This window comes from Pogona vitticeps, chromosome 1, assembly GCF_051106095.1.
Source record: "Pogona vitticeps strain Pit_001003342236 chromosome 1, PviZW2.1, whole genome shotgun sequence".
Taxonomy (NCBI): domain Eukaryota; kingdom Metazoa; phylum Chordata; class Lepidosauria; order Squamata; family Agamidae; genus Pogona; species Pogona vitticeps.
The window spans coordinates 134,894,338-134,997,455 of NC_135783.1; the positions used below are offsets into that span (position 1 = coordinate 134,894,338).

The 103,118-nt window shown below is 42.1% G+C and overlaps 1 protein-coding gene, 1 long non-coding RNA gene and 1 pseudogene across 2 annotated transcripts; 2 read left to right on the forward strand and 1 right to left on the reverse strand.

Moving 5' to 3' along the window:
• Nucleotides 1-14,216: 14,216 nt before the first annotated feature.
• Nucleotides 14,217-24,756, reverse strand: LOC140708025 (uncharacterized). The gene is made up of 2 exons (XR_012088154.2): nt 16,410-24,756; nt 14,217-15,615 (listed from the first exon to the last, which is right to left on the reverse strand). It is a non-coding gene; the product is annotated as an uncharacterized LOC140708025 (long non-coding RNA).
• Nucleotides 24,757-34,519: 9,763 nt separating this feature from the next.
• TAF1B (TATA-box binding protein associated factor, RNA polymerase I subunit B) lies at nt 34,520-91,093 on the forward strand. The gene is made up of 15 exons (XM_073001482.2): nt 34,520-34,652; nt 38,376-38,474; nt 39,654-39,741; nt 42,041-42,138; nt 42,503-42,601; nt 47,160-47,295; nt 51,417-51,570; nt 56,608-56,707; nt 73,457-73,604; nt 74,981-75,158; nt 76,492-76,535; nt 77,998-78,088; nt 79,522-79,592; nt 80,249-80,474; nt 90,450-91,093. The coding sequence occupies exons 1-15, from the start codon at nt 34,635-34,637 to the stop codon at nt 90,649-90,651; spliced, it is 1,752 nt and encodes a 583-aa protein (XP_072857583.2). The 5' UTR covers nt 34,520-34,634; the 3' UTR covers nt 90,652-91,093.
• LOC140703578 (U1 spliceosomal RNA) lies at nt 55,141-55,270 on the forward strand (annotated as a pseudogene).
• Nucleotides 91,094-103,118: the final 12,025 nt, after the last annotated feature.

A 103,118-nucleotide genomic window follows, 5' to 3' on the forward strand; every position in this document is an offset into this window, starting at 1 on the left:
TTGCATAGCTCCACAGCAACGGTTCATCTGGGAAGCCAGGCACTGCTTGTCTAGGTGGGGTGGGAGTTGGTCAGTTGGTCAGTCAGGCTCTTAGATGATGGTGGCAATAGCTCAGTGGCATGAGCAGCTTCAGGGAAGGGGGGCATTGGACATGTTGCTTTGGCCTGGTGGAAAAATGTGCTCTCCTGACGGGGGTTACCTGGGCTTCTCTTGCTGTTCAGTCTTAGCAGAGTCCAGGGTTTCACCTCCTAGGATGGGGAAGGAGGGAAGCAGCCCCTCTCTTAAACAAACTCCCCCCCCCCTTTTTTTTTGCTTCACTAAAAGGTTTCAAGTGATTATCCCTCTTCACCAGCAGGAGTGTGAAGTTATACTGTACTTCGCACTCCTGCTGTCCCCAGTGGGCTGTCTGCCTCGAACCCACGCCCCTGGTGGACTTCATGCTGCCACTGCTGTGATAGGACAGCCTAAGGGCATGGAGAGAAGGGGTGAGGCCCAAAGGAGGAGGGGAGAGCTGATGAGCTGCACCTAAGGGTGGGGTGAAGGCCAGACCAAGCTGGAAGAACTGGGCTTAACTGGAGGAAGAAGAGGAAGAAAGTGGAGTTCATTGCCCTCCATGGACTCAAAAGAGGAGGAATGGGATGAAGTGGCCAAAGAGCCTGCTCCCATCTTTTGTCCCCTCAGGGAGGACCACCCGCCTGCTGAGAATACAGAATCCTTGGACACGGGGGGTGGATCCAATTCATCCCAGCAAGAGTCAGAAGACATGGAGGTGGCCTGCTGTTCAGCCCACTAGGACTGATCCTGTGAAGTCTGAGACACCTGCCAAGCCTTGGGTCACTGGCCTCACCCTGAGCCAAAAGCAGTGCTGGCAGAGGAAGCAGAAGAAGGAGCATCAATTATGGACTTCTGAAAGCAGAATGAACTTGAGAGACTCAGGAGCCTACACCAATCCAGCGTGACCAGCCCTCCTTAATAGGCATCAACTGGCTGGGGCCAGGATGGGGAACTAGACACCAGCCACAGAATGGAGACCATACCTGGCTTAGAGATGGGAATTTGGGCCTAGCAAGGAACTGGAGGCTGTGAGGGTCTAGGGGGGTTCACGAAGTCCCCCTGTAGACTGTCGGGACAGGGAGTACTAGTGCCCAACCAGCCTTTGTAACCCGTTCCTCTACCCTCATAAAGACCAGTTTGAGCAGCAACAAGAATCTGGAGTTGATGAAGCCTATGGTCAAGAACACCCTCCTAGCCAACTGTGTGTGTGGCAGCGATCACAAGTAGTCACAAGTTCAGTATCAAGCCACTGCAGTCTTGCAACCATAAGTATCATCCCAGCCAATTAGTTGGAGGGTCATTATCCCAACTATTTGTCACTGATAACTGCCTTTAAAATGCTCGGTAACTACCAGGTCCAGAGAAATCACCCAAGGAAGAAGGATTTTCTTATAACTGGAAAGATGGCAGTTCCTTCTTGCTTCATGTCTCATCATTAATGAGCGCCCCTCTGAGCTGCAAGGGCTTATGTAGTAGCGCCCCCCCCCCACTGGACCAACTGTTTATTCCTGACTCATCCTGATTAATTAAAATCTCATGAGACATTTTTAAGCTTTAAGCTGAATTTGAATTTGTGGTCTGGATGATGTTGAGACAATCATCTTCCCGTTTCCAGAGCAAATAGCACCCGTAGAAAAGCAATTGGGGGCATGCTTGCAGTGAAGCTTCCCTCTGTCCTGCATCTAGAGGGAGCTCATGGCATCTGTGCTTAGGGTTGCCAACTTCAAAAGCATCTTTCACCCTAAGCCTTGAATAGCAATGTGATGTCACAGATGGAATCAGGTGGTAGTTGCAAAAGCTTTACTTTCTAATTCTTGTCTATCACGCTGCTATTAAAAGCGCCGGAGCTGGTTCTCCTTCACGCAGAGAAGGTGGGTATCGAACACTCCCATCACGTCTGATGTAGCAGAGAAGGTTGCGATGGGGGAATTGAATGGCTGGCAAGATGGTATCCATGGCAACATGAATGTCTGTGCATTTCCCCCCCCCCCCCCAAAGGCTAGAGATGGGATGAAATTTCACTCAAGGTAATTTGAGGCAAAATGTGGGAGCACGGAGCAAAATTAATGTCTGAATATTAATACATTCCCCCCCCCCGCTCACCCATTTGCACTATTCAGATGGGAGTGTTCTTGCTGACTGAGCCAAAGTGAGGGAGAACTCAAGAGCCTTGGACTTGCAGAAGTGCACACTTTGAAGAGAGGGTTGAAAATACCAGATTTAGCCCTGCTTCCCATCCATGAGCCTAACTGGCTGGTGTTGCAGAAGATGGGAAATGTGTAGGGAAGGGGACTGGAGCTGAAGGTGAGGGTGGGGTTTTTTATTTCACCGCTTGCTGCTTTGCCTCAGGCAGCACAATTTCATGGGCCAATCTTGTAGACAGTTGATAAGTTATACTAGCTGGGAAAAATGCATCTGAGCACTTGCAGTGCGATGCTACAATCCACTCCACATTGCTTGTGTTCAGGGTCAAGATTAATGGAGGAACAGAGAAGTCCACCCAAACCCTTAAGCTACACTGCTTAGACTTTCCTGGTGCAGGTGACTTCCAGGATGGCTGACTTGGGGAGATCTTCCCAACATCTCGATTCATTCTGACTCCATGGTGCCCCAAGAAATTACCAAAACCGCTCCCGGCTGCACACAGGAGCCTGCATACCAACCCTACAAGGTAGGAACACTCAGATTACCCACAAATTACACAGGATCTAGTTGGGGCACCAGGTGAGACCCTATTTTAGCAACAGTTATTCAACCCTCTATTTCCAAAATGACCAAATTGCTGTGAATTTTTATTTTATTTTACTGAAGACATTGCAAAAACTCAACAGGAAATAAAGCCATATGTAGTTTCCAAAAAAGTGGTTCCAAAAAGTTAAAAAGCGGTCAGAAAGCAAATACATGTTCGAAAAGTTTAGAAGCAAGAGCAATTCTAGAAAAGTCCCCAGAGAAAATAAGAAAGTGAACATACCCAACTAGTTACATGAGATCATAGTACCAGAGCATGTGCAGAAAGTAAGTCAAACAACAAGATAGCAGGTGAGCGTAACATTCTCCCCAGAGAAGCTAGACTGGAGCTTATCCCCATACTGTTTTTATACCCATCATCCACCTTCCAGACCTTTTGAGTGCAATCCACCAATCAGATCCGGAGTTGCCACAAACCTTCTAGAAGAGGGCAACTTCTTCCCAAGTAACTTCACTCTTCTCCCCACCTTTGTTTTCCAGCTGAAACCAGTCTCTCTTCATTAACACGGGAGCCACAGAAAGTGTTCTAGGGCCTGAAGATACTTTCCCAGGGTGATAACAGAGCTGGTTTGGCCTCTCAGTTAATTGGCACATTCTCTTCTTCCTTCCAGCCCAGGAACAAGCTAACTGGCCTTGATTTCACAGGCAAATGAAACTCATTTGCCAGTTTCTTGACATTCAGCATTGAAATCATAAGTGAACAGTCATAATGACTCCAGAATTTCTGGGAGACTTCTTGGGGTATAAATGTGTGCACTGAAATCTCACTGTCTCTACCAAGATACAAGAGGTGAAGAAAGCTAACTAGGTTTCCTTTGGACAAACATGTCCTGAAAAAGGAGACTGAGCACAAAACAAAAACCTTCAGTTAAAATATAAAAAAGAAACTAAGGAAGATGCCAACAGTTGAAGGCCTGTAAAGGGCTCTCTCAGCCATCTTCATGAACTGTCAATAGACACTTTATATGCCTAGGACTTGTTGGCCAAAATCTGTGCTTAGCATAGTAAATCATACTAGAGTAGGCTGACTGAATCAATAGGAATTTGGCAAGTTCCATTGATTCAAATGGCCTACTCTAACTGTGCCTTACTCTAGAATAGTAAGTCACAAAGTAGGCTCATTTGAACCAATGGAATCTTGGAGGAATTAACTCACTACTTTATTGATGGGCCTGCTTTAGTGCAATTTACTAACCTAAGCAACAGGACTTTCTCCATTAACTCAACAGTAGTATAAGTCCCATTGATTCAACAGGTCTGCTTCAGATGGAACTAAGAGTTGGAATTAAGTCCATGGTGTTCTCAAAGCATGTTATCAGCTTTCCCCCAGTGTGGCATCATCCTATCTCTGATCATTTCACAGATGGAGATGTTGGGGGTTGTAGTCCAAAATATCAGGAGGGTGCCAGGATGGGAATGGCAGCGCAAAGCTGCAACGCTACCATATTGTAAGAAGGAGAAATGTCTTCTGTCAAGAGATGACCAATTCAGACGGAAACTGTTTGAGACCTTGAAATATATGGTATCTCTCTGATCTTGGGGCAGAAAGGTTTGTGATGCTTTGCATTTTAAGAGTTCTTCTCAACACATACCCCATCAGCCCTGCCAGTTTCACAACAATTGCCCCTCTGTGAAAAATGTTTATTTATTTAATAGAGCAGAGGAGAAAATAAGTTTGCATGCATTATTAGCTTGAAGAATGAAAATTACACTCAGCAATAATGCATGGATTTAAAAATGAAAACGCTCAGAACCTGCTCTAGGAGAGCTTTGATTTAACAAATGCAAAAATCTAACCCTTCGGTACTATGGTTTCAATTAAGGCTGACACTGAAAATAATGCCTTTTATCTAGTACTGCCCAAAAGGTTAATGCAGGTGCATAGTAGATACCATATTTCTTCTGGAGCTAGTCCCCCTGGCATTTTTCTTTTAAGCTCTGAGAAGGATTGTTTTTTGGGGGGATGGAGGCAGGGGAGGGTGGAATTACCACTCTCAAATTCCCTCAGCTGAGGAATCAGGTTTCTGTAGTCCAAAATATCACTTCTTCAGCTCTTCATTCCCAGAGTATTATTCACAGTGGCTGGTGGACCCTATGCCCAAATGTGTTTCTAAAATTCAGTCAAAAACTGCAAAATCCCGTTACAATATCTTGGGATTTCTTGCTTGTTTACTTGTGCTTGGCTGCCAAAATTTGGACTCAGGTCTCCAAAAATCCCTGGTTCTCCTATTCTGCTTGTTTTAACGGTTCTTTCAAGGTTGCCACAGAAATTTAGTCATGTAATTTGGCCCTGGATTTTGGCAGTGCAAGCAGAATCCAAAGTCTGTGACATCGGTGGAAATAAAGATTTGTATTTTGTTATCAATGCTGTCATCTAACTTGCAGCCATACCATGGAGCTCACATTGAATTTGGAGAAGCAGTAGAACAAAGAGTCCCTAGACCAGCTGTGTGTCCTACTTGACAAGGGGCACCCTCTGCTAGAAGGGCTGTCTAATCCAGCTATGGTTTAAAAATGAAGAATGGTTGGAAGGGAGAATAAGGAAGTGCTTGGACATTATTGCCCATTGACACTGAGTAGCAGCAGGACGCAGGTCACCGGTCTGATCTGGTGAAACATACTCTTTTTCTATTTAACATGTAAACCACACTACCAACTTCTACGTTTGCAAATACGTTACTGCTCGCATGTTTCACACGCATCTGTGCCCTTTCATATCCTCATTTTTGGTGACGCATTTCTTGCTTTTTGGAATTGTGTAGGCCACTGGTTGGCCACCTTGAGCAACCTGTCAGAAGCTGCACCATGAGATAAGATACAAGAAAGCAGGAACTGATGATTAAAAGTAACACCAGGCTTTTCTGAAGCGTCAGCTGTCTCATGGAGTATGGTTAGACCACCACTTGTGGAACAAATGGGAGTTAATGGCTACAGTGAGACATTTCCACCACATGGTGAGCATGTTCCTTCTAAACAATCCAGGGAACATACCTACTGAGGAGTGAGTGACTGAAACCTGAGTCTACATTTCCATGGTATTTTCAGACACCTTAAAGAAGTTAAAAAAACTTCTTATAAACTCATATAAAAGTCATGAGCCTGCCTTTTTTGTGTCTGACCATCAACCTTTCTAAATCTGGACCATTCTGGATGTGATGGACTACAATGTCCATCATCCCCAACCAGTGTGGCAGGGTCGGCTGGGGATTATGGTCAGTCACAACGCACCACATCTGAAAGTGGCCGTGTTGCAGAAGGCTAATCAACAGGCCGTAAAGTCCACTCAATCTCATCTCGTTCCCAGCAATCCTTAATTGCAGCGCAATCGGCACAAGTGAATGCAGTAACTTCTTACTTCATCCTCTCCCAGTCTGTATCCATGTGTGGTCTGTACGGCCCACCCTTTGTGCTCGTAGGCATTAGGGCTGGCTAAGCTGGAACAAATCAGACAATCTCCCACATTGTTATAGACAATGACCCCCCCCCCCTCCAGAACTGCACAGTCAATGATTGTTTGATGTTTTTAGGGCAGCAGCTCTAAACATGCTGAGGTGAAAGGCCCATTAAAAGCAGGCAGGCTTCAATGTCTGTGTAAGCATGGGTAGCGCCGATTTGCAAGGCTCCTGCACCTCCTTTCATCCTGCCCAAACTAGGCCTCCCCCCCCCCATTCCATCTGCACACATCAGAAATGTTGTTCCATGGTTGTAAAGATGGGAAGTGAGTGTTTCTCTCCCCTCCCTGAAATTCTGTAGTACAGTACAGTATTCTCCCCCTCTGACACATTCTTGGCTGCAAACCATGCAAACTACACAGGGGACTCTGGAGCAGTTGGATATTTATATTGGGTTTGTGCCAAGATGTAGAGGAGGAAAGTCTGGTGGCTGAGGGATCCCCCTCCTTTGTCTCTCACCTTCCGGGAGATTAAAAAAAAAGAGGTGAGAGAAGTCTTAAAGGAAAAGAGAGAGAGAGAGAGATTGAGAGAGAGCACTGTCCAGAGAGAGCAGCTGAACAAGTTTCTTCAAAGAAACATCTTAAACTACTGGCGAGGAGCATTTGGCTATGTAAATACTCCTTGGACTGCAACTTCCATCAGCGTAGCTAACAGTGAGGAAGGATGATGGGATTTGCATACAGCAACATCTGATGGGCCACATGTTCCCCATCCTTGATTTAAAGAGATGATCAACTGAAGTTAAGGTCAAGCAAAATGTGATTTTAATCTCATTTCGCTGTTGAGTGCTTGAGAGTCACTGTGAAGGAGTGGGTCGAGTGTTGGGAGACCTGGGTTCAAATCTCCACTCAGCCACGGAAGCTCACTGGGGGATGTCAGCAGTAAATCGTTCCTTGAACATCTCACATGCTTGAAAATTCCTATTGGGTTGGCATAAGTTGGAAACCATCGGGCAGCCTCCTCAGTGGCCAGTGTGGACAGATCAAACAATTGTGAATTTTCTCCCACTGCTGTGTTGTCCCCAAAGGGGATCATTGTAAAAAAAGAGCAAGGACTTCTACTCCCTTTTGGGACAATCTTCTGCACTAGATTTCTACTGAGCTTGTACAGGGAGCTGCTGGCAATTTGTGGAAAAACAGTTCTGTAGTTAAAAAAAAACACTATAGAGCTGTGTGGCACAGTGGTTAAACTGCAGTATTGCAATCAAGCCTCTGTTCACAACCTAATTTTGATCTCGACCAGCTCCAGTAGCTATTTCATGGTTGACTCAGTCTTCAATCTTCTGATGTTGGTAAATTGAGTACCTCTTCGAGGAGAAGCAATGTGTAGCTTGCATAATTATGTTGTCAACAGCCGAGAGAGTGCTTTAAGTGTGATGGGGTGGTATATAAGTTGAAACAACAAGCACAACCACATGATTAAAGTCCAGTGTCACTTGGCTTGTAAACCATTTCTTTTAGCCCAGTCGTCATCATCATGCGGAATTAGAATGGACCCTATAGATCATCAAGTCCAGCTCCTGTCATGGATGCACAGGGGGGATTTGAACTCTCAACCTCAGGTTTCACAGTCAGAGACCTAAACCACTGAGCTGTCCTTCCCCAAGTATGTCATGTGAACATCTTGTTTGGGAATGGTGGTAGTTGTAGTCCAGCGATGGCAAACCTATGGCACGTGTGCCACAGCTGGCACACAGAGCCTTTTCTGCCGGCACACGAGCCATAAGTTGCCAGATCGCTACTCTCCCCCACCCCCACCCCCGCTCAGCCAAACCTGAGAAGGCAGCTGCAGCCGCAGTGCTGGTGCTTCAGCAGGCAAATTTGGAGCAGCTGGCGCTATCAGCAGATCTGGAGTGGGGTCTCGAGGAACCTCCGTGCTGGGATTCCCCCTTGCACTGCCACTTCCGGTTCTGCTGCCACTGTGGCACACCGCCCATTGGTCCCCCCCCCCCCCAGTTTGGGCATGCGAGTCCAAAAAGGTTCGCCACCATAGTATGTAGTCCGATACATCTGGGGGAGACCTGTTGTAATACATGTTATTGATCCTAATGAAATATGTCCTGGCGTTAAAGGCTTGTTTCCTCTCAATTCACTTATCTTTTGTGATAAGTGAAACCCTTAACATATGTTTTTTTAAGGTAGTTTATGCTGTAGCCCTATGCATGTCTACTCAGAAGTCAGTCCTGTTGAATTAAATAGGGCTCACTCCTTGGTAAGATGATACAGGATTTCAGCCTTAATCAGAGATACTGTAGATGGTAGAAAAACTTGCTTGAATGCTAGTGTTGTCACCCCCTTGGATCCTGTGCGTGGGCTTCCTATGGGATCTAGCTGGCCACTGCAGTACCCAATGGGTCTGGGGATCACCCAGCATGGGTCATCATGTTACGTTTTTAACATGTACATTTGTAAATAAATGAGAATATTAGCTCTCAAGGGAGACTAATGTCTGAATGGTTGTGCATAGGTCTGCGTGATAGTAAGGCTGCCAGTTCTTGAACTGGGTTCTGATACTTGTGGGCCATCTGAAGGTGAATGCCACAGAAGATGTTTAGAGGAGCTCTGGTGCTCTGTTGCCTCCTGCCACTAGGTGTTATCATACACCTATGTTATCATACAAGTCACCCCACTAAACCACCAGGAATGGCACCATTTTAAAGAGGGAGAAAGAACACACCCACCCCACAGGTAATGCAGGAATCTGAGATGATTCAAGACATTGACTACTGGTCAAATTACATGTACAGACAAAGAATTAAACATGGAGAATAAGAAAGGACTGACCTATTTTACAGATGGGGACCACTGTGGCTGACTCAAGGACAGCCTGTGAATCTGTGGCAGGAAATATACACAGAACAGTTCACACAAGAAATTTAGCCAGGCTGCATAAATCACAAGCATGCCTGAATATGACGGATCATTCGGCAGATGTACACACTGGACAGTTTGCCACGGTAGACTCAAAGTGACCTGTGATTTGCTCATGGGTCAGCATCATGACTTATATCCTTGCAACTGCAAAGCAATTAACAAATTGGCAAGTCTTTGGGTCCGAGTCCTAAGTCCCATCAAACCTTGAGTCTGAGTTCCAAGTCCCTATTAGAACTTTTAATGATTTTTTAAAAAGCTTTAAAGTTTTTTTTAAAAAAATATTTTCTTAGAAAGCTTTTAAGTTCCATCTCCTCTTCCCAACAACGCCCTTTTCTCTCCCCCCCCCTCTTTTCTTCCTAGGGGAGCCCAAAGGACCTACCTTACCCCAAGGGCCCCCCCCCCCCGATGAGGAGTTGGAGGAGGAAGGTGATGTAAGCTGGGCTCGACAGCAAGTTGCAAGTCCCGATTTCTGCTGCAAAACCCATGATACTCTGTTGTCCTTCTTCTGGATTCCTACCTTGGGTCACCCTTTATTTTTTTTCAGCTTGGTACTTTGAGCAGGGCCTGGGCAGCAGACTCTCCAGACACCCCTCCCCTTTTAAATTTGTTCCCAATGCTGATGATAGCGTGTTATGCTTAGGATCCTTTCGTTATTGCATCCTTTCCAGCTTCCTTTTCAGCTAAGACCACCAGAGAGGTCTGGTTGGTGGGCCAGCCCAAGTATTTTGCAGCACATTTCACTTTCAACACAGTCGAGGTGTGTAGTGTCCAAGGCTTCTCAAGTTGTTTGGGCAGCTGAGGCAGAAACTATTTAGGTATTGCCTTATATAGCTCCAGAGTCTTGAGCCATCTTGCTCAACAGTCTTGACTCTGACTGGCAGCGCACCTCCAGGATTTCAAGCAGGAGCTTTTGCCAGCTGTAGCCCTACCTGGAGAGGCACAGCATTGAACCAGGAATCTTCTGTGTGCAATGTATGTGCTCTGCTGCAGATCTTCTCTGTTGAGTCCAGCACTGGCAGGTGAGAAAACTGATCTAAGGTATTATCTTTCGCAGTTCCAAAAGTGTGCAGTGTCCACCTCCCTGCTTCTCCCCCTCCCGCTTCTTCTTTTCCTTTTTTTAAAAAAATATCATTGATAACCCAAAAGTGTGTACAATTTTGTGAAAATTTATTTATACCTTAAAAAGATGTTGGTAATCTGCAGATTTTGTGTCCCGTTTTCTTCTTAAGGACTGGCACAGCTATCTTCGTTTCTAAAACTACTGTCATTGGTCTTTAACAATGTAAAACGCACGCTAATTTTTCCAGGGTAGCCATGTCCATCTATTACAGTAAAACCAACAAAGAGTCTTGTAACACCTTAAATACTATTTGCATAAGCCTGCGTGGTAACCCATTTCTTCAGAGGCATGAAGAGGTGGGCTAGAGTGCCTGAAAGATTATGCCACATGAAACTGTTCAGGTTTTATTTAGTTTTTCCCTACAAAGAATATTAGAACTTTTAAATTGATCCATGACTTCTGGAATCATAAAGAGCAGGCACTGTGCACTGTATTCCTGCACCGTTCTCCTCAAAAGTAAGCCTGGTTGAGGACAAATCAGCACAATTCTTTGTTGTTGTTGTTGTGTGCCATGAAGCTACTTCTGACTATGGCAATCTTCTGAACTGTTGACTTGCAGAAGGCCTTGTCATGAAAAGCCCTGCTCTGGTCTTCTTGACCATAGGCCATGGCTTCCTTTAACAATTCTATAAATCATCATTACCTGACATACATATATTTAATCTCCCTGCACAGTTCTTCAACCTCTGAAGGATAAATAGAACGGAACAATGTTTGACATGATTTGGAATGATTTCAGTTTCCTATTATGGAATTCTAACATGGTGGGATGGATTTATTTTTTTAAAAAAAACACCAACCAACCTCTCAAACACAAATCAAAGTATAATTTAGCACTGTCAGTAGTTCTGTCAACAGTGTGCAATAAAATTGTAATTTGCACTTGTAGTATTTTAGAGCTTCAAAGATCATCTGGGTACTGGACTTAAATAACATTTTAACGCTTCTATAATATCATGTTTAGCTATATTGTATTCTCATTCTGGCGAAGAGGAAGATTAAGGCGGGAAAGCAGTTAGTAACATAAAGTATATGGTGGGATGAAAAACTGTGGCACATGGGTTTGCATTCTTTTTCTCCAAAGAATGAACTGTAAGTACAGAAAATCCGAGCAGACAGGCTCTTCTGTGAGTATTTAGTAGTTGCAGTGGGCACATTCGCCACCCACTGTCATCCTGCCATGAGACCTAACCATTTATTCTACAACCACATCCGTACAGTCATCATCTTTTGTTCTTGGTATAGGCAGAGGCAATTTAATTATTGTGTTTCTGATGTAACTTTCCCAGTTACATTTTGACAGAGATCAGAATATTTATTATTTGGACTACAGTTCCCAGAATTCACCAGGTAGCGGCCAAGCGGAAAGTGAAGCTTAAGGATTCCGACGGAGCTTTTCCCTGCCCTCCCATTAAGGCGACTGAGGCGTCTTCCCAAGGCAGCAGACAGCAACATTTCCAAACTCACCCCGATTGTTGCCCTCACTCGGAAGACAGGGCTGGAGGTGCTTTTTACCTCTGTCAGGGTTCAGTAGAAGGGGCACCAGGACCCAATCCAGAGCAAGACCACAGGAACAAGGTAGAGCCAACCCCACAGCCCAAGCAGAGACCAACCAGCTGGGGTTTTGAGTCCAAACAGCAGCCAAGTAGAAGGATGATGCAAATCGTGGTCAGACAGTCCAGGAGTCGAAGTCAGGAGGAACCGTATCAAGGCAGCAGGGATCCAGGGACCCAAGGAGAGGCAAGGCAGGAACAACTGGGTAAGTGGACATGGCAGGAACCACCAGGCAAGCAAGCAGGGCAGGAATAAAACCACAGTGGGTCTGGAGACTTTTGTTGCTGGGGCAAGTTCTGGGAGGGAGACCCACTCCTTCAACAGGCCTTTCCCTCCAGGTTTCCAGGTGAGCCTCATGAGTGGCCCAGCAGCTGCCACACAGGCCAGGGCCTGCCCCTATCAACACCAGGCCACTCCTGGGTCAGGTTGGCCCTGATCCTGCAGCTCCCAGGGTAGTACAGGCCAGAGCCTGACAACCCCCTCTAAACAGGCCAGCAGACCTCAGGTACAGTAGAGAATGTTGTAATGGTGCTAAAGGGCCACTATGATGACTTACCTGGCAGAATCCTCATCAGAGGAGAGCATGCAGTGGCCCAGGGACACCCGAGGCAGAACCTGACTTGCACTGAGAAGATCCCCTCCCTCCAGACAGTGAGGAAGCTTCAGAAGAAGATTGCCCCCCACCAGCCCTCAGCAGCATAGAAAGATCAGGCCCCCCCCCAAAAAAGGCAAAATCAGTGTCTGCAGGAAAAACATTCCAGATGTTGCAAGCAGCTGATTAACAACAGCTGGTGTAAGGAAGGTATTTACACTGAAGTAAGTAAAAGCAGAATCCAAACACTCATGCATGCAGTGCTGAAAAATCAATGTCTGTTCATCCTTTATTCTCAGCAGTTCTTGTTCCAGCGTGAATGACCTCCAGATAACCTGACTCTAACTGCTTTGTCATTGCTACTCTGCCTGTTTCTGACCCAATAAAGGCTTGATTAGAGATGGGCACAAACCGCTTCGTCCCAGTTCATCCCAGTTCATCAAGCCGGCAACACAGGTGCTGGGACTCCCCTCCCCTTTCCTCCTCTGGCTCAATCAACCCCTCACCGAGGCCCAGCACGGTAGCTTCCATCACCTCCTCAACTGATCTTCCAGTCCTGGCAACAGCGCTGGTTTCCCTGCCCCGCCCTCTAGGCTGATCTCCCACTCCGGCAAAGGGGTTGGGCGGAGAAGTCTGCGCTCTCGCTGGTGACTGGGAGGTGAGCCAAGGAGCTGGCTTGGTTGAGTGGCTAATTGGCTGAGGAGGCGGAGGAGGCCTTTACAACCTGGGATGAACCAGTTCGTGCCCATCTCTAACCTTGATCTCTGGGGGAGACCCTGAGTGACATCCCAGCTCTTCTTCTTCTTCTTGCCCCCCCCCCAGACTTTGGTGAGCACTCCCCTTGTACTCTGGCCAAGACCACCTCCGTACAGGGAGTAACTACTGGTGCGCAGGTACTTGCTGCACAAAAACCAGACACCCGCTTCAGGCAGCAAGCTATTTGGGGTCAGCCTCAGCTAGGGTGTAGGACTCCTGTGCGAAACCTCCCAGAGATGGACCCAGAACCTGCTTCTTGGCAAGATCCCAGTGAACCATCTATTCTCATAAAACATATAAGGAGCCTGTGTGCTGAGTCCTAGGGAGGGAGGAAGAAAGAAAGAAAGAAAGAAACTGATTATTTTTCTATCAAAGAAAGGAGAGCTTTCTTTGACCAGCAGTGGGAAAGCCTATTTCCAGAAGCAGAGCAGGCTGCCAGGGCTTTCTCTGCAGTGACACCTTAACTGTCGAACTGCCTCCCATCCTTGTTGTGATTCCAAGAAGCAATTAAAATGGTATTATTACTTTTGGCCCTTAATATTTTTTTACTGTAATTGGGTATGGCAGCACTGGTGTGCTCTACACACTATCACTTTGGTGACCGCTTATTTCCAACAACTCCTTTTCCTTCATCTATTCTGTGCTTCAAAATCACCCCTGGGTTGCTTATGACATAAAGGTGTATTACCAGAGAACACTGTTTTGTGTGTTTCTCAGGTATTAGTAGTAGCATAGGAGTAGCTTACAGATCCCAAAATAAAATAGACTTTATCAGGAGTTAGTATAACAACAGAACATATTTTTTTCTGGCACATAACACAAATTGTATTCAGTTAGATGTCAAGTATAATCTCAGTGACTTTTACATTTGTTTCTGCTTTAAACTTTTCTGGAACCACTTGCACAGCTCCTTTCACTTTTACACCATGCTCAAACTCCCTGGAACACATCCTTGTCTGACTCCAACAAAATTTAAATTAATCTCTCAAATTTCCTTGCTCTTCAACTTCACCTCCTTCCCAGCATTCCTTAGGCTATAAATGGTGGAGCGAAACAGTCAGAGACAGAGGGACACAATGGCTTTTAGAACAGTTTTAACCAAGTTGCAAAGGAAGTGTTATGATAATGTATTGCTTGTAGGAGTTCTGGTGGCTAGAAAAGTGATAAGGACAATGATTCCAATAAATGATGAACAACTAAACAAATAATGCCAAATGGCTGTGTTTTGGGGCCCACCAGGTGCTGTCTTTTTGCTCCTACCTTTACAATTACTGCAAAGAGCTGAGAGTTGGTCACGTGTGAAAAGTGTTCACAAGGGCACACATTTGAAAGCACAAAATGTGAATTGTGTTCAATCTACTGTAATTGAAATGGTATGCCCACCATCATCTTTTTAAAAAATGAATGCAAGCAAGACAAGTGATACACTCCGCTAACGATCATAGTAATTATTGCAGATTCTTCCAAACAATCCTGTACAAGCAACAATTTTATTTATTTATTTATTTATTTAAGATATTTTTACCCCCACCCTTCTTAAAAAGGACCCAAGGCTGCTTACATAATTAAAAGACAATATTTAAAGTTAAAAACAAGTATAGAAACACCCAAAAGAAACAAATACCATTCTGAGCAATGGTAAACAAAAGCAATACTAAAAACACATTTAAAGCAGTAAGGCATAACAATCCATTTAAAAATCTCACTTGGGCAGCCAGTCACTGAGGGGGAGCTTTTTCCCCTCTATACCCTTGTGGGGAAAAAGAAATCTATTTCCACCTTCACCACCTCCTTCTCCTGGAGAAACCCCGCGTTGTTGCTAGGTTACCAAGATATATTTCATTTACCCCACCTTTGAAGGCTTGGTAGTTGCTTTCTAGATCTGCAAAAGAATGAGGATTTAAAAAGTCCCATCATGCTATATTTAATTTTTTAATGTACTGTTTCTGAATCTTAAGATACATCTGGTTGTAATATTTGTGTTCATATTTCAGTATTTCATTTTGCAACAGTATTCCTTCTCCGGTGTAGTCTTTGGGGCATCTATGGTATACTGTATCTAGCTCTATCACCAGAAAGATGGACAGGCAACACCAAAAAGGAGCACACTCTTCACAAAACAGGAGGACATTTTTGCTTTAGATTTGCATATGTCAATATCATAAGAAGTAGACACTACTACAATAGTTTTAATAGACACATAACTCACCATCATACAGGTAACTACTGTAACTACTTTAAATGCCAGTATTGGGAAAAATACAGAGTATTAATTAAATAAATAAAGTATGGTGCCTCATGGTGTAGTGGTTAAACTACGATACATACTGCAGTCAAGACTCTACTCACAACTTAAGCTCGATCTTGATGGACTGAAGTAGCCAACTGGAGGTTGACTCAGCCTTCCATCCTTCTGATGTCAGTAAATTGAGTATCCACCTTATGGAGCCAGGGGGTAATTGTAGCCTGCAAAATTAAAGTATAAACTGCTCAGAGAGTGCTTTAAGCATTGTGGAGTGGTATATAAGCAGCACATTTTGCTTTTGTTTGCTTGTTTGTTTGTATCTCACCTTTCTCCTTAAAATGACCCAAGGTGGCTTTTGACCAAGAATACTTTGAAACATCCCTACACCTTGTAATTTTCCACAGCAAACTATCCATGAATGTGTGTGGAAAATAAATATATCCATTATGTATATAATATTTTAATTTACTTCTAATGCATTTACTCAATATTAGTTCATAAATTCCCATCAACACCTGTCCAGAATGAATGAGGATGGCAGACTTTGCACAGTGAACAAATAAGAAGCTCTGGAAATTGGTCATAGTTTTCTAAGGTCCTGCTCACACCAGGCAAATTTCCCCCCATTTCCATACACCTGTTGTACTGAATCGAGGACATGTGGTCCTAACATCTGGGGCTAACATCCCAATTTGTTTCAATGCTCCTGATACATTTCTTCTTATTTGCAATGTTGTGGCCAGCTACACCATGGAACCCATTTATTTTCTTTCTTGTTTCCTGGGGCACTGCAGCCTCTTACTTTAATTTAAAAATTACTGATGCGTCGATATGTTGAGAAGGTGTTCCTGATTGGTAACATTTTGTTCTCTAACATGTTGTATGTTGTACAGGTAGCTCTTGAAGGAATGCAAAGCACACCATGGGTCTGCCCCCACCATGGAAGGTTGTGTCACTTGCCAGACAGTGGGTGGAGTGATGTCCCTGTAAAGATGTTGACACATTGTATGCTCACCTGAAAGAAAAAGAGGGAGGCTTCTCATCCCTCAGAAGCCACACTCTTTATCTTCTGAGCACGGGTGCGCTGAGTGTCGAGTGGACTTCCAAAGCAGAAGAGAGAGGAAAGGAGCGAGTCGTCTTCGTCAGAAAGAGGGACTGTGCGCAGCTTCCAGAGGAGGAAGAGGAAGAGGAAGAGGGAAGGACAGATGTAATGGGTCAGTTTACTCCTGCAAGATGCATTAACTTGTCCAAAGCTTTGCCTACAAAGCCCTAAAGATTCTCTGAGAGGAATGGAATCTCTCCAGGACATACCAATACAGATATCATTATATATTTTTAAGACACCCAGGTTCCAGATCTAGTGACTTTAGTTCCTGCATGATCGCTCTGTATACCATTATCCTGCCTACAGCCTGTTTTGTGGTGCTAAAGGGGTAGCCAAAAAAGCTGGGCCAAGACCATTTGCTGTATGAGGCAGAGAAGCCACCCCACCCCTCCACAGTTGTTCACTATCTAAGGCAAGCTGTTTTGTTTTGGGAAGACAGGGTCCCCTACAATCACCCCTCTATGTTTTACTAGTAGCTTCATATAACAACCATTTAATATTTTGTGGCACTCAAAACCAGCTGACCGACTGCTGAGGTAGGTCCCTCACACTGCTTAACATTTGGGTCGGCCCTTGGGGACCTGCCAAATTCACTGAAAAGTGAACAGCTGAATTTCCTTATAATGTTATGTAATAACGAATGTTCTCTTATTTATGGTTCACTACATCAGTACTTAAACAATTTCACAGTGTATAGCTGCCTCCACATTTATGCCAGTTGGATACCACTTTGACTACACTGGCTCCAGCCTACAGAATTACTGTATGGGATTTGAGACAGGGCTTAGATTTTTGCACTAGTGTGCTATAGTTCATGTGAATGAGCCAGAATTTTAAATACCTCACCAAAACTACAAACCCAGGAAATACTATTTCCCAAAATAGTATTTTTGGGATCGTCTACCCAATAATGTGTAAATGCATTAGTATACCTCCTGCAGACTACCTTAAGTTTCTGCTGTCCGGAGAGAACCAATTAATATCACAGTCAGTGACTAAGTTTTTATTCTCAGTTTTAAGAATCCATAAAGTGTTGTGTTAAGACAGATGCATGATCCAAGTTTTATATTCCTGTTATCTTCTAATATCTAATATATTTTGTATATTTTATGTAATGTTTTTATCCTTGTACTTTTGGGTCTATGACCGTACAATAAACTCAAACATTTTTGGGATCATTTCCCAAAACACAGAAAAACATAGCCTGGTTACACTAAAATATAATTTATATAGCAGTTGTTTCAGCACATTCTGGTCATGTCTTGCAAACTAAAAGTTGTGGATCCCTTTAGTGAGTCAACTCATGTCACATCTTCCTCATGTCCTACTGCTCCCTTACAACAGTTTCTCTAGTGGCACTGTATTTTCTGGTCAATTTTGTATTCTCATTTTATGCAGTGACAACATCACACCAGGTATGTCATGAGATTATCCTGTTTGCCATATGATCTGTGATGGGGTAAGATCCTGGGGTTCTTAGCTCAGCAGTGTCCCATTCCCTGACATTTAAAGACTAACACCTGAGATCCTGAAGCAGAACATTGTGATGTCACAGTATCAGAACAGTCAAAGGTTCAGAGATGGAATTTTTGTACTCCTACAGCTGCCAAATTTTGTGGAACAAGAAGTCTCATGAGTCATAACACTCATGCTCCATTTCTTACCTTGCTTCAGATTACACAATAAACCCAACACCAAAAAGTCAGGAGCATGTGAAAAGGATTGGAGAGAGAGCCAGTGAGTGCATTTGGGCTACTCATGACATTTGAAGCAACATACAAGCATTTTTGCAATGAGCCAGTGAGTGTGGGCTCCAGCTAGGAATGGGTGGAAACAGGTGCCCAGGCTGTAAAAGCACACAACACTCACAACTCAAACAATCTTTTTCCTCAGTGCTGCTCACCTGGATGTCCCCCCTCTCCTGGAGACCCAGAGAAGAATAGCAATTCCACAAGACTTCAGTGGCAACTCTAAAGATGACCCATGAATCACTCACGCAACTCATTTGGAAACATGGAAGAAAAAGCAGTCAAAGAAAATAGTGAGACTTAGCTGTATTTTGAAAAAGCATTGATACGTTTTAGTTGTTGTTTTTAGGACACATTCTATCCTGTGACAACTTTCAACCAGAAAACTGAAATTGGTGCATAATTCATAAGAATCTAAGACAAGAAAAGCCACTGAGGATCAGGCCTGTCTGTTCCAGCAATCTTGATTCCTACAGCAATCAAACAGATGAATGGCTAGCCAACAGTAGCAAATTAACATGTAACCTCTGTAACAGGAAGGATTCAGAGGAACGATGGCTTTGAATTCTTCATATTGTATCCTTTATCCATCTCCAGAACCTGCCACCCAAATTGGCTATTGATCTGTCATAGCCAGGAAGATTCTGGGAGCTATATTACAAATATAGAACTTTTCTAAGCTCTAGTATTACACATCCTTGATTATCTGAATTAGGTGACACTATGTTAGCAGATTATCCGGGAATCAATCACCATTCCTCCAAGCACATTATTAAGGACAAGAAGAAACCAGTATCACTTGAGTTCTAAGACAAATTTATGGGAATTGTTATTATCGTTGCAAGCAAATCGGCCTTGGGCAATCCGCAACCATTCCATTCAGTTTCCTGTCTTTCCCACTTCTAAACATGCTGGTGTTTTCACCAGTGATTTATATCTTTCTAAGAGATAATAATAGACTATGTCATCCTTTTAACTGTTTCCAGCCTCTAAACTGTTACTTCTTCCAAGTCTAACAATATTTTATTCTCCTCTATAATTTACTGTACTTTGCATTAAAATTTGCTAAATATTGTGGTAGTCAGGGACTGCAACTTACTTGATGCCTGCAGAACATTGTGTTATTGTTAGTAAGTCCATAAATATATATTGTCAATTCTCATTTTTATCTAACCTCCTTGGTTCTACAGCTTGCCTGAATTAGACCAAAAAAGCAGAAGGCTTTACACATTCTAATAGATCAGTATACATTTGGGAAACCTCTCGCCTAAGTTAGGGAGCAACTACGTACACTGGTCATTCACGACACAATTTGCATCAGATTGGGTAGTGATTAATTGAAATTAAAGCCCGATTACTACATGACATAAAGCTGAATCTGGGCATGCCTGTTGTGGAATCATCTTCTTTTTTTTTAACAGAAAATCAACGAGTTTTTAAATTGTCCAACCACCGGTATGGTTTAAATTAGTTGCCACCCGTTGGACATTGCTTTGATCTGCTTTCTGCCAGTGTGGTTGCCTGACCTGAAGCAAAGGGTAACGTGCAGGGGTGTCACTTCCCTTCAACTGAGTGCCCCTAGTGTTCAAATTGATTGACTCTCCCTGGCCTCCTGCTAGCCTAAAAAATGTCTTGACTCTGGACCACACCAGAATGACGGAACTTTGGTTACTCCTTGGAAAATATAATGACTCATACAGCAAATACACAGGTGGCAACTGCTGCGATCATGCTCAACCTTGTTCAGTTGACTGTGCCCTCGGAACTAAAAACTCTGAGAATACTAAGTTAAGAAATAACAGGAGCCAAGTTAAGCTTTTAAGTGCTTATCTGACTTGCTTTTCTGCGGCTTGTCAGGAGTTTGCTTAGAGTTTATATGATTGCTGTTGTTACTTCTCGTTAATCTTTCTGCTGTCTACCTTCAGGCTATTCCCATAAAAATGCAGGAAAAAGAAAGAAACTGGTCCCTAGCCTCTTTCTCCTCCTCCTCCTCCTCCTCCATCACCACCACCTGGTTTTCTTGGAAATCTGAAAAGCAATTTCCCCTGGGCTTTCTCACTCCTTTCTATTCAGCTGCAGAGGCTGCAGTCTGACTCTTCTCTTCTCTGTTTTTTGTTCTCCCCCCACTCCCGCCTTCTATCAAACTTTGTTCCTCTCTCTCTTTTTTCCTTGCAGGAGAAAAGAGGCCGGTACAACCACTCACCAAGCTTTAGTTTATGTAATTTAGCTCTGGAACTTGCTCTTTTAAGTGGGAGCTCCTGTGCTAAGGCATAGAAAGAACTGATAAATAAAATCTGATCCATGAAAACCCTGTGGTTAATTTGCAGTGATTAATTTCCAGTACTGCAGATAAACCTCTGCTCATGATTGATAGATTCAGGTAGCTGGTTCTAGGTTGACTTAAGCCGTCTGAGATTGGTAAAATGAGTATGCATCTTGCTGAGGGGTAATGAGGCATTTGGATAATTATGTTGGAAACTGCCCAGAAAGGGCTCTAGTACTATGGGGCGGTATATAAGTTAAAACAACAAATAAATAAAACTTGCATGCCTTTGGACATACACAGAGTATCTATGACATAAACAAATATCCACATAGTCAATATTAGAAAAATAGGTTTCCACTCAGAGGGTGCCTTACAAGTAGGATTTGTGAATTTTGATGTTGACAATCTCATGGTGAAATAAATTAGTTCCAGTGCTATAATATTTTCCATTTTAATTTTTTTTTCTTTTGCCAACATGTTGAAACTGACTAACATGGATTCTTCTTTGGAAATTGCTACAGGAGATAGCTTGAACTTCTTTCCATTGGAACCTGCCTTGGAAGCTCAAGAGAAGACATGACTCTCTGGGAGGAAAAACAATAATGCTGGGAAAGGTGGAAGGCAGCAGGAAAAGAGGAAGATCAAATACAAGATGGATTGACTCTCTAAAGGGAGCCACAGACTTGAGTTTGCAAGAGTTGAGCAGGGCTATTGAGAACAGGGCATTTTGGAGATCGCCCGTTCATGGGAGTTGTCATAAATCAAGGGCAACTTGATGGCACATAATAATGAAAACAATTTTCCTGCCAAGATTTCCACCTGTAATCAAAGAAAAACACGTCCTTTTGTTGTGTCTTGTAAAACTCCTTCTGTAGGTATATTGCTGTAGGAAAGCCCAGCACCACAAGGTGGCAACCCATTCCTTGGCTTTAAAAGGATTTCGCGAATTAGGTGCATTGTCATTGTTTAGTACAGCAGCGGGCAAAGTGCAGCCTTCCAGATGTGGTTGGACGGTGATTCCCAGCATCCCTCACCATTGGTTATGGCTGATGGGAGCTGCTGTCCAACATCTGAAGGTGTCCACTTAGCCCACCCCTGGTCTAACGTATAAAAAGGAGTATGCTCTGTGATCAGTCTTAGGGATGATGCTATCACTGGGGATGGAAAAGATGGTTATTTCAGGCAGCAGACATTGGGCAGCAGAGGCCTCTGGAGCCCCTTCTTAGCCCTTCCTCTCTGTGGGTAGCCAGGAACTTCAAAATGAACCTACCGGCTCCAATGCAGTGGAAGGTGCTGCCCATCAGTTGCATGGGTTCAACTGCCGGTCCAGTCAGCTCCTCAACATGAAACAAGGAAAGGTGGCACTTTGCGCTTCTTCTCACACATGGAAATGGCTTTCCTGGTCTACTCTAGCCCCTGTGTCTTTGTTATCCACTCCCTTTGGCATCGGCCTTTTACATGGTTTGTTCTGCATTACTGCTCTGACTGGGTCTTTAGTACTACTTATGTTTACCATCTCTCAGAGAGATACTTGTTTGTTCCTTTCTTAATATTTGCATACTTGTCATTTTAGCTTCAATATGGTCTTTTAATGATGTCAGCTGCCTCTTTACACTCACTGTTGTTAGCTCTAGGTATTATCTTTCAGTGACCTAAACCACTGTTGTCTACTCATTGTTTTCAGCTTTAAATATTGTCTTTCAGTGAGGTAAGCCGCCTCAGGTCCTTTTTAAAGAAAAAGGCGGGGTAAAAATGTGTTAAATAAATAAATAGTAAATAATAGTAACTGCAGGAAGGACAAGGGGTGGGGAAGACAATGGATGGGGAACATAAAGAGCCAGAAGTACTTGAATGTCCAGCCTTTTCTCAACAAGCATCTGATGCCACACTTCCCAGGTTTCACAGATTTCATCAAAACAATATTGATTTGCTTTCTCTTGGGAGAATTATCAGTTGGTCATTTCTGCAGTACATTATTCCATCGTCCTTCCTTGCAAACATTAGGATTGGAGAGCCCTGGCAAATACATTAATTGTGATAAGAAATTAGAGCTACCATTGACAAAAATATAAACACAGGAATTTGTTGGTTTTGTGGGTTTTTCGGGCTCTTTGGCCGTGTTTTGAAGGTTGTTCTTCCTGACGTTTCGCCAGTCTCTGCGGCCGGCATCTTCAGAGGACTGGGGTAGGAACTCTGTCCATGCTCTCTCAGGCCAAAGAACCCGAAAAACCCACAACAACCATCAGATCCTGGCCGTGAAAGCCTTCGAGAATACACAGGAATTTGTATTTGAGGGCTTCTGGTTAGCTCTTTCTTTTTTAAAGAGAGGGAGAAGGTGTTCATTATCAACCTGTCTCTCTGTGTATTATGCCACATACTGGCTCGACAGCTCATCATCAATATTACTAACAGCAACCCTGGCATATCCAACCAATTTCCAGAAGCCACAGCCTTGCAGCAGCTGTGGGACTAGCCACAGTTTCAATATAGCAGCAAGACAGAGAAGCCGAAGAGGCCAAACATGAGAGGTGGAGAACTCTGAAGCATGGCACGCATAAAATGGAATGGAAGGTTGGCTTTTCAAAGTATCTACAGTTTCAGAAAATAGGGTAATAATTCTTTTGACTTCCCTCTCGGCTCCATAAATCAATCCAAGACATGCATCAGTCTAATCAAAATGATTTATCAGCAACTGTTCTTGGTCAGGGGCTGGCAAGAGGTAACTGGGTATGCCCCTTTAGGGAACTCTTAGCAAAAGAGCTCTGTTTTAAAGTTGTGTTTACCAAGGCCGGGGGAGCATGCTGAAAGTCAACGCCTTGATATTTAACAATATATCCCAAGAACATGGCTTCCTTACAGTGGAGAAAATATAATGGTCCCATATTAGTATCAGCTGTGCTTTTTCAGCTGCAGGTTTAGGAAAACAGGAACTATAACTGTAATACCAACACTGTGCAACCTTGTTCATTAGAAACAAAGCCTCATGGAATTCACTGCGCACGGGTTTATCTGAGCCATGCATCAACCTCGGTGCTGCTGCATATAAAAATCTTAATTAGAAATGTGAACTGAAGCAAGAAGACAGGCTGTCTCCTTACTCCAAAATTATCATATTCCTATCAATGTCTCAGTATGCTTGGGTAACTTGTAATTAGGGACAGAGGTTAACACATCATTTTGTATGTTGAACAACCGGTTATGTTCATGGCATTATTATTTTTTTTAAAGGGCTTGCTTTCCCCAGTTGGTGTGTGTATGTGTGTGTGGGGGGGGAAGGAGAGAGAGAGAGGGAGAGAAATTGTTAGTTCAGATGAGTAGACCAAGGCATTCAACAGACAATTACAGCGTGTCCCACATTATTGCTCTAGATTTAAACCAACGACACATGCATATATTTGGAACTCCCAATTTTCATAAAGTGTAACTTTAATTTAAAGGCTGAATTAATAGCAGCTACTTTGGTGTTTCCAAACTAGTTCACCACATCAAAACCTCTGTGAGACAGCAAGAATATTATTTTGTTTTTAATTTGGGGGAACAGATCTGAACGACAAACTAGAAGGGAATTTCTTAATGGCACCACTTCAGAACAGAGCTTTTCCCTTTAATCTCCCCTCTGTGTGTGTGTGTGTGTGTGTGTGTGTGTGTGTGTGTGTGTGTGTGTGTGTGTGTGTGTGTGTGTGTGTGTGTGTGTGTGTGTGTGTGTGTGTGTGTGTGTGTGTGTGTGTGTGTGTGTGTGTGTGTGTGTGTGTGTGTGTGTTTGTGTGCTCCAGGTCTGGGGTTCATAGAACTGATAGCTGGTGAGACTGACTTCCAGTTTCACTTTGCCACCCCTTTGCATTAAATCATAGAACCACCCAGATCTGACAATGGGAAGATCCCGATTCAGGATCTCCTGGTTTCTTTCTCTTTAATTATGAGCAGCCTTGGGGGAAGGCAGCTTGGATCAGGGTTGTGACACAGGCAAGTATTCCCCCCTTCCATTAACTGCCCCCCCATGCCATTTCTCCAACTTAAACATTTATCTGAAGATGCAGTTAGCTACAGAATTAAATTATTTTAAGAATCTGTGTTATTTTTTTAAGGCACAGTGCAAGATACCAAGAAGGAATGAGAAACATTGCTGATCTTCCCAGTGTGAATATTTCCACAAACTCAGCAGATGGCCTGAGGCAAACCTCTCCCCTTATCCCCACAACCACCGGCAGTATAATAATAATCACCTTACATAGCTGTATAAAGATTGAAACAAGATAATGCATGTAAAGGTGTTTTAAACACTTGGAAGCATTATACAGATATTAAATGTTACTGCTAAAATGAGGGTGCAGTCCTCAACATCGTTAGTAGTAGAGCCAGATCCAAACTGAAGGGGGGGGGAATGCCCTCAGGTGGGCCCTTGGCTTGGTTGGGGAATCCTTAGTGGCCCTTTGGGATATGACTCCGGGCAGCAATGGGCAGATAGGCCAAGCCATCCTTTACATTGCCCACAATGCCTGAGGACAATGCTAAGTCAGAGCTACAGTGGGAAATGACAAAGGGACTTGACCCAAGCAGTTTTGAATGCCAGATCAGAAAAAAATAATGCAACCAAGGGAGGAGAAGATAGTAACACAAGGTTGATGAGCTTGTGATGCTAGATACTGTAGCCAGGCCTTCTTACTGGGTGTGAGTCCTTCAATAACCAAACGGGGCCTCTGAGTAAGATGTTCTTAGGATTATACCATGCAAGAATATTTTAGTTCCTTTCAATAAATTATTTTGTATGCATTCATGTAATTACAACCACACCACTGCTTATAGGCCACATTCCTAGCATTCTATGAAAACAGTATGCTGAATTATTAGTAGTATGCTGCAGTACTATATAGACAGTACTGCATAACCATAAAAATCTTAACAGTGCAGTTTGTTAAAACAGAAGAAACCTAGAAAATTAGTGATTGATATGTGACTGTCTATTTTAGTATCGTCACAATGAACAGCTCACACACAAAGCAAAAAACAAGCAGTTTCTAAGTATTTCTTGTACTACTAAAAAAAGAGAGATGGACAAGTTGTAACTCTCTAGACATCTCTAGACTGCTGTTCCTGTCAACCCGAATCAGTATGGTATTCCTGTATGGGGGATTATGGAGGTTGCAGACCAGCAACATGTGTCCAGCAAATGCTGTTACATTATAAAAACTGAGACGAGAGTTTATCACACCAAGTTCATTAGCGAGGATTCAGATCAGCAAGTGGCACTTTGCTGAGTGGTCCACAGCCTCACCAATGCTACACAGTATGCTGGATCTCAATCAGATGTAATTAATTAATTAATTAATTAAATAAATAAATAAATAAATAAATAAATAAATAAATAAATAAATAAAATTTGTGAATTTCATTGTATGGGTATACAGTGTATATACTTACAATGACAATAAATAAATAAATAAAAATAAATAAAAATATTTACAACTGTTCTTCATTTAAGGCTGAGTTTATCTGATATCGGCAGTTGATTTTAGTGGGGTGTTCATTGCCTAGCTTTGTTTGGTGTTATTAGAGAAAGTTTATCCTATAATACCAGATAGTTTTAGACCTAAGAGTCTTACTCTGTGGCCTGCGGACCCCTGGGGGTTGCAATGCCCTCACAGAGGGTCTGTGATAGCTTGAAGAAATGTTATGGTCTTTTGCAGTTAACATAGAAAGAAGTAAGCAAAAGAAAGAATGAAAGCAAGAAAGAAAAGGAAATGTAGAACGAAATCTTGCTTGTTTGTTTAAAACTTGGCTTCTCTAACCTACAGCCTTCATTAAAAATAAACAAAAGTAAAAAATGAAAATAACTGTTTGATAGCAAGTAACTGTTTGATGTTTCTGCACACTGTGAGAACATGCAAATCAATGACACTGAGTGGCTGAGAGACAGCACGTGACATTTCTTGCCGCTGTGCAGAGTCAGAAGCCGCGGGAAGAGAGAGTCAGAGTCAGTCAGTGTCATTGTTCAGACAGACTTCATGATTGTGTTCTTCTTCGATTTCTGCTTATAAAACCATTTGGTTATTGTCGGGTGAAGTGACTTTTTGATATTATTGCAGTGAATTTCGTAACAATGCATTTTGGCAGAGCCTCAGAGTGGATCTCTGGCTGAATTTGAAACAAAAGAACTGATGGTGTTGATGAGGGTGCATTCTGTTCAAAACAAAACAAAGCTTCTTCCAGTCATCTTAAAAAGTATCACTGTTAATTATAATTATATGGATATATTATGTCACCTTTTTCCCACTCAACTTGTTTTTAATGAGGTACAATTTTGTATAAATTATATTCATGTCATTTTCTAGCTTTTTCATGTGATTTTTTAAATAGGTGTGTCTTATTAATGATTTTATGTCAGACCTGGGCAAAGTGCAGCCCGAGGGTCACATATGGCCTGCGAGCCACTCCTGTCAGGCCCACAGTTTTGAACATCAAAACCATTTACAGTGGTGCCTCGCACAACGGGCGCCTCGTAGAGCGATGAATTCGCTCTACGAGGCCGGTTTTGCAACCGCAAATGCGATCGCAAAACGGTGCCCGCATAGGGTGAAAATCGCAGAGCAAAGGTCAGTAAGCGGTTCGCTTACCGACCTTCGCTTTGCGACCCGCTGATCAAGCTGTTCCGCGGCTACAAAATGGCCACCAGAAGCCCCCAAATGGCCGTGCACAGCGTTTTCGCGCCCTCGTAAAGCGAGGGGAGGGCGCGAAAATGGCTGCTGGCCATAGGGAAGCATCGCTGAACGGTGAGTATTCGGCCCAATTGGAACGCATTAAACCATGGCTTTTCCTTCCCCATTCAACGATGCTTTCACACAGCGAGGGTTAATCCGGAACGGATTAACCTCGCTGTGCGAGGCACCACTGTATAGCTTTTTGTCTAAAGTTGATCAGTTGCTTATCTTTAACATACCGCATGAAAACCTCTTTTGTATTTGTGAAGATTAACAAGTTTAAATAAAAACAGTCATAACATCACTGTTTCATTTTATTTTTAAGTAAAGTTGGTTCGGCCCCTGAACACAGTTCAGATTTTTCATGTGGACCCCCTGTAGAAATTAATTGTCCACCCCTGTTTTATGTGCTTACAATTTCAATTTCTCCAGCAAGAATTAAAGATGATGATGATGATGATGATGATTAGTATTATTATTACTGTAGTATTATTAAAAATATCAGACACACTCAATCAAAATTATAAAAACATTGACTATTATTATATAACTGATACAAGTTTTAACCAAAAACCTAAGTATCTGTTAAATATTGGCACAGTATGTATGCTGTTCCTAATATTGACATTTTAGTAGCTCTAATGTGTTATTTCTGAGATCTGCAACTGCTTATAGTACTGTGTGAAATTGTTCCCAAAGCCCTAATGACTGAAGTGTATTTCATTCACAAGTGAGATGATTTGATTGCCAGATCACTGTATTTTGTTAGTTTTTCCAATTCTTTATTTTCAACTCTGGCATCCCCTGGAATTGCAATGTCAATGACCCAGGCATTTCTTCATTCTGTTACTACTATGTCTGGTGTGTTATCTTTAAAATGTCTGTCAGTTTGGATCCAGAAATCCCACAGGATCTTAACTTTGTCCTTTTCTGATACCTTCTCTACCTGATGTTCCCACAGGTTTTTGGAGGTTCGCAAGTTATATTTTTGGCATAATGACCAGTGCACTAATTTTGCCACACTATCATATATTATATGGGAGTGTTTGTTCTTGTGCAGCAAAAATCAAGCCTTTGGTTTCTTTCTTAAGGGTCCCCAGTTTTAACCATGCCCATGTCAAATTGCGATCTGCTTTCCATCAGTATTTCTCAGGTGTTATCCATGTAGTGGTTTATTTCTCCAACTTTTTAATTTATTTTCAAATGGTCGTTTCTTATATTAAGCCTTTGTTTCTGTTGTTTTCAAAGTATTTTCCATTTTCACTGACTTAAGTAATTTTTCTCTACTTGTATTTATACAAGCATTTAGGCTTCTTTTTTTCCTCCTCTACTACCTGCTGTAATTGCAGCAATCCAAGAGCCTCATGGTGCAGTGGTTAAACTGCTGTACTGCAGCCAAAAGGCCGGGACACAGACTTACCTGGTCTCGCATTGAGGCCAAAGCAGCGGCTGGGTCTCTCCTGTGGCGGCCAGGGAACAAGATGGTGGCGGCAGTGGAAGGTGAGTGGACATTCCAGCCCCAGGGGACCACACTCTCATTATGTCCACCTGTGCAGGGCTATACACATGCATATATGAATATGAATACCCACATCTCTAGTTGAGAATGGTTGGGCTAGATTATATACTGATTGTCCAAACAGACCACTCCACAACTGACTGAACCTACGTCACCATGAGGAAGTTAAAAACACAACAGCACTTATATATAAACACAACTTTTTATCTAGCTGCTATTTGAAAGGTGTTCATTCACTCACCCCACACCTATGGCAATGAGATTAGATCTTTGTCATGAGATGCAGCTACTTTTTATCCTTGGTCTATTTTTCCTGCACTGGCAGATCAGGCGCCTGTTCCCATACATTAAAATAACCACAACTGTCACAAGAAGCATTATCAGTCATCAAGCAATAATGTTCCTCGACTTTGAAGCCTTTCACCTTCAAGAGCATAAATTAGTTAAGAACATAAGGAGCAGAGTCAGAAAAACCATCATAGTGACCTGGTTCTGGATTTTAAAAAATATGGATCTCCTGACAAGGAAACGATGCTGATGATCATCTTTGCTATCAGGATCTGGGCAAAGCATCTCAGGTAAGAACATAGGAGGTAGAGCAAAAGACTACCTTGCTAAGTGTCAATCAATAGTAAAATAATGAAGTTATTAACAGTTAATAATTACTAATGGTTAATCATTCAGCTGTCATCTCTATATCCTATTTCACACGATTCTCCACACCCACAACCACGTACGTATACTCTCTCTATACACTTGTGGTTACACTATTGTACTCCACATGTCTGAAGAAGTGGATTTTAATGAAAGCTCAGCCTGTAATAAATTTGTTAATCTTAAAAGTACCATAAGCCTCCCCTCTTTTATTGTTATGGATTCGGCATTAGAGATGGGACTGTCCTTTCTTTTGGACTGCAACCCCCAGAATTCACTAGAAATTCCACCAGTCAGAATCCTGGGAAAGGCAACCCAAAACAGTAGTTTAAAGAGTCGTTCTTTCAGAGGTTCCCTCAGCAGTTCCCAATCTTGGATCCCCAGATGTTCTTGGACTACAACTCCCAGAAATCCTGGCCAGTACAACTGGTTTTAGTCCAAGAACATCTGGGGACTGAGATTGTGAACCACTGCTCTAGAGCCTAGATAGCAGAGATTTCCTGCCCCCGTGATCCCTTGAGACTCCCACGAAGCCTTGCTACTCATGGGCACCACCAAGAGCAATTACAGTACTTTCCTCTTGAAAGGCAATATAATCATGTGGAGGTCCACATGGAAGTCTTTAAGGTACTGGTTTTGGACTGCATCTCTCAGGATTTTGCCTTGGGGAATTCCTGGTGAATTCTGGGAGCTGAAATCCAGAACCTCATGCCCATTCAGCATCCCATTCCTCACAGTGGCTAACTAGATGCCTTTAGCAAACCCTCCGAGTAGGATATAAGGATAATAGCTAAGTGGAGTTTCGTATTTTGGAGCTCAGACCCCAACACTGCCTTGCACTTAAGATCTTGGATAAGTTTAATTTTGTTTAACTTTCTGGGAAATTGATTTTTTTTTTTTGTAACCGGGGATCTCCATCACTGTGATCACTTTGTCAATGACCAAGCCCTCACCTGATAGTGATAGTAGCCATTTTGAGTGTCCCTACAACACCTTCTCTCTTAACATTTCAAATCTACTCATCAGTCCCAAAGGCTCCGAACTCTTGGGTTTAACTAACTTCAGCTCTGGGTTTAGATAAAACCACACACTCGAACTGTGGTTAGTTTAAAGTGGAAACAGATGCTATTAGTCTTTGTGGTGGCACTAAGGTAGGGGAAGCAGATTCATCTAGATAAAACCAAAACTTGGAAAAATAATTTATTTTGGACTACAATCTCCAGAATTTCCCAGTTGGCATCACCATTCTGGGGAATATAATGCAAAAAGTCACTTTTCCAATTTTTGTGCAATACTGTCCTTGAGGTTAGGTTTGTAACCAGACCACTAAATCTTGTTGAGAGATCTAATTAGTACCCTTCTTTAGGAAAGCTATCTTACAATATATATGTACACCTAACAGTTGGTTTTATATGATCAATATATATATTACAGAACAAGGGTTTTTAAACAGTGACATACATACCACTATTAGGTCACATCGGACAAATGTGTCTGAGGAGGGATTTCCAGGACTAGTCCAAGACACTAAGCCTCAGGCGAAGAATGAGGTAATGCCTCCTCCTCTTACACATCGATTGGAAGCTGGACTGGCAGCTGAATCTTACTTCAGCACTGGCAACAAGGCAGCTGCTTCCCCTGCACCCACTTCCCCAGCTCCCTGATTGTCACATGATGTTCTTTCTGCCCCTTGCATGCTGTCTTCTAAACAAGATGCTGTGGTGGAACAGAGTCAGCATGCCTCAAGAGAGCAGAACCATGAATGCTTATGGGTAAGGCTTGCTGAAGGGTGAAGGCTGCATCCCCGTTGGCTTGCTCAGTCATGGGACTTTCTGAGCAGCACAGTCTGTGCCAAGGGGAAGAGGGATCTACACAAGGCAGCTGTCTAGTCCAGCAAGAACCAAGCCCTGTTGCCACTGAATCGTGAGGACAGAGGGGGTGAGGAGCCTCTAATTTATGCCATCATCTTTGACAAACGGTAGGGTTGGGCCTGCTAGAGTACCACAGGCAGGACATTGCCACAGAGAAAATCTTCTAAAGGCAGGAATACCTCTAACAGGGCCTCACATGAGGATCTCAGAATGCAAGTAGATGCATGCATATGAAAGCTGACTGCTAAGTACTTTGAAGGAACAGTTCCTCAACCAAAACATAGTGTTGTCCAAGTTGTCCAATCAAAATCAAATATGCGCATTTCACACAGAACAGTTCTTCCATCTGTGGGTTGCCAGACAGACATATGGGATAGATAAAATAACTCCCAGAAATGCAGTTAGAAATGGTGACAGCATAATGTTCATTTGTTTTGCGGAATTAAGCAACATATTGGCTACTTTGTTGTGCTGTGGCACTGCTGACTCTGTAGCATCATCCACTTTAAAGAAATGTGAAAGAACAACAAGTAAAAAATGAAAGGTATGGATACCTTCCAGGAAAATTTAAAACCCAGCAGATGCTAAAAGTCAGGTCCATATGAATTCTATTTTAGCATCCTGTGTTTTGAGGATTAAGGCATCAGTGGCAAGAGTAGGGAGGTGTGACTCTCCAGATGTTGGACTTCAACTCTTATAAGTCCTTAGCCAGTCTAGTCAATGGTAAGAGATGATGGGAGCTGCAGCCCAAGAACTCCTGCCGGGTCACTCCCACTCTTACACATGATCTTTCAGGGCCCCAGAAGTGACCAGCTTCTTTTTTCAAAAACAGACGTGTACAACCTGGGTAGCTTAGTCATAGACTGACAGGAACAATTCATTGTTCATGTCCTCGTCAACATATTGTTTTTATTTCTAACCTTTTTATTATCTCCCATTTATACCTTTTAGAAAGCCAACTTTGTTTCTCACACTCTTCTGATTTGTTACTGTGATTCAGTCTCAATTCCAGGCAATGTTAAGAGTTCACCTATTTAAATAAATTAATATACTGTACCTAGATGAGTAGCAGTTATTTTGATGATGTCATGTACAAGCCTACATGTCTGGCAAAATAATAGAGTACATTTCCTTCCTTGAAAAATATTTCAGTGTACTTGGAAGTGCATTTATTTATTAATTTATATTTATTTATTTATTAAGTTTATACCCCGCCCATCTAGACCGAAATCTACTCTGGGCGGCTAACAATAACATTTGTCTCAACACACAAATATTTCTCAAGTAATAGTCTCACTATCTGCTGGAACTGTAGTGTAGCAATATTCTTATTGCCCAGAATCCTATTGGGAATTTAAACAAGCATAAATTGGGGTATAACTGCATAAACTATGTTGGCAAATGCTGCTTATTCAAGAGATGCTGCTCATATTCCTTGTTGTGCACCAAGCTGCATGACTGGCATGTGATGCTGAATGTGAGCAGCAACTCATGAATGAGCAGTAATTTTCCACCATGATTTACAAAATGGCACTCATGCCTATATAAATCCCTAGTTGGATTCTGGCTATTATGTTACTGCAACAATTGAGCAACATGCAGTCCAGCTTTTAGAAAAGTGCTCTATTGATTTATTCTACATTGTTAATGAAAAAATGCTTTGCAAATTAAAACAGACAAGTTGAAAAACCTCCAAGTTCCTCAATGAATTAGGAATGTAGAACAGTAGCAAACAAACCCCACAAACCTCTGTGGTCTTTTAAAGATATTGTGATCAGAGGGGCATTTAGCCTACTGTTTGGCCCACTGCAAAGACAGGTTTGCATCAGTCCTTTTTTAATTTTTTTTGACAAATCATCCCCAGATAATTTCTACCTGCACCTTCCTGAGCCCATATCAGGGGCTTCTACTTTTTTGGTAGGGGTAAGACTGCTCTGGTTTGAACTGTTTGCAGTGGACTTCTGCCTGTCCAGTCTCATTGTGAAGTAGCATAATTTAATAAGCAAACCAAAATAGTGGCAAATTGATCACTTCCTCTGCATCTCAGCAGAGGGGAAAGGGAATGGTTTTTTTAAAGCCTGCAGTAGATTATAGCTGATGCACTGTAGCATTTATTTAAAAAATCTTCTTTGTCTTGTCTTAACGGTTTGTTAAGAAATTGCCCACAGCTAATTCTGTTGATTCCGCTGCCAGCAGTTTCTCGACTGTTCACAAATAAAACTGTTCCCTGAATATCGTGTGTCTCTTGAAGATCCAGTTCTGGTCATAAGTTAGAAGTAAGATGACAGCACATAACAGACTCAGAATTTGAAACCGATTTAATGTTGGGAAAACTGTCGTGTAATTGCGCTTTCCTGATGTTAGCGTCACCCAGTGAATGATCTTGGTGACTTGATCCGAGGTTTATTTTTCCCATCTAATGTATTCCTCCATCTGAAAACAGGAGGTGAAGTTCTGGTGGCCCTTGGAGACTTTTCCAGCACTGGGTTCCTCACTTTTCCATGACTAGGAAGCCCCCAGGTGAACCAAATGCTCTTGCCTGCTGCTTGAAATTCCCCACCCCTTCCTTTGAGCAAACTCCTTCTAGCACTAGATTTCTGTAAGTCCCTCCAGTAAAGCAGAACACGTGCCCAGGTTGAAGCTTTCCTAGAAAGAATCTGCCCTGAAAATTGTGGTCTTCAATGCATACGTACATTATTGTATACTTATTGCTTTTAGATTCAACGTGTTCTTTGGTTTATGTAAACTGCCTCTTGATACCTATTGTTCTTAGCTTAAAATATTGCCTTTCATGAAGCACACCACCGTTGTATACTCATTTGTCTTCAGCTTCAAATGCTGTCTTTTAAGCCGCCTTGAGTCCTTTTTAACGGAAAGGCGGGGTAACAAATATTTTAAATAAAAAAATATTGTGAAGCTCTTCGGAAGTGTAGGGGAATTTGCTTTTGGGTCGGTCGTAGTTATATTGCTGCAGGTTTCCTATACTGTACACGATACTGACCTCGGCAAGTTTATTGCAAAGGAAACAAGATGGTTAGCGTTTGTGGAAGGAAGGTACCACTCCGCCCGCCTGTTAAGCATACGTGTGAACCCGTACCTCTCCCCCCCCCCCACATGCCAATAAGATAAACCCAAAGCAAAGCCGATTGCTTTTAATTAAAGTATTCCCTCTTCGCAGAAAATAATTCCTGCCCTGGGCTTCCTCTGTCTCCCGCCCCTTTCCCCCCCCCCGCGCCATGGGAATCGAAAGGAGACTTCGGAACCAAAGGGCGACACCTCTTGTTTCCCAGCCGGCGGATCTTCTCGAGAGCTCTCCGGCGCGGCGGAGTCGTTGCTAGGGCACTAGCCGGCGGGCTGGGAGCGCCGGGGAGGGGGGCACGTGATGGAGCAAGAGGAGACGGTGAGCTTCTTGCGGGGGTGGGGGGAGGGGGGCGTCGACGACCCCTGAATGGTTGTGGGTGGGGGGGCGCTTTGAGTCGGGGTGTGAGGAAAGGCCCCGGCAGATATTGGAGCTATGAAGCTGGGACACGAGGGAGCCCACTTTTAGGGAATGGTGGTGGAAGCGGGAACGAGAGGTTCTCTTGCCTTACCGCTCCCCCCTGGAACGGCCTGTAGTCGGCAGCTATTCATTCAACGGGAGATTCTTGCCCGTCCTGGGGAAAGCTTTCCCTGTTGGGTGTTCATATGCAGGTGCAACGCAGGCGTGAAAAACTGGGGGGTGAGGGAGGGATGGGCTCCGAGAGATGAGGGTGGGCAGAAGGGAGAGCTGACTCTTGCCTTTGGGTGCCCTGGTGTGGTGATGATGGTGTACAAGATTTTGTCGTTAAAAAGAAGGGTAGACTGTGAGACAGAAGGCGAGAGGGATGCCCCACTCGCTGGAGAGCCCTCCCTCCCCAACAACAAGGATAAGGAGGAGGGCCCCCAGCCAGCACCAGGACCTGCGGCAGAAGCTCAGCAAGGGACAGAAAAAAAGAAGAGTTGACTGAGAACTTGCAGGATGTGGCCATGAGAGAGGTCCAGGAGGAAAAGGCGGAAAAGAGATGGAGTTTGAGGCAGGAACGGGAGAGGTAAAAAGGAAGGAGAGTCAGTTGCTAGCAGGCTGGGAATGGGTGTGGATGGAGGACTTACCTGGACAAGGATGCTGGGAGAGGCTGAGTGTGCCTAAAGAGGAGGCAAATTACCAATAAATCTTTCACCTGTTTTGAAGCAACAAATTTTTTTGGACCGAAAGAGGAGCCAAAAGTCGAACCCTCACATAGACCTTGAAACATTTGTAAGTGGAACTAGTTAGGCATTCATTCAGATCCTGTTTAGGTGTTGAGACTAAATGAACCAGGTGTTAACAATACACTCTTAAACGTGGCGTTGTGTGTTATTTGTGTATTTAAAATATTTTTACCCCATCTTTCAACTTAAAAAGGACCCAAGGTGGCTTACATGATTAAAACACAATGTTTAAAGCTAGGAACAGTGAATATACAAAGGTAACTTCTGTCATTAAAAGGCAGTATTTAAAGCTAAAAACAATATGTATATAAATATTAAAAAGGAGCAAACAAGTGCCACTCTGAGAAATGGTAAACAAAAGCAATACTAAAAAACACATTCACAGTAGTAAAGCATAACATTCCATTTAAAAAATCCTACTCAGGAATCCAGTAGGTCTCCCTGTTCTGTATATTCTGAAGAATGCTACAGGCGTGGTAATCCAGGACCGAGCACAGCAAATGGAGTGCTGGGTGCACCACGACTCTGAGCTATATTCTAGAGAGAATGTAGTAACCGAAGAGGCTTTAAATAACATCAAGTGCCTGCCTGTGTTGGAAGAGTTGGACAGCAAACCAACTTTAGCAGAAATAAAAGCAGCCTTGGATTCCCTCACCACCAGCAAGGCACCTGGGAAGGATAACATCCCTGCTGAAGTGCTGTAAAGAGATCATCACCACCGAGCTGTATGAAATATTTTGTCTTTGCTGGAAGGAAGGTGGTGTACCACAGGACATGAAGGATGCAAGCATTGTCACATTGTATAAGAACAAATGAGACGGGCGGCTGCAATAACTACCATGGCATCTCTCTTTTCAGTGCTGTAGGGAAGCTGCTTGCCCGTGTTGTGCTGAAGAAACTCCAAGTGCTTGCAGACAGTGTCTATCCAGAATCACAGTATGGATTTCGAGCTAATAGGTCCACCACTGACATGATATTTTCTCTCAGATAGTTGCAGGAACAACGACAGCCACTCTTTGGTCTTCATAGATCTTACAAAGGCCTTTGATTTGGTTATCAGGGACGGCCTTTTTAAAGTACTTCCCAAGATTGGATGTCCACCTCCAGTCCTTAACATCATCAGGTCCTTTCATGAGGAAATGAAGGACACTGTAGTTTTTGATGGCTCAACATCAGATCCCTTTGACATCTGAAGCGGAGTGAAACAATCCTGTGTCCTCGCGCCAACCCTCTTTGCGATCTTTTTTGCTGTCATGCTGAAGCATGCTTTTGGAACTGAACAGAAGGTGTCTATCTCCAGACTAGATCAGAGGGAAATCTCTTTAATCTCTCTAGATTGAGAGCAAAGACCAAAGTCCAGCCGAAATGCGTGCAGGACTTCCTCTTCACCGATGATGCAGCCATTGTTGCCCACTCTGCTGAAGACCTCCAACAACTCATGAATCGTTTTAGCAAGGCCTGCCAAGACTTTGGACTAACTATCACCCTGAAGAAAACACAAGTCATGGGCCAGGGCGTGGACTCGCCTCCCTCTATTACCATCTCTATGCAAGAATTGGAGGTTGTCCATGACTTTGTGTATCTTGACTCAACGATCTCTGACACACTCTCCCTAGATATCGAGCTGGATAAACGCACTGGGAAAGCAGCTACCGTGTTCTCAAGACTCACAAAGAGAGTATGGCTCAATAAGAAGCTGACGGCATACATCAAGATCCAGGTTATAGAGCCTGTGTTCTGAGCACACTCCTGTACTGCAGTGAGTCCTGGACCCTTCATGCACGGCAGGAGAGAAAGCTGAACACGTTCCATATGCGATGCCTCAGATGAATTTTTGGTATCACCTGGCAGGACAAAGTTCCAAATAGAGTAGTCCTAGAACGAGCTGGAATTTTTAGCATGCATACGTTACTGAAACAGCAACGCCTGTGTTGGCTCGGGCATGTTGTGAGAATGGCTGATGGTCGGATTACAAAATATCTCCTGTATGGAGAATTAGTGCAGGGAAATCGCCCCAGAGGGAGACCACAGCTGCGATACAAGGATATCTGCAGGCCTTGGAAATGGACCTCAACAGATGGGAAACCTTGACATCTGAGTGTTCAGCCTGGAGGCAAGTGGTGCATCATTTCCTCTCCGATTTTGAAGAGATACTTGTTCAGCAGGCTGAGGCAAAGAGGCAGTCACGAAACCAGCAAAATCAGAGAGCCGGACAAGGGACAGATTGTATTTGACTTCAGTGTGGAAGGAATTGTCACTCTTAAATTGGGCTTTTCAGCCACACTAGATGGTGTTCGAAGACCTCTCTATTCAGAGCATGTTACCATAGTCTCTCGAGACTGAAGGATGCCTACTCTAATATTATGATATGTTTGTATAGTATTGCAGGTTGAGTAGTTAGCAGCAATCCTGTGCACACGTCCTTGTGAGTAGATCTTTCTGAACATGCTAGAACTTGCAGTTGAACACATGTGATTTTTTTAAAAAAAACTTCATGATATTATACAGTAAATCCATTTTGGCTAGATGAGTTCAGTGCAGCATATTGATAATTATTTTCCTGAATCTCTAGCCCCATGATACTTTATAATCACTATTTAGCAGCCCTGTGCTGTGCAGAGCATTGGACAGAATCCTGTTTGATATTTGTGCTCATGAAGAGTAATCATGGTAATTACCCTGGGTGATTGAGGAGATGCCTGATCACGCTCCTGTCATCTTGTCAGTTAGCCACAGTTAGTTACAACAGCTTCTGTAATTCCTCTTGCGTGACTATAAATATGAAAGAGGATTTTGGCAATTGTGTATCTCTGATGTACTGTATAGACTCTCTGAAAGTACAGTATATTATAATCTTTGAACTGTATTCAATGTGTGCTTTTGTTTTTATTTTTAGAGAGGCTACAATGAACCTTGTGCAGAGTGTTCCGTTGTCGACTGGGGTATTACAGACGAAGGTAGATTCTATTGCAGATCTTGCCACACTGTGATAGAAGTAAGTAATATTTATTTATTTTACTTATTTAAAATATTCTTACCCTGCTTTTCTCCTTAAAAGGACTCAAGGGGTTGACATGAAAAGACAATATTAAAGCTCACACAGTGAGTACAGTGGTGCCTCGCTAGACAGTTACCCCGCATGACAGTTTTTTCGCTAGACATTGACTTTTTGCGATCGCTATAGCGATTAGCAAAACAGTGATTCCTATGGGGGAATTTCGCTGGACAATGTTTGGTCCCTGCTTCGCAAACCGATTTTCGCTAGACAACGATTTTGACAGCTTCCTCCGCGCTCGCAAAACAGGTGTTTTTGGGACCTAAGCTTCGCAAGACAATGATTTAAACAGCTGATCGTGGTTCGCAAAGCGGCTTTCTTATGGCCAATCTTTGCTAGACAACGACGATTCTTCCCCATTGGAAAACATTAAACAGGTTTCAATGCATTTCAGTGGGGAAATGCTTTTCGCTAGACAATGATTTAGCTAAACAGCGATTTCAGTGAAACGGATTATCGTCTAGCGAGGCACGACTGTATACAAATACTGAAAAGGATCAAATGTCCTAGATTCTAATTTTTTTAAATTAAATACAGTAATGTGATGCAAGATATTTCATAAATGTTGTAGATCTCCCAGCTCAAAGAGTTGTGTAGCACAAGTAGTGGTTCAGCATGCAGATGTGTATTACTATACAAAATTTAAATCAAGTTGCTTAAGAACTGATTTTATTTGGAAGGCTCATCCACATGTGAGTTTGCATGCTTCCACGCTCTATACATTGAAACCTGCTTCCTTGAAAAGATGTCTGTTACTCAGTTTATACCTGTTTTTGCAGCAAAAATCTCATATTTTTGCTTCAAAATCTGAATATTTTATCTTTTAAACGATATACATATGTATTTCCAGAAGCCTTCTAGGAATGTGATTCTTTTTTTAAAAAACCAAGTCACTTGTTCTGTGCACCCTTGTTTTTTTAAAAAGCAGGAATTTAATTCATCTGTATTTCTGAATGTAAGCAGTAGTGGGCTGTTATAAATAATAGCCATTAATTTGGATTACTAACCATAACATTCAATGGATGAATCAAAGCTGTCAACCTCTCTTATAAAGAAACCGGAAAGGGTCTAACATATTTGTATTTGGTAACCTCGTATATTTGCCTAACTGCCTTGCAGAGAACCCGAGAAGTTATAACTGGTGATGCTACATCAAATGCCAGAGCACAGTCCATTGCTAGAGGCTTAAAAAGAAAGAACAAATTTGGTAGGTTTTTTTTTAAAACCAGGTGTGGTAAACAAATATGGCTGACTTCATCTTTCCTACCATATGTACCTAGAGCAGAACAGCTTTACAAGGTCGCCTTGTATAAAGCATTCAGTAATGTTGTTTCTTTTTTTACAAAGGCAAGCTATATACTCTTTTGGACACAGCAATAGTAAACCATTCAGGTTTATTTTGATTAAAAAATGCCAGAATTCTCCTTAAATTCTTCAGACAGAATTCTGGGAGTTCCAGCACATGGATCCATGCCTACAAAACTGTTCATTTTGTTCACATGTCTAATCCTTGGAGGCTAGATGCACCTTAGGTCAGTGGGACTACGACTCCCAGAAAGCATTGCAGCAGCTCCCTTCTGGGAAGCATTGCAACAGGAAATAAGACCTCAGTGTGATCCAGCCTCTAAAAATTAGGCATTGATCCAGGTGATCAAAATATAGGTGTTTGTAGATATGAAACTGGGGACTGGAATCCCAGAGTTCTATGTGAGAAATTCAAGGAGAATTTGGGGAATTCAAGGGGAGGATAACAATGGCAGTTCTCAAAGCATAGATAATAATGTTTTGAGAATTTGAACTTTAATTTTTTAAAAAATTAAAGGATTTCTCATTTAACCCTAATGACTTGAAAGAGACACTTGAGAGCAGAATAATAAAAAAAAATGTTAAGGATTCCGAAAATGAAGACATCTGTGTAAAAAAAAGTCTATTTATTATTTATTTTATTAATTTATGAGCCACCTTTTTCCCCCACAAGAAGACTCAAGGCTTTAACAAGAGTTAAAACAAGTAAAATTGAAAACACTATAACTAACATATTAAAAAACAAATTAAACTGTTACTATAATTAAAATATTTCAAGTAATTAAAAGCATAAGCTTGAAAAACAAATACAAGCTGAAAAGCTAAAAACCATATTTAAAATTTGAAAATTACAGAGTTAAAATTAAAAACCTACCTGAAATGGTGGGTCTTCAGCTGTATTCTGCTTCTCAGTAATCATTATTGTGCAATCAACAATTAATTAACTTTCATAATGAATGTTCCCTCTAATTGTCATCCCCACTGCGTGGGAACCTCACCCATCTGCACGTGGAGGCCAGGGCTTAATCTAAAACGCGGAAGTGAACAGGCATTGACACCTCCTGCTGCTGCTGCAGAGCACCCATGAAGCTCTGTGTGCCTGTGCGCACAAGCACCTTAGAGGGGACATTGTTCATAATTAAGGATTATAATGCTGCTCTGTAAATCGGGGTGACTGTCATTATCAGAATACCTTTCAAATACAGTAATTGGAATATTGTCTTTATAAATCTAGGAGCACAATAAAATATATTAAAATACAAATTAACTATAGAGGAATCAGATGAGCAAACTGTATCTGCAGAGACTTACTTGCCTTGCTTCTCAAAAGGAGCAGAATAGAAATGTTCTAATACCTGTCATCTGTTTTGACCTTCTAGCATTTAATACAGTGGGGTCTTGACTTGAGAACTTAATCCGTATTGGAAGGCGGTTCTCAAGTCAAAAAGTCTGTAAGTCAAGTCTCCTTTGACCTACAGTGCATTGAAAACCGATTAATTCCGTAACAGGCCGTTTTTGTTCCATTTTGGTTTTTTTCTGGTCTGTAAGCCAATTCTCAGGCTGCAAGTCAAACCTAAATTTTGCAGCCAGAGAAGTCTGTAACTCAAAAAGTCTGTAAGTCAAGCCGTCTATAAGTCAAGGGTCCACTGTACTCAGAGAAATTGATAGTTCTCTGTCATTGACTCTTCCAGCAGTATTATAAGTGGATTGAACTAAGACTGCATTGACCTAAAATGGTATTAAACCATCTACTGTGTTTCCCCGAAAATAAGACAGGGTCTTATATTAATTTTTGCTCCAAAAACACACATTAGGGCTTATTTTCAGGGGATTTTTTTTTCATGTACAACAATCTACATTTATTCAGATACAGTCCTGTCATTTTCTTCTGGTTGCTGCACAAGGGTTTCACTTAACTAGGGCTTATTTTTGGGGTAGGGATTATATTACAAGCATCCTGAAAAATCATACTAGAACTTATTTTCAGGTTAGGTCTTATTTTTGGGGAAACAGGGTAGTGAATCAAATGATCAGCCTCTGGGTTTTCTGTCCAATCACTGTCCAGAAGGACTCAATGTAATCATGTAATGCCACCTCCAAGAGTGCAGTTTTGCTTCCTATAAGTTTAATACAGTGGTTTATAGCTAACTCTTGTAATGTTGGCTATTCATGTTCTGTTTTCTGTATGTGCACCATTTTAGATAAAGGCTGGGAATGGTACATCTGTGAAGGCTTTCAGTTCATTCTTTGGAAACAAGCTGAAGCTCTGCAATCTTTAGGAGTTCCTTCACAGTTCAAGGTACAGTGACCTGTTCGGTACAGTGGCTTCATGTACATGTAATGCTGAACACTGAATTATGGATTAGCAAGATAAAGCAACTGCAAGCCTCTGATTTGCTCACACCCCTCCTGATGTATCTCCATTGAGGAATCCTGCAGCTTTCACTTCCTAGACCAAGTTGCAGCTTATTCTGATATCTAAACACAAATCAATTGTAGTTAATCTTAACTGTAGCCAATATACTACTGTAATAGTAGTATACACCATTGCCTTTCTTCCTACACGACAGGATTTTGGTCCATATGTTCATTTCTGCAATTGTGTGTAACAAAAACATACATATAAGCCTGTATCTGGATAAGTAATATGTTCTCCTTATCAGGATGAAGTGTTGTGTAACTTATGGAGAAGATACCTTCAGAAGAGCAACCAGGCTTATTGTGACAAGCCTCACAGACATGTTATTCAGGATACTTTACCAGTAAGTACAGTATAAAGTTCAGAACTGGTGAATAGCCAGCTTTTCTGCACACACATGATCTTAGGAACTTCATATAGACTTGTACATCTAATTTGTTGAAAACAACTTATATTATGGCAATGCTCAAAATTCTTAATGGAGACTTGATTAAGGTAGGATCCTCTGCTGCTAAATATATTTTTGTTCTAGTCCTTTTTCTGCTTTTTTGATACATATACAGAGGAACATCTGTTAAAAAGGAATTGTTTCCAGAGCAGTCAGTAGCTGTATTGTTCTCCTACAGCCAAAAACAACAGTGTCTTACAGTCCCCAAAGATTAAAATATTTTGTGTTAATAGCCATGATAGTCCATCTTAACTTGTATAACAAAAACACAAATAAAAGCAAAATATTGTGACACTTAAAAGATTAACGAATGTATTCTGTGCGAGCTTCAGTCACATGGAGTGAATTGCCTAGTCAAAATTTTTGTACATGAGTATACATTATGGAGGTAGAGACCCAGTGAAGGTATAGGTAGTCATGAACAATGAAATTTCACAATGGCAAAACATTATTATTATGAACCTTGAGAGGAGATAAGCATTCTGGCATAGCTAGAGCAGTTGATTGGCTGGCATAGGTTATTTCTCAGGCGCAAAGGTGGTGAGCCAGGAAGTGGCTTGTATTTTTCTGAATCAGCTGCTTCTGCAGCCAGAATCAATAGCTATGCCTATATACTGTACAAGGCTGTAAAAAATTGGTTGTTGTTATATAGCGCAAGTTATATAACTCCCTTCTCTGTAATTAAGCTTTTAGCCACACTCTGGAACTCATGAATGAAACCTACCTCAGATGTCTCCCTTTCTAATATCCTTTTGTAATTTTTTCCCCACAACAGTTACTTTAAGATTTATGACAAAGTATCATGGGAGGTTGAAACCGGCGGTTGTGTGCTGCCCTTTCTGATATTAAATTTGTGTCCATTTGTTCTCTTCTGTAGAGATTGTTGCATTTGACCTATGTAGAATGGGGTAGGTGGGGTGTAGAATGTTGTGGGGGAAATAGCGTCAATGACATTAGCAGATGAACAAGTAAATAAGCTCCCGGTGTCGTGGATGCCGTTGCTAGGCCCTATAGTGGTGCAGAAAGAGTTGATGTGGGCACACAGTTGGCATCTAGGTGTGTAGCAGAGTCTTTTTCATGCCTTCATATCCATGTGAACTGCCACTGTGTGCCAGCAATTCTTTAAGATTAGGAGTCTTATCTGTAAGCAAGTATAGACCATCCACCCAGAGCCTTGGAGACAGAAGTATTGTTGTTCAGATTAGGCTATAGATCTTTGATGTCAGTACAGTGGTGCCTCGCACAACGATGTTAAGTGGTTCCCCCCCCAAAAAAAACGTTCTGTGAAACATCGTTCTGTGAAACACCATTTCCCATAGGAATGCATTGAAAACCGGTTAATCCGTTCCAATTGGAATGGATTGCCGTCCTTAAGGGAAAATCCCCATAGGAAACATCGTTGAGGGAAACGCGGTTCCCCAATTGAAATGCATTGAAGCCGACTCAATGCATTTGAATGGGTTTGCAAAGTCCCTTTTCGCTCCTGTAAAAGTGCCTTAAACTGTTTGAAACCTGTTTTAAATGCTTGGCATCAATAGTCCAGCTTGTGAAACGTATGCAAACTTAATTTGGTGTTGTTCTGAGGCGTCCTTAATTTTTGGTGATTTTTTGTTTTCTCCATTGAAAGCCATTGGACGACGGAAAGGGCTCTTTGATCTCCATTTCCCTGCTTTTGAAGCTCTTTCCGATGTCCCTTTTCGCTCCTGTAAAAGTGCCTTAAACTGTTTGAAACCTGTTTTAAATGCTTGGCATCGATAGTCCAGCTTGTGAAACGTATGCAAACTTAATTTGGTGTTGTTCTGAGGTGTCCTTAATTTTTGGTGATTTTTTGTTTTTTCTCTCATTGAACTCTATTGAACTGTCCGTCCAATGCATTTCAATGAGAGAAAAAACAAAAAACCACCAAAAATTAAGGACGCCTCAGAACAACACCAAATTAAGTTTGTATAGGTTTCAGGAGGTGGGCTAACGATAGCAAGCATTCAAAACACTTTTCAAACAGTTTAAGGCACTTTTACAGGAGCGAAAAGGGACATTGTTGTGCGAAAATTCCCCATAGGAAACATCGTTGTGTGAGGCGGCAAATTTTTCAGGAAAAGCCATCGTTGTGTGAATTTATCATTGTGTGAGGCACTCGTTGTGCGAGGCACCACTGTAGTCTCATTTGGGAGGTGTGGATGTCTACCAGTGGTACGCCTGTGATGCTCTCTTTTGGGTTTGTCTAAGGCTCTTTTTTAATTTTATGGTGGCATAACTTTACACGGAATAGAGTTCTTTTCATCTGGTGCAGTTGATGATGTTAACTCTTACCTATTTTATTTATTTATTTAAAATATATTTACCCCACCTTTCTCCTTGAAAAGGACCCAAGCCCATGAAAGCTTATGCTCTAATAAAAGTGTGTGTATTGAACAAGCCACTGAACTCTGCTGTTAAAGCATACAAAATGGACACCTACGCTTTCTGGTGGAAAGCAGGTCTATCAGTATTAGCGAGAGGTATTTACTGATTAAAAGGAATGATTTCATACTTTTATGTTGATTATAATTACTGTGCTGTTTTTTGTTTTTTTGTAGTAAGTAGCTTATTAGTTTTTTTTATTTAAATCCAGTAGATGGAGCTAAGTATATTAGGTTTTTTAAAGAAAACACGCACTGAAAGAAGATGGAAATACAGTGGTGCCTCGCTTAACTATTACCTCGTTAAACAATGAATCCGCTTGACGATGAGGCTTTTGCGATCCCTTTTGCGATTGCAAAACAATGTTTTAATGGGTAAAATTCACTTCCCAACAATTGGTTCCCTGCTTCAGGAACCGATTCTTCACATTACGACGATCAAAACAGCTGATTATCAGGTTTCAAAATGGCCTGCCGCTGTGTAAAATGGCTCCCTGCTGTGCTTTAGGACGGATTTTTCGCTGCACAGGCATCGGAAAATGGCCGCGCTATGGAGGATCTTCGCTGGACGCTGAGGTATTTAGCCCATTGGAACACATAGAGCGGTTTTCAATGCGTTTCAATGGGCTTTTTTATTTTGCTTGACGAGGATTTCGCTGGAACGGATTATCCTCGTCAAGCAAGGCACCACTGTATCAAGCATGTTATGCTAAATGACTGAGTTGAGACTGTATTTTCTGCCCCAATAGAATGGACTCTCAGAATTGTGTATACACATTGCCCACACAGAATGTAAGATCTCATCTGTCCCATTACAGTGGGGTCTCTACTTAAGAACGTCCTTACTTAAGAACAATTCCACTTAAGAACAGCTCCATTTGCTAAATTTTGCTTCTACTTGAGAACAAAAATCCAGATAAGAACAGGAAAAAAAAACTTTCCTGCTCTTTTTTTAACCTTAGGTCATCTTAGGTTAAAAAAAAGTTCTCCCCCTAGTGGTAGAGTACGTATTAACCAGCTTTGCATTAGTTCCTATGGGAACTAATGCTTCAATGTACGAACGCACCTCTACATTAAAAAAAAAAAAAAGCCAGAACGGATTAATTGGTTTTCAGTCCATTGCTTCAAAATTAGCTTCGTCAGAAGTGCTTTTAACACTGTTCCCTGACCTAAGGGAAAAAGAAAAAGAAAAAAATCCCCCTCTAGTGGTAGAAGGCGGAATAGCAGCTTCCCATTAGTTTCTATGGACGGAAAAGAGCAGATACGGATTAAATGGTTTTCAATGCATTCCTATGGGAAATGCAGATTCTACATAAGAACTTTTCCACTTGAGAACCACCTTCCAATACGGATTAAGTTCTTAAGTAGAGACCCCACTGTACTGGGCTTCCTTCAGAGATTAGAAAAACTACTTTTTTGGACTACAGATCCTAGAATTTCCCAGCCATTTTGGACCAAGATAGCTAGTCAGAGCAGTCTCCATGAGAGCAGAAAGGAAGCGGGGATGCATGTGCTATTCAAAGGAACACATGATCCTGCTGCAAGTATCTGAAACCACTCCAGTGACTGAAGCATAAGGTTATGTGTAGATGCTTATCTTTGAGACTTATTGAGAATATTTACATGGGTTTTATTGTCAAAAGAAAATAAATAAAGGCAAAATATTGTAGCACTTCAAAGACTAAGAGGTTTATTTCTTTAGAAAGTACATGGGCTTAACATTCCCAGAAAATTGTGACTGTGAAGATGGCAGGTCTTGCCCATGTTGCTGGTTGGTTATGAATCTGTGTGAATGAGAGTAGCTGAGATGCGTCATATTCACAGCTGATACATGTGACAGGTGGTTTTTGCTACTGGACTGCTTTTTTCTAAAATTCAGTTCTGTCTTCATTCAAAATTAATACTTCTTGAATATTCATACTGTTAGATATTTTACACTTGGAAAATCAAAATTACATCACAATGCTTGCTTTAATAAAAGATAATCCGACTGAATTGAATTAAATATCTGTAGTTGGAGCCGTATATGATTGTTTTCTTTTATTTTGTAACAGACACAGAGCACAGATACCGAAACAGAAAGTGAACTAGATATTCGGAGACTTCTTGCCTTGGCTTCCTCTGCGAGTGATACAGATGCAGCCTCTAAATCTAGTGTTACAGGTGCTTCTTCCACTAGCAGGATGTCAGGTAAATGCAGTTTGGACAGTTGGGTTTTTGAATGTATTTAATATGCTTTAAAAAAACCACTTAGTCCTTCATTACTTAATCCTCAAGTGATTAAAAACACATCTGGCTAATTAATGTATATAATATTCCAGAAAATATTCACTTTAATCATAATAATAATAGAAATAAATTTGAAATCATGCTAGCATCAGAAATGGGAAAAAAATCTTTCTTGGACTTCAACTAGCTTATTCTGGGAGCAGTAATTCAGAAAGGTCATTTTGCTGCTACTTAGTAGTGTTGCATACTCCCAGCAGTATGGAAGGACGCTGCAGACCTGTTTTCTGGGGTAGATTGAGGATGAGACGTCACACGGTTGCAAAATAGACTGGAGAGGGGAGATCAGCAATAATCTAAAGTAGGGGTCCCCAAGCCCCCGGTCAGCAGTCTGGTGCCGGTTCGTGGCCATGGCAGGACCGGGCCGCAGAGAGAGATTTCCACCCCCCGCACGCACTCCCCACATGTACGGCTCACCACATTCACGCACGGGTGCCCCCATCCCTCCACAAGCTCGCCCCTCCCCTCCCCTCTGCATATGTGTGTGAGAGCCCCCGCCAACCCATGAGCACACCCCATTCACCCATGAACACCCCTCCACACATGCCCGTAAGCGCCCCCCACCAGTGAACAGGCCCCTCCTCCCCACCTCACCCCTACACACGGACTCCGCCCACCCCACCAGTTCGCGATTCAAAAAAGGTTGGGGTCCACTGAACTAAAGGATTCAGTGGCTGGGAAGATGTGGGAAACTGGGCAACTGCAATAGAGATTAAATACTTTATGAGAGAGAGGTAGTCCAGTCGTTTAACCATTGCTGAAGCAAAGGTTGGGGAATGGGAAAAGTAGACTTTACATTTTATGGCACAATGTAGTATTTGAAGTGTGATGTATCACATTTTTTTTCTGGTGAAACCAGTGAATGAAAATCCACTTTAAGAAAACATGAATATACTTTGCATTGTTAAATTGTCCAGGGTGCCGGCATGTAACTAATGAGTAAGATTACAAATTTTAGTTGATATGCAAATGTGAAAATGTTCTGTCTTTATTATGCAAGCTCTAGTAGCTTCTTGGACATTGTCATCTCCCTTGTTTCTAGTTTATGCTTTGAATAACTTATTCAAAAATCAACCTCTATCCTAATATAGATTCCAGATCAATTTCTGTAATAATTAGATATTATGGGATCATTGGGGTTTATTCAAACTGACTGTTGTAATATTGTTCTCCAAGCAAGCAGGCTGAAACTCTCTATTTGGGTGCAGTATATAGACATTGTTGGGGAAGCCTATTAAATTTGTAAGTTGTTATGGCATGTCTTAAATTGTATGTTACATTCAGTTTAATGCTGACCGTCTAATATGCCCTGCATAATCTAAAACAAATAAAATGAAAAGCTGCTGTGTTAACATGATGGCTTCAAATAGAACACAAAGATTATTGTAAATCAGGCTGAATGTGGAGTTAACAATAGCACTCCTGCCATCCGTGTTCTTGAGACATGGCCTATGCATAAAAAAGGAGAAAACTGATGAGTGAAGGGATTAAATGAGGTACATACTTTTTGTTCAGTGACTCACATATATACAATAGTTATTCAAAACAGTTCTTGTGTTTCCTTCTAAGCTTTTAGAAGCTCTTGGTTGCTTTGTTTAGAAGGTAGTAAAAAAAAGGCGAAAGATTTATACGATCTGAAGAGAAATTAACTAGACTACTCCAAAGTATCTCCTATTGTGTTTTTTGCTGTTGTTGTTTTTTTAGCCGTGTAACTACCATTATGTGTATCTCTATTTGCTATTAATTTCCCAGTATAAGTTTTTTTTAAGTTTCCTATGCCAATAAAGGTTACCGAATTGATTGAGAAGGTAGTAAAGACAAAATGATTCCAAATGTGGTGAAATTGTGCCTGTTATAATTCTAATATTACAGTGTCTACACCAGGCTTGTCCAACCTGTGGGCCGCGGGCCGCATGCGGCCCAGGTTGGCTCATCATGCGGCCCAGTGCAATTTTTTATTTTTAAAGAAATTCCAAAGTTTCAAGTTATATTGCCGGCGCTTGCGGCTGGAATGCGGCCGGGGCACGTCACAACGGTTGGGGGGGAGAGAGGGAAGGAAGGAAGGAGCAGGAGGGGAGGAGAAAGGGGAGCTCCGTGACTGCATTGCACTGTCCCCATCAATACGTGGACCCCTTCCCGGTCCTATAAAGCTGCTGGAGTCGAAGCTGGCAGCCTCTGCTGTCTGAGATCGCAGCTGCCGGTAAGCGCGCTTGGAGCAGGGCTGCGGAGGATGGCTAGGGCTGCCTCGCCATGCGGCCCAAACCAAATTTATGTGCGGCCCAAACCAAATTTTCATCTTCTAATGTGGCCCAGGGAAGGTGAAAGGTTGGACACCCACAGTCTATTTGAAATATTAATAAAGTATCCTCATTAATGCTAAATTCTGAGGAAAAGCAAGCAAAGAAAAACATGTTGTTGGGGATTTGTACTCTATAGTGAGTTTAATAAGAATTTTAATTGTAAGCCATGTACAGAAATGCTGGACATGGCTTGTTATAACTTACTTGCTAACTACATCTTGAGAGAATACCTGAAAATTAGAGAGACAGTGTGTCTTAGTGATTGGGCTTTGGACTAAGATGTAGAGAACAGGTTCAGATCACCATAGGGTCATGGTGAGGACAAAATGAGAGTGAAGGTGCTACCATTGTATGCTTCTTGGAGGGTGGATATAAGTATAATAATTCCAAAGTTGAGGACAAAGGAGGGTAAGGGAATATAATGCTTTCTTGTTCTTCTTCTGCTTCAGCTTTTTATATTGTCATATTTTTCAAAATGTTTGCATTCACAAAAGATAGATATAGCAGGTGATTTTTAAAATAATAATACATCATATCGAATTCTAGACTATACATGCTATGTTTGGTTTTTTAAGACATTATTTTCAACCTGCTTCTAGCTTGACTTGTACTTTTACTAAAGCTACCTATGCACTTAATAATTGATTTTAATCTTTTAAGATTGCATCCGTCCCCTTATAGTCTTGGCTGTGCCAAGAAGTGAAGTCTTTCATAAAGCTATATAAAGCTAATACTCTAACATATACCCTTTGAGTTAAATTTGTGGCTTTGGGAGCTTTCTTTAAGGTTTTGTTCTCTCTTTGGTATTACAAGTTGTCCTGATAATACCAGAAGCAATGAGGACTGAACTGCACTACAAAGGCTGAAGTAAGTTAATCAGTAGAGAAAAGGAGCCGAAACCCCGTGTAAGAGTATATTTCAGTGTTTTGGCTTGAAACAGGTGTCTCTCTTTCCAAAAGTAATGTACTAATTTTAGTCATACCTACATGTAGGTTTTGTGTAACTTAACTGCTGAGTTAGGGAAAGCTTGTGTGATGGTATGATTAAGATTAGTAAATTCTAGAAGAGACCCCAGTTCCAAGCCAAAACACTGAAATTTTTCACTTACACAGGATTTCAGCTCCTTTTCTGTACTTACTTCAGCCTTTGTAGTGGTTTTCTCACCTCTGCTTTTGGTATTAGAAGAACAATTGAGCTGCCATTTGGAACAAAATACATTAGCTACCATTGATAAGTTATTCCTACCCTGTTTCCCCGAAAATGAGATCTAACCTAAAAATAAGACCTAACCTGAAAACAAGCCCTACTATGATTTTTCATGATGCTCATAATATAAGCCCTACCCCCAAAATAAGCCCTAGTTAAGTGAAAGCCTGCCCTTCACCATTGTGCATCAACCACAAGCAGATGACATGACTGTATTTGAATAAAGTAGATTGAACATGAAAAAAATAAAGCATCCCCTGAAAATAAGCCCTAATGTGTTTTTGGAGCAAAAATTAATACTGTATAAGACCCTGTCTTATTTTCAGGGAAACACAGTAATTAGGAATGAATAAAAAAATAATTTATTTATTTATTTATTTATTTAACTTATATGCCACCCACTCTACCCAAACATTTCTGGGTGCCTTACAACAATTAAAATACAATAAAAAGATAAAACAATTAAAATACAATTAAAATAGATACTTTAAATGTTACTTTCCTGAATGCTTTCTGCAGGAAAATCTGGCTGGTCTGGATCAGTGGATGGTGGCTCTAATTTACAGAGAAGGAAGAAGTGGGATCTGAGCATGTCCATGCCCATGACTTTAGCTTTTTGTTATTTGGCATTGCTCTGGCTGAGAGAGTCAATTACATTATCAGACCTAATAAGGTGAGGACAATATCCAATGAAGTATTTGTTTTTTAAATGTACTTTGAAGTTTTGCATTTACTTACAGCTTTTTATGGTTGAGTAAAAAAAAAGCAAGATATGATTGGTTGTATTGTCTAAGACATGCCATGTTTTCATGTGAGCTGTGAATAGATAGATGTAACAGTATTTATTTGTGATGTTACTAGCTCATGTTTCATCAGAAAACTGTTCACTTGGACAATTGAAATCACACACAAAGCAATGAGAAGTGTAATTTAATATTTAAAAAATTAAACTAGCAATCTCCACCAATCCTCAAATAAAAATGTTTTCATGGGCCCTTCAAAGGAAACTGCAGAAAAGCACATACAGAACTTCTGAGAGGAGTATTCTGTACTAATATACATGTCTTTATTCTTCATCCTTTTTGAAACAGAGTTTCACCTGTGGCCCAAAAATTTGGGAATCCATTTTTTAAAACCATAGATGTACAGTAGTACCTTGCAAGACAACGACCCCGCTAAACGACGAATCCGCATAACAATGACTTTTTGCGATCGCTATAGCGATTTGCAAAACAGTCATTCTTATGGGGGATTTTCGCTGGATGACGATTAGGTCCGTGCTTCGCGGACCATTTGTTCGCAAGACAACTATTTTTTTCTGATGATCGTCGGCTTCGCAAAATGGCTGCCCTGTGTTTTCTGGAGCCGTGCTTCTCAGGGCAGCCATTTTTACAGCTGATTGGCACTCGCAAAATGGCTTCCCTATGGGCGATCTTCGCTGGGTGACGAGGTATTTTCCCCATTGGAATGCATTAAACCAGGTTTCAATGCATTCCAATGGGGTAAGGGTTTTTGCATGATGATGATTTCACTAAACAGCGATTTCAATGGGATGGATTATCGTCGTCATGCACCACTGTATATGGTTGGAATACTCCTCTCACAGCCCACCAAAGGTCAAGCTGCAAATCAGACATAGACTTTATTTCAACTAAAAATGTTGATATTGGTTAAAGGTGAGTGGAATATATTGTTCAAAAATCACTAGTCTATCTGAGAATTCCCATTTTTTCAACCACTACCATATTTTCCACTCCATAAGATGCACCTCTCCATAAGACACACCTCATTTTTAGGGGAGGAAAACTGGAAAAAATATTCTGGCAATTTCGGCCCCCTGGGCCTGCGGGGGTGGAGGTGGGGGGTGCCTTGGAAGGGTCTGAGAGTGCCTTCCAGGACCCTTTGGAGGTTCCCCTCACCCCCTCCGCGGGGCTAGCGGGGGCGAAGTCGCCAGTTTCCAGGACCCTTCTGAGGCTTTCCAAGCCTCAGAAGGTTCCTGGAAACTGGCAATTTCACCCCTGCTGGCCCCATGGGGGGGTGGGGGGGGTGAGCCTCTGAAAGGTCCTGGAAGGCACTCTTGGACCCTTTGGAAGCTCCCGCTGCCTCCCCCGGGACTGGTGGGGGCAAAATCCCCAGCTTCCAGGACCCTTCTGAGGCTTTCCAAGCCTCAGAAGGGTCCTGGAAGGTCACGATTTTGTCCCTGCTGGCCCCGCAGGGGTGGGTGGGTGGAGCCTCCAAAGGGTCCTGGAAAGCACTCTCGGACCCTTCCGAGGCTTCCCCCACAATCCCCCCACTGGGCCCTGGGGAGTGCTGTTGTACAGTATTTGCTCCATAAGATGCAGACACCCCCCACTTTTTTGGGGGGGAAGTGTGTCTTATAGAGCTAAAATACGGTAAATAAAACCCATCTCGTAATGCATATATTGCCACATCTCTGTGTGCCTCTGCTGGTAGTGATACGTGAGCTGTATGCTTCAGCACAAGGTGGTGGAGAAATTATGGTTGATTACAATTTGTCAACAGAGATGGGAGAAAGACAGTTGATCGTACACTGTCAGATATGAAACTTGGTACCTCAAGCTGATTGAACAAGTCTGCAGTTTCCACCCTGGGATGTTACTGTAACTTACCATATTTTTTGCTCCATAAGACGCACCGGACCTTAAGACGCACTTAATTTTTAGATGAGGAACACAGGGAAAATATATTCTGAACCAAATAGTGTAATAAAATATTTAATAAACTATAACAGAATGACATTTGAACCATGTAAAGTGAACAGCAGTCAACAGTGGCATTAATATAGACCATTATCAGCCAGTGATAAGACCTATACCACTCTGCTTATATTTTACATTTCCTTTCATCCACCTCCTCCCCATGCTTATAGAAATGTCTCAATGACAGATGACATTGTTGTGCAACTCTGCCCAGCTACAGCTCAAGCCTATATTAAGTTAGAAATGGTTTGTCTGATTTGGCACTGCATTGAGAGGTCCCTTTTAGTTGTGTGGAGGATAAATAGTGGAATTAAACTATTTAACAGCTGGTTTTCCTTATTTAGGTTATGTAAAAGAACAGCAACACAAAGCTTAACCCATTCACCAGCAGTAGCACATGCTCAGCATAAGACCAAACCTCGGGTTTCTGACATAATTGAACATTTATAGCATACAAGGCACAACAGGTTAGGCCACACAAAGCCAAAAAAACTGAATACAAACTATAGTAGCTGAAATCAGGAAGCAGGTACTGTAATCCAGTTAGAAGTCATGAGGCACAGTTAGTTTCCTTGCTGCAACACCCTTTGGAAATGCATTCTCTATTAGATACCCAGAACTAGTTGAAAAGTTTGCAAGTTGAATCCAAATTTCCCATAGAAATGCATTGAAAATTAATGCATTTTTATGGGGGGGGAGGTCAGAAACTTTAAAAAACTTAAAAGAAAGTCACTTACCAGGTACTGTAGACTGAGCCTTGCTCTTCACAGTGCCTTGGTAGACCCCAGAACAGCCAAAAAAGAGCCTTAAACAGCTAAAAGCCAGCAGGCACCTGGCAGACGGCAGCCATTTTGTGCTCTCCTCTGCTCCTGCTCCTGCTCCTTTCCCCTCCCCTCTCCCTACCTAACAGCTGATCGGCGCTGGTCTGAAAGGCTTTGCAGGCAGCTTTTAAAGCAAGTACCTCTATGCACGTTTCTACACAAGCAGGTTTCAGCTCAGACGGAGCACCTTTTCACCCAAGCACAGTTTAACCCCAAAACAAGCAGCTTTTAAAGCAAGTACCCCTATGCACATTTCTACATAAGCAGGTTTCAGCTCAAACAGAGCACCTTTTCACCCAAGCACAGTTTAACCCAAAACAAGCAGCTTTTAAACTACATTTTACATTTTAAAACGACAATACCAGGCAGTCCCAGGTCTCTCTCCCAGCAATCTAACTGCTTGGACTAGCAAGGAAGCAGACAAGCAGCCTCTTCACTAACTGAAAGTTTGAATTTCTCCCCTTTCCCTGCCTTCCCCACATATTAGGTACGCTAATATCTGTGCGCTGGAGGATTGTGGGAAGAACATCCAGCCCCTGATAGGGATCCTGTGGGGCACCCCAAAACACTGAGTAGGTCTCTTGGCCTCTTTTGGGACTGGGGCTATGCAGCCCTGTTCTGATCAGGATGTGCAGCCGGGGGGTCACCATGCCTTTGGGGGATAGGGCACAGAAAGGGAAAGAATTTTCAGGAGCCATTCCAACTCATACCTGGCAGGGGAGATACCATTATTGTAAAAGTGGTTTCCCAGGGTAAGGCTCATCTATTGCACTCTGGATGTGCTGCCCCCTGTGATTTCCCCAAATGTAGGAAAATCAACTGCTTGAGGAGCCTCGTGGTGCAGTGGTTAAACCGCTGTACTGCAGCCAAAACTGCTCACGACCTTGGATTCAAATCCCAGGTAGCCGGCTCAAGGTTGACTCAGCCTTCTATCCTTCCGAGGTCGGTAAAATGAGTACCCAGCTCGCTGGGGGGGCAATGTGTAGCCTGCATAATTAAATTGAAAACTGCCCAGAGAGTGCTTGAAGCGCTATGGGGCGGTATATAAGCAGCACGCTTTGCTTTGCTTTGCTAAGTGGGGGACTGTGTGGTTTCCCCTGGTCTTTCTAGAATTACTCTTTCCCCTTTGGTCCTTGGCTGTTTTCATTGCCTGCTGCCATAGGCCTGTTAGTCTTGCTGGTTTTCCAGGTGGGCTGTAAGAAGCAGATCCTGGAAAGCCAGCAGTGCAGAACGGTGGGGTCCAAACAGCAAGCAGTCTTTGGTGCCAGTTCAGAGGCCTCCCAGCATGGCAGTGGGAGGCTTCTGGGTGGTGGTGGCTGAACCCTTTTTTACTGTATTCGCTCCATAAGACGCACATACTTTCTCCCCCTCTGTTTGGGGGGGGAAGTGTGTCTTATGGAGCGAAAAATACGGTAGATCCTGACTCTGCAACATCTGAGTAAGATGACTTTGGGGTACTTTTTCAGTGCCCGGTTTTAAGAAGGATCTGGCTGGGCTCAGAAGATCCTCTGATCTTTCTGAAACAGTGATTCACAGCTTCTGGGAGTTTGGGACTTTAGCTCCTAGGATAGTGTCCCCACTGACATGGTGAATAGTCAGAGTTTCTGGGAGGGGCAGTCCAAGACATCTAGCAGACAAAAAAATTAGAACCCCTGTTCTGAAGATGGTTACGTTGCTATTATGTTGCATTGTTCTGAAGAGTTCCTCTGTCTGCACGAAATAGTATTTCTCCATTCTTTTGCTCACCTTCAGTAGTTCGTTCTTGTTGTATGATGCAGGTGTGCAACATAGAAATATTAACAAGATCTTAAAGGCTGATAGCACATAGTCATTGTAACTGATCAGTTAAGGATGTTTTAGATGTAATTTTCAGAATTTTATTGAAGATGTATGCCGCCATAAGTGTAATTGCATAAACGAAATTACTGCTAAATAGTTGCCACATGCATTCTTTGCTATGTAGCAGTTGTACAACTTGGTCTGTGACTGGGTATGAAAGTATCCACTATTACATTTATATCAATATAAATCTCTAGTATGTTCTGGCCAATATTTAGCAAATACTGTATTAGAAACATTATGCTATGCTGCTTTCGTATATGTCATGTGATGCATATTGAACTAAAGCAACATGCCCATACTGATTTTACTCTTGCTACTTTAATGCAGGCTGGTAATGGATGGTCATATTCCTTACTTGAATGCTTTTAAAGATTTCCCAGAGGAGATGAAGATGTATGGGTCTGATTTCAAGATATTTCATGTACAGGTGAGTTCTGTCCTTTTCTCTTTTATGAAAATGTTTATCTGGTAGTTGTATGTAACATGGCTGTGATGAGTTAATTATAGCTATGCTTTAATTATTTTTAAAAAACAAATACACAGGTAATAGTTACTCAGAAGCCTTCCTTTATGGAGTGCTACTGTTTTGATTTTATATTTGAAACTATTGTGCAATCATTTTGTAATTTGTCTTCTAAAGAACCATGAACAAAGATGACTGGACCCTATTTCATCTATAATGGGATTAGCAAAAGGCTAATCTAATGCCAGGCTTGCAATGATTTTCAATAGATTAGCAATATTGTTTGTCCCCAGTTGTCTAACAATAGCAAAAAGAAAAAGGGTTTCTCCCTCCCCACACTGGAATGAGATAGGAGAGAAAACCAGGAGTAGATTTCCGTTGAAAAGGAGTTGGGAATTTGGCCCCTTCTCCTGATGACAGGTTCCTGAGCTGAGTGTGAGTTGAGAGGTGGTGTGCTCCTTAGTGATTGATATACATGTACATCTCTGTGTTCCAATAAAAAGGAAATACAATAGATTCTACAAACCTGAGACCCACACACCTCTGTCTGGCTTGAAAGAGAGCTTAGTTGCCACATATGTGCACTGAAGGCAGAGCTCCAAATAGAGAAAAGCTCCTTGGCTCATGCTCACTAGCAGCCCCCAAATATCGTATGGTACTTGGTTTCCAATATGGTGCCCATAGATGCCTTTCTTGGCACCTGCCCAGGCTTCTCATTGTTCATTTCTTGCCGTGGATAGCTGCATAGTTTAGTGCTTGGACTACAGCTACCCATTATCTTTGTTTCTTTCCACTAGGATGTCTGTGAGGCCCAGACAATGAAGATGATAGGTGCTCTGTTAGGAGTCTGTTTGCTGATTCCTAACAGCACAGCAGAGGAATAAATCTGGGACATATCCCAGGGAGTGAGCCAATGGGGAGAGCTAACAAGAATTGGATGAGGGAGAGGTGATAAGGAAAAAGTCTAGTGAATGAAGAGACAAAATAAAAGGGAAGACCAAGGAGACAACTTCAAAGTGTTATATGGTAATGGACTTTCCAAGCATCATTCAATGTGTTTGGTCACATCAGCAGGGGTTTAGACTAGAGATGGGGGTATTCATATATGAGTACAAATATTCCCCCACAGATGGAAATAACAAGGGTTTGGCCCCATGGGGCCGGACTGTCCACTCACCATTTCGCCGCTGATGCAAGCTTGGTGGAGCCTTCCTATCGCGCCATTGTACCCAATAGATTACAAACCTCTCTGCCAGGTTGCAAAGTGGCTAATCCATTATGGACAACGGTGTGATAGGAAGGCTCTACCGAGCTCGCATCAGCGGCAAAATGGTGAGTGTGGAACCTTGTTATTTCCACCTGTGGGGGGACCTCTGTCTCTAGTTTAGACTGTGGGCAGAGGGAGAGATGCAAGGTCAGAGGTAAAGATAGATGATCAAGGCCTGTGCACAATAAGAGGAACATACTAAGTACTGTACCTCTAATGGGGCTCAATAATAATATTCATTAAAATGGCCAAAGGAAAGCAGGCCACAAATTACACAATCTCTGGTGTCTGTACTGTATATGAATGCCAGAAGTATAGGAAACAAACAAAAACTGGAAATACTAATTTAGGAGACTAAATATGACTTGATGGGGATAACTGGAACTTGGCGGGATGACTCCCATGACTGGGAATACAGCAACTGAAGGATATAAATTGTTCAAAAAGAGCAGAAAGAATAGAAAAGGTGGTGGAGTCACACTATGTGTCAGAAATGCATACTCCTGCACGGAAATACAGGAAAATGAGTGTGTTTGTCCCATCAGGAGCATCTGGATTAATATAACTGGGGTGAAAACAAAAAAAGAACATAGTTCGGGCCCACTACCCACTATCAATCAAGAAGAAGATATGGATGAAACCTTTGAAAAACAAATGGCAAGAATTTCAAAGAGACATAAATGTAGTAGTAATGAGAGATTTCAGTTATCTTGATCTCTGTTGGGAGGCAAATTCTTCCATGTATGGCCCTTCCAATATATTCCTGGCTTGTGTCACTGATAATTTTCTCCTACAAAAAGTGGAGGAAGAAACTACAGGAGACAATTAGCTATCCTTGAGTTGATTCTAACCGATAGAGACGACTTGGTGGAAGAAATATGAGTAAGGGGAGCTTTGGGAGAAGGTGACCATATTCTACTTTTCTTGATTTTAAAGGAAGCAAAACTAGAGTGTAGGTTTTGTTTCCTTTAAAATCAAAGATGTATCTTGGATTTCAGGAAAGCCAATTTAAATAAACTCAACAATGATAAATTAGGACCCATGGCAGGAGATCTTAATAGGAAAAGGAGTCCAAGTTTGAGTGGACAAATTCTAAAGGCAGAACTATAAACAATTCCAACAAGAAAGAAAGAAAGAAAGAAAGAAAGAAAGAAAGAAAGAAAGAAAGAAAGAAAGAAAGAAAGAAAGAAAGAAAGAAAGAAAGAAAGAAAGAAAGAAAGAAAGAAAGAAAGAAAGAAGACCAGTGTGGCTTCACAAAAAGCTTAGAGAGGACCTAAAAGTAAAAAAGGACATATACAAGAAGTAGAAGGAAGGCCCGGTCACAAAGGAAGAGTACAGACAGATAGCAAAGAATTGCAGGGATGGAGTTAGAAAGGCAAAAGCTGAGAATGAGCTGAGATGCTAAAAGCAGCAACAAAACATTTTTCAGGTATGTGCATAGTAAACAACGGAGAAAATAAACTGTGGGTCAGCTACTCAGTAGGGGTGGGAAAATGATAACAGATGACAAAGAAAAAGGCAGGAGTGCTCAATTCGTACTTCCACTTATTCCCCCCCCCAAAAAAAAGATAGTCTGTGACCTCTGTTGAGGTGTTGTTTCCTGAGCTTATTGATCATCTTTGTTTTAAAGAACAGTACAAGGAGATGTCTTCCCAGCTTGAGGTAGATGAAAGCAGAATGTCAGGAAGGAGTGTTTTCATTGTGGAAGCCCTGGAGGTTCAAACTGTGTCAGTGTGGTTCGTCCAGTTTTGGGTTAGCTAAGGCTTTGTCTGATCCAACAAGGGATCTTTCATAATTCAGGCTTTAGAGCTCCTACCCTTTAAAGACCTTCACATCATTGGACACTTCATCTAAACACCATAACAGTGATTCAGTTTGGTAATCTTCAGTGACTGTAGCAAAAACAACAACAACAACCCCACAACTTTTTGTATTTTTGAATACTGTTCAGCAACCCAAAAACACAAGCTTCTTGCAACAAAGTGTGTCAGGGAACAGTCTGGTTTGTGAAGGCCATCAAGTTCCAGGAGGAATGGTTCTGTAACCTAGAAGACTTGTGCCATAGGAACCAAGCTGTGTCTTGTAGTCTTTGGACACAGCACTGGGGGTACTGCCAAATAACACATCCTTCGTGTCTTTATGCAAGCTGTTCTTTTTTGGGGGGGAAATGAGAGCTAACAATTAATACCTCTGTGCATGCAATAATAAATTATTTGTTTAGCATTCTGTAGAGATGAGTGGGGAGATGCTGAAATTGCTCCAGGTTTAGTTGCATTTACTGCATGGTCATCACAGTTAGGCTCATGTGCCCCAGTGCAAAATACAGCGATCAAGCTCCTCTTCACCTTCATTTCACCCCACCACAAGATTTCTTAAACATTAGTAGGTGCCATTAAATTTTCTACAAGCAATAGTAGAAGCATAATTCTGATTAATACAATCCTACCCTGTCTCCACATCTGGATCCAGCAAGAGGGGACTCTTGCCCCTGTTAGCATAGGTAAGAATGCTGCTGTCCCGGTCAGTATTCCATAGACACAGGACCAAAGGAAGAGTAGGAGCATCATAGGAGGGGTTGGCCTTCACAGCTTCCAGCCGTAGGGCCTTGGGCAGTAACCAAGGAGAAGAAAATACGGGTTTATAGTAAGCAGTGTTACTCAGCCTGGTGCCATCTCTTTTTTCAGCAAAAACTGGCCTGATGAAGGTTGTCATTTTTTTTTTGTAACCTATTTTGATACAGAAATCCTGACAGCCAATTACCCATAAGCTTTGCAGCCCCATGTATGTTTGCAGGGAGGGAAGCAGACTACAGCTGTATTCAAACTAGGGGATAGAGTAGAACTTTAGGGATGATTATCTGTAGTTTATAGGCTTTATGAGCATTATACCAGTGGGACCTCAGCTCTTGGTATATTACTTTGTTATATAATTCTAAATTTTGGGTTACCCACTTCGATGTCCGTTTTCTCTTTTTGGCCTGTGCACACAGCAGCCAAAATTACGTATCTCTGTCTTTTTGAAATATTATTTCCGTTTTTTATTTTTACTTCCCTTCACCTAAAAGATTTCAGTTCGTTGTTCAACTGAGTTGTACTGTTCATAGGTCTCATTAAAGGTGGAAAAAGTTCTGAAATGATTTATCTTTGTCTCTTTTTTTTACATCACAGACACTTGACATGTTAACAGGGGTGTGTAAACTTTTTACATCCACTGTAGAAATGTTGCAGTTCAGCCTTTCTAACCTCATGTTCTTCAGAGAAGGTGGACTACAATTCTCTGCACTCTGCAGTATCAACCAGTATATCATTTTTCCCAAGATAATGGAGCCTTAGTCAATCAGGATTTGAGTGGGAATGCAGGCTGAGTTTTGTCTCTGTTTTCTACATGCTAAGAAAACTTGGTGCTTTAAGGTGGAGACAGTCCTGAGTAACAGCTTGATTCTATGATCTCAGAAACTTTATGTTCTTTTTCCCAGCTGGCCTACAGGCCAGTACTGTATATTATTGCAAGAAGTAAATTTCAGTGTTTGCATAACTCCTTTGTCTGTCTTCCACCGTAACTTTTACATCAACTCATCCTTTTTTCCTCCTCATTTCCCCATATGTTTTTGTAACATTTTGCCCAAAGAAGAAATTGGGGGGGTCACAAATGTTGCACATTTTAATAATCTTATCATTGCCTTAACAAAGTTATTGTACAGTATTTGTATGGATTTGGGTAATCCTTTATATCTAGGTACTTATTTGGTCCACAACCAATTTCAGTCCCTGGTAGTTTGAAATAAACCTTTGTGTTTTTGCATCTGATAAATATTGCAGAATTAAAACAGCTTTAAAATATGAATTATATTGCAAATATCTTGTAAACTACAGACTTTGTATTCATTTCTATTCATCTTAACATAGTACATACTGTGTCTTGAAAATAGTTCACATCATATCTGTTAGCACTTAAGCTGCTTTAGCTGCAGCCTAGCTATTGTACAGTGCACTGTTAAAAACCAGTTGATATGTCTTCTTTGAATATTTTCCATTTGTTGCTGTTTGAGAAGTGTTTAATTTGCTGTTTTTTCCTTGAAAAAGCCTCACCCTTTCATCTCTGATTACAAATCCTTCCTTAGTGACATTCAGTGTTTGCCTACTTGCAAAAGAAAAGAGAAGTTTCTCACTTTATTCTTTTTGAAGCAGAAGATCTGGAGAATGGCAATTAATGCAAGCATGAAACAGACAGGGTACACCCATTTGTACAGCCTTTTTATTTTATTTATTTTTTTCATTTTTGGTAGTACACTGAAATCCACATTGAACTTAAATGGATTGAAAATTGAATAGTACCAAAACACATTGGATTCCTGAGTGTTTGTGGTGGGATGGGCAGGCATTCCATCCCAGCCTACATTTTCCATTCTGACTACTGCAAGTAGTTGCCCTCAGAAGGAGGAAAGAGTGTTCCTGTGGTTCTTATCTCTTCTTCATGTGCTTCTGAGAGGAGCTCAGGAGATCCATCCTGATTTGCTTCTTCCTCCTGACTCTCGCAAGCAGTTCTGCCAACTACACCCTTTTCATTTTCTACTTCCCTTCCCAGCCATATGTTCATACACTTAAGTCCTTGTTCACAAGTAGGTCTTTATTTCCAAAGGGGCTCTTGGTTGGGGGAATATTTTGGACTGCAGCACCAATATCTTGGGTCAGCTGACCGAAATACACCGTAGCCTACCATTCTATGGCTGACAGCTGCTATTCTGTCCAGGTTCACTGTTCAACTCTGCCTCCTGCTCCCTCTCCCACAGCTGCATCTCCTCTTCAAGCCAATATAAATTCAGCAAGTGTCAGAATTGGGAGTATCAAAATGGCCTGTGATTCCTATTTACATTGGTTTCATGAGTTAGTTTGGCTCTAGTCATTGTCTTTGCAGTTCAACAGAGATGGCTGTATGAGCTTTAGTGTGTGAGGCAGGCAGGCTGTGTATTGGCAAATAGGGAATTATGTTTTTTAAAAGCAAGCAAACATTGTTTTGTCTCTAATATACATCTTGCTTTCATTTAATCAGAAGTGTAATGAAATTTTAAAGGACATATTAATTATTGATCCATTCTGTTCACCTGTCATGCCTTCCTGAAATGCGTAAGAGTTCTTATTCCCACCCACCCACCTTCTTCCAAGCTATAGCTCGCAGACTTCTTAGCATTTCAGGGCTTGAACATCTAAATATTTCTTTTAAAAATACCTGCCTAAGATAATTAAATTAGCAGGCAGAGCCATCGCATTTAATATTTTACTCTTAAAACAGCTTTAGAAATGACAGTATGCAAGGGTGAGGCTCTTTAAAAAGACCTGAGGAGGAAGTTCATTTCTGACATTTATTGCAATCCAGTCTATCATGGGAATCTGCTGTTGTGTAACAGAAACTCTGGCTTGTCCTTACCTGTTGAAGCATTGCTTAAGAGAAGAGGAAAATGGCTTACTAAAATGTTGGTCAAATTCAAACTAAGTTTGTCTTTTGCCTTTGTGTATTAATATTTTGTGTGAGAGTTATTGAGCATGAGACATATTCTGTTAGTGGTTCAGAATACTTATGGGCCCATATGGGTCCTGTATATTTGCTAATGTCATGATATTCATTGTCATTAGCTGTCTCTGAGGGCTAAAGAGAGATTTAACCAAGAAAACATAGAATTCATGTATAGTTGCACAGATAATTTAGATGGGTTTCTATACCAATACCAGCTCCTTGTTTATTGTTTAGATTGTGTGAGTTGATGTGTGGGAGACTGTGTGTCTCTGTGTGTGTGCAGGGATAGGGGAGAAAGAGAGAATGTTAAGATGTACAACGTGTGAATTGAACTTGATGAGCTTTTGTTATCTGCCAGCTTTGATTTCATAATACTTCGAGATTAGGCTGTGTCACCTAAAATGAGGATGGTTACCTTAGCCACTCAAGTCACATTGTGCAACATGATGGCACTGCTGTCCAGGTTCGACACATCCCCCTCCCCCCTTCCCCACAGTTTTCTTAGCCATCTTCTCTTGATATAACTGATGCCTTATTTCCCCGAAGAGTTTAATTTCATTGATAAGGTCAGTCTTCTTTATTTCTGGTATTGAAATTTGTCATTGTCAGTCAGTGCCTTATCTCCATAGCTGGGTGTTATGTTCTTTATGAATGTTTATTCCTTGGAGCGAATAAGGATATTAAGCTGCCGTCTTAAGTTAAGCTGTAGGCGTTTCACCCACATATTTGTTCTTTCCTGCCATTTGTTGTCCTTTAATAATCCGAGGCACACCCTCTGTTGTTACATCACTTAAGGACATGTGCTTCATAGGCATTATGAGGTATGTGTCCACCCTTTGCACCACTGTTCTGTTTTTTCAATGCATATTTTACTTTACTTTGCTGCCTTTTTTTAAAATATTAGAAAATCAAAAGGGATTGTGTACTGTATTCTCGAAGGCTTGTGTACTGTTGAAATAAATGTGATGCAAAGCAGAAAAAAGGTAGGCAAGCCAGTAATTCAAATATAACTAGAGATTTAAGGTTATATCAAAATGTATGCATTAAGAGGCTACATCCAGTGTTACATGAGCAAATGTTTGCTTCAGCAGTGGGACCTTTTCCAGGTTCTTCTCATCTTTGCAGCCCTCCCTGCGCAGCCCTGATCTACTACAGGGAGGTCCCGCAAGTCTCTGAAGCAGATTCCGGGGTTCTGTTCCCTTGGCTGCTGGACAGTATTGCATACAGCAGGGTTGGTTTCCCCTAAAGAGCTATCAGTTTTCTTCGGGAAAAAAGAAAGAATTCCTGAACCAAAGAGTATGTGATAATGTTTGTGTGCGTGCTTGGTATTGTGTTGTTGGCCATTTTGGATTTCCTTTTGGAAGTAAAAATGATATCCAGACTCTGGAGTGAAAAGTTAGCTCTAAAGCATCAGTGTTAAACAGTCAGGTAATAAGGATGGAGTTATCCATAATAAGGATGGAGTTATCAATATAATTCAGTCATTTTCTGTGAACATATTATTCTTTTTCAGAATTAAAGTAAGAATCGTTTTTAAAAAGTTTGAAGCACATCATATAAAATGAGTGTATATTAATTAACCTTATACTAAATTCAGCTGCAGATATGATTGTGTTGGGTTTTTTTTTCTAGAGACTTGTAGGTGGTAATAATAGAGCTGCCATTGTCAGTGTGTGCATACTCCATGCCTCTTGTCTCACTGTCATTACTATTCAGCCAAGTTTTTGAAACAAAAATCTGTTTTTGAAAGACCTGTTTGGCCAGAGTCTATAGTAGGATGGGGAAATGTATATGTACAGTATAAGGCAAGAAAAGGCTGTGTCACACAGGATTGATTGTTTCTCCCCAGTGAGTTGAAGGAGGTATCTGCACACAATCTTGCTAATTTTGGGGAGAAAGTGTGCCAGCTAGCAGAATAATATGTACAACTCTGCTTGTTTGAAAGATGAGGAATTCACATTTCTGCACTTGTTTCAATATCTCTGTATCTAAAATACCTAGTGACAAAATAGTTCCAAAAAGAAGTGGTGCCCTCTGGGGCAGACAGTTGGCTAATGTCAACCATGCTCTGTTAATGTCCAGCTTAGCCTATAGACCTGAACATATTGCTGGCTAGGAAGATGACTTGAGCTCGTACTGTGTCCTGTTCTCTGTGAGTGGAGTGTAATACTCTGCTTGTAGAGGTCTCATCTGTTGAGCAAGCTTTAGATCACCTTCGTTGTTTTCAGAGATGCTTTAGGACAGTGGTGGCATTTATACCCCCACCTTTCCTCAAGTTAGTGCAGTATGGCATGTATACCTATTCTTTTCTACACTTTATCTTCATAAAGTAAGCATTTGTAGGACTGTAGCTTTGAAGACTGTTGGAACTGGAAATGGTAATTGTGAAGAAAACCCAGAATTGCTATAGTTTTTTTTTTAAAAAAGAGTTGAATTGCAGAAGCACAGCAGAATATGTACCCACAAAAAATTGTTATGTCTTTTTTGAGACAATCAGTGATGCCATTTAAGTTTGTTGTTGTGTAATCTGTATTCTGATTCATCAGATGCATGAGCTAGACTACAATGGATGTAAACACTAGTAAACCAAAACAATAATGGAATAACAGAGGAATTTTGGTCTGATTTTTATTTTATATATGCCTGTCTACGTAGTACTGAATATCTATGTTATTTGTTTCATGTACCAGTTTGACTGTAAATTTTGCACCTGGTGTGCATCATTACCAATATTACCAGTTCTCTAATATGACTGGCATTGGCAGCACTCATATTGTTGCATCACACAGTTTCTGTATGCAAAATATATACAGTTATAATACTGTATAATAATACATTGAAAAGTGTCCGTTCAATGGATTTAAATGGGGAAACAAAAAATCACCAAAAATTAACGAAAACTCAGAACAAAGCCAAATTAAGTTTGCATAGGTTTCACAAGGTGGACTACCGATTCCAAGCATTTAAAACAGGTTTCAACCATTTTAAGACACTTAAAAATGAGTGAAAACAGACATTGGAAAGCCATTCAAAAGCATTGAGTCGGCTTCAATGCATTTCAGTGGCTTTCCGTTGGGAGAAACATTGTTTCACTTAGCGGTTTCCTATGGGGATTTTTGCTTAAGGATGGTAATCCATTCCCATTTGAACGGATTAACCGGTTTTCAATGCATTCCTATGGGAAATGGTGTTTCGCTTAACGATGTTTTCCCATAGCGATGTTTTTTGGAACCAGTTAACATCGTTAAGCGAGGCACCACTGTACTGGAAATACTAAGATACTTCCCACTGAGCTAGAGAGCTGAAATGTTGTGGTCTTGGAAAATCTTGAAATGGGACATTGATATATTTGTGAACAAGGATGACACAAAGAAATGTTACTTCGGAATGATTACTCTCAGAATGATTAATCTGTGTGGCTGAAAATGTCCCTAATAGAGATGGAGGTATTCGTATATGAATATCCCCACACAGGTGGCGTTAACAAGGGTCCAGCTCCATGGGTCCAGATGGTCAACTCACTGATCCGCCACAAACGCCATGATTCTACCAGTGGCTCCATCGGGTGCAATCTGTGAGCCAGTCTTCGACCTTACAGTGAGGCTTGTCCTCCCGCCTCCTGCCAGGAGTGGCGAGCAGATCACATGCTGCGGAGCCATTGGTAGAATCATGCCATCTGCATCTGCAGCAGATCGGTGAGTGGACCGTCCAGCCCCATGGGGCTGGGCCCTCGTTAACGTCACCTGTGCGGAGATATTCGTATACGAATACCCCCATCTCTAGTCCATAACAATGATCAGTAGAGAACCTGGACACGGAGATATTTTTTTAGCTTCCACTGAAATGGAGCGAAAAAGGAGACCTCCCACACCCACTAGAATGATGATTATGGTACACATATAACACAAAGTAACTAGAAAGGTCAAAAAACTAGACATCTTTATTGCTAACAGTTATAACATGATTGCTGAGGTGTATCTTCTAAAGCAGTGGTTCTTAACGTGGGCAATAATGCCCCCCAGGGGGCGATTTCATTTTTCAGGGGGGCGGTAGAACGAAAAGGGGCGGTGTGGGAGCAAAAGAACAGAAGGGGGGCAGTAGGGGGGCACTGGAGTGAGCCAAACCTGTGAAGGTGACTGCAGCCGCAGTGCTGGCAGTAGATCTGGTGCTGCTGCTGCCGCCAGATGATCCAGCTCTTTCTACCTGCCACATCTCGCCTTTCTCCTTTATGGGAGCACTGAGTGTGGATCGGGTGGAAGGAAAGGGTCTCTTGGGTCCTCACCTCACCCCGTGAAGCGCTGCCTCGCACCCAGGTGGGGAGGGAGACAAGGTAGGTAGGTAGGTAGGTAAGATATCACCTCAGGGAGGGGGGCGATGATAACTTCCTCAATGGCTCAAGGGGGCGTTTCTTTCAAAAAGGTTAAGAAACACTGTTCTAAAGCCAGAAACAAGTGTTAAAGATAGTCTGTAATAGAGCCAAAAGATCACTAAAGTTGTGGAGAGTTGATTGAGGCAGCACAATAGGGGAAAAAGGCAAGGAAGCAGGCAGACACTCACCAAAGCAACCAAAAGCACCACAATATCAAGAATAAGAGAGAAGGGCTCTTAGCTACACCGAGCCAATAACAACCATCTGTACAGTACTGTACAGTGATACATTGGCATAGTCAGATAATCACAGAGGCCCGTACACACCCATAGAAGCAAACAGTCACTTAATCCCCCACCAAATATCCATCTTTAACAGAATAAATATATAATAACTTGACAAAATAGCAATTTTTAAAACACAATCAAATTGGGGGGGGGGAGCCATCCCCACAAGGGATGAATAGGCAAACTAAAAAAAAAAACACCATACAAAACCCCCTATGCCAAAAACCAAGAGAAGAAAAACAAACAAAAAGGGAAAAAATTAAGCCTTCCCACTCCACAACCCAAATTAATAAAATATGGGGAAATTTCTCTCCCCATCACCACTACCTCTTGATGCCTTCCCTTCTTTGGTCTTAGCAGACAGCAACAAGTAGGCCAAGCAACAGCAAAAATAATCCAGGAAATGGACCCACCCCCAAGGAAAAAATCTCCAAAGAAATCAGAGGAGTGTCAAAAATTATACCAAGAAGACAAGCCTGAGACAGGCAGTACTCGATAATAACAATTCAGTGAAATGGGGGAAAAGACAAAAGAGAAAGAATTGAAGATGGAGAGGCAGGGGGGCAGGGAGCAAGCAGTCTGTGATGGAAGGGACCAAGAACTCAGCTCACCGTAATCTGAAAGGGAATGACTGAAGCAAGGAGCATCCCTTCTTGTTAGATATCAGTCAATTTTATAGATTCAAAATTCCCACTTCTTCCCATTACTTCTGATTACCTGTTGATACTGACAGCTCTCTCAGTTCTATTGGATGAAAAATTTATTAGGGAATTTGATATTCAAAGGGTGATTAGACACTGAAAGGTTACATGGAAGAGGGAGTATAAAAGCCCATGAAACTTTTGTGTACCCTTCTTTTGGAAACATGACTCAGTTGTCTTTTAGAGGCTCTCTTTTGACAATTGCCAAAAGAACATGAGTAACATGAAAGAGAGCCTCTTTTGTGGTTTTGGACTTTTGCTCAAGCATGAAAGGCTCATCCCTAGGAGCTGTATTAAGCAGTTCTGTTAACACACACACACATAGGCATCCTTCAGTCTCGAGAGACTATGGTATCGTGCTCTGCATGGAGGACTTGGAACAGCGTCTAGTGTGGCTGAGAAGGTCAATTCGAGAGCAACAATCCCTTCCACACTGAAGACAATCTGTCCCCTGTCCAGCTCCCTGATTTTGATGCTTTCGTGACTGCCTCCTTGCCTCAGCCTGCTGGGCAAAGGTCTCTTCAAATTGGGAGAGGCCGTGATGCACCGCCTGCCTCCAGGCTGAACGCTCAGATGTCAGGGTTTCCCATCTATTGAGATCCATTTCCAAGGCCTTCAGATCCCGCTTGCAGATATCCTTGTATCGCAGCTGTGGTCTCCCTCTGGGGCGATTTCCCTGCACTAATTCTCCATACAGGAGATCCTTTGGAATCCGACCATCAGCCATTCTTACAACATGCCCGAGCCAACGTAGACGTTGCTGTTTCAGTAATGTATACATGCTAAAAATTCCAGCTCGATCTAGGACTACTCTATTTGGAACTTTGTCCTGCCAGATGATACCAAAAATGCATCGGAGACAACGCATATGGAACGTGTTCAGCTTTCTCTCCTGCCGTGCATGAAGGGTCCAGGACTCGCTGCAGTACAGGACTGTGCTCAGGACACAGGCTCTATAGACCTGGATCTTGGTGTATGCCGTTAGCTTCTTATTGAGCCATACTCTCTTTGTGAGTCTTGAGAACATGGTAGCTGCTTTGCCAATGTGTTTATCCAGCTCGACATCTAGGGAGAGTGTGTCAGAGATCGTTGAGCCAAGGTACACAAATTCATGGACAACCTCCAATTCTTGCGTAGAGATGGTAATAGAGGGAGGTGAGTCCACGCCCTGGCCCATGACTTGTGTTTTCTTCAGGCTGATAGTTAGTCCAAAGTCTTGGCAGGCCCTGCTAAAACGATTCATGAGTTGTTGGAGGTCTTCAGCAGAGTGGGCAACAATGGCTGCATCATCGGCGAAGAGGAAGTCCTGCATGCATTTCAGCTGGACTTTGGCCTTTGCTCTCAATCTAGAGAGATTAAAGAGCTTTCCCTCTGATCTAGTCCGGAGATAGACACCTTCTGTTGCAGTTCCAAAGGCGTGCTTCAGCATGACAGCAAAAAATATCCCAAACAGGGGCAGCGCTGTTAAAGAAGGGTTAAAGAAGGGTGTTTTCACCCTGTTAAAGAAGGGTGATTTCAAAGCTGGCTGTGTATATCAAGATGGTTCAGCTGGTGTTCTAACCTCAGCTACTTAGTGTAGAACTTGAAGAGAGAGAGAAAGAACCTTTAATCAATATATGTAAATGCTTTTCCTTTCAAGCATGTGATTATATATCTTACATATTCTCTGTGCAAAAAAAAAAACCACCATGCACTGTCCATCATCATTGGTGAAGACAGTTGACCACTCTCTTGCTTACATGAAACTCCTTCCCTTGGCAATCAGTTCAGGGCTATATGCAAACTTGTTAAGGGTGGTGGGTTTTCACTAGAACTTAAATGATAACTGTTTTAGTCTTATGGGCTCACTCATCAGGGTAGCCATGGGTGGAGTAAATGTGTACCTCCCCAGTTCCTGTATGTTCCAGTTCTGTTTAAACTACTGTATATGCCTGCATACATACATAGGTTTTTTCTTTCTCTCTTTTTCTTTCATTGTCAGAAATTTGTTTACTAGGTAAGCACACTTTTTCGCTGCCTCCCTCCCTCTTCTCTTTCTTTCATGTTCTGTCTTTTTTGAAAAGCTGTATCCTGATAATTTATTTAGACTTGAAAATTACTTATTGTTGTGTTACTGATTTCCAAATAATGGCCCTGAAATTGAATTTTCTGATACAATTAATAGTTATTTCTTGGAATTATTTGAAATGTGTATTGGAGTGGAGAGCGGAAGGCTTTCCAGATATTGTCAAACTGCAGCTGTCTATACAGCACATCCAGTGATGAAGCATGATGGGAGTTGGAGTTTAACAATATTTGATGGGCCACATGTTCTCCATCTCTTATTCATATGAGCATTTAAGAACTATCAATTTAGTTATCATATAACTACTGTACAGTGCAAGATATACTGTATAGCAATGTAGATAATTTGAGGAATTTTTCTCAGGTTTTGTTTTTTCACTGATGATACCCAGATTGTTGACTTACTTAAAGGTCTTTTGGGCAAAACTGTCAGTCTGTTGATGGGAACTAATGAGCCTTACAGAGTGTTGGAATTTTTTAGGAGTGGAGTTTAATAAGTTGGGGTGTGGGGAGAATCCTGTCATCATTTAATGTGACGGTGGTGGCCTTAGCTTACCTCATGTGCAGTGCTAGCACTAACAAAAGCAATCCATCTGCCTACGTTGTCGTCTGTCATATACCAGAACTTCAGAATTATTTGTAATACTACTGTTGTGTCTTTGCCCAGCTGATTTAGCTGGGACAAGGTCCTCCCTATATGTGGTGACAAGCTCCAAGGAAGAAGGTTTTCTAGCTATCTTATGCAACTTCTGACACTGTCTTGCAATACCATAAAATAGAACTTTAAAAAAATATCCTATGTAAATTTGCTTCAGGGCTGTTGCTTCCCTCGGTGTCTGTTGTGATGTAGTGGCATGTTTCTAGTTTATGTTCCTGAGAATAAAACTTTTTCCAACCCAGTAAGCTAGTTGAGTGTTCTGTCACATTTATAACCTGAGAAGAGAAATTTTTTCTTAAAATATTGGGGAAATTATGCCTAGACTTATTATTTGTGGAGTATCAAGGAAAGTATATTGCTTCCAACTTGTCACTGCTCTTAAATCTCGCTTGGTGTTTATAGTCCTAAAATGTCTGAAGAGGCAGAGCAAACCGTGATGCTCAAGAGTCCTGTAATACATGAAATTCTTGTTTTTCAAGAAAAGTCATTTAAGTGGAAAGGTTACTGCTTTTTTTTTTTTTTTTTTTTTACAAACGCTGTTCTAAAAGACTGAGTGTAATACAGCTTGTAAACGTTTATTTGCATGAGTGAAATATTTAGCTGGACCTACAGTTTAGCTGGTCTTTTACTGCTAGGCTTTGGGGCCCTGAAAATTTTTGTTTGTTTAATGAAAGCACCCCAAAATAAAATGTTTGAATTGATGTTTTATTGCCAGAATCCTATATGTACTAAACATAAGAGTTCAGCTTTTTTTAGGGTTTTTTTTTTCACAGCAAAGTTGGATGATGTTCAGAAGGAGTCCCTTGACTTTCAGGAGCAGCTTGAGGGTGGGATCAGGAAAAAAAGCTCATTTTAGAAGCTGAACACCACTGGAGGTTAATTCAGTTCATTGGGCCTAATTCAAATTTCACTCCTATCTAAAGCAGTTGCCTTGAGTCAATGAGACTTATATAATTTTTGACTTACCAAATTCCCATTTATTTAGTGGGTTGGGAGTAACCATTAGATTTTGATGTCAGAATCCAAAGCATGATTTATTGTATGTTTATTTAAATATGTTTCAGTTTATTCTCGGGTTCATTACATATTTTTCTGATTTAAATTCAGTGAATTTAGTGGGCTAACTCCGGACTTGCCTTTCCATGATTAGCAAAAAGGGCCTCTTCTCTCCTCCTCTCTCATTCCCCACAGTCTTTCCCCAGCATCCAATAGAGGAAGTTCCAACAGGAGATACTGTGGGTCCAATCCTTTGTTCTCTTGCACTTCTAGTTGCTAAGTTAGCTAAATTGATATAAAATCTTGCTTCCCCTAGTGGTTGAACAATCGTTGTTATTTTCTTTGTTTGCAATACCATGTGAACTTGCAAAACGATGTGCATTAAAAATCTGATCTTTTAATGGCTTACTTGCATCTGTAAAATAAGCTCAATTGCAAATAGCTGTATGTCTTAGGATCAGAGTGTATCACATATTGAAATATAACTTGACTTTTAAATAATGTTATTAATCAGCAGAAAATATATATTCTTATTTGTACATTATAAACTTTGGGTTTATATCTTGAAGTGTTTGAAAAGAGAAAGCAGAGCTAAAGTGGTTCATGCTTACAGTACAGTACTTGATAATAGATCATTTGAAGCTTTATGTCCTCCATGTTACATTTATATTTTGGTTAAATATTTCTCAAAAGAGTTTAGAGACAAACATCCAGACCAAAAGAAAACCCCTGCATAATACCTGGTTAGAACAAAATGTATGTTCACTAGGATGGCGAAAGTGTCAGAGCAAGAACTGTGTTTTATGCTACAAAAAAAGGAGCATTTTAAAAATATTTATTTCCACAATTTGTTTTTTCAGTCTTGGCCTACCTATGAAAAGGTTCATAAAAAAATGCATGCTCTTGCAAAATATATAGAGCTACCCTGCTTTCCTGAAATTTCAGAGCGCAGCTTCCTTCATCCAAACATACTCTGCATGAAGTATTTGATGGAAGTTAACTTGCCCGGTGAGTGTAACATTCATGTGGAGTGATATTGGCCTACTGGTTTGCTGGAAAACAGTTTCATACTTCATGTATACCTCTTGTTCACAGTTGTGTTCACAAATATACCTCTCGTTTACAGTTCCCGACAGTTTAGTGAGTGGCAATTACTGTCATTGGGAGTCAAAAATACTGAGAAGCAAACATGGTACATATTTTAGACAGTAGATATGATTGCTCCTTTGAAGTCACATGAAGTTGCTTACTCATCATGACATTCTTGTTAAACTGGAAAAGTAAGAAATTCTTTTCCTATTTTTTTAAAGATAGCTTTACATAAATATAGGGATGGCAGTCATTGTTAACATGATGTAAAAGAAAAATGCAAGTCTCCTTTGCTAGGAGGGGAGAATTAATATTAAAATACAAGAGAACCGATGAACTTTAGCCCAAATGCTGCTGAAGACTTACTTATTCTGCATATGAAGACAGAATCTGGCCACAATTAAGGCCATTCTACTTATTTCAATTAAAGCATTGAGTTCTGCTTCAATCTTCTTTTTCGTTTCTGTGGAGCTCTACAGTGCTTAGCTTTGGCTGGATTCTGCCCCAGATAACATGGATAAACTTGACTTTTTGTCATGGCACCCATGATGTTAAGAATGCTCACTATGTATTTCATACAAAATATAAATTGTATATTCCAGATACAAAGCAAATATAATAAGTTGTCATCTGGCCAAAAATTCTAGAGGTTGTTAAAGTACTGCTTGTTAAAACCATTTCAGTATTAACTGGGAAAGCGGCTCTCCATGCTGGATCACACTTGTTTTATTGAGTTGGGACATATGATCTGGCACAGTCCTTCAGAAAGTAGGCTACTGAAGTAATCTTTCTCTTGACCTAGACTATTTTGTACTAGGTATGCTGTTTTCTGGTTGTTCACCTTTCCTTGAATGCTAACACTCCACTCTTACACATACTAATTTGTAGTTACGTTCTATTCATGTTGGTGGAACTTTCCCCTAAGTAAGCGTGCATTGGATTGCAATCACATGGCTGCTTTAAACATTACAACATTTGTGCACAGAAAGCAGTTCATCCCAGAAAGTAATCTGTGTGCAGCTATAACCTTCCTTTATGTAATAGTATCCAGCTCTGGACAATGGGGTGGGTCAATTTCCCCTTCTCACTGGAGGCCACTAAGCACCCCCAAAATTTGCTCAGGACAGCAGGAGTCTCTTTCGAGCTGGTTTTTGGGCACTTGAGATAGAGGAATGCCATTGTCCTGTAGTTGAGTGCTAGTAAGACATTGGATTTAGGCTAATGAGCTTTTTACATTTACATTTTACAAAGCATTTGAAGTTGCCATCAGTATATTATCTTCTTTAAAAATTTAGATGATATACACAACTGGGCTTGCAGAGTAATTAAAAGAACTGGCATTGGTGATAAAGACTTTCTGACTCTTCGTCCTGGGAATGAACCAGCTGAGAAGGTGAAATATGATATTCTTGCTGTGGCAACTGTGATAGTCGTGCTGAAAATTCTGTTCTTGCTGGATGACCAGTTTGAGTGGTAAGTGTGAATTACTTTATATGAGCGGTTCCGAAACTTTTTCAACTCTCAGCTCCCTTGACTTACTGGCCCCTGGCTGCAGCTCCCCAGTATACTTTGGGTTGTTGGGGAGAAGGGGGGGAAGCCCAGCCTGAGTAGTATTCAGAGTAGGATTTGCTTACCCTGAGCTGCACCATGGAAGTGAACCGCTGCCGCATGAAGCCATATTGCCACTGGGGCGCTGTCGGTGGTTGCCAAAGCCCACCACGGCATCCTTGCTGCCACCACTACCGCCATCCACTTTGAAACGGAAAGAATTGCTTGGTCCTTGAGGCTGCCGCCAAAACCCCAGGCTGCCCAGCATCTTGTCCAACCCCATCACCACTGCCGGTGCCTTCGCCTGGAAGCAGCCATCGGTGCTGGGACTGGCCTTGTTTTGACTGTCAGCCGAGGAGCTGGGGTTGCTGCGCTGTGTGCCACTGCTAGCCAGTGACCGGGAGAGTGCTCCAGCCTGCTGTGCTCCTCCTGACCCACAAGGAAGAGGAGGAGGAGGGGAAAGAGTGGGGGATAAGAGGGAAGAAGCCAACCAAGTGAACCGGCTCCCCTCACAGTGGCAGCAGCATCAGCTGGCTGCTGCCGCCTGCCCTTCAGTGGCTCCTCCTCCTCTGCTGTCCTTCTGGGCATTGCAAGCCCAGCTGACGCTGGCTCTGGGACTGGCGGGAGGGGGCCGGTGAGGACAGCAAAAGAACAAGCAAGGGGCCCCCGCGTGCCCTATGGCCTCCCTGCGTGTGCCCTCTGCCAGCCTCCCCGGGCCCATGCGCCCTTCCCACTGGCTTTCCTTGTCATGATGTCGGGTGACACTAAGTGACCCAGGGAAGTCCTCGACTCAAGGTGCCCCTGGTTGTGTTTGGCGGTGCACCACAGCGCAGTTTGGGAACCATTGCTTTAGACCAAAAATGCTAAACAGGTGTGCCCTTTAACCACCAAGGATCAGACCGATAGATTTAAATTAAATGCCTCTTTAATATTAATATTAATACTAAGATTAATATTCGGTTTTCATGTGCTTGCATTTAGAAACCTTCCAACCGTTTTCCTCTTAGCCAGTCAGCCAGTAAGGATAACAGCGTTCACTGCAGTTCCCCCCCCCCCACAAGTAGGACTTGTTCATTTGTTATGTACTGTGTGTGGAGGCAGCTAAAAATACCACTCCGTGCAGCCGGGCTTCATTTTTGACATTAGAAGTCAGAACTTGGAATGTTTTGCTTGCAGTCATTCAAGTGCTAGATGTATTTGAACAGTTGGAAAGATTGTGCCATGATTCCATCAGTGAATCCTACAAATACATTTTCAGGTTTCTAGCAGACTGTGCTGAAGAGCAGAACAAAGACAACAAAGGTACCAGATATTATAAGAAGTTTGGTTCGAATTTTATAACATCTGCTATTTTTAAAGATGATAGTCAGTGGGCAAGATCCTATTGTATAGTGCTGCACTGGCATAAACCAGATCAGGAAATAATTAATTTGAAGTAATTAAAGTTTCTTATCCCCTTCCTTTTAGATTATGGGGCTCCCTAAAGCTCCTCTTTGCCCTGGGAAAGCCTTTAGGAACTTCAGAAAGAAGGGAGGGCTTTAAAAGTAAAAAAAAATCACCACCAAATTGTTGGTGACGGGGCCAGGACCTCTGGTGATGATCTGGCTGTGATTTATGACTATTAAAGTCTCCCCTGACCCATATTCTAAAGCTCCCAAAGGCTTCTTCAGGACAAAAGGGAGCTCTAGGGAGTGTTGGAAACTGGAATAAGTAGCATTAAATTAATTTAAATTAATTATTTCCAGTGCTCTGAGCTGGTTTTCTATCAGTGGAACTGCACCGAGAGGATTTTGCCCAATATTTGAGGCAATGGTGAAGATGTGATCTGCATGGACTAAAACAGAATTTTGAAATCATATAGATGTATAAAAGAGATGACAAATTTATGGAGGCAATGCACTCTTTGCAAGAAATGGAGCATGTGATGTTTGTAAATGCTTTCTGTGGTGTCTGAATTATTGTAGTCTTTTTGAGAGAGACCAGATGTGGTCTAGCAAATGCAAACAAACAATGAAGAGTCACTTTTCAAAAAGGCAAAGAAAGGGCTATGTGGGTATGTGCAGATATAAAATCATAATGCACTATTGGGTGGTATAGAAGTTAAATAAAAAAATAAATATATAGCTCATCCCGTAATCATACTAAAGCTGCATAGTAAACCTACATCCTCTCCTAAGTCTCTGCCTGCTCTGATTTAAATGTTCCTTGCTTTTACCACCTGAATTTACCCAATGCACCAAAATGCTAATACTGTACAGTACAGTATATTTCAAGTTTTGATCTGTGGACAGTCTTTTCCCTGCAAAGGATATCACAACACCAGTGGCCTACATGGTCTGAAAAGAAATGTTGAGATCGCACAAATGAATCCATTTAGAGTAGCCCTATTGCATCAAGAGAATTTCTGTAGATGTTGATACCCCATTCGGCAATTGATTCAGCAGGTTGAGACAAACAAATACTGTAGGTTTAATCCCATATGAGTTGAGCATCCAATAGGAGATAGTTTCATGGCTTTCTCCTACTATATAAACATATCCTCCATGGTAGATATCCGGGAGTACAGTACCAGAAATAAATGCAATATTTTTAATCGGTGGTTTGTTTTGGCTCAAACATGACACCTGGGTCAGTAGGCTGGTTGCTGTCTTTCTCAACAATGTGCACTTCCCATAGTGATATAAAAGCTAAAATGCTCTGCTTTATTTCTTAGATGAAGGAAGAGGTAAAACTCAGCGCATAACACATTAACTTTTACCTGCAGGGTGCCCAGTTTTTGATATTAGAAAATGGTACATGGTTGTAAAGAAGGTTCTGGATGAGAAGCAGAAGAAATTTAATGAAGATAGAATCAGGTATTTTTCAGTGATTGAGAGTCTCTTGTTTGGCTTTGAGAAATACTAGGTGTCTGAGAAAAATAAATAGTATTTGAGGACATGGATTTAAATGCATAGAACTAAATGTTTATGTTAGGATTTTTTTTTAAATATAAGAATCTTGGGTACATGGGGGGTTGCTGTTGCTGCTATTAAAAATATTTTTTCAGAAATGTCAGAGTGTAGGTAAAATGTACTGAGTGTTGATAAAATGTACCCCACTCCCTCCCCCACTTATTTAAGTGTTCGGTGTGAATGTAATTGCTAGTCCTAACTAGAGTAAAACCATAGAATCAGAGGGATTTGCACGAACGTTGATTTCACATCCAGCAGTTGATTTCAGTCAGTTTATTCTAGTTGGGGCTGGCAGTTGGATGTAAGCCTTAAGCCATAACCCATGTTGGTTTGTGTGAAATAAGAATATGAACCTCAGAACTTAGATGAGATACTAGAGACCCAGGCAGTATCTTCTCTTCACATTTTTGTAAGTGGTTCTTCTGGGGAGAATTGTGTATGTTGGGTCAAGATCATACCTCTCTTGAGGCAGGAGTTTTTCTTCCCTAATCTCCCAACCCAGCTGCTGTTTAATTCATTTTAAGGCAAATTGTCTCCACAAACCAGCTTACAATATACTCAGACTGTGTAAGTAGTTTGGTTTCAGATTTAAGCATATACAGATGAACGGGTGGAAATAGACTTTCCTCTTGTTCTTCCTCCAGCCCGCTGAGATGTTACACAGAGTCAGGGGACCTGCTCTCTGGTGAATTGGATGGGGTGTGGTATTGGATAGTTGAAAATCGAGGAAAGGCACCTTCTCTGAGCAGAGAGCCTACCATAGTCGGCAGAGTTGTCCATTCCAAGAGGCATTTCCAGGTGTCCAAAGAGGACAAGAAAGTTTGCTTCCACCAACTCCAAAGCATATGTCTGATTCTGGATCCAACTCAGTATTGTAAATAACCATACATACAGATGAAACTATAAAACACATATGAAACGTGTTGAACTTAAGATAGCAAAATTTGAAACTCTGCAATCCAGATCTGCAGCACTTTTAAAACTCTAGACCAGAGCTTTAAAAAATCCATCTTGTAATTGCTGATAATTGCATCAGCAGTTAAAAGCGGGTTGAAATTTTTAAAAATATGTCTTAAGGCCTTTTCACCTGTTAAAATTACATGTATATTTTATCTAAACTACATGCAGTTACAGTAGCGTTAATGGAAGAGTGCTAACTTTTTGCACATTGTGAGGAGGAATTGTAAAACCTAAGAAGTGATGCTGTTAGACTGTTTTGTAAGGGGTCCAGAGCTTTAAGAAAGACATGGCTTTTGGGGGGAGGGTAATATTTGGATGTATGCTTTTTGTCTGTCCTCTTGTCCCTCATACCACTACTTCTGTTTTTTCATCTGTAGATATTTATGGAGATGTGAGAAGCCATTGATATATACAGCCTGTGAAAAACATGTTGTGTTCAAGAAAAAACGTAAGTATGCATTCTTTTGCTCTCCTAAAACACTGATCACTTTTTCTTAGACAATTTAGAGCCAAAATGACGCGCTCTTTTCCAGTTTTTAGAATCAGTTTACTACAACGTGCAAAGTGTAACAGATTTTCAGAGATGCAAAGGGGATAATAATTTCCTGTGGGACAAAGAATTGGGAGCGTTAGATAACTATCAGTCTTGGCTATATAATATTGAGTGTTTCCTGGAAACATTCATAGTCTGGAATTATCCTTGTCTTTTTACTGGCTCTGCTTTCCACATTGTAGATCCGCTAACAGCAGCATGCTGGGAAAGGGGGCGGACATGCCATCGTCCTGTCATGTTTACATAAACAGTGCCAAAGATAGGGTACCCGTCGTTCTCCTTTCTGCACAGTGACTGTATATCAACTGTACAAAAGTTGAGTATTAAAGCTTTCCATGAAAATACATCTCATAAGATGTCCACATTCTTCAGGAAGATCATAGTTTGTTTTTTCAAAAAAACACTTTTATCTTACAACTACTACTGAACATTTTGGAAATAAGCATGACATATGAAGTTTGTTTCTTTCATATGAAAGTTTTTGGTTTGTATCTGCCCAAAATTCTCTTCAAACCATATTATGGCTTGTGTTGGTGGTGTTCTTTGTACAGGAATGGCAATGGACCTTCAAAAGCAATTTCGTACACTCTCTGGTACGGTGGAACTTCCTGAAAAGCCAAAGCCTTCAGCCTTCCAGCTAAACTGGACTGAGGAAAACGCTCAAAGTGATTGTTTTTATGGTCATAGCCTTGCTGGGATTTTGCAACAAAAAGATGACATATCTACGACTTTGAACAGAAACTACTGGTTGGGTACTACTAACCTCTGCAAGGAGTGGTAAGTAACTGGCACCTCACTGGAATAAACAAGTAGATGTTTAAAATAAAAAGTATAGAAGTTGAGGCGAGGGATGCAGAAGGAGGATTATGGAATATGTACAGCTGAGCCTGTTGCTCTTTACTACCTTTTAATTGCATTGAAATGCATGCATCTTTATTGGGCTGATCTTTAGTTTAGAAAGAATATCTTGTATTATGTTTCTATCTTTGAATTTTCAGGTCTATGACCATATAGTAAGACTTAAGTTTAGAAAGAAGATAACATCTTGTGAGCCTCAAAATAAAAAGTTGGTAAATGATACAAAATTCACTCTTCTCTCTACAAGGTATATCACAGTGTTGAAATAGCTTTGCAGCCGAAGAGAGAAATGCCATGGTTTTCTACATTAATTCATCTAAAAATAATATAAAACAGTATAGAAAAATTCTGGCTTGGAATCAGCACAGTACTATGTGCTACATGGCTTCTCAGTTTTAATAGATGATCTTTGTAGGTAACACGGGAATGCAAAAAGGGTGGATTTCTTAGCGGTGACAAAGTAATTGATGAGGAGAAATTGTTAGCTGGCTGGGTAGGTCAGTGACAAGGTTATTGCTAAGCTGCGTGCACTTTGCACAGCACTCCATCAGAGTTCCACATGGGCCTTTTTTGTTTACTTCCTGTTTTGAGTTAAGACCTGCCCACCCTCACACATACATGGAGTGAGGCTGTAGCGTAGCGGGACAAAAACTTAGAGGGAACATTGGTCAGTGAATTCAGACACTTGGCTGTAGAGCTACATGTTTGGAGTTCTAATTCTCACTGTGCCTTGTGTTGCCTTGGGCAAACTATACAGCCTGTGTTGCCTTGTGCAAACTATAACTTAACATGGTGAGGGGTTTGATTGTATCAGGAAAACTGAGAGCAGTGCTGTCATACATGCTTCAGGCAGCAGATAGTTATATACACATATGCCATCAACTGACTTACACTGTATAGAAGTGAAACAGAAGATATATAATAGGGACCAGAATATAGAGAAGCTCTAGTCTCTTTGCAGAAAGAAGACTAGAATCAGACTTTAGTACAGACCAAGGATCCCTCTAAGGCACGCGGCTGTGCATGTGACTCTGCCTCCCTCAGCGCAGCTTTTCTCCTCCTCCTCCGTGCAGCCCCTTTGTTTCCAGTCGTGATGGAACCCTGCATGCATCCAGGGGAGAAGTTACAGAGCCTCACCCAGTAGGGCTGAAAATTAGAGGGTACACTGGTACAGACTGTAAGCTTTTAAAAAACAGAGTTAAGTTAAAGAACATTAGAACAATCATAGTGTCAAGTAACATTCTTAAAGATTTGTACCTCCATATGAAGGAAAGGTTTGCATTACTAAACTCAACTGATTGTGAACTGGACGAGCTGTGTGTTGAAACCAGAGATACACAGATGAGGGACAGATGAGTAGGTTCTAGATCAAATGAAGTCAAACTCTCATTAGAGACCAAACTAATTAGAGTGAGGCTATCATACTTTGGGCATGAGAAAAGGCAATGCTTACTAGAAAAGACAGCGAAGTTAAGGAATATAGAAGGTAGTAGGATAAGAGGAAAACTTGACATGAGCTTGGATTGACTCATAAAGGAACTACTGCTTTTAGTCTGCAAGACCTGAGCAAGGTTATTAATGATAAATCCTTTTGGAGGCCATTAACCCTTTTGGAGTTGCCCTAAAGTCAGAAGCAACTCGATGGCCAAAATCCTCTTGAGGAAATGCAGTTGGAAGGGCAGTTGTGCAAGAGGTTTCCTCCTTTGGCCATCTGTCTTTTGCATGACCATGGGTACTGGTTGCAAAGTAGGGCATGCAAAGGACTCCCTAATGGGCGGAGGGCTTTTACAGTTGCCTTTGAATGGGTGACTGCTTCTGCCTTGACTACCCTGGCCACTTGGTAGTCTTACAGTTTTACAGCTTTATAGACCAGGTGTCACGTTCTTGCCATGGGAGTGTCAAACTTTGATTTCAGATCTGACTAAGATGGCACGCTGAGTACCTTCAACCATATCTGTTATTAATAGTAAGCTAATATTGTATCAGAGAGATAGAGACAGGAATTTGTTCTCAGGAAGAGAGGAAGACACATTTTTAAGACCCACGCATGTTTGATGCTGCACAGACTCCCAAATGTTGTCTGTTACATCTGCAGTGGCTTATCGTTCAAGGTGATCAAGACCTTGTCTCAGCCAGTTCAAAATGCAGCAGAGCTCAATAAGGCTGAGGTTGCCGTTAGGCTTGACATGGCACACTGCCTTTTCACGTGGATAAGAGCAGTACCCAGTATGTCTTTTTTTAAAGCTACTACTGCGTGATTATTGGTTGTTAGTATCCCCTATAAAAGTTATCTTGGTAGCAATCCTTTCCTTTTCAAGAGGAAGTTAGTCTTGGATCTTTATGTGCAGTTGCAGCTATTATAGCTACAGTAAAACAAAGGATTCTTCAACATGGTCTCTATGAATCCACACTAGTGGGTTAAGACAGCATCCCCTATAAAAGTTATCTTGGTAGCAATCCTTTCCTTTTCAAGAGAAAGTTAGTCTTGGATCTTTATGTGCAGTTGCAGCTATTATAGCTACAGTAAAACAAAGGATTCTTCAACATGGTCTCTATGAATCCACACTAGTGGGTTAAGACAGCGCCTGCGCTGGCCTCTCGGAATCTTCTAGAGCTATAGGGAAAAGTAACAAAGTTTGAGTTGCCCTGTATTGCGTATGCGCCGCCCGCCAAACCCCATTTCTATTTTTTCCCCCAGCGGAGTTGGAACCTCTCGGTTAGAGCTGTGTTAAAAACTTATTTCTTCATCGTGTATTTGACCTGGACTTGGCTTATCAACCTCCTTATCTCTGTTGCCCTGACTACGGATCATTTTGACTTCTCTTCTGCCTCTGGCGATAGGGCAAGTACTCTAAATTGACTAATTGCCGCCTATTTACCTCCCGCTGAGGCGTCACGCGCCTACCGGACTCTTTCTATTACCGCGGTTTCCTGCTTCTATCAGCTTATACCACCTAAAAGAAAACCCTCTCCTAAAAGAGGCCCTTTTAGACTTTGCTCATCCTGTTCCAGGAAACCTCCTTTTCAAGATGGGCATTCCCTCTGTGTCTTCTGTTTAGGGGAGACACATTTGACTACCCACTGCAAGCATTGCAAAGAATTTACCAAGGCTACCCTCAAAGCTCGTCAACAGCACCCTAAATATTCTCTGTGGAAGCAAACGCTGTCTGCTTCACAACCGCCGGATATGGAGTCTGTCAAATCCACATCTTCGGTCCATTCGGAGGTCAGGTACTCATCCCCTCCCAAGTCTTCTAAAGAAAAAACTAAAGAAAAAGTTAAAAAGAAGCCTACAACTAAGAAAGTACCTACCACTTCGTCGGCTCCTTCAACATCTTCGGTCCCACCGGCTTCTCAGCAACTGAAACAGAAAAAACCTCTGGTTAAACCCAAATCAAAGTCTAAGGAGCTCACCTTGGTTGTGCCTCCTATATCTCTGCCTTCACCTATACTTGAAGACTCTTCCCGGGACCAGGATTCAATGTCGGAAATGGGTGCCTCTTTACCACCTCGACAGGAGGCACCTGTCGACGTTGAGAGGTCACCAACTGCTAGCCAGCTAGCACAAGCAATTGCTGGCATAGCCAATGGTCCTCATAGCCCTGTGTTAACCGGGCGGGCGTCTCAATCCCCATCTTTGGCACCGGGATCTCTCAGCTCTAAGTCTCCATCTCCACCTCAAGAGAGACCAGAGAAGCCTTTGGATGTCCCCTCCCCTCGACATCCATCATCAGCTCAGGATGAGGGACCTCCATCTAAACGACCTCAACGCCATCGTAAACACAAACATGGCTCCGGTGTCGACAGGCGAAAGAAGCGTCGACATTGAGACTACACTTGCTCTTCTGACTCAGAGGACAGGGTCGAGAGAAGGAAGTCCCGCCGTCGACGTCGAAGACGAGATTACTCTTCGGAGTCGTCCTCAACAATGAGAGACAGTAGAAGAAGGAGGAAGAAGGCACGATACACTTCTTCTTCATCTTCACCATCTGTCTCACCACCGAGAAAGCATCGACACCGAAAATCCCTCGGTGTCGATAAACAGGGACCATCAACGTCGACAGGAAAGGGAGCTTCCACGTCGACGGGGCATAAGTCTGATAGTCATGCCACAGGGTCTTGATCTGCTCAGCCTACTATTCCTCAGAAGACCAGATAGGGATCAACACCCTAGCATTTTTCCTGTCTCCGATGAGGAACATCAGGTTTCTGAGGACTCTTCTGAACAAGAGGAAGAGGTGACATCAGAAGCTTCCTTGGACACACCTCTCCCAGGGGAGCCTTTAGGATCGGATGCTGCGGACATCCACCCATCTCCCCCATCTGAGGACTTCTCTTCTTACTCTCAGATGGTTTCTAGAATGGCAACCACCTTAAGAATGGAGATTGAAAAATCTCCCACACGTGAGGATGATTTGATCTTCGGAGATATTAACAAGGAAAGGTCTCATCCTGTCAGCCTTTCTTATGTACCTGAATTATTAGACCTTATTATGCAATACTGGGAGCACCCTGCTAATTCCACCTCCATATCCAGGAGGACTGAAAACCTTTATCGCATTCATGGGCCTAAAACCTCTTCCTGCTGACGCATCCTGCCCCAAATTCCCTGGTAGTAGAGTCCAGTGCTTCAAAAATTCCTACAAAGGGTCATGCTACACCTTCCAATAAAGAAGGTAGGAAATTGGAAGTGTTGGGACGTCGACTATACATCATGACCACCTTTATCTTAAGGGCAGTCAATTACTTGGTAGCCATGGGTGCCTACCAGAAGCAACTCTGGGAAGAGTTCTACCGGCCTTGCAAGTCGCACCAGAGGATATCAAGCAGATATGCCTTAATGTTCATGCTGAAGCTTTAACTGTCTCCAAGCATCAACGCTTGGCATCTCGTCACATTGCTGATGCCACTGCTAGAAATCTTGCATCTATTATCACCTTGTGATGCCATGCTTGGCTTAGATCAGCCAATATCATGGAGGATATTAGAACCAGGGTCGAGAATTTACCTTTTGACACTTCTGGGTTATTCAGCGAGAAAACTGATGAGAATCTTGAGAACCTGCATAAGAGTAAAAAGACAGCAAAGTCCTACTCTATTCAGCAACAACTTCGAACTTCCAAGTTCCAATGGCGTCCGAAATATTCACAACAATCCTATCAGCAGTCTACACCCTCCACTTACCGCTCCTTCCGGAACCGGAGTCAGCTAAGGTCTTCCCAGGCCTCTTCATCTACCTCCAGCTTCAAACCCCAATCAAACAACTGACAGTCTTACAAACCATCTGGTAGGAAGTCAAAACAATATCTTTGACTTCACCAGAACCATCTCCAATATAGACCACACTCGCCTATCTCCTCATCTTCACAACTGGCTCAAGATAACACAAGACTCCTGGGTCCTAAACATTATAAGCTCAGGTTACCGGCTGGAATTTATAGAATTGCCTCCTCTAGGATGGATCAAGCCTACATCGTTCGATCCCATCCTAGAAGAAGAGATTCTCACTGTTCTTGCAAAACAAGCCATCCGGAAGGTATCAAACCGGGACATACAAAATGGGTTTTACTCCCAGTACTTCACGGTACCCAAGAAAGACGGTGGTCTACAGCCAATTCTGGATCTGAGGGACTTAAATACCTACCTCAAACCACGCTGTTTCAAGATGGTCACCTTAGAAGCAATCATTCACCTGTTGAAGAGAGGAGACTGGTTTGTTGTTGTGGATCTAAAAGATGCGTATTTCCACATCACCATCCATCAAAAGTACAGGAAATACCTGTGTCTAATCTTCATGGACACCATTTACCAATATGTCGCTCTTCCATTCGGCCTCTCAACAGCTCCCAGGACCTTCACCAAATGCATGGCCCCGGTAGCAGCTTACCTCCGTCTACAAGGCATACAGATTTACCCTTATATCTACGACTGGCTGATCATGTCCAAATCCAAAGCAAGAGCAATCAAGGACACACAGTATGTTCTGCACACTCTACAAGCACTAGGCCTGTCGATAAACTACGAAAAGTCCCACTTGGAACCATCTCAGATGATGGACTACATCGGGGCAAGACTGGACTCAGTCCATGCTCGCATGTTTCTACCTCCAGAGCGCATACGAAAAATATGAAGAGCAGTTCAGAAATTCAAGCCACAGGGCAGAGTGTCAGCAAAACTTGCACAACATCTTCTGGGTCTCATGGCATCAACAACTTGTGCCTTATCCCATACTCGCCTCAAAATGTGCTCCCTTCAGTCTTGGCTGCTTGCTCTATTCAATCCTCTGCAGGACAGTCAGCGCAAGCGTCTAACAGTCACACCAGAGCTAGCAGAACAACTTCAGTGGTGGACATTCCTACCACATCTTCTCATAGGACAACCTTTTCGACCCCTGCAGTTGACACGGCAGGTTACAACAGATGCCAGTCCCCTAGGTTGGGGAGCCCACTGCAAGGGACACCAAATTCACGCTGTTTGCTCCCCTCAAGAAGCCTCGCTCCACATCAATCACCTGGAGCTGATAGCTCAGAGCATTTCTCCCTCTGGTGAAGGGCAGAGCGATACAAGTGGTCACGGACAACACAATGGCCATGTTCTATATAAACAAGCAGGGAGGAACATGGTTGAAGTCCCTTCTGTTTCTGGCAGTTCACCTATGGGAGTGGTGCTACCATCAGCACATCTTCCCTGTAGGCCATCCATGTATCCACGACAGACAATCAGCTGGCAGACGAGTTGAGCCGATGCTCCTTTCAATCTCACGAGTGGGAACTCGATCAGAAGATGTTCCTCAGTCTGTGCCACAAGTGGGGACATCCATCCATAGACATGTTCGCGACACAGACCAACAAGAAGTGCGACAAATGTGCTTCCCGTGCAGGAAAGGGCGAAGGGTCCCTAGGGGATGCCTTTATGGTCCCATGGAACAGAGGGCTCCTCTACCTCTTTCCGTCGATACCCATCATTCAAAGAGCTCTGATCAGGACACTCCAGATGGAAGTGGAAGCAATCTTCATTGCTCCTTGGTGGCCACAACAACCATGATTCTCCATGCTCCTGCAGTCAGCGGTGGACAGGAGGCGGTTGCCCCTTCTTCCACACCTGATCACTCAGGACACGGGGAGCATCCTTCATCCGGACTTGGAATCTCTCCACTTGACAGCGTGGAGGATTTCCCATCAATAAAAGAGGTCATTGATAAAGCAAGGAAGCCAACCACTAAGCTACTCTACAAATACAAGTGGCAAAATTTTCTCAAGTTCACTGAGGAGCGCAAATTGCAATCTTCACCTGTGGCCTTGTCTACGCTCCTCCTCTGTCTTCGACATCTGTTTGACCTAGGACTTTCCAAGTCTACCTTGAAAGTTTACACCTCAGCCATTGTTGCCTTTCAGCCCCATGGCTCTGAATCATCCAGGTGGTTTTCGCATTCCACACTAAAAGCTTTCTTCAAGGGTCTGTCCAACATGAGACCTCCTCTAAAGAAACCTGTGCCGCAATGGTCACTGCAAATAGTGCTTCGTTGCCTCACTCGCCATCCGTTTGAGCCCGTAGCTTCCTGGGACCTTCGGTTGCTCTCATTCAAGACTTTATTCCTGGTGGTGATCACTTCTGCTCGTAGAGCTAGTGAATTGGCAGCACTTCGTATGGACTCCCCATACCTACAGTTTTTTAAGGACAAGGTGGTGTTACACCGTGATGTTTCTTTCCTCCCTAAGGTGGTTTCCGAGTTCCACGTTAACCAGCCTTTAATATTACCAACTTTGTTTCCTGATCCAATTTCAGATGTTGAGCGCATGCTCATTCTTTAGATGTTCGAAGAGCATTGGCTTATTATATCACTAGAACTAAAGACTTTAGAAAAGTTCCCTGACTGTTCCTCTGTTTCTGCGGTCAGCGTAAAGGTTCCGCTGCCTTTTCTTTTACTCTGTCCAGATGGTTGGTTTCCACCATTTCTCTGGCCTATGAATTACAGAACAAGTCTCTCCCTGAAGGTCTTAGAGCTCATTCCACCAGAGCTGTTGCTACATCCACGGCTCTGCTGTGAGGAGTTGACATCCAAGACATTTGCAGAGCAGCAACCTGGTACAATGTGTCTACCTTTGTTACACATTACAGACTGGACCTCTGGGCCAAGAATGAGACCAAGTTTGGGAGAGCTGTGCTTACATCGCTTCTGCAGTGACGGCCCTCCTTCCGGTAAGTGAGCTTGCTAGTCACCCACTAGTGTGGATTCATAGAGACCACATTGAAGAAGGACAGGTTACTTACCTGTAAACATGGTTCTTCAAGTGGATCTCTATGAATACACACAACCCGCCCAACCTCCCCACTGTCCGTCACTGTATGGTCGAATCCAACTCCGACTATGTGGTGGGCGGATGGAACTGTGGTTTGGCGGGCGGAGTGTACGCAATACAGGGCAACTCAAACTTTGTTACTTTTCCCTATAGCTCTAGAAGATTCCGAGAGGCCAGCGCAGGCGCTGTCTTAACCCACTGGTGTGTATTCATAGAGATCCACTTGAAGAACCATGTTTACAGGTAAGTAACCTGTTCTCCCCCCCATCCTACTTTTCTCCCAGTATAATTCATAGTTTGTAGTTAGATTTTGAAAAGAGGAGTATATATAAATATATGCTTCCTGGAACAGGTATATGTTAACATCTTTGTGAAAAGCAGTCAACAATGAAACTAGAGCAGTGTGGCCCTTGTTAAATAATTGCTTGCTTGATCTTTCAGAGTGGGATATTAATGTTATAAATGTTATATAGAAGGAATATTTTGAATGTTATATAAATGTTATGTTATAATGTGTATGTTTATGTACAAGAAACAGGCCCTTTGGGAGAGAAAGAAGCTTCTACTTTCTGAGAAGGGATGACTTTAAACCCATTAAAAATGCCTTCTTATGTTCCATGGTCATTATAAAAGGGGATAGTGACTTGAAACAGGCTGGGAAGCAACCACTGAGCGAGAGGATATCTCCCAGGGTAGTCAGTCCATGGTCTAGGCAAGCCATAGAAAAGGCAGCATCCCAGAGTCATATAAACAAGCAGTGGCCTGGCGGCTGCTTGAAGTTCAGCTAGCCTGGCGACTGCTCCACACTCTGCATTGTTCCTGGGAATCAGTTTTCTTTATGGCTCTAGTCTAGCATATTTTTTCCATTTGGTTTTTTATGTGCATTACACCATGCTATTGGAAGCTGCCAAAGTAGAAGTTTGTAGAGTAGCACAGTGTAGGCTGGTAGAGTTAACCCACTGCACATAACTAGTAATAGAAAACAGACTTCTTCAGTCTGTATATAAGCAATTGTCACTGTACTCATTCCCTTGTTTTGGGTGTATGATTTTGAGATCATACAGTATTCCATGGGCTGATTTTCCTACCTTGACTTATCTTTTTTCCCAGAGTACAGTGGGGTCTTGACTTGAGAACTTAATCCGTATTGGAAGGCAGTTCTCAAGTCAAAAAGTCTGTAAGTCAAGTCTCCATTGACCTACTGTACAGTGCATTGAAAACCGATTAATCCCGTAACAGGCTGTTTTTGTTCCATTTTGGTTTTTTTCTGGTCTGTAAGTCAATTCTCAGGCTGCAAGTCAGACCTAAATTTTGCGGCCAGAGAAGTCTGTAACTCAAAAGTCTGTAAGTCAAGCCGTCTGTAAGTCAAGGGTCCACTGTATTGCTTAATCAATCTATGAAACAGGGATCATATGGCTATACCAGTTATTCTGAAAATAACTATGGCTGAAAATTAAGTTACAGTTAAATGCTTGCTTGTACTGCTACGGAAAGAATTTTAATTGACACAGATGGGATATGCCCCATTGTTTTATATTGTAATTTATTGTGATACATGTATTTTTCTTACTTTTCTTTTTCTGCCTTTTTATAGGATGTGTGGGCGTCGGGCACACTATAAAGAATCGGATTTCCCCCATACCTATCGGTTTATGTTAAATTTATTCTCTTTCCTTCTGCGTGTGCAGCCCTCTCTCATCCACGAAGAAGTATGTGTAATAGAACATAAACTTTTTAATAAAAAGCTTCATAAAAAATCCAGAATATTCAAAATTCCAAAAAGTGAAATGCTGTAAATCCCAGAAACCACCTCGAAAAAGTATAGATGTATAGTAGTTGAAATAATCTATGCAGCTGATTTCTACTTTTAGCAAACTCTGCTGAAATTAGCCTGGTACGCCATGCACTCTCTCTCTCTCTCTCTCTGCAATTAGTTCACATGTGGGCCAGGCTCAGATGACTCATTGCTTCTGTCTTCCTTCCTTTCTTATTTTGTGCCTTTGGCTTTATAGAATACTACCTGCTTTGCTAAACCACAGTTTCCTGTAACATTTTAACTAGGGAACTTTGGTTTAAGTGTTCCCTGCAAAACAGGATTGCAAACAAGATTTTTTTTCCAATTGGGAATGTGAACATAGTGCTTTTTTGAACTTCCTATATTTAAAAAATAATTTTATTTACAATTGTAAAAATGAAGTGTCATGGTTTTTAAATAAATAATATACATATTTCAAATAAGATTGTCATGTTTAATAGTAGCTTTCTAATGGCATGGTCTTTTACTGGTGGCAACCTGTTGCTTTGTGTGTGTGTGTGTGTGTATCTATATGTATATGTATATATATGTGGGGGGGCTATCATAAGACAGATATATCTGCTTGAGACAGGTATGCCCTCTCTTTTTTTGGCATTATCATTTCTTAAAATCAGAAGTTTTGATAGAGAGCGGAGACACTTGGGTTTTTTTTTTCCTTAAGTGCAAAGTGTGGTGGCCTGCCTCTTGGTGGGCTTCCTTAGTCCTTTAAGAATTTTGCAATGTGATTACAGTGTATAGCATAATGGTATTGAATAAAATTAGAAATTCTTCCATACATTTTCTTTTCTGTTACAGCAGGCATTTTTCTGCCTTATTTCCCTCCCCACTTTGAAGGAGATTAACGTTAAGCCTTAATAAGTACAGCCACACCCTTGAAAGCGAAGATCATTTGCCTTCCCACATCAGCAGTGCTTGAGTCTCAATGTTCATAAAGAAGTAAAGGGCCAAACTATACAAGATGTCAGTTTCGCTGTTAGGAGATAAAACATTCTTCTGGGATGTGTTCTTTCAAAGCTGCTGTATCTGCACAATTAATCTGCACAGAAGTCCATGATGACCTCTGGATGATGCGTTACTTGAGGAAAGGAAATGATTTGCATTTTGTTGTGGAACTCTTATGCTAGGATGAATAACATCTTTTTACTTTTAAAATATCCCTTTCCAATTGCAAAGCTAGCAACTTGTCTATTTCATCCCTGAGGGATATCCTTTAAAGTTCTGCAGAAAAAAGGAAAGGAAATAGGTGTCTGTGTGAGAGACTTTTAGCACTTAACCACAAGGGTCCCCTTTCTCTGAATTCTCAGACCTGTTCTTTTATTTTGTATCATCTTCCCACAACTTCTTTTACTGCTGACTCCTCTACCACAAAACATTTCAGATACTGTGAATTTGAAGAAATGCATACATATGAAATCAGCATTGGTCAGAATTTGTTTTTAGTTCCTACCTATACAGCCCAGGTGTTGCTTTCCATGCTTTCCTCCCCTGCCCCCCCCCCAAAATATAATTGCTCTGAATGATTGTGTCATTTTAAATCTTGCCAGCTTCAACTTACATTGTGCCATTTTTTTTTGACAGATGGCATTACTCTGAGAAACTGCAGCCTGATTTTAAAACCTTTTGTTCAGTTGCCTAGCTGCTTTTGAAAAAGAGAGAGAGAGAGAGATAATTATAAGCATGGCCTTTTTTGTAACCATGTTAAGTCAGGTCTAAGTCCCTGTAAACTAACAACCTTATACAAATCCTGGCCCAATTATATTGTGGTCTTCCTTTTTGGTTCTTAGCCATGCATCTCCTGCTCTGGAAGATATCAGGGCAACTGATAAAATGACTACTCTCTTTGATTTAGCCACACTTTGTTACAGTACTTAATCACAGTCAATAGGCTTGTTTGAAGCATGGTGGCACCTGATCTTTATGGAAAGGAGAGTTGTGTTCCACCTCAGCATAAATGCTTTGAGTCCAGTCAACAGTATGCTGAGGTGGAGTTGGATTTCTCAAGCTGACAAATAGGGTTGGATAGCCCAAGGATAGGGTGTGTATATCCCCAAACAACTTTTAACTATCTGTTAAGTTTGCATTAAAGTTGCAACTCCTTGTTCTCTCTTCCCTAAAAGCATTCAGCAAAAACAGTGTCTTATCTGTCCTCAAGTTCTCCTTGAAGGATTCTTTTTCTTGATGTTATGATGTGCTCTGCCTCTCCCTTGGATGTCAGCTCCAGAACCTCTTTCATGAGGATGGGATTAACTCACTGAATGCCACAGATGATGTGAGGTGGGGTAGATGATTAGAGAAGAACTTTGATTATGTTAATACTTAGCTTTTGTATACTTGTGTTCCTGCCCTTGCTTTGTATCTGTGGGATAAAATCAGTGCTAGTTGCTTCAGATTAGAGAAGGGCACAAAACAGAAAACTGCTGGTTTGTGATGGTTCGTGATTCATGACTAACTACAAACCGCCCATGAACCCCTGGAAAAGCGAACCAGTTCACAGTTTGTTTTACCGATTCATGCCTGGGGGGGAGGGGAACCGCCTGCCCACCCGCCCCCGCCCCCTACCCTTGTTAACCTGCCTAATTATTCTTGAAACCTCCATCGCTGCTGTCCTGACCATCCTGACAGGCAGCAAGGCCAAACCTACTGCTTCTGTGCACAAACCTGCCATTCTGCTGACAGGTAGGTGCATACACACATGCAGCCGGCCCAGGTCTACTGCTTGTCAGGATGGTCACAGGGAGGTGGTGGAGGAGGAGGAAGTTGGCAGTAGCAGTTTGATACCAAAGTAGGGAGCCAAATGGGGGGGAGTAAGAGGGGGGCTTGTGGGTGTCCCCTTTTGCTGAATAAAAAAAAGCACTGAGGAGAATACGTCCATCGCTTTGTTTCATTTCAGCAAAATAGGATCCATAGCCCAAAAACCACCCCAGTTTGTGGGTTTTTCTGGTTCTTGGTTCAGTTCCCATCTCTACTCCAGATATAAAATTTGGATAATCAGTACTGTGCGTTTAAATATCAGTTTTCCATGTACCTGGGGCTACATCTGTTCCTGGTGCTAAGACTTTATACCTTAAAAGCCACTGGCAATGGTGCGGCTAAAAAATATTGTAAATAAATAAATAAAATAAATAAATAAAACACATACTCTGCTATTCCAATATGACTTTACATTAAGAGAAATAAAAATGTCTTTTTCTTCTCAGAGGCCATCTCATTCAGAGTACAGTGGTGCCTCGCACAACGAGTGCCTCACACAACGATGAATTCACACAACGATGGCTTTTCCTGAAAAATTTGCCGCCTCACACAACGATGTTTCCTGTGGGGAATTTTCACACAACGATGTCCTTTTTCACTCCTGTAAAAGTGCCTTAAACTGTTTGAAAAGTGTTTTAAATGCTTACTATCGTTAGCCCACCTCCTGAAACCTGTGCAAACTTAATTTGGTGTTGTTCTGAGGCGTCCTTAATTTTTGGTGATTTTTTGTTTTTTCTCTCATTGAACTCTATTGAACTGTCCGTCCAATGCATTTCATTGAGAGAAAAAACAAAAAATCACCAAAAATTAAGGACGCCTCAGAACAACACCAAATTAAGTTTGCATACGTTTCAGGAGGTGGGCTAACGATTGCAAGCATTTAAAACACTTTTCAAACAGTTTAAGGCACTTTCACAGGAGCGAAAAGGGACTTCGCAAACCCATTCAAATGCATTGAGTCGGCTTCAATGCATTTCAATTGGGGAACCGCGTTTCCCTCAACGATGTTTCCTATGGGGATTTTTGCTTAAGGATGGCAATCCGTTCCAATTGGAACGGATTAACCGGTTTTCAATGCATTCCTATGGGAAATGGTGTTTCACAGAACGATGTTTCACAGAACGGTGTTTTTTTTGAACCAATTAACATCGTTATGCGAGGCACCACTGTACATTGCAGCAATTCTCAATCTATGTGGATGTAACTAAGGCTACAATCCCACATGCATGTAACTGGGAATAAGGGTGATTTGACTCAATGGGACTTCTGAGTTAGATATGCATAGTGTTGCAATTTAAGTCATTTTCTACCATGTGTATGGGTCTCCTGCCTCCATCAGAACTCATTCCCCCCCCATGCACTTTTGTGAGTCACAGAGGGGTCCTTGCGACTCACACAATGCAACAGGGCAATTTTCTAAAGGTCTGAAGAAGGGGCATGGGAATGTAGGGGCTTTACCTCCTGCCGGTTTGAGGATTGCCAGTCCCATCATTTGGCCTGGGACAACCCCCGCTGAATTATGAGACTCGGGGTCCTTTAATTTTGAAAATCCCATCCCTAGTAAGAAATCTTGAGAACTAAAAAAAAAAAAAAAACTGAAGTAGCCGCTAGGTTTTCCCTTCTGCTTTACTGGAGTACCCACTTCACTCTAGGCTTTTAAATGGTAACACTTTTTGCATGATGGTTTATACTTACAATTAAAAACTAAACATTGCATTTCAAATGACTGAAGAATATTCATTAAGAAACAGTCTGCTTTGCAAGTTGAATTTCTACAGTCAAAAGTAAGCACTAGGGAATTACTGCCAGATAACTATGCATAGGATGCCAGAGATCCCTGTAATAGCAGCTGTGAGATTTTATTTATGGTTTGCTCTTATTGTCTATATTTTATGGTGGAGTGTTTTCACCAGAGTATTAGATTGCTTGAGTATAAAGTGAAAGAAAAATATAAATATTTTTGAAAGGCAATGACTATAGATTTTCTTCAGGGTGTGGCTCCAGGAGATGTGTTCCTATTTTGAAACTTGCCACCCCATCACTCCTGAACAGGATTAACCAGGCACGATCAATGATTACTTAGTGTTTCTTTTTTCTGTAGGAAAAGATGAGTCCTTCCATTTCCATTGCAAGTTAATTATATTTTTTATCATTCTAATACATAATTCAAAATATTCAGTGAACATCTGAATGTACGTCTCTAGTAGCAAGGAACCTGATGATGTAAACAACTTCTCTGAGTTCTAGTGTAATTAGAACAGTGTTACTAAATTTTACTTCTGACTGGCTTATTAGTCAGGTGCCTCTCCCATCTCCCAGTATGTGCAACATTTTAGAGAACAGGCACTCAGTCTACACCAAACGTGCTATTGTTCTTATTTCAGTTTATACCTCACTTCCTTATAGGAGCATAGATCAGTTAACTATCCGCATAAAAACATATTTAAAATTATAAATTGCATTGGTATAAAAGCTTGAAATACCTGAAATTTCCACTGAAGTACGATTAAAATTTCAGACAAACAGCCAGAGAATCAGGGGCATTGAACTTTTTTGTAAAGTATGAAACAACCCAAGTGATTACCTGAAACAGAGACTGGGAATGAGTTAGTCCAGATATTTAACTGCTGCTAGTGATGCTGAGGAGGGCTGCCTTCTAGCTGCATCTGCAGCATCACCACCTGGGTCTTGAACTTTCCTACTGTGAGGCTGTAGACACTGCAGTAAATCCAATTAGGAGTTTAAATCGAAGAATAATTAACAACAACTTTATAAAGTTCAAGTCTATCACAATAGCAACAATTACGAGGGGGTGCTGATAAGTACTGAGCCTTTCCCATTAAAAATTGAGCTAGGAAGCTGTAACTGCCACACTATTCTACATATCCCCCCAGGAAGTCAATGGACTTGTGACATCTGTCCTGCAGCTTCTTAAGTCCCTGCAAATAAAATTCTTCAGACTGCTGGTGGAACCACTCATTTGCAACATTAGTTGCCTCCAGAACACTCCCAAACTGTTGTCCCTTTAGGTGTTTTTTTTGAGTTTGGGGAACAGATAATAGTCAGAAGGAGCCAGGTCGGGAGAATAGGGTGGATGGGGCATCACTTGAAAGCCTAAGGAGGTCAGTTTTGCCATTGTTTCACCTGAAGTATTTGACGTTTGATGAGGCATTGTCATGCAACAGGATGACACCTTTGGAGAGCTTTCCTCGGTATTTTTACTTGATGTTTTACCTCCACTTTGTCAATCAAGCACAGTAATACTTTGCATTGATGGTTGAACTGTATTGGAGGTAGTCCACCAGCAGAACTCCCTTCTTATCCCCAAAAAAACCTGTTTCCATTTGCTTCTGCATCAATCTTTGCACTCCAACTTCTTTGGCCTGGCGGAACCATTGTGTCTCCATTCCTAAGACTGTTCCTTTGTCTCAGGACCATAACAGTAGATCCATGTCTCATCACCAGTTACCAGTTTGCCTAGGCAATCTGACTCATGTCTTGCAAAATGTTCCAAAACAGCCACCGATGACTCCACACGTTTCCTCTTTTATTCAGTTGTCAAAAGTTTGGGGATCCACTTTGCTGCCAGCTTTCTCATTTCCAAGTCGTTGTGGATAATGGCACCAACTCTCTCATGTAATATTCTCAGATATATAGCAATACTTTTGGCTGATATTTGGCGGTCCTCCATGATCATGTCATGGATGGCTTTCACATTTGCAGGCACAGAGACAGAAACAGGCCTTCCACTGGGTTTCTCACTTTCAACACCGAAATGGCCATTTTTAAAACGTGCAATCCAACGTTTAACTGTTGCATATGACGGGCCACTGTCACCCATAATTTGTAACATTTCATCATGGATCTGCTTCGCACTTTTCCCTTGGAGAAACAGGAACTTGATTATGGTCCTATGCTCTTCCTCATTGAACTTTTCTGGAGGTGCTGCCATGTTCACTTTGATGTGAACATGGCAGCATGAAAGAAAAGTTAAAATCATAGGTAGTTGATTTTTGCACCATTGAATGCAGACAAATTGGCCAATACACCCTGCAATTTATAGCTTCCTAGTTCAATTTTTTCTGGGTAAGGCTCAATACTTATCAGCACCCCCTCATACAGGTCAGGTCATCATTGCCCACATGCCCAGCTCATACAAGTGTAGTGTTGATAAAGGAGATAAGTATCTTGAGGCACTCAACAAGGAAAATGCAGGAACAATGACTAACAGCTAGTGAGTACTGAATTTGAAAATACTGTATATTATGGGCTATAGGCTGTGAAGGTTTTTTAACAGCTTGAGTTCCTCAGGAGTTTTTCCTGGTGCTGATGGGCTATAATCGATCATGCACATTCTGCATAAGCTAGTGCTTCCATCTAGAGATTGCATCCTTTCTGTCATTAGCATCATCTTGGAATAGTGTTTAATGCCACAACTACAGAATAGAGTTCCTACATGAGAGGACTGGTTAGTTCAGCATAACATGTTCCTTCAGTTCTCTTTGCTTCCTGGGCAATAAGCAAGTACGAGCAGATCCTGTTATTCCAGGGTTTCAACCTGTGGTGCCATCAGGCGCCCGTCTCCCACGTTTCTCATAGGGCTCCAAGTGCCATTGCTCTGGCTACAGGCAGGAAAGGGTCTGCGGCTGGGCACCTTTCCATTGTGCCGCTCTTTCAAGCTTCCAAATGTTGTTGCTCTAGCTTGCTTGTTTTCTTTCTGATTATTTTAGGCTATCCCAGACCTACTGGGATATGCCACAGTTTCACTAAGCTGCCACCAACCATTCCCTGTAAGGAGTCACACAGACCAGGAATGGATTTTTAACAAATAAAAGAACAAGGTTTATTTACATAACACACAGGGAAAATAAAATGATCAAGTGAATAAGGTACAGTAACGTGGCTTAGTCTCAATCATACATACACACAGTTTGGTTCACACAGAACACTTAACTTGAAGCACAGACCCTGAACCTATCAGTTCTGGCTAACCATACAGACACCTGAACCTATCAGGTTGGTACTGACTGACACACAGTAGTACCCTGTCTGACACACAGACTCCCACTCAAGCTTCTTCTCTCAGCTCTCCTCCAGCATCTCCTTCTACTCCACACACGCTCCACATATATATACAGTACAGCCCCTCCTCCTGATGTCCCGCCTTCCACTCCCCATAGGCTGGAACTTTCCCCCCAAACCCATGACAGACAGGTAACATCAGTGCTGTATGTAACACCTCCCCTCTTTATAAGTTGTTTTGTAGGGGGAAAGCTAAGGTGCTTTTCACCAAAAAACAACCTGGATCCAAAACATACAAAAACATTTATACAATAACATACAATACCATACTTACTTATACTTACACTAGGATAACCATATCAATTAGTCATCTAAACATTTACCATTTACAATACATCAAGTTACCTTTATTCATACAAACCACGCATGTTTAATAAACAAATACATTTAACTTTTTGTCATCAAAATATATACATAGTCCATGTTTCTTTCGCCGTCTTCATTCTTCGGGTCTTCTTGACAAGGCGTCAGCAACACAGTTCACTGACCCTCTGACCACCTTCACTTCAAAGTCATAGTCTTGCAGGTTTAAAGCCCACCTCATAAGTTTGCTATTGTGGGATTTCATTGTCTTTAACCATTGCAGTGGTGAATGGTCAGTGCACAGAATAAAATGTCTTCCCCAGATGTAAGGCTTGGCCTTCTGGATCGCGTAGACTATGGCCAGGCACTCCTTCTCCACGGTTGCCAAATGTCTCTCACCTTTCTGGAGTTTCCTACTCAGGTAGGACACTGGATGCTGGTCACCATTTTCATCCTCCTGGCAAAGAACTGCTCCTACCCCGCTGTTAGACGCATCGGTGTAGATGATGAACTCCCGGTCGAAGTCTGGAGCACGCAGCACTGGATAGTTGATGAGGGCCTCCTTCAACCTCTGGAACGCCTCCTCACAGTCGCTGGTCCACGGGATGCGGTCATCAGTCTTCTTCCTCGTCAGATCGGTCAGCGGAGCCGCAATCTCGCTAAACCTCGGAATGAACTTTCTGTAGTAGCCCACCAACCCAAGAAATGATTTGACCTTTTTCTTGGTGTTGGGTCTAGGCCAATCACGAACTGCTTCTATCTTGGCCTCTAGGGGTTTGATCACTCCTCCCCCTACTATGTGCCCCAAGTATTTTATTTCTGGGGTACCCAGCTGACACTTGCTCTCTTTGCAGGGCCTAGGCCACAGCACTTCCTCCCCTGGATTAAAGCGCCTCTCCCTGCCTTCCTGGTCATCCCAATCTTTCTTTCTGACCTTTTGAGCTTGCAGGGTCTCTGCTGCTAGCTCTAGGTTTCTCTTTAGGTCGTTCCTTAAAGAGTCTATATATGTTACAACATCTTGTGGGTCATCCTGGGTGATCTGCTCCCAATTTTGTTTAATTAAATCAAGGGGCCCTTTCACCCTTCTCCCAAACAAAAGTTCAAATGGACTGAACCCGGTACTGGCTTGTGGCACTGATCGATAAGCAAACAAAAGGGATTGCAGCTTCTGGTCCCAATTGTTTGGATTCTCTGCCAAGTAAGCCCTAATCATGCGCATTAGAGTCCCATTGAACTTCTCAGTTAACCCATTACTTTCAGGGTGATAGGCAGTGGTTTCCTTGTGTTTAATTCCACAGATTTGCCATAACCGTTTCATGAGCTTCGATGTAAACGATGCGCCCAAATCTGTGATTATTTCTGAGGCAAATCCCATCCTGGACATATACCCCACCAAGGCATCTGCCACTGTGTTAGTTTCAATGTTAGTCAAGGGTATGGCTTCAGGGTACCTCGTGGCATGGTCCACAATGGTGAGAATGAACCTGTTCCCCCTCTTTGTGGCCTTGGGCAAAGGTCCCACAATATCCACCCCTATGCATTTGAACGGAGTGTCAATCACAGGCAAAGGGCACAACTTTGCTTTGGTCCTGTCACGATTATTCCCCTGCCGCTGACACACATCACATTTTTTACAGAACTCCCTGATCTGCTTCCCTATGTCAGGCCAGTAAAAATTCTGTGTGATTCTCTGCTGTGTCTTGTTCACCCCTAAGTGCGCAGCAAACATGTCAGAGTGCCCCCTTTGTAAGATCATGGGGCGATACTTTTCAGGTACCACTAGCTGACTTCTGATCCCATCTCCCCCTTTTGAGATATTCCTCAGGGTCTCTCTATATAAAATTCCCTTTTTCTCTCGAAATCTCACTGGGGTTTCAGGTGTTAGCTGGGCGTCTGTCACCTGTTCAAAACACTTTTGGAGAGTGGCGTCTGCCTTTTGCTCTTGGCTAAATCTGCTGTCTGTGGTTAAGGTTTCCACCACAGCTTCGGCACTCCCCTCTGCTTCCGTCTCGGGCTCATCAGTACCCCCCTGAACTGTCCCCGTGGTGGCTTGTGAGCATGTAATCACTAGCACCCGTTTCACATGTTCAGCCAGGTCATTTCCCACGAGCACGGCTGCTGGCAGAGTCGATGAAATCGCTAGCCGCCAAACTCCCCTCCAGCCTTGAAAGTTCACAGGTACCTCCGCTACTGGCAGTGAGATCACCTGCCCCTCAATCCCTGCCACCTTCATGCTCTCATTTGGGATTATATATTCCCTAGGAATAATATCTGGATGGCACAGGGTCACCTGGGAACAAGTATCCCTTAACCCCCGATACTGATGGTCAAGTATTCCTACGTCCACCCCTGCTGTTTCAAACAACTGTGAATCTGTTCTCACAAGTAAGCAGCGCCTGACCTCCACAAGAGGACCATTTTCCTCAGCCTGATCAGCAGATGTAACTGTTCCAGATTGAGTCGCCATGGCAACAGGCTCCCTCTGTGGCAAGGAGCTTTGCTCTTTCTGGACACAGAACACAGCTTTTGGCTTGGTTCCACTCAAATCATGAGGCACAATTCCTTTTAGCTGCTTTAATTTCTCACACTCTGAGATTAGATGGCCCTTTCCTTGACAGAAATAACATTTTCTGGTGTATTTTGAGTCTTTCTCATCTTGTTTTGGTTTTCCCTCCAAAATCTGAGGTCTTGGTTTCATGTCTGAGGGCTTCCCTTCACCATGGGTCCCTCCCCCTTGCTGGTTTCTTCCTGGTCCCTGAGAGTACTTGCTGTAGGTTTCTTTCGGTTTACCTATCGATTTCCCCTCATCACCTAAGGGTTTTCTTATTTGATAAATAAAATCTGCGATCTCTGCTGCTTCGGCCACAGATTTCGGTTTCCTTTCCCTCACCTGGAACTTCAGTTCCCCATGCAGGACTGAATAGAACTGTTCCAGCGCTATCAAGTCTTTGAGCTGCTGGAAGGTCTCTGTTCCCTCCTGAGATAGCCATTTCTCTAGCAGCCTCACCAGTTGGGCCCCCACTTGGGTAAAAGTCTGCTCTGGTTTCTTGGTGAGTGACCTGAATCTTTGCCTCAGCTGTTCCGCATTTATCCCATGTCTGGCAAACACCAGTTTTTTAAACTCAGAGAAGTCTTTTAGCAGCTCCTCTGGCATCTCTGCATAGACTTCTGCCAGGCTGCCACTGATTAAAGATCGCATAATGGTCATCTTCTCAGTTTCCCTTACTGAGAAGTCCACAAACGCTCTTTCCACTAGGGAAAAGAACACCTCAGGGCAATCTCCCTTGTGGTACACAGGGAATTTCTTCAGGTCAGTTTTAGACAATTGGCCTCCCTCAGAATCCCTATTGTTATTATTGTTCTGATTCATCAGTTCCAATTTTCTCAACTCAAACGCCATCCTTTCTTTTTCCAGAGCCATTTTCTCTCTCTCCCTCGCCGTTTCCATTCTCTCTCTCTCTAATCTTTCTTCTTTCTCCATTTTCTCTATTTCAAATTGTCTTTGCCTTTCCCTTTCCTGCATTTTTTCTCTCTCTAATCTTTCCTCCACTTCAAATTGCCTCATCCTCAGTTCATGCTGTTGGGCTATGAGCAATTTTCTGAGTTCTGGGTTCTGTTCTCCCGTGCTGTCACCCTGCACTGAGCCAAATTCATCCTCAGAACCTTGGTCTACCTGGGGGTCTTTCACTTCACCCATTTCTGCCATTTGGCTTCGAGTCAAGGGCATAATCCCCCCCAAGAACAGGCTGCTTTCAAAAGTCAAGCCTCAAAATAAAGCGACCACTTTTTTTTTCTCTCTTTTGCCTCAGAACCAGCCTTCTATAGATTGCTGCTGTTCTTCAGCACTAACTTGCAACTGTTGCCAGCCAGAGTCTACCCCCCTCTGCTAGGCCTCTCAGCAGACAGGCTAGATCACTGCTACTTTCCTCAGCTTTGCCTCAGCCTTTTCCCGCCAAAACAGGTTGCCTCAGAGCTCCCTAATCTAGTCCCACCAATCTGAGGTCACACGTTCTTCCACTAGCCTACCTCCCCGTGAGGTAAGCCTAGAAGATTACCTACGCGCTCTCAGATTGTCCCTGACTAGACCCCCCTTGCTCTGGGCACACTTGCCAAGGCTTTGCTGGACCACTGGACAACTGGACCAGTCGTATCCCACACGCTGGACACCAATCAATGTGACAAACCCAGACCTACTGGGATATGCCACAGTTTCACTAAGCTGCCACCAACCATTCCCTGTAAGGAGTCACACAGACCAGGAATGGATTTTTAACAAATAAAAGAACAAGGTTTATTTACATAACACACAGG

What these genes read in the sequence shown, in the direction of transcription:
- TAF1B (XM_073001482.2), top strand. An exon ending in AAAAAGAAAGAACAAATTTG is followed by an intron (nt 39,742 to 42,040) that starts GTAGGTTTTTTT and finishes GCACCATTTTAG; the next exon opens with ATAAAGGCTGGGAATGGTAC. An exon ending in CTGGATGACCAGTTTGAGTG is followed by an intron (nt 75,159 to 76,491) that starts GTAAGTGTGAAT and finishes ATACATTTTCAG; the next exon opens with GTTTCTAGCAGACTGTGCTG.